Here is a 144,179-nt window from a genome sequence, read left to right as displayed (position 1 = left end):
TCCTGCATGCTGGGATTATAGGTATGAACTAACATATATGGCTTTTGTGCTTAATAGTTTATAACTTTTATATATGTGTTTTTAAACATATTGTGTATATATTGAGTATTTACACAATATACTACAGCTATTAGCTTTATAAACACAAATTGATATCATCTACCTAATTAACTATTTTCTTATTTTTATATAGCCCTGCTATCATTGTAGATGAAATTGTCATGGTTTTTCCTCATTTCCACTCTGCCTTCTGATTTTTTTGACTTTTTTAGTGTTGGCCCTCTAAGTATTCTTTATCAGCTTTTACTTTTACCCTTTGACCTGTAAGTATCAGAGACAAGGACTACAGCATTCTTACATTACGGCATTCCTCTTTCCTATTATGTGCTGATGTGTGACTTTGCTTCTGTTTTATTGTCACAACCCACACCTTGTTTTTATTTCAGTCTTAAAGCAAATGGAAAAGGTGTACTTCTAGTTCTTTTTTTACTCTGTGGCCCAGGCTAGGCTCAAGTTTGAAGGGATCCTCTTGGGATTGTGAGCATGAGCCATTATGTCTGACTGTTTCTTGTTATTTTTTTTTAATAGACTGAGTTGAGAGATGTTTGTCTTTGTATGCTCTGTTAGCAGATGGAGTGTCAAGAACTAGTCTCCTCTTCTCGAAGGTGCATAATAGTCTGTTCATTTGTGTTCATCTTGCTATGTATTTCTCCCTTTACTGTTGCTTTCTGATATTGTGTGTGTGTGTGTGTGTGTGTGTGTGTGTGTGTGTGTAAACAAAAACACAACCTCCAGCTTCCTTGGAAGTCTTTTAGGCTCAAGTGTCTTTTACTGAAATTTCTTACCAGGACATGTCAGTCCAGTTATGTTTTCTGGAAAATACCTTGAAGTATTGTAAATTGGAAATCTCTTAGCTGTTTGCTTTTTCCACATCCTTTCTTGTTTTCAGCTGGTTTCCGTGTGCTTTTCCCTGGTATTTCTGTATATGTGAGCATTCATATCCCTATCTTGTTCTCAGTTTTAGATTTTTGGTCATGTGTATGGGTATTTTCTCTGCACGTATATATGTTTCTGTACCTGGGGTACTGAGGAAGCGGTATGCCCTAGAACTGAAGTTATGGATATTGTAAACCACCATGTGGGTGGTGGCGTCCACAACTGGGTCCTCTACAGGAACAATAAGTAGCCTTAATCACAGAATCACTCTGTAGCCTCTTCCACCTTATTGTTTTAAGATAGGGTCTCTCGGTGACCCTAGAACTCACTGTCACCTAGGCTGGCTGGCGAGAAAACCGCAGGGATTTTCTTCCCGTCTCCACCGCCCAGCACTGAGATTTGAGGCACACACCACCATTCTTGCTTTCTAAACTGAGTGTGGAGGAACTGAACTCAGATCCTCATACTTGTGCAGCAATAATGTTATCAACAGCACCATCTGCCTAACTCCCTGCATTCACTCATTCATTCATTTTACATTTTCTTTAGACTCTGTAAATTCTGTCTCCTGGTGACTCACCTCATTTCTGCTTGTAAGTCTGCTATGAGGTCCCATTTACCAGACATTCTCTCATATTTTCGATGTCACAATCTTTTGTTTGTTTTGCCTTTAAATCATATTTTTAAATAGTGTTCTATGGCCAGTTTTCTGGTGAGTGTTCTTTCCTGCTGGTGTTTCCTTCCCCTGCATTCTTTTGTTTATTTTATGTTGACAAAGTTTTGAACTTTGGAATTTTGAAATGAGGCAGTTTCTCTTGGGCCTGCCATTTGTAAGAGGCTCCTGAGGGTGAGACCATGAGGAAGAGCTCTCCCTGGACTGACTGGGGATAAACAGGTCTTTTCCTTCTCCCTCTGTCCCCTTTTTAAAATTGTTTTATTGAAGTATAATTTTCATTCCACTGAGTGAATTGTTATAATCCTTACTTCCTCTCTGGCCTCATGGCATTAGAGACTTTGGAGTTACTCATGAAGAAAAGCATACTTAAGGAGAGCATAGCCAATCAACTGTAGGCAGAAGATGTTTTTAAAAAGTGAATTTATGTAACGTGCTAACTGCTAGATTGGAGGGTAACATGTGGCCGAAGTGACTGAGAAACTTAGTATTTAATTCTGAAAGGTTTTGTTTTGTTTTGAAACAGTTTCACTGTATCCATACCTAGCCTGAAGCTCACTTAGACCAGGCTGGCCTCAAGCTCACAGAGATCTATCTATGTCTGTTTGGAAGTAAAGGTGTGCACCACCACACCTGGCTTCTCAATCTTTAAGTCATGTAACCACCTGTACTGTAGATGTTCCTATGGGTTGTATAGGTCTGGTTGGCTGGTGCCTGCTCTGTGGATAGCAGTCCTACATATTTCACATTCAAATACTTAACTATTTATCCAGTAACCGAGTCTTTGTTTACTCTTGGAGTACTATCTGGAACCCCATGCACTGTACCACTGAGCTCTATCCCTGGCCCTCTTACTTTTTTTTTTTTTTTTTGAGATATGGTGTTAATATGTTATCTAGGTTGGCCCTTAACCCACTCTATAGCTCAGGAAGGCCTGAACTGCAACCTTTCCTTAGGTTCCTTAGAAACTGGGATTACAAGCCTGTGTCAATAAACCTAGCCTGGCAGCTATATATTAACCACCCTTTATATGCCCCTGCTGTTGTAGGTGTGTGGCCTATATCAAAGGTCAAGGTAGTTAAGGAGTGGCCTTGCTAGTAAGCAAGTACGTAAGCCTAGTAACTGTAGTAGACCGTACTTAGTGCTGTCAATAAAGTCCAAGTGGAAGAGAAGAACTGCATGGGGCAGCACCACCAAGTTTACTTTTTAAAAAGTTAATCATATGGGCCAGGTGTGGTGGTATACGCCTTTAATCCCAACATTCAGGACCCAGAGTCAGTATATTTCTGTGAGTTCTAGGCCAGCCTGGTCTATAGATGAGTTCCAGGACAGTTGGGGCTATAGAGACCCTGTCTCAAACAAAACAAAACAAAAAGATAATCATACTATTTAAAATCTGGACAGGTGACATTTTTAAACTTACAGCTTTTGCCCAAATTCAAAAGATCTGAAAGAAAGTCATTTATCTTTCTGTCTGCTGCCTTCTGTCCACCTGCTTCTGCTTCCCCTTACAGGTAGTTTGTCAATGCTAGCGTAATGTTTATATATACTCACTTACCATTGAAATTGGAATATCATTTTGTTTATCCTTTGGTCTCTATTCTCCCACCATCCCCATCATAAGGACCAGAGTTGTCTACAAGAAAGTAGGCACTTAATTGTTCAGTTAAAATGGTGAGAAACAAAAGGGTTTTATTCTCCATCATTTGCAGGAAGAAGTTCTAAGAGATTTTGAAGAACTGGCTGAAAAGCTCCCATGGTCAGACCCTTTAAAAGTTTGGCAAATTAACACCACTTTCAAGAAGAAGAAAGCAAAGCGCAGAAAGGCAAATCAGAGTGTGGGTAAAGAGACGGCTGACTGTGGACAAGGAGACAAAGCTGATGAGAAAAATGGTAAGAAAAAACTTGCCAACAGCACCTCAGACTCACATATCTTGGACTACTATGAAAATCCAGCCATCAAAGAAGAAATATCAACCTTAGTAGGTAAGGTCTTGGCATCTTGCAAAGATGAAACTGGTCAAAGCCTAAGAGAAGAAACTGAACCACAAGTCCAGAAGTTTAGAGTTACCTGCAACAGAGCAGGAGAGAAACACTGCTTTACCTCCAATGAAGCTGCAAGAGATTTTGGAGGTGCTATTCAAGAGTACTTTAAATGGAAGGCTGATATGACCAACTTTGATGTAGAGGTGGGTTATTAGCTTTTATTGATGATTAAAAAAGATCTGCAATGTTGCTGGGGAGATGGCTCAGTGGATAAAGTGTTAGCTAACCAAGCATGAAAACCTGAGTTTGGGTTCCTAGCATCCACATAAAAGCCAGAGTAAATGTATGCATGTTAACATTAGCACTGATAGTTAGAGACAGGCCCTGGAGCTTGTTGGGCAGAACAGCTGAAATAGCAAGACTCAGGTTCAGTGAGAGACTGTCTCAAAAATAAGGTAGAATAGTAGAAAGATAATGTAAACATGCAGATCACCCCCAAAAGAAACAAACAAAAAATGGTTCTCCATACATTTGTAGAATTGAACAAGATTGTCTGTGAGCCAATAATAGTGTATACCTTTAAGGTCTATACTATGGAAGGCAAATGAAATTATTTAAAGTGTTTGGTATAGTATGTATGAATATAGTAAGTGTTCAGTTGCTAGAACCCAAGTAGTGGCACATGCCTTTAATCCTGACACTCAGAGGCAGAGATTCTTGGATTTTCAAGGCAAGTCTGGCTAATGTAGTGAGTTCCGGATCAGCCAGGGCTATACACAGACCCTGCCTCGCACAACTCCTCAGGTTTCTGTGTCTGTGTATGGCTCTGACCTTAGCATCGCCATGTTCAGCAGAAGAAAGGTAGTCTCTTTTTTTTCAAATCGGAGTTGGGCTCATACACACAGCTTTGCACATAGGGACAAGCACTCTATTTCTAAGCTGTATGCCCAGTCTTCTTGTTTCTAATCTAGTATTTTTCTCCGTTATATGGACTTCTAGATTGTAACTTTACCTAAAATAAACATTCTATCTTAGTTGGAGAGTTCTGCTATTAAACAATAGTGGAATATAATTTTCAGAACTTTGTGTCAGGGTTTTAGGGCTAATCCTCATGTAGAGCCAGCTTTGTTCTTTTTAACGCCAGCTAGGTTTTTAAAACCAAATGCCTCCTGTTAGTTTGATTATCCTTGTGACTGCTGCGTGACTTAGTTGATAATGGTAATTGGAGTTCTTTAAATTTATGGTGGTGTATGTAGGTCCTTAGCAGTTGACATTTTTACCAAGAATTCAATTTTTGTTTCTTTTGGGATACTCAAATCTGGGACAGGTCACTTTCTTTGTAACTTTGTTTTTAATGTCAGACCAGAACAATTCCCCATTCCATATTTTCTTACACAGCTGCCGTGAGAACAAAGAGGCTAAAGAAAACCATGTCTAAAATCTGCAAGGTAGTACAGAAAACAGATCCTGGAGCCATGCTGCCTGGCTAAAGTACAACTTAGACATTCACGTGACAGGGCCTGTGAACTGATGTCTCTGTCCCAGGCTCAGAGGGGTCCATACGAATTGAGGCCATGCAAATAAGATGTGTAGGGCAGGACCTTGCATGTTGGAATGTCAGCTCTTGACCTCTGCCTTTGGTAAGGCTGTGATGAGGACATTCTGGGGAACATTTTATCTTCTTAGAATATTTATAAGCTAGGAAAACTAGGAAAAACGTAGTCATAATCAGAGGTTTAAAACTACTAAGAAAACAAGATAAAAGCAAACGTGGCATGGTGTTAACTCTGGATAAAGGGTATGTTTGAAAGTCCACTGTGACATGTTTGAAGTGTTTTCCAAAAAGAAGCAGTAATCTAAAAAATATATGTAGGCCAAGTGGTGGCAAATGCTTGGCTCCCAGTCTTAGGAGATAGAGACTGGCAGATCTCTAATTTGAAGGCCAGCCTGGTCTACACAGTGAGTTCCAGGCCAGTCAGAGGGCACAGTGAAACACTATCTTAAACAAAACAAAACAACAGTAAAACACACACACACACACACACACACACACACACACACACACACACACAGGACTCCCAAGCAGTGGTCATGTACACCTTTAATCCCAGCATTTGAGGTTAACCTGGTCTACAGAGTGAGTTCCAGGATAGCCAGAGTTACACAGAAAAACCCTGTATTGAGGGAAAAAAAGTTGTAGGAAAAAAAAAAAAACATACATATTTTAAATCTATACCATCAAAATATGTTCATATAACTTATTGATAGCCAGCATATATGTGTGTGCATGTTTGTGTGTATGTAGAGAGTATGGGGTAGGAGGAGCATGTGTGTGTAAAAAGAATAAAATATTTTAAAATTAAATGAAAATTGCATGTTTACGATTTCATTTTTGTTAAGTCTAAAAAGTGATACAACTAAGTTATAATAGTAGTGGTTAGATTAATGGTCACCCAGGAAGGAGACAAAGGGAGCTTTCTAAAGCATACTGAATATAGGTTAGAGCTCACTGAAGTATATATACCTCTGGGCTCATGGTAGATAGCTTTGGCACTAAGGCTGCTGGCTTGAGTTCAGTTCCTAGGATGTATGGTAGAAGTTGTACTCTGATCCCCATACCCAAGCCACATACAAACACAAGTAAGTACACAAACGGATTTTATGTGCTGTATAGTAAACATGGAAAGGCTAACTCTATCAGAAAGTTTGTATGGGCTGACAAGATGGCCCAGCAGTTAAAAGAACTGGCTGCTCTGTTGGAGCATACCAGTTTAATTCCCAGGAGCCAGATCATAAATAGCTTGAACTCATCTGTAACTCCAGTTCCAAGGGATTAAATACCCCTTTCTAGCCTCCATGAGCACCAAGTGTTCATGTAGTACACAGATACACATGCAGGCAAAACGTTTGTGCACATAAAATAGACATTTTCTAAAAAGGAAGTTCTGTGTGGTGGATGTATGCACAAGCCATGCTTGACTTCAAAACTCAGGTCTTCATGCTTGATAAGCAAGTACTTTTTCCACTGACTCACCTCAGACCCAGCCCCGAATAAGACAGTTGTTTTGTTTTTGTCTTAATTCAAAAAGTCTTAATAAGGCAGACATGTATCTCTTTCTTGTGATCCAAGAATTTTTGACGCAGAGGCAAGAGGATTGTGAGTTTTGGTCCAGCTAGCCTGTCTAAGAAATTCAAGCCAATCTTGGCTGCAAGGTTCTGTTTATTTTATTCATTTAAATTTATTTATTTATTTTGTTGTTGTTTTGTTTCAGACATAGTCTTTTTATCTAGTCCTGGCTGTCCTGGAACTCACCGGTTGGCCTTGAACTCACAGAGATCATCTACCTGCCTCTGCCTCCTAAGTGCTGAGATTAAAGCACTTCAGAGGCAGTACCGCAGCCAGATAGATGGCCCTAGGTTTTTTTTTTTTTTTTTTTTTTTTTTTTGGTTTGTTTGTTTTTTAAAAAAATGTCTTGTTAGTAGGTGCGGTTTGAAGACTGTCGACTTTCTGACTTCCTTGTTTGCTTCTAATTTGATATAGGTTCTCCTGAACATCCACGATAATGAAGTCATTGTTGCTATTGCACTGACAGAAGAGAGTCTCCATCGAAGAAATATTACACATTTTGGGCCTACAACTCTCAGGTCAACCCTTGCCTATGGGATGCTCAGGTAACAGCAGGTTTTGCTGTTCATGTAGTAATGAACACTTTGCTTTGAATTAAAACACTTATTTTCTAACAATTAAAAAAAATTCTTGGTTAGAATTACAGTTACTATTTTCTCTTTAGCATTCACCGTTGTCAGCTTTTGGTCCAGAAAACACCATGTGGATGGTTTATTAGTGTTCCTGATTAGAATGTGAGAGTGGTGGTTCTGTGTGTCTTCAGTGAGGAGCTGTTTCTGTTGAGAAAGGATGTGCTTTCTTAGGCAATAGAACCAGTGCTGCTGTGCCTTATTTTTATGCACTGAAGCAGATGAGATCCTTGTGGTGTGTGAGTGCAGAACTTGTTTGCTGAGTGCTTGGCTCACACACCACACCCCATCACCCATAGTTTTAAATGTGATACTGGCAGCAACCTAGGGTTCATATTGGGACTTTGAGAAGTACAAGGCAGGCAGCCTGCCACTGTTGTCATTCGTATGTTCTTGGTTTTTTTCTCTCTCACATAAGTCTTTTTGCTTTCCCTACACTTGAGATTTCAAAACTGCAAAATGGGCTTGACAGGGGACACCCAAGATTATTCATGTGCTCAGTTTGTCAGCACATATACTGAAACTAAGGCAGTACAGAGATTAGCATGACCCCTGAATAAAGATGACAGAAAGATTTGTGAACTGTTCCATAGGAACAAGAAACAAAAAGAAGAAAGGTTTACTCATTCTAGAGAGATGGCTCAGAGGTTTAAGAGTGTATGGTACTCTTGCAGAGGACTTGAATTTGGCTCCTAGCATTCAGGTTGGTAAATAACAATGACCTGCAACTTCAGCTCTAAAGGATTCAAACCTCTGTTTTCTGTAGGCACCAGCATATATACATACTTAAAAAAAAAAAAAAAAAACAACAAAAAAGTGGTGACTTGAGCTATAGAGATGTTAATAGTTCTTGTTTTTCCAAATGACCAGAGCGCAATTCTAGGCTCCCATGTCTGGCAGATTACAACTGTCCTTAATTCGAGCTCCGTATCCTCTTTCAATATTCTGTTTTTGGCCTGTGCATATAATTTATACCTATTAACACATATGTGTAAATAAAACATAAAAATATTTGTTAAAAGTTTTTGTTTATGAGGACTGAATGCAGAAACATAGACAGATTATCTTATTCTATACAGTTCCTGGCATTCTCTAGTGAGTTATATAATTACATTTTTTTCCTTTTTAATTTAATTTTTGCTTCCTCTTTTATCATGATCATGTGTGATTTTATGGTTCCTCACAACTGGGACACATTAAGTTAGTAACAGACAACTTTAAGAGAAACACTCCTAAGCTTCATTCACTGAACAGATATTTATTTTCTGCTTCCAGTCATGATTATAGGAACCAGCATACAAAGAGTTATTTGAGTGCTAGTATTAAAATATTAAATAAAATAAAAAAATAATAACTGGGCTGAGGAGATAGCCCAGTGCAGTTTCTACACAAGCCTGAACTCAACCTCCCAGCACCACTATTGTCAGTAGTCCTAGAACCGAGAAGGCTGAGGCAGGAGGATCCCTGGGTCTTTCTGGCCAACTGCTCTAACTGAATTTGAGCTCCAGGTTGTGAGGGATTTTCTTGAAAATGAGGAAAAGAACAATTGAGAAAGGTGCCCAGCTGCGTGTAGTAGCACACACCTTTAGTCTCAGCACTTAGGAAGCAGAGGCAGGTGGATTTTTGTAAATTCAAGGCCTGCTTGGTCTACATAGTGAGTCCAGGACATCCAGAGCTCTATAGAAACCCTCTCTCAAAAAAATCAAAATGAGAGTCAGGGGCTGGGGGGTGGGTACATGTCCAATGTTGATTTCTGGTTTCTGGCCTTCACATGCATGTTGGCAAACACAAGTGTACATATACATGCACATGAAGGAATAATTATGCTGAGGATTGGGGTGGTTGGAGAGATGAGCAAAGATTATACCATATCCACAGAAAAACCTTGAAAGTATCTAAAGAAAAGTAGAAACTATGGGGCTAGAGAGATGGCTGTTCTTCCAGAGAACCTGGGTTCAATTCCTAACACCAACATGGTAGCTCACAACTGTTAATAACTTGCCTCAAGGGACCAGATGCCCTCTTCTTGCTTTGACAGGCTGTGGTCACATGTGATGCAGATACATGTGTGGGCAATACTTCCATATACATAAAGGCTAAGAAGTATAGAAACAGATAGTGGAAAAAAGAAAGACTGCTTTTCTGTCTCCTAAAAGCTTATGTGTTCTTGCTTAGCTCACCTGTGCACTTGCTGCCCGTCATTTGAATGCATGTACTTCAGTCACACATGACTGGCTCAAACAACCCAGAGCTACTTGCTCTTTATATTCCACATTCCTAAGAGGATTTGAGTGACATAATTTGATCAAGTGTCCAATCCTGGCCTATTAACAATGGCTGGCATTACAGGCTTGCCCAAGAATCTGTTTTATGAAGGAGGCCATTAGCATGCATGGTGCGGGTCCCAAACAGAATAGAAAAGATTTGATCAGATGAGACTTAGTGACCTGAGGACTGGTAAGTAACATTTAAAGCTATTCACAGTGACCTGTGGTCTTGACTCTTCTTATTTTTGTGTCCTAGGAAAAAATGTTTCTTTCTATCATTTTGTTTGTTAAATGATAATAGGGTTGCTTAAAGCATTCAGTGAAATAACAAGTGTATAAACTTAAAGCAATTATTTTATGTTAAGGCCTTTATCTCCACGATTAAATTCAAAATGAAAGGATACTGAATGTCTGGTTGTCAGCAAATGTCCACTAAAAATCTTACTGCTTCAGCTTCCTGAGTGCTATGATAACAAACCAATCAATATCTCTTTTCTCCTCACCCCCAAAAGCCTTGAACACATTTGATGAGTGCTGCTACTTAGTTCCAGCCCCAGGCTGACTTTCAAATGGTAAATTGATAATCCTTCATGCCAGTAGGCTCTTGATTCTAACCTTCAGGAATTTCTATTGTGGAAGCCTCAGTTTCTGACCGATTTTCACATGTGCTGAATTGTTTTCTTCCTCCAGGCTATGTGAACCTAAACCGTCTGATATAATAGTGGATCCAATGTGTGGAACAGGGGCAATACCTATAGAGGTAATAAGACTTCTTTATTTTTACATAAGCAAGTGATCTGTCTAAAATGTTATAGACCTATCAGGCAAACTGATTCCAATGAGGAAAAAAACCCCAAAAGTTTGAAAAAAAAAATACTCATAGGTTAAAACTTCTATCAAACCATTGTAACCATTTATTTCAAACAGCCAAGTGCTATATGATATAGTGAAATCTGAATCACAGAGGAGCTGAGATAAGCCCTGATAAGCCCCCCCCTTCTTTTCTGTAACAAAAGGATGAGGCACTAGATTGAACATCAGATGATAACTAAAGGGATCATAAACTGGAAAAAGGTGGTTTTCACCTCCACATAATTAGAGGTTCCTGGAGTGAACAAGTTTAGTTATGAAAAGGAAAAACCACAGTATTGTAGCTCAGTGATAGGGCACCTGCCTGCATGCCAGACAGATGTCCTGGGCTTAATCTCTAGCACTGCAAAACAAAACCAGAAACAAACACACTACCTATAAGTATTCTTTATGTTTGTATTGAGATAGGGTTTCAGTATGTAGCCCTGGCCAGCCTCAAACTCACAGAGATTCACCCATCTCCTCTAGGGCACAAACTACTTGGTCATTTTACTTTTTTCTTTCTTTTTCTTTTTTTTTTTTTTTTTTTTTTTTTTTTTTTTAAGTATTTTAGGAAATTTGACAAAGCTACATACCCAGTAACCATAAATAATTTTCAGAACTGCCGTCATATTCACGGTAGTCCTCCTACTTGAGCCTCTCCCATGTACTGGTATTACAGGCACGAGCCACACACAGTAGAAAAGGGTTCTTGTAGGAAGAGAACCTTACGGTTGAAGCACATCACCTATACAAGAGCTCACAGTAAAGTCACTAACACAGTGAAATGTTCCAGACTATACCAAAGGCCAGGGAAAAGAAACTTCACAGAAGTACCACAGATTGTGTTGAGTGGGCAGAAATTGGAAAAATGAGCAAGCCCAAAGCAACCCACAAATGGAAAAATAATCCAGAGTGTAATTAGAAAATCTATGGTCTGACTTTGATCGGGAGTTAAAATCCAAGAGGAAAATGGCAATAGTTTGAATGTTCCACTAGTGATGGCTAGGGAGTGACTAATGCTTGAGATCTGAACAGGGTGGTGACTTATTATAGGCAAGAATTCCAGAAACAACTGTAGTTGTCCATCATTCAACTATGACTTATCTACGGAATGGCAGGTAGAGTGACCATGGGTCAAGAAACGTGCAGTCAAAGTAGACATCAGACCAAAAAGGGGGAAAACCACACTGAGCCATTTCAACATAAAAGTAGGCATGAGAGTACCAATGTAGAAACTAGAGCTGAGACATGATGGAAACTGAAGAAGGGTTTTTATACAGATGTTGTCCACTAAAGTATCTAATACCTGTCCACTTGATAACTGTTCTAGAATACACTGATATTTACAAGGAATATAGCCAGAGGTAGAAAATTCATACTCTATTAAGCATTAAAGTAATAGTTTAAAAAGGCTGGCAAGCACAAACCACCTGAGAGACTTTTACTCAGTGAGTTCCTATCCCTGCCCACCCAGTTTCTGGCATGCTTCAACATCCCTTTGTTTGCAGTCATTGTAGAATAATAGACTAGAATGTCATCACCCTCAAGGGTCTGGGCAAAATACAGTTATCAAGTGCTGTATTTATCATGCATGCATGTCAGCATGGCAGAAACTGCACCATACTATGTCATCCCGTTTCACAAATGTCACTGCTTGGCATTTATATGTTGCTGACATTTTTTACTTAACTACAAAATCTCTTCAGATTTTAAAAGCTAAACTCATCTAGGTCTAGTTAGTTTGGTTAACTTTAAGAAAATCATGTTAAGAGAATGCAGTTCCTTATATGTGCCATTGGTGGGTAGGGATAGAATACTAGACCTATCTGGAAGGAATTGATGGATTACTTGGAAGGCGGAGGTGACAGACGTAGTTTAAAATGAGCTAAATCAGCAATAGAGGTGTACAAAGTGCTTCTAGGGCTGGCATTGATGCCATAGTGGGTGACACTGGAGCCACATTTTTAGTGGGTGAGAGTTCAGCAGGCAGAATAGGGAGGTCATTTCTGGCAAGGAAGTGAATGGCACTTGATGCCATGTTACTGAGAGTTGGCCATAGTGACTTCCTCTTTTCATTGTGGCATGTTTAACCAACACTCCTGTGTCATAGGGGGCTACTGAGTGGTCTCACTGTTACCATATTGCTGGGGACAACAACCCACTGGCAGTGAACAGAGCAGCAAATAACATCTCATCTCTACTGACTAAGAGCCAGATTAAAGATGGGTAAGTTTAACTTCAAAGATTGCCTTGCATCTTTTTGTGTCTTTCTCCTTACTGACTTGGAATTATCATTCATCCCCAGTGCTTTGTGGCATCGTCATAGCCAAATGAACAGTGCGAGAAGACACCATCTAGCCTATTAAACACTATGTATCATTTCCATACAATTTTCTTTATCCCTTTTTGTTCATTATTTTTTGTGTCCTTTTCCAAAATGGTACAGTGTGGTATAGATTTTATTATTTAGATAAGGAGCATGCCTTTACTCCAGAGGCGGAGTCCCAGGAATCAAATTCCATTTGTCTGGCTTAGGGTAGATCCCTTTGCCAGCTGGGTCATTTTTTTGGCCTTTTAGACACTTTTTTACATGTAAGCTCATTTTCCATGGTACTTTCTTAAACATACATCCTTTGAAAACCAGTCTTAATCATTTAAAAATCTTGTATTTCAGTTATGGATATACTTCTTCCTATATTACTTTAACATTTCTTTTTAGAAAAACAATATTTAGAAATTCAGGCTGAGGTTGTTTTGTTTTTAATTGAGTTTATTTATTTTTGTGTGGACATGTGCGTAGGGGTTAGAAGTCCAACTGAAGGATTAGATCTCTCCTTGAACCACATGGTCCCTGAGGATCAAGCTCAGGTCATCAGGCTTAATGGACAATGCCTTTATTTGCTGAACCATCTCATTAGCCTGGGACAATATATTGAAATATTTTTCCTTTGTCTCTACAGAAAAACATCCTGGGGTTTGCCCATTGATGCTGTTCAGTGGGATATCTGCAACCTCCCACTGCGTACTGCTTCTGTGGATATTATTGTAACAGATATGCCATTTGGAAAAAGGTAGAAACTGGATTTTTATTTTGTAAATAGTGTGTGATTTCACGTGTTATTTATTGTACTGTCTTCTCTGTCAGAAAAACATACCATAAATCATTTCACCTACTGTGCCATTACATGATCCTATTCTACCTTGTAGGCTGAGAAGCACTTGCTTCTTGGGACAGATTTCTACTCAGTGGTTTGTCTTCAGTGAGATAAGTTATAGTTGTAAATAAAAAGTTCTGATAGAAAACTATGTAAACATTTGAATAACAGTTTCCTTCATTGGCATAGAATACTAAAGCTCTGGCCTCTAAAAGAGGACTTCATATCTTAGATTTTCTTCTTGTCTCATGTAAGAAACTACCTGTTTACCTTTTGCAACAGTTTATACTTAACCTTCTTTTATAGGATGGGCTCCAAGAAGAGAAATTGGAATCTATATCCAGCTTGCCTTCGTGAAATGAGCCGTGTTTGTAGACCAGGGACAGGTAGAGCTGTACTGCTTACTCAGGACAAGAAATGTTTTACCAAGGTATTACTACACATGAGAGTTAAAATCACTCATCTTCCTGTTTGTACACAATATATATGTCCGGTGCCCTTAAAGAACAGAAGAGGGTATTGGAACGGACCCCCTAGAATTGGAGTTATAGTTGTAAGCCACAATGTGCCAGAAACTGAACCCAGATTCTCTGCAAAAACACCAAGTGCTCTTAACTTCTCAGTCTACTTTCCACCCCACCACCCATAGTATCTCTTAAGTGGAAAAATTTCAGGTTGTTTTAGAAACAGACTGGTAACCTAATGACTTTTATGGTTTTTGTGTGTGCCAGGCATTGTCTGGAATGGGACATGTGTGGCGGAAGGTCCATACAGTCTGGGTGAACATCGGGGGACTTCATGCTGCAGTTTATCTTCTGAAACGCACTCCTCAAGATTTTGTTCATCTTTCAGATCAACATGGAGGAAGAGACCCTCCTTGGTAAAGCAAAGAATGAAGACAATTTAGCGGTATTTGTAGTTCCTAACACTGGAAATGTCAGCATAAAGAACTTGCTTTGGGAGAAAAATAACAGAAAAGTAACTCGGTATTACAGGTTCCACTGCTTAACTACTCCAGTGTTTTATTGTCAGCAAGATGATTGTAATTGTGTTTCTTGAGAAGCCTACATGGCTTGCCTTCTAAGCTTCAGAACACTTTAGGCCATATCCTATTGCTTGTGCAGTCTACTGTTCTATGGTTTAAATTCTTTATATCATCTCAGAAACTGAAGCATCCCTGAAGACCTACAGTTTAACATCTGCCTTAAAATAAATACACACAACCTAAACAGGGCAAAGATTCTTTGTATGACTATTAGTACTAAGACATTGCTAAGTAGTAGAAGCATCAGTAGATGAGGTACGGGACCAACAAGCCTAATTAAAGGAATTTTTCTTTTAGTATACCCAAGTGTTATTTTCTGAACTTCTCCCCATCCCCAAAGTGCCTGACAGTCTTTGGGGGTGGGGGGAGCTAATGTATTGTTAAATGAAAATGTAAGCTGTACTGCTTACTCAAGGTACCACAGGAGTTAAAATCACCTTCCTGTTCGTACACAATATGTAGGTCTGGTGCCCTCAACAGAAGAGGGTGTTAGATGGACCTCTTGGGAGCCCTGCTATTCCTGCCTAGCTTGTTCTGTTCTTTAGTTGTACTAATTTTTCCTCAGGTAGTTCTATGGGAAATGAAATGACATTACTTATCAGTTCATTAACAGTGCCTCCTAAAGCAATCCCTGTTTGAACTTTATGGAAAGTTATTTTGGAGAGTCAGCTTATAGTCTCAGTGTGATGTTTCTATTTAGAATAAAGGACACAGATAGTAAGTACTTCCTTTGAGAACAGAATCCACATTGGCACCATAGTAGCCAGTGGCTTTTTGGAACTACTCACTGGAAAATGAACTGAGATTATGAAAGTTCTAAAGGTTTTATACTCTATAGATAGGCAATTTTGCGATTGACAAAAATGCATTGATTGACATAAACTTAAATTCCCATTTTTGACAAACCATTTAAACCTCAAACCAAGGTGATCACAGAGGCAAGATGTACAACCATGGTTGTCTATTTTTGTCATCATTGACCAAGTTCCTGCCAGTAAGCATTTAATATTTACTAAACAAATGAACTACTACTTTTTATGCTAAGTTCTAAGTTAATATACCAAGTTGGTGTGTGGTTCTCAAGTATATAAAAAAAATTGACTTATTGACTTAAGACATTGCAACTACAGTGGACAGTGTCATCTTTATCTCTGGTTGGTAAAATTTGCTATTCTGGTTGCCAGAATAGGAAATAAGAGATGAAGTTTTTCTTCCAGACAAGATTTTGCCACATAGTGCTGGCTGGCCTCTGCCTCCCAAGTGTTGGAATTACAGAGATGAAATACCATGCCAGGTGAAAAGCTTATTTCTAAATTGTGTGTGTGCAGGTGTGTGTACCAGTGCAGGTGTCTGTGGAAGCTAGAAGCTGGAGTACTGACAGTCTATGAGCTGCCTGGTGTAGATGATGGGGTGTGAACTCAAGTCTTCCTCTAAAGCAGCCTGGGCTCCATTGTGACCTTTTTTTGTTAGTTGTTGCTGTTTTTGCATCAGGGTAAAGTTCCTTTCTTGTGAAGATGTTAGCCACTTAAGGCACCAAGTTCTTCCTACCTGCTTTCTGTGACCCACTTAAAAAACCACATACTTTTCTCAAGTAAAACCTCCCACTCCAGTGTGCTCACTACCAGTCTTTTAGGCTCTTTCGGAGTTATTGAGTGTTCACCAGGTACATCTTCCTAGGGGTCATTTCTCAACATTAAAAACCTAATCCTTACCTTTTCCTAAAATTTTGAAACAGTAGCCTTAATCTTATTTAAGATTTTGGGGGGGGGGGTGGTCCTCCTGTTTAAGACTGGACCAGGGATGTAGCTCATTGAGAACACTAACCCAGGAGTTTGAAACTGAATTTCTGGGTTAAAAGGCTCAGATGATTGATGTTCATCTTCTGAATTCAATTGATAGTTGGACAGCTGGAAATCAATGTATCATGGAGTTATTATTATATACATCTTCTAGAAGTTGGTCCAGGTCTATTTTGTTATGACCAAATCATTAGAGTACAAATTGGTATACTCCTAACAATGTACAAGTTCCTCCAACTTACCTCAAAGTTTGAATTTAATCACACCTGTCAGCAGTTCACAGGTAACAGGCCAGCCTCTCTCCCTTCCTAACAAAAGGGCTGCAATTCTGTGACGACCCAAACTTGTCAGTCTTCCAGAAGGATGTTTTTGAAGTGTAAGTGCATGTCCCCCTCTTTGGTTTACACCACAGATGAGTGGCAATGAACAGTGTGCCAAGGCACTACCTACTTTGTTTTTCACCATTAGGGCAAATGTCCACATTAATTGCTCTGGACAAATGAACAAATTAAAAAGTCGTTTCACACTTTGACTATTTTAGGACATAGGTTTATTGCCAAGCTTTCACATAAATAAATACAAGCATAGTGATAAGTCCAGCCACATTTGTAAGCTTCATCCATGAATTATAGACTAGTTTATATCTGTGGGAAAATCTTTAATATAACAAGCTGTTATACTGCTCAAAAACCACTCTGAGCATTTCTTTTCATCTGGCAGATACTCAGCAATCATCTATTTCTCAAATACAGCAAGTAGCCTGTTTCCCTTCTGAAATACTTCAGCTTTTTAATTTTTAGTTCAAAGCTTCTGACAGTTTTATGAAACACGAACAAGGCTGCATTTAAAATGTCCAATACAACACTCATTGGAATGACTCCTTTTTAAATGACCGCATAATATTGCTGGTGCCAACACTATTTAAAGTTAGTATGTTGCAAAAGACATACTATATTAAACACTCTAAAAAGACTGTACACATTTCCAAAGTTTCTTGATGAACATTTCCACACATCAGTTTTATATATTAAAACACATGTTAGTGTTAGTAGAAAAATTAAGCATCTTAAAAAATTAAAATTACAACTGTCATTCATAAATAAGTTCTATCCAATGTTGTGGTTTTATAATCTGGAACTTTGAGGGAAATGTTCAAAACATTTTATGATAATAAAACACCTTTATCCTCATGTACAAGAAAAACTACAAGACAATCACATAACACACTGCATGGATTAGGGAAGGTGTAATTTAGTAGTTTTAATTCATACAAAACAAATACCTCCTACCTAAACTACTTTAGAAAAAAAAAAAATCCAAACTGCACAGCAGCATTTAACAGTGAAAGTATCATCGAGCCTTTGCTTGCTTCTGAGAACGTAAAAGACAACATCTTGGGACTATGAAAATTGTGTTGATCTCGAAGACCCATTGCTGCTCAGACAGCAGGAATACAGCCTTAAACAAGCACTGTCCTGTCCTCAAGGAACAATCTAAAGGAGGAAAAACAACAATTATACAATTACTATTCTTAATTAAGATTTTTAAGAGCCTTGACAACATTCAAGCAGGACCAAATGTGGTGTAGGGTTGAGGGCATTAGGGAAGAGTCCTTGAAAAGTGATATTCTGAGACCACTCTTGGTGGCTCAACACTTGGTCACAATTTTTAATTCTCCCCTTAGAGAAATGTAGTAGTTGCTCCACTTTTAAGATCCTATATAAGCTTACCACCAACCTTAAGAGTACACTCTAGATTTCCTAAAGCAGTATTTCTTTCAGAACAAGTTGTAGAAAGCTGGTAAGTATACCAACGCTAGCCAGTTTCTATCCCTTGCACTCAATCTGCTAGTATATTAGTATAGCCATAGGAAGTTGCTTAAGTGCCACTGCTATCAAGAACCTCTGTTAGGGTGAGCAGATTTTAATGAAGGGCAATAAAGACCATTCAAGACTACCTAGTGAATTAAAAATTCATCCCATGGGGTTTGTATTGGTTATGTAATAAAACATTCCATTTTCTAAATATGACCTGAAAACATGCTACTATTACCAAAGGACATCCAAACTTTATTTGAACAAACGAATATGTAGAAAACAGGGTGATAAAGATCCAGAGCTTTTTTAAAAAGCCAGCATTACTTGAGAAAGGTGAGGAAAATTAGTCTACAATATGAGAAACACAAATAATTCCAATTTAAGCCTAAAGGCCACTCCATGCTCACTAACAACACTAATCAAAATCAGTTCATTAACCCAGTCAAAAATAGTCATGAATATCTTCTTGATAATTATCTCTTCCCACAAGTATACACTAGACTAACTAAATGTCTCAACTTCAAGGTCAAATGCTTGACTATGTATGAACTCAGCTCTAAAGTTAGGGTTGCTAGGTCAATTAGTCTTGCCCTTGTGCCTGTCATTCTAGACTAACAGTTGCAAACCATAAGTTCCACCAAATACAAAACATGCCTTACCTATACCTAGCTCAAATCAAAAACAAAGTCCACACTCACCTAACTTTCACATTAAGTACAAATGTTTAACATATATAACAGGCTTTTGCCATAAGCATATGAAATCATATGGCATCACCGGACAGAACAATCAGCCCAAGGCAAGCCTAGCACAGGATCTGGATAGCTGTAATGGTTACTACAGGGAAACACAAGGAAGTGCTTCTGAGTATAAACCACACCTCACAATAAGAGCTTTGCTCTGTACCTTATGGATTTTAATGATCACTTGAAAATTTAATTTCACAAATCACAAAACCAACATTTGTTTAGTTTCCAACTCTGCTTATTCACTGGAGAAATCTGTCTTAATTTGAAGGGAGAACCTTGAATGAAATATTACTTGTAATATTTTAATATCCCTGTGTGTATGCAGATGGCTTAAAGATAGGCAACCTTAACTGTTGTTGTCTGCCTTGTTTTTTTGACATATGTCCTCACTTGCCTGAAGCCTGCTAAGTAACTAGGCTTGTGGACAGCAAGTCCTAGGGATCCCTCAAACATGCTCTGACAGGCCTGCCCTTTTTTTCTAAATGTAGGTTGTGGTGATTTCATTCAAGTTTTCATTGCTTGAATAGAAACATTTTACCAATTATCACCCAAACCCCCTTAATATAGCCCCTTTAAAAGAATCTGACAGCAAGTTCCAAAAGCATTACTACATTTTGCTTTTCCCTTTGACTCTGGGTTTGTTATGGTTTGATTGTTTAAGAGGGAAGAAAACAAAGTCTGGCTGAGAGTTACTCCTAGTCACACTTTTAACCTCAGTATTCAGAGACAAAAGCAGGCAGAACTTTAGTCTACTTATTTAGTTGCAGGCCAGCCAGAGATAAGCAGTAAGACTCTGCCTCAGGAAGTCTTTGAAGCTATCATTTTTATATTCACAGCAAATTAACATGAAAAAACATAACTTTAAAAAAATCTGGCTGTAGCTGCCCAGAATTAGGTTCCTCTGGGTTTGAGACTAGAAAATCTTTTTAAACAATGCCGAGTCTCAAAACTCAAAGACCCCAGTCCTAAACGTACCATACTTTTTAAAAATGTTAAGTAGAAAACAAAAAGGCTTAAAAGCTCTTTTATAGTGAAAGGGCTCATTTAATATTAGCCCTATCTCACTCCTCATAATTATTGCTTTATTATTCAACCCATTTAAAAACAATTTTTAAAGGACAGTTTTAGTTTGAATTCCCAGCCCCACCCAGGAAATCAGGCTGCAAATCTTAGCAGCTGCCCTTAGAAGGTAAAAAGCCATGCCATTTAAGCCATGGGAAGTTAGACAGGTGGCAAAGTAGAGACCACAAGGCAGGAAAGAGGCTCTAAAGGAAGAAGCCAAAAGTGTCAAAAGAGCCAATTAAGTTGATCAGCCGCAGAGACAGAAAAAGAATACTCAAGACTTCAGAAAGGTGGGCAGATTTAGCCAGATTCCATGGTGGCTCATAGGGATTGCCTCAATTATAATTTTATGAGATCTGAGCTCCCGGGTTTTTGCTTTTTTCCTTATAATGGGGTTTCTCTGTGTATCACTGGCTGTCCTAGTGTAGACCAGGCTGGCTCAAACTCAGAGATCTGCCTGTTTCTGCCTCCAGAGTGCTGGGATTAAAGGCATAAAGGCATGTACTGGCTAGCTAAACTAAATTTTTGAGATCCAAATTAATCAGTACTTGCTTTCATGTTTAGTAATGGCTTCAAACATAGCCTTCAGCTTAGTACAGATGAAGCACAAAAATTAAGTAAAACAAGCAGCTTAAACAAACATGTTACCAGAGGTTCAATTTTTGTTTCTGTATTGCTTAGTGTAAGAGAAAAATCATTATTTCATTGGTCTTCTGTAACCCAAGTAAGTCTACAGTTATGGCTCCTCTATCCATGGTTACACTTCAAATAAAAATTAGTTCCTTGGTAACATTTCCAGTGCTTAAAGAGTAATTTGATTATTGGCTACCAAACTGGAACAATACTAACAAAAAGTATCCCATTACGGAAGTCAAGTTCTACTGTACAGTAGTAGTCTTATGAGCACACAACAACACAACTCCATTTTGTGTCTGGCTACAAGTCAAGCAAAATTATATGTCCTGAAGAAGCTTAGCAAAAATCACATTTCCTTAAATCAGCAATAACATGAAGAATGCCATGAATCAAGCCAGTCCAAGAGAAAGCACTGCTTAAAAAGAAAAAAAATAAAGGCTCACACAGGACCTTAGGTCAGGAAAAACAACATCCAAGCCTTAAGAATTTATATATTCTGCATTCCAGAAGGAACTCTTTTATTGATGTGTACAATGACAAATTTTTAGTAAGCAGTAATCAATTCCATGTGGCTAAAGAGATAAGTGGGAACTAATGAAATTAAGTTATTAGCCCATTACCAGTCTTCTGTACTGTACTCATGGAATCCACCAAAGCATTAAAGAGCACATTTCACGTGTTAATTATGACCTTTTAAGACAGTATGTAAGATACATATTTTAAGGCAAAATGTGTGATACATATGGGGGGGGGGGACATCCATCTGGAAACCATTAATAAGAAATAGCTCAGTTTATAAATGGAGAAAAAAAAAGAGCCATTCATGAGAGTAGAAAGCTGAACTTTAGGTTGGACTCCCAATACATCTAGTGTTGTAAAGTTCTCTAGATTGTGAATAGGTCCAAGTGTGGAACACCACCTTAGGGGGTGGTGATAGAAACTGAAAATCAAGGATCAAGGCAAAGAGTCAACAAAATGTACTAAGGAGGAATAAAAGAACTGCAATGTTAAGGCCCCAGCTACAGCCTTGATTTGTGGTGTATGTAACTAATCTGTCTGGTTTCATGAGTCATCGGACTTCTAAGATCAGGAGAGGGAGAATGCCAGTGTTCTGTCTAGGGATTGAATAAGCCAGTACAACAAATGAAAATAAGGCTAAAATAAGTGTGCTAAAATATCTTTTGATAGGGCTGCAGAAGGAACGGGAGAGATGAACATGAAGTACTGGGCTCTTTAAAAATGCTTTAAATTCTCCATATTCTAATTTGCAACAGTGTAGCAAGGATCATGAACGAGAGTTTATTTAAAACGCAGGCATGTCTTTAATTTACCTCGGTGAAAAATTCTCCAAGGCGGATCACAAGCAATAATAACCTGTAGTTTTGCTGCATAAAACCCCAGGTAAGTGCCTAGTCTTCCATTTCCCTTATGTGCTCCTATTACAATACTTCCCGACACAAACGAAAATCTGTAGGACGTCTTGCCCCTCCAATTTTACACCTGTTCAATTCCTCGGCAGGACAACGCCCACACACCAGGTTAGCCAAGACTCCCGCCCATCTTCCAGAAAGACTCGAGTTGCAGATCACGAGGGAAGATGGGGGAAGGGATTTTTCCAGGCCCAGGGCGGTCCTCAGAAGACAGGAGGCAGCAGAGAACTCCCAGAAAGGTATTGCAACACTCCCCTCCCCCTTCTGAGAAGGGTGCGGCCTTATCTCCGCCTACTCCACTGCAGCTCCCTTAAAACAACTCAGACCGACTTTCGGAGAGCGAGTGCTTCCTGCGTCCAAAACAGCCCGACTGACCTCCCTCCCACTCCCTCATCCACTCCCCAGAGTGCAATGTAGGTCTGGCTCAGCACGTTCGGGTCGGGGCCACAACTCGAGGAATTGCGCTAGCACCCGCCCCACCGCCCAGACCGCCCGCCCGTCCCCGCCCCCAGCGCGCGCTTCCTGCCACGTTGCGCAGGGGCGCGGGGCCAGACTCTGCGGCGCGGGGCCTGGGGGAGGGCCGGAACCTGTGAGCGCCTCCCGGCCTCCCCCCGCCAACCAGCGTATGGACTGAACTTGTATGAACGCGGGCCAATTGCAAAGGCCAGTTTTCTGGGCCCCGAGAGCCAATCAGACGACGAGGCCAGGCCGGCGGCGGGTAAAATGACTCCCCCAGAGGAAGGGGAGGGTGGGAGGCCGCTCGCGCGCGAGCCACTTTCGCTGACCCTCCCTCTCCTCCCCTCCCCCGCCCCAGGCCGACCGCGCCCGCAAGTCCAGCTCGCCTCACCCCACCTACCTCCCGCCCCACCCAGTGGGCACAGCGAAGCTGCCAGCGGCTGCGCACTCCGGGCAGCCGTTAACTGACAGGCGCCTCACTCCAACCAAAACACGCCATTTGTGTTTTCACACACGGCGGGAGGAGAAGCCGCCAATCAGCGACGAGACATCGACCGGAAGCGCTCCTCCGCCCCCCGTGGGAGCCATGGCCGCGTCCGGTGGAGACTTTTCCGCTCCCTTCTCCCTCCCCCTCCGGTTGCTGTAGGGCGGCTGGATTTCTGACCACCACCCGCTTGCCCCTTCCAGCGTTAACGAATCGAACCCAGCTGTCCCACTAAGCGGTTCCACCGTCCCCGGAGGGCCTACCGCGGCCGCCCGACCCCACAAACGCGCCCAGACACCCTCCCACCAGAGTCCCGATCCCCTACCTAGCCGAGGCTCTCTGAGGAGCCGGAGCCCCAGAGCACAGCCTCTTCTTTAGGCGGCCCCGGCAGCCTCCTCTGATTGGCGGCAAGCTGGCCAATAAGTATGGGGCGGTGGGCGGAGAGGCCAATGGCGCGGCGGGAGGGGGCGTGTCCCGCGTGCCCCTGGCGCCGGCACTGGGAATCCCCGTGCGGTCAGTGGCGTTTCCGCTCGGGCAGCGGGCTGAGTGAGCAGCCGCCGCTGCCGCCGCTGCTGCCGCCGGGGGAGGGGCGGCCGCCGCCCGCCTGCGCTCAGAGACTCACGCAGCCCTAGTCTCGCCAGTCCGCCAACACAGTAGTGCCGGCCCCCCTCCGCCCCTGGCCCTCCCCCTCCCCGCCTTGGGCTTGCTCCGCCTTTTCTGCCCCCCACCCCCACCTCACGGGTACGGGCCATTCCCGGCCAGGAAACGCCGTGGCGCCGCGTTGGGCCTAACTCGAGTCTCGCTGCCTCCCGGGAGTGCCGTGCGCCGCAGCCCGGGCCCAGGCCCCGGCAGCGCCTGGGTCAAGGTAAGGGTCCAACAGAAAAGAGACACCGAACCACACGACCGGGCCCCGGGGGAAGAAGGGTCACCTCAGTCCTCTCTGCGTTCTCTCTCCTCGGGGTCGTGGGCCTGGGCCTCCCCAGGCTGGTAGCAGGAAGATGCTTGCCCTTTTCATCTTATAGGCTACCTTTACACACCATTGCACCCCTCTTGCCCATAGAGAAAGACTCCCCTTGATCTAATCGACCCCACTACCTTTCTAATGTCTTCCCTGGGTCAGGACTCTTCCCCTCCCCCTACTCTGGTCTCCCCCCCCCCCCTTTTTTTTTCTGAGTACTGCCTACTACACGTTTATACCCTTTTCAGGAGAGGCCTCTCAACCCTGCTCTCAAAATACACATACTTTTTTTTCCTGTCCCTGAGCCCCCACCTCCACTCCTGTTCTTGCGGCCTTGTGACAACTCTGATCGCTCGTGGGGGCCCAGTCCTCCCCTCCATAATCTTCCTGAACGCTTTCCCTGTGGTTTTCCAGTCCCTATCAGATGGCTGCTGCTTTTCCCACACCAAAGACATTACCTTCGCCACCCCCACCTCACATTCTTGGACTCCCTGTGGCGTATGCCCTAGTATCCTTCCGATATCCCTGTTGAATTTGTAGGGTTCTGTCCTGGAATTGAGCCAGATTTTGTCGTTTTCCCTGCCTAGGGCGTGGAGAGCGATCTTTTGAGAACGACTTTAAAGAAGGGGGGTGGTGTATGTGCCCCTTACGAGTCCTCTTTCCCTATGCGTTCTAGCCAAAATCCTAGGTGAATGGTGGTGGCCAAAAGCCCTGGTTTTAGTAGGTGAATCGCTCTGAAGGAAAGTTTCAACTCCTGGGAAAGCCCCTTCTATGCTAATTTATTCTATAGGACGCCTTTGCCTTTTTATTTTAGGAATAAGGGATCTTTCTCCTATATACTGATGCTGCATGCAGCCCGCCCTACTGGTCTGGGTCAGGGGTGCGTGTATGACCTGCATTTTCTGCTTTCTCATGTTACTTGTGTAACGTGCTCACCAGCAACTCATTTCTTGCTCAGAGCTCTGGGCTCTGGGTTTTGTCTATACTTGAATTCCTTTTGCCAATTGTTCCTGTGCTCAGAATACTTAAAAAGATTCAGGTTCTCTAATTTTCAACATACCTTGAGTAAATTGTTTTTAGATGACATATTTGTGACCAAGGTCATGTTTACATTACTTCCTTGGGTATATGTTAAATACCTATATTTTGATTGGGGAGGATCCAGATGGAGGAGGTTCCAGGAGGAGGTTTGTGTGTAGCATATTGAGAAGAAAGTGTTTTGATGGTTAATTTTATATTAATAATGGTTTAGGTCGCTAGGAGGAAAACTATAAGAGGTAATTTTAGATGTGTGCAATCTAACCTAGGACTAAAGCAGAAAATACTGACATAATTAGAGATTTCTGAGCTTGGAGGACACAGGAATTTCTTTTCCTTGGATTTCTTCCAGTTTTCTCGGGAAGATCATTAGTTCTCTGGCCAAAATTTGTGGCCTGTTATGGGATTAGAGGCTTTAAGGTTATTCAGATTGTCATGTGTAGAATATTGAATTATGTTCTTTGGTAGGACACAACCCAAGGCTCTTGTTTCTAGCTGTAAGTCTGTAAATTTAAATTTGATTGCTGAGTGTTTGGAAAATTGGCCTTTTAAAAACTAAAACTTAATGCTTACTCCCAAATTGCTGGCCTAATTAAAATGAATACTTAGAATTTGGTATATGTTGATTTTCTAATTAAACATCTCAATTTAAAACAGTGACCTTAAGATTGTTTCTTCCTAAAAGCATAATTCCAATCCTTTCAGCTTGGAGCACTCCCCCCCCACCCCCCAAAAAAGTGTGTTAAGAAGTGGGGGTGGGGTAAAGAAAAGGTTGCTTCTGTGTTGGATCATAGGAGTGAGTATACAAGGCGGCGGCAGCTGCTGGCTCTAGAGCTCTGGTTGCTACGTGAGAAGCTTGAGTAGTGCTGGCTGCTGTCTCCAGGGAAGGACAGCAGTGCAGCGTCCATTAATGCTGTTGGCTGCAGGGAACTGCACTTAGTGATGGCTGCTCAGGACTGGAAAGAAACCTTGCTTGCTTTCCTGGGAAATTGCACTGCTGAGCTGGTTTGCTTTTTGCTGGTGAAGAGACCAGAATTAGCAATTCATAACTATCCATTTTTGGATATCAGCATCTGAAAACTGGATTAAAGTTAAAGACTTGGGGTTTTTTGTTTGGGGAGGTAGGCAGTTTTTTGTTATTATTTGAGGTTTTACCCTTCATGGGCCTTAATGTTCATTAGTTTTTTTTTTTTTTTATCTTGTTAACCCCTTAAAAAGACTAAAGTAGTAATGTATATTTTTCTGAGAACAAGAGTCGGGTAAGAAGGATCTTTGTTTTGTTTTTCCAAAGCAACTGACATGTTTTTCTCCATCTTTTAATTGTTTGGGTCATATCAGATTTGTATTTGTCTCTCCTTATTAGGCCATATTTACCTTAGTGAATAAATAGATGTTCTGCTAAACATCTTACTATAATTGGATGCCTAAACTAAAAAGAGCTGCTTTTGAATTAATGCTTGTTCTTAATTTCTAAATTAATCTGTAGACCTCTCCAGATTAGATATACTCACTGATATTTGACCTATAAATTGGATTAATCGTGTATGTGTTGGATTATAGACTTTCCACAGAACAAAGATGTGTTTTGGCAGTAATCCATCAGAAACACAGAAGGAATATTCAGAAACTGAATGTTTAGTTCAAGATACAAAGAAGACAGCAAGAATCTGTTCTAAGCTTTGATTACCACCACCCCTACACCCAACCTACCCCTAACTGAACAGAACCAGGATGATCTTTTATTAAGCCTTTTTAAGTAGTTTGTCTGGCAGGTAATATTTGAAACTGAACCATCACCCAGGCATGTACAACACATAAAATTGAGGGTTTTTTTTTTCCTCCTTAAGATTATTACTGCAACTAATAATACCTTTTCCTTCGGGATTCTGTTTGTTCAATTTTGTACAAATGTATTTAGACCTCATAAACATAAATTTGTAGCAATGGCTCTAGCATTTGTAGCAAAGAATGAAGAAAGAATAGAGGTTATTTTGCATTCATAAATATGATTCATATTGTTTTTCCAGTGCTAAAAACAAGTTCATAAAACAAAACTTTTAGTGATTGATTTAGATGGTTGTAATAATATTCTTGCTTGGATAAGGTTCTGCATCCCATTGGTATGATTCCACTCATATTGACTGAAATATTAAGGTGCAAGTGTTTTGAACTAAATTATAATATACAAGTTTCCTTGGGGAATAATGACTACCACTTTTATTTCCTGGTTTGTTTGTTTTGTTATTTTTGGGAGCTTATTGTGGTCTCACAGTAATTTCTGGAAAATCAAGAGGCTTTTTTCTTAGAAGGATTTCTTGAACTGGCACACTTAAAAATGTCTACATCTTTTGATCTAGGAGCCTGCGTACTTTATGAAATTATTCTGACCCTTTTGACAAAGGTGTGTAAGGCAATAGCAGTCAGTAATTATTGAGTACATATCTAAGATATATTAGATCATAAGTAAAATAAATTTTTATTACAACTTTTAGCTAAACTCTCGTGATTTGTCAGTTTAATTTGAAATTAGGAGGCCTGACTAGTGGTAAACTTAGACTGGAAAATGTGTGTATAATAGTTCAGTGAGTAGTCATTTATAATTTGATTTAAAGTGTTCTTTCAGGTACTTAGAAAAGAAGAGTAATGTACCTATGAGAGATGGGTGGTACTCTGGACCCCAGAGATTCTAACACATCTAGTAAATGGCATGACCTTCACTTGGAATTTTGATTAGTTTCTCTAGTGGCTGGACTTCAGGGAAGTTGCAAAAGGTAGAGGGAATACCCTTTCTTTTACTTATTTATATATTCTTTGATAAATCATGTAACCTTAGTGAAATTGTCCTAGTTTATATATTAAGTTATAAACTGGGTAGAGATGCCAGTAACTGAGAGTTGATTCTCTTAAAAAGCATCCCTTGGATGAGTTCTGACACAGAACTTGAAGAAGGAAGCTGTGAGGTACACTAAAGAGACAGTGAAACTAAGTACAGTCTGTATAGTTTTCTTATGAGTAAGGATTCTCAAATCCTTTCCTTCCCTTACTGTTTCCTTTTTTTTTCTTTTGCAAAGTATCTAGGGAAATGCCTTAATGTAAATTTCCATAAAGTGTCTTTGATATAATGTCAGAAAAATAAATATTTTTGGCTTTTTTAAATCCTTGGTATTTTCAAAACCCTAAGAGTATATTGGTCAGTTTTGTTTGATGTGTATGTGTGTGTGTCTGTTGTCTGCTACTTCCATTTCCTTTCTGTCTTGTAGTATGAGACTTCCCAGAGTTTCCATAGTACATTGAAGTAATAATCATACATGTATACACCCAAAGATGAGGAAACCTTTTAGCCTTAATGTTAGGAATTACAATACAAAACAACAACAACAACAAAATTAGTGGCTATAAGAATTCTGGCTAGGGAATCAAGCTTTTTATTTATACTACAGAATTATGGGGAAATGCTGTTTCCTTGCTGCTCTATTTGAGAACTAGGTGGAAGTATGGGAGGAGCCCACAGACCTCTCTCTGCAGCAGGATTTGGTGTGAGTAGAAAAGGAAGATTTTTGTTTGAAATCGCCAGCTGCTTATGTCAGGCTGACTCCCTTATTATGCCTCCAGTAGGCCTGTCAATATGGCCAAACAGCTAGATAAGTGCGGGGCAGGACAAAGGGCTCTTTGCACAGCAGGGAAGCAGTGTTGGTGGGGGAGGGGCCGGAGGTAGGAAAGGCGAGAGGAGACCCCCCCCCAGGAGATTATTCACTTTGGTTTACAATTAAAGAAACTGTTTTTAGTTCTTGAATTTATGCCAAGCATGTACTTTTAAGCTCAATTTTCACACATACTAGAAATCTAAAAGAATATATTCTATCTTCCGAGGGGAGAGGGGATATCCTAAAGCTTGTATGGATTAGAAGTGAGTTCCATGTTCCCTATCCTACATGTAAGTTGCCTCCTTAATGGACCTGATCTTGAGGATCTGCTAGCCAGATTTTACTAAAGATTGGAATGACCTATTCTGTGTGAATTAAATTTGTATCTCGGTATATTCAGTATGTTTAGTTGGGTTTAGATTTGACAAGGTGTACTGTTTTCCTTTGTGCAATGGTTGCATATTGTAACTTTGGTTTTATTTTAGAAAGGAAAAAAAAACACAGTCCAACATTTACATGTTTGGTCATGATCATGTAAAATTTGTACTGAAAGGGATTTTTATAACTGCCTTTAGCTCCTATCTGTATGTTCTGTACTCAGGAAATGGAGTCAAAGATTGATGCTAGCCAAGCTATAGAATAAGACTCTTGTATCAAAAAACAAACAGAAAACTCCCCCAACCCCCCCCCCCCACATACACACAAAAGGAGAGCTACCTTATTGTTTCAGTCTTTATCCAACTTCCTGCAGAATCTGATAGGCTTTGGAGATTACTACTTGTCCCCATCTTTTAGTTTAGGCTCCATCCTATCTCCATCCTGTGTAAGTTGTATCTCTTACAGACAAAACCATGAGAGATACTGCCAAAATTAGGTTTCTGTTGCAGGTGTCGTTAAAATATTATAAAGAGTCTGTCCTGAATCTTTTCAGCTACTTTTAAAGTAAATGTCAAATGTTACGTGTATGCTAGTTCTTTTTAAAAATTGCATTCACAAATTAGACAGTAGTTATTTAGATTACAAGAGATTTTTCCTTATAAAGTAGTATATGACAGTTCATTTCCACGAATGTTTTGTTTTAAGAGAATTTAATTTTTAGAAATCCTTGAACTGTTTTTCCAAGAGCACATCTGTTGCCTGAATTCGATAGAGAACTAGAATACTGATTTCTTTTTAATGGATTAGCAAAGAAGACATTGTTACAAACTAAAATAACTAGAATGCTGTATGTAATGTATATTAATCAAGTGTTGTTGTGTTTTTGCATCATATCTTATAAAAAGAAGTACAGCATGTTGCCCATGTAACATTTTATTTTAAGTATAGTGGTCTTGGCAGTTAGAATACACAGAATATTTTGATCTGAAAAAAAGAAAATTAAGAGTTGGTAGAAGGCTCAGTTGGTCAGGTATTTGTAAAAAGAGTACTTGAGTTCAGTCTCCCAAGCCCACATAAAATTGTTTGTGATGGGTAATGCATGCTTGTAATCCCAGCCCTTGGCAGGCAGAGACACCATGTCTCTAGGGCTTACTCATCAGTCAGCCTGGCCTATTTGGCCAGTTTAGGCCAGTAAGAGACCCTGTCTAAGAGTGTGAAGATAGAAGGCCTGAAAAGTGAAATGAGGTTGTCTTCTGACTGGAATATGCATACCCATGGACACGAACCCAAACAAGAAAGGAAATTAGTGTTACTATCACTGCTTGGAAAAGTTTCTCATTAGCAAAATAGCAACAACGTTAAATGAACTCTAATGAGGTATATTCTACATTAGTATAGAAATTTAGATGGTCTTTTCTTTTTTTTTTACTGCCTGTTACCATGGATTATTCCCATAAATTTGTGGGGACTAAAAGGAAGCTAGTTCTTTTAGCCTCAGCCTCTCTACCAAATATCTATTGCTAGTGTTAGCAAAATATTAGAAATCTCTAAAATGTAGCTTTTATTGCTTCTGTTGACTGAATCAAACTAGAGATCTAATACATCCTGACAAGTGAGATAGTAGGAGACTACATCTTGATTGCAGAAATATTTATAACTTGTGGCTTCCCAGATAGCTAATTTCATCTTTGTAAGACCGAGGCAGCCGAGGGCCAGCCTTGGAGGTGAAGCACACACAGCACCTCATCTTGCTGTGCAGAGGCTCCACCTTACTTCCTGCTATTATTATCCCACTATGCCTTTTCCCAGTAAAAAAACGAAACTAGGACAAAGGGAGGGGGGTTGAATGGGCTACTGTAGTTTATATATTATGATAGGCTGTGGATTTGTTTATATGTTCTAAAGCTAGTATTTTAAAATATAGTGATAAATAACTTTGATGTCCTTCACTCTTGGTGCACTGTTTCAGATTCTTAGCTTCCAGAAAGGTTTTTAAAGCATGTAATTTCATTGCCTGTTTATAGTTATTATCACTACCAGATGCCACTATATCATAAGGTGAAATCCATTCTGTATTTGCAGTTTATATTAGAGATTACCAGTGTATGCAGCTTAGATCTGTATCTAGAATTAAGATCTTTAACGTTAAACCTCTATATATATGTTGACCTTTCCAACATAATTATTAAATATCTGTTTGAATATAAGTTTTATGCCTGAGTTCTTGTAAACCTTTCTCAACACTACTCAGTGCAAATTTTAATTTTTATCATTTTTATGTATTCTGGTGCTCAGATTTTCTCCCTCTTCACCCCTGAAATGTGGAGACTTGGACCCCCAATAATTCATACGGTACATGTGTTCTGCTGTTATTGTATGAGTGGAAACCTTGTAGTTCTTAGACATTATGATCTGGTTAGAATTTTCTAGGATTGTGCTAGTGTCAGTCCACAGGGATTTCATTATTTTATATTTACATTTGTTGTTGATTTGTATTATTAGAAAGTTGTTTTCTCTTCTAGGGTACATAGCTTTTTAAAAAAATTTTTTTATTCTTGTCTTGTTCTGATTTTTATCACATACTGAAAAATTCTATTTTCTATCACCAACCATAGCTTTGTTTTGTGCCTTCATGGCTTCTAAGAAGGAATGTGATGTGATCTACAGTTAACAATCAAATGAACAGTCTTGGTATCCAAGCAAGGTTTTACTTATGAAAAAGAAGGATAAATTAGCAATTAGTTTTCCTCTGCATTTATTTGTTACTTTTTAAAAGTTTTTAGTATGGACTGTTGAAACTTGTTTTTAAGAGGGGAATAGTTATATTTATTTTAAAAATAAATGGTTATTGTGACATTTGCGATAGAATCAAAACAGTGCCTTTTTTTTTTGTTTGTTTTTAAGACTTGAACCCAGGACCTTGCATGAATTGTCAAGTGCTATATTGATGAGACCAGAAGGATACTTAAAACAACAGTTTAAATTTTATTTCGAAGACAAGCATTTAACCACCTAACACAGAACAAAGATAGATTTTTGAGGCAGTGAGATTGACTACAGGGTGAGTGTAACATTAAATTGCTGTATTTTATTGAGTAAATTTTATTTTCTCAATCCTGTGGCACAAACTACTACAGCCATGGAAATAGGCGTGTTTCTATACCCACAGCCTGGGAAATGTTAGCTAGATTTTTTTTTTTTTTTTATTTAAAGAACAGATCTGGAAAAAATGTAGGAGCAAGTCTAAAATTGAAGTCTCTTTTAAAATAGTTCTTTGTAGACAAGTTTACTTTTATTTATACCAAATAGAACTTAAATTCATAACCCAGCAAAGCACAAAACAAGGACAGGTTGGTTATGTCAAAGAACATTTTAAGATGAAGCTAAAAATATATACAATTGTTAGGATGTTTGTGTTTGGGCTACTTTTATTGAAAGAGTGTTTATGTTTAAAAGTCTTTAAAACAAAATCTTCACAGGTTAAACAATCACTTTATTGACTGTACAGTAAATAAGCAAAAGTACCAAAGAATCAAAACATTACTAACATCATGTATATTGCTCAGAAGTTAGTGCTGCTATACAAGTAAATAAGAAAGCTAACTCCAAGGTGCTTTTACTTTGGGATCTTGGGCTTAATTGATGCTTAGATCATTAGGCTTTACAGTATTGCTAGTCTTGATCAGTTCATGGTTTGAATAGTCTAGCCTTTTTTGAGAAATATGGCTCTGGGTTGGTGTAACTTCCATCTTATAGTGTATTATGAACTGTTAGTATGAAAAAGAATGACTGGAAATTTGCATAGTATACAAAGCAACAAGAAGTAGGCATATCCTACTTTATAAAATACCAGTGTGAGAGCTGGACAGCTCAGGGTTAAGAGTACTTCCTGATCTCCTCCAGTAGTGGTTCTCTGTGGTAGGGTCCTAATGCTGTGACTCTTTGGTACAGTTCCTTATGTGGTCCCCCTCAAACCATAAGATTATTTCTATTGCTACTTGATAACTGTAATTTTGCTAGTGTTAGGAATCGTAAATATCAGTGTTTTCTGATGGTCTTGGGTGACCTGAAAGGGTCACAACCCACATGTTGAGAACCACTGTGTAGAGGATCCAAGTTTGGTTCCCAGCACACTCAAGCTTAAGGGGAGCTGAACCACATTCATATGCATAGAATTAAATAAATCTTATACAAAGTGGCAATATGCTAAACAAGAGAAGTGAAAGTAATTTTTTGGTGGAATGAGTTAGTTTTGCCTAAATGTGTAACAATAGTAATGCATTTCTGTTGCAGATAATTGTGTAAAGGATTCAACTAATTTTTTAAAATTACTATTTTCTAATTATGGGTGTTTTGTCTGCATCTATGTTTGTTCATCCTGATTATGTATGATAACCTGTAGAGGCCAGACAAAGGTGTCAGATTCTTTAGTATTGAATTTACAGATGGTAAGCTACCATGTGAATTCTAGGAATTGAACTCTGGTCCTTTCCAGCACCTCAGCTGATTATCTTTTTTTTTTTTTTTTCTTTCTTTCTTTCTTTCTTTCTTTCTTTCTTTTTTCTTTCCTTTTTTTTTTTTTTTTTTTTTTTTTTTTTGAGAATAATGGGGGGGGGGGCAAGTGTTCTATCACTACTCTAAACCCAAAATAATTTTTCTTAATCTTTTATGGGTAGGGACCATGCTACATCGTCATTTCCCTAGAACAGACTATCAACTGTGGAGGAACCCCTTAGTCTCTACATAGCAAACCAGTTTTTCTTTGTAGAGTTCTGATTCTGTTTTAGAATTTGTCTGTATATCTCTTATTCTTCTCTGTAAGCAATTTTTGAATGTATTTTTCTTTTGGTGAGAAGTAGCTAGAGATTAGATTAAATTTTAAATCTTTATTATGAAAATTCTAAATACAGAAGAATAGGAAAACTGTATTTCCTTGGATTTTATTGTTAGTGTAAAATACCCTATTTAGGGTGGGGCATGGTGGTAAAAGCCTAATCATAGCTCTTGAAGGCAGAGGCACTCAGCACTCTTGAGTTCAAGGCACCTGGTCTACTGGTGAGTTCCAGGCTACTGCAGTGAGACCCTGCCTTGAAACAACAGCGTCAACAATAATGGGCTGTTTGGGGATTGAGGGTGTAGTTCAATGGTAGAATGTGTGTCTAGCACCCCCCACGGCCTAGATTCTCCCAGCAGACCCTATTCAAATTCACTTGGTTAAGATAAGGACCATAATGGGACTGAAGAAATGGCTCAGCAGTTAAAAGCACTTGCTGCTTTTATAGAGGACCTGGGTTGGGGTCTCAGCATCCAAAAGGTAGCTCACAATCTTCTATAATACCAGTTCTAGGAGATCTGATTCCAGGGGAATCCCTCTTCTGGCCGGAGAGATGGCACAATCTTCCAGAGATTCTGAGTTCAAGTCCCAGCAACCACATGGTAGCTCACAACCATCTATAATGGGATTTGATGCCCTCTTCTGGTGTGTCTGAAGACAGTGTGCGTGCGTGCATGTATGTGTGTGTTTTCACATGGGCACTTTGAAATATACTTTATGAAATGGTAGATTATCTGAGATTTGCTTTGGAATGAAAATTAGTTGTAGGGTTTGTTAGAACTGGATAATATTTAGGTGGACTAAAATTATTTTAGTTTTGTGCCTATTTAAAAATCTTCATAAAACATTTTAAATTTAAAGTACTTATATAGTTGGCCATAGCAGGACCTGGTCAATCAGACTACAGTAGTAGAACCAGCGAGTATACCTGTTATCTGAATACTTGTTGGTGTGGGTGAGACAGGAAGACTATTTAGAGTTGGAAGCCAGCCCAGGCTTCAGAATAAGGTCCAATCTCAAAGTTAAAACAAACAAAACCCCAAACAGAACCAGATGTTTTGGTTTCTCCCTGTTGTTTACTGTATGTACTATGAGCCAAGTTCATCTCTCCTGACTAACCGTCACATATTTCCAGTCAACAACAAAATGTAGTGGTTCAATAAAAGAATATAGATAGATTAGGGATTTTGTATTGACAGGATGTAGTCTTGGCTGCCCTAGAACTTCCTTTATAGACCAAAGTTAGATATATCACAAATTTGAAAATATTGAAGAAGTTTACAAAGTTTGGAACCTTGGCTAGAAGATTGAGGAAGTAAATTTGTTCATTGTTAATAATATATTCAGTATATACTAGATCTTTGAGTTGGCTGAATTTTTGGTGAAGCATCTCATAAATACCAGATCTATGCTAAATACTGAAGACTTACCAAGGAAAACTGACCTGGTACTTAAATATGCCTGCATATTACTCAAGCATTAGCCTCATTAGTGACATGGAACAAAACTGTGTTCGTTCCTCACCTTCACTTGAAATGGTTGCCTTAGAAGAAGAAAAGGAGTTCCTTGTTTGTTTTCATCTAAGTCCCTATTATATTCCTTTTTGTTTTGGAAAACTGTATATCAAAATTTGTAAGGTGCTAAATTCTTAGAACCATGTACTGAGGTGGATTATAAGCAGATTTAATTAGAATGACCACACAGCTAAATAATATATGTTATATAAAATGTGTTGGTTTCAAGATCTTTTCATTATTCCGTATCATTCTCCTGATTTCTGGAACCTTTGATTGTACTGACAGAATCTGCCCTTTCATTTGTTGTTTGGATACATTTTGACTTTTCCTTCTAGCTGCTTTGTCAGAAAGGAAATGAATGGGAAGTTATTAAGAGTTATCCCTTATAGTAATTAGAAATTCTTATTTCCTTGGCAGTGGAAGACAATGCTTCTGAATCCCTATACAGTAAAAGTCACTTTTGAGCCTCCTTTATTCCAGGCTAGTTGAGGTTCAGAAAAGGGTATATAAAGCAAAACTTGAGCTTCTGGATAATTTAGATCATATTATGATTTCTTTATTTGAGAAAATGTTTTATGGTCTTGATCTGGTTATTATCTAAAACTTCTTAAAATAGTTTTAGAACTACAGGTACCCTAGAATTTGTTTCTTAAGAGAGCAAATATACCACACTCAGCTAATTTTTTGGTCTGAAAAGGGTAACAAACTGTTATGAAGCCCACCTATGAAGCAGTTAGTGTTCGAGCAAAGAAATGATTTGTAAATTCAGTTTTTGTTTTTAAGAATTCAAATAACTTTGCTAATTGGCACTGGAACCAGGTTGGTTTTATTTGTTTAACACTCTATTTTCTCTTAATTAGCTTTTTTTTCTTTTAAAGATTTATTTATTTGTGCATGTGAGTACACTGTCACTCTCTTCAGAGACACCAGAAGAGGGCATCAGATCCTATTACAGATGGTTGTAAGCCACCATGTAGTTCCTGAGAATTGAACTCAGGACCTCTGGAAGAGCAATCAGTGCTCCTAACTGCTGAGCCATCTCTCCAGATCTCTTGATGAGCTTTAAAAAAAAAAAAAAAAACTTTTTAGAAAGAGTAACAGGTCTGGAAGTCACAAAAGAGTCCCTAAATTTGAAATTTAGAAGAATGAGGAATGGTCACAGCCCCTTAACATTTTTCTTTGCCTTTCTGTTTTATTTAGAATCCAGCAAGTCGATAGTCAAAGCAGGATCAGCAGGAATTTGTGAGTGAATATACTCAAGTATATGTATACTCTAGTGTCTTAGTTAGGGTTTTATTGCTGTGAACAGACACCATGACCGATGCAAGTTTTATAAAGGACAATATTTAATTGGGGCAGGCTTACAGGTTCAGAGGTTCAGTCCAGTATCATCAAGGTAGGAGCATGGCAGCATCCAGGCAGGCATGGTGCAGGAGGAGCTGATAGTTCTACATTTTCATCCAAAGGAAGCCAGGAACAGACTAAGCAATCTTAGGCAGCTAGGAGGAGTGTTTCCAAGCCCCCCCCCCCCCCAGTGACCCACTTCCTCTGACAAAGCCACACCTTCTAATAGTGCCACTCCCCGAGCCAAGCATATTCAAACCATCACACAAGTAAAATGTATTATGTTTCAAAGCTGGTAGAAAAACAAGCTAGTTAACAAATATCCAGGAATTAAAGTTTGAATATCAGTACTAAAGCAAATGGACAGCCAGTCTGTTTGTTTCTTCTAAGAGTTGGAATTTGTAATTTGAAAAGCAATCTTGGAAATTAGAAATCCTAAACTTATAGAAAAGTCATATTAATTTTGTTACTGTTGGTGGCAAGTGGTAATTAACCAGGGTATACATTGCTAGTGGTCTGTAAGAACAGAAAATAAAGGATCTTATTTAGTATTGCTAGTTTTCCATAATTGGAAAAATTTTGGAGTGTTTTTCTAAACAGTAGCAATAATTTTTGCATTTTTGTTTGTCTGATACAGGCTCTCGGTATGTATCCCTGGTTGTCTTGGAACTCTCTTTAGACCAGGCCAACCTCAAACTCACAGGTATCTGATTGCCTCTGACTTCTGAGTTTTGATACCAAAGGCATGTACCACCATCACACTGACAAATTTTTGCACTTTCAAAGTTTATGGGTGTGTGTGTGTGTGTGTGTGTGTGTGTGTGTGTTTATCTTCATAAAACTGGAATTTTCTGGGTTTTAGTTGTTAATGTTGGATTATAAGAGAAGTATTGAAAACTGGATCAGGGACTTTTTTGTTACTGTTATTGAGTGAATGAATGTGTGCATGTGCTCTGTACATATGAATTGGGCTTCTGTGTGGAGATCAGAAGACAACTGGCTGAAGTTGGTTCTCTTCCACTATGTGGGTTCTGGGAATTAAACTCTGATCATCCTACTTTTCAGCAAGTGTCTTTACTCACTGTGCCTGTGTTGTGGTATAGGTCCTACACTTGGGAGGTGATGATGGCAGGACAGCTAAGAGCTGAAGGTCATCTTTATATCAGTTGCAAACCAGTGGCAAAACACTCATTTAGAAATATTTTGTTGAAGAAATACTGAAAAATAGAAGGTGTTTTAATGAAAGAAGAAAATAGTTGATCCTTGGAAATTCTAAAATACTTCGTTAAACTCCATTCAGTGAACTCCCTCCTTGTTTTAGGCTATGGCCAGAAAAATAACAAGTGATTCAGGATACAGTAAGTAACTACAAAAAATGTTAACATGGTATGTAGTAAAGTATTATTTTATCAGTGCCCTAAAGCTAAATTTTCAAGTAAGTGTTAAGACAAACATTTTGTTCCAAGTGCAGTGAACTGTTTACTGAAACTAGATCAGAAGTAAGTATCCATGTCAACGTTTTTCATGTCAGGGTTTTCTGTAAAAATATTTGCTGCCTAAAATTAAATATTTTTGATGATGTGAAAGGAACTGTTAAAGGTCCTTTATCTCAGACAAAGCCACTAGCTAGCTAATCCCATTTATTCTTGTAGGCTTCTAGAGATTTAAAAAAACATCTTCAGGGACCAGGTGAGGTAATGATTTCATACCTTAAATCCAGCATTTGGGTGGAGGAGGCAGGATCTCTGAGTTCTGGCCCAGCCAGAACAACATAGTGAGAACGTTCTCAGAAAAGAAGGAAGAAGAGGAGGAGAAAGAGAAGGAAGCAAGCAAACAAGCACAGCTTCAGGGTGGATAATGCAGCTTAGTTGGTAAAGTGCCTGTGTACCATGCACAAAGCCCTAGATTTGATTCCTACCACCATATAAAACTCATGGTACATGTGTTTTGGTACATGCCTATATTAGCATGCAGGAGATAGAGGCAGGTAGATTGTAATTTGAAATCAGCCTGCAGTGTACCTAAGACACACCTTCAGATACCTTTTATGTTCATAGTAGTTACTGTTTATTGTCAATGATAAAGGGAAAAGTGGGAAATCTGCAAAATACAAAACTCAAGGTAAATCTACATAATATAATTTCCCCCAAAGAGATGGGAGTCTTATTCTGGACTTGTTTAATGTAATGCCAGTAAATAAACACACTTTTAAATCGATACTGCTAACCAAAGTAATTAGTTTAATAAATAAAAGCTACACATTAAAATCTTAATTTTCTTTTGAACTCTACTGCAATATGTGTGACTTTCTTGTGTGAAAATTTTCCCCCTTTCATTGTTAATCACACAACCCAGAGCTTATTGGATGGTAGGCAACCAACCACTCAGCTATACTCAATCCTGTAAATTAATCTTTTTATAATTATCCCTTTGTCTATAAAGTAATAAAAGCTTGGTGATGTCTTAGTTGTTAAAAGTACTTGCCTTACAAGCATGAGGGCTGAATGAGTTTGAATAAACCCGTGCAAAGCTGGACACAGTTCAGGTCTGTTATCTCATCCTGTAAGAGAGGCAGAGAGAGACAGGAAAATCACCCGACTCACTGGAAGTATGCAGGCCAGCTAGCATTGTACAGCAGTGAACAGGAGACCCTTCCTAAAACAAGGACTGTTAACTTCAGGTGTCAGTTGTCCTCTGACCTGCATACTCATAATTGCACATATGAGCATGTGTTCACACAGATTTTTTTTTTAAAAACCATCTTCCAAGTCCTAAAATTACACTTTTATGAAGTTGAAGAATTTATCTAAGCCAGTATAGCTATAAAGTATGCTTCATAGTACATATAAATAACTATCTAGAAAAGGTAAATTTGTCTACATTTTGGAGTTTGGAAGTCAAAAAAGCCTGAATTTGTTAAAAGGAGGAAAGTATAAGCAAGTGTGAGATTATCCTGCCTGTTAAAGTACATTTCTGGTTAAGAAAGAGTGCTTAAGTATCTTCTGATTGTAAGAATACAGTAGAATGTAACCTCTGAAGTATTGCGTTTGTTTGTTTGTTTGTTTGTTTGTTTGAATGTTTCTTTTTTCTTTCCCTTTTTCCCCCCGTTTTTCTGAAGAAATTTTATTAGCCTTTTGAATAAGGTGTATTTGCCAGGCAGGACAATCCCATCATCCCCTGTATGTACAATGCTAGCTGGCCTGCATTGAGATTTGATGGGGGTCTTACTATCTAACTTTTGACTGACTTCGAACTCTGATATATAGCCAAGACTGGTTTCGTACGCATAGTTCTTTACCTGATTCTACTTCCTGACTCTTCATTAAAGGCATGTACCACCATGCTGGACTTAGAAGTCTTGCATATAGAATCTAAATTCCTTGAGGACAAGATCTCTATTTGATTATTAGAGGCCTTACACTTTTCTTTACTCCCCCCACCCCAGTTTTCTCAGAAGATTTTATTGACCATCTGAATAAAATTTATTTGCCAGGCAGGATGATCTTTTTTTTTTTTCTAAAGATTTATTTATTATATATAAGTACACTGTAGCTGTCTTCAGACACACCAGAAGAGGGCATCAGATCTCATTACAGATGGTTGTAAGCTACCATATGGTTGCTGAGATTTGAACTCAGGACCTCTGGAAGAGCAGTCGGTGAGTACTCTTAACCACTGTGCCATCTCTCCAGCCCACAGGATGATCTTCTTACACTTCTGCTGGAACCAGCACATGACTTAGTCTTTGCTGATTCTGTATTTGTCCCCAATGCTGTCTTTTTTGACTGCCATGCTGAAACTTGACCTACCCAGCACCACATAGAAGTCCAGGCCACAGATCTTAATGGTTGGGTTATATTTGATACTCTGGTCAATGTGTTCTTGAATCCCAAAACTAACACTTTCAGTATCTGAGAAGTTATTTTTCCATAACTCATACAGGCTTTCATAGCTCTCTCCAGGATTTCTTCTGCCTTTGCTCAATGGATGTGCACTGAACAGTGATCTTTTCATTTTTTTTCTCCTTTTATGCCAAAGGATGAATAAAATACTGATTCTTAAAGTCTTAATAATTTAAGGTCATATTATTTAGATCTGTTCTCATGGTGTATGGACTTACCCAACGTATTTCCCTACCTCTCCTACAACATACATCATGACCTCTGTTATAACCATTATAAGTAGGAATTTCTTTTTAATTGTTCTTAAATTGCTTCATAGTAAGCATAGCTTTACAGACATTGGCTTATACCAGCTCCAGAATCCCCTGGAGAGGATGTAAATTCAATTAAAGAAACCAAAGAGTAAAGAATAGTTAGAAGAGAAAGAAAATTTTTCTTGGTTTGAATTGTTAAGTCACATATTTCAATTTATGCCAATCTGTTTCTCTTTTCTACAACTCCTGGATGTTTTGCCTGTTTTCACTATATTTAGAGTTAAGCCCAACTTACTATTGTTTAAATTAGGTAAACTTTTTACCAGATCTCTTAAAAATTCTTAAATACTCATGTTGTATTTATCCTTCTCTCCCTTTTACTGTTTGATTACTTGGTTTTTGTTTTGAGACTGGGTCTCACTGTGTGCCCAGGTTGACCTGGAATTCACAAAGATTACTTTTTAAGGACTAAGATTAAAAGTTTTTACCATTACACCCAACTTGTACCTTTTGGGGTCTTTTTGTTTGGTTTTATTGTGGAGTTGTTTACTTCTCTGCCATGTTTTTCACTTTTCCTCTTCCTACACCCTTTGGGAGTTTGGGAAATATGAAAGCTATTTTTAGCCACATCCAAGTGATAGTGATAGCACTTCTTTCTTCATAGATTCTTTACTAATTCTACAAGCTTCATAAACTTCCTGCTGCAGATTCTTCTTCCTGTATTTCTTAGAGTCATCAGGAGCAGAACACTATTCTTTCTGTTGGACCTACTTGAAACATTATATAAGTCACCACACCAATTGGCACCAAGACAGGATTCACAGAAATTTGAAGCAGGAAAAAAGAAAATGAGTATTTTATTTTGATACCTTTAGAAGTCATCTGTGTAATGCAGTGTTTCTGAAGTCATTGAACTAAATTGTGGGCTATATCACAAAATTTCTAGCTCCTTATGTATTTTTCCTAGTATCCTTTCCTCCCAAGGTTAAAAAAAAAAGTAGTATGTTATGATATTGCTAGTTGTTTCCCTTGGGATAGTTGGGTTTTGGCTAAAAATGGAAAAGAATATAATTCAGATGGTACATGAGTTCTGCAGAAAGCTGGTTGTATGGGTAAAAACTTACATTTTGAACTATTTTGGTTTTTTAAAATGAAGTATAAAATATAGGCGTAGCAGAAAATAGAAGTTGTTGAGTGACAGGCTGGGTTTGTTAGTGGATCCAGTATTACTTAGGTCTGGTGAGTTGTTAGTTGGTGGGAGAGTGAAACTACATAATTTGAAAGACCTCATCAGAGTTCCCATTCTGTTAAAATTTTTCTTTAATTTATTTACTTTCCCCTCCCCTCTCTCCTCCCAGTCCCAATCTCTTAATCCCCGCTTTTAAATTGTATAGTTATAAGAAAAACTAGTTTAAGAAAAAGATTGAACTTACATGTTCAGCATTTTAGATAAACAGACTGAAAGATCAAATCATAAAATTAATATTTTTTCCCAACCCTTTTGAAAAATTTCTGAAGGTTTTTTTTTGTTGTTGTTGTTTTTGTTTTTTTTTTTTTTTTTTTTTTTTTTTGAGATAGGGCTCACATACTCCACATTTACCCACAATTTGCTGTATGTATATATGTAACCCAGAATAACCTGGAGCTTCTGGTCATTCTACTTGTACCTCTGAAATCCTAGGATTATAGACCCGTAACACCATGCCAAGTTTGTGCAAAACTAGGTCTGGATGGGCTTTGGTGCCAGGTAAGTACCCTACCAGAGTACATTCCCGATCTCTTATTAGCCTACTGAAGAATTTTCAGAGCTGTACAATACATGTTAATTTTCATTATGTAATCATGTAAATGTAGGGTTGAACATAATGCTTTCAGGTATCTGTGTAAGATACTCTAGTTTTACGTTTTGTCCCAGTTTAAAGGTGGTTGTTTTAAAAAAAGAAATTTGGTTTGAGGCTTCTAGTTGTAGTTCACTAACCTAAGGTCTTTAATGAGGTAAGAAACAATATTATATATGAAAAACCCAATATCTAAACTGAAAAAGAAATTGGGCCTGTGATGACAAATCTAGGGAAGATTATAATCATTAGCTCTAGTAAGATCTGAAGTCATGCTGCCTCTAAGAAAAGGAAGCATTGTAAATAACATTGTAAAGATACATGTTTAACTTTTATCTTGACCTAAGCAATAGTAGATTTTCTTTTTTTCTACTAGATGACACTGTTTTATGTACTGAGTTCCTTGTAATTTCAGAAATACAAAATTTACCTCTCTGGCCCTAGATTAGTCTAAGTATTTATCTTTATTTTTGTAATTCATAATTGTGTATCAGATTTTACGGCAGTTTTTATGCAAGAGACTATGGTCTCCCAGGTATTTGTTAGGAAACTGAGGAAAATAAGTATAAATTTTTACTGTAAAGGTCTTATTAATATGTTTAGAGAATTCTGTTTATCAAAGTAAAAATATTTTTGGTGTCTCATTTTAAATGAAATTATGAGTGGTGGGTACTGTAAACACAAAGGAAAGTAGGAGAAGACAAAGGGCATCTAAGAAGAGGGCTTGGGGTGTGTAGGGCAGGGATATTCCTTTTATTTTATCAGACTGAAATTGAAGAAATTTGACATTCTGGTTGCTTATGGGGAGCTGCTCAGAGATTGCTTCTTGGCTGAGTTGCTGTCTGCAAAGGCTGCTAACAATCGCTTGTCTGGCAGCAGGTCTTGTTCATCAGGATTGCATCATCTCTGGGAGAGTGGCCAAGGTCCACAGCCTCAGTACAAAGACTGTCTGAAGCGTACGAAGCCTGTTCTCTTTCTAAAGCGGCACTCTTCTTCCTGCCAGTCCTCTTCACAGGATTGCTAAAGCTTACTTGTGCGTTTCTTTCATTGGATTGACTGTTTATTGGACTCTTGTCTTCCAGCTGCTTCCGCCTCACCTGTCTGATAAATTTCTTCTGAAATCTCTTAAAAGTCCAGAAACTACATATAAATGGTAACTCTCAAAAGAGTACTCAGTATTGGAAGACAGGCTGGGGTTGTTTTTGTGGATCTGTATTCTGTAGATCTGTGGGTTTTTAATTGATGGGAGAGTGAAACCATATTTTTACTTTGCCTCTATCCTTTCTCTTATTGCTGCTGAAGACTTGGCTGTTTTATTTCTTCCTTTTACTGTTACCTTTAAAACCTTTTTAAAATTGTGAGTATACTTGTGAAAATATTTTCCTAAAGATTACTTTGTTTTTTAGATTTTTAAAAATTAGCAACATGCACATACACGCGAAACATAAATGTAAAGGGCATGCCCTCTAATGGTTGACATGTGAACAGCTCTCTTTCTGTGTTTATGACCTATTAATATTTTGGGTATTGAGAGCTTATTTTGGTCAGTACTATATTTGACTTTGTGAAGAAAATGTGAATTTAAGAAATACTGATCACCTAACCTCTTCCCTTTCTTTCTCCTCTTTCCCCCAAATCTAATAAGCTACCTATTTTCCTTTCCTTCTGGGGATATAGTAAGTTGATGGAATTGACCACAGGTAGAACTTTTTACCCTTGCCTCCACTTTTTATTAGGAGTGAAATGAAGGGAAAGAAAGTCATAATTTAATGTTTTGCTAGGTCCTTGTCCAGAGTAAATGGTATTTAGTGAAAATAGGTCTGTGCCACATGTGGTAGTGTGTGCCTAGAATAGCACTTGGGAGGATGAGCCAAGGAGTACACAGGTTTAAGTCTCATTTGGGGTATATCGATTGTTTCTTTCAACAAGCATTCTTTTTTAATATTAATTTTTTTTAAGATTTATTTATTTCATGTATGTGGTTACACTGTCATTGTCTTCAGACACACCAGAAGACACACATCAGATCTCATTATAAATGGTTGTGAGCCACCATGTAGTTGCTGGGAATTAAACTCGGGACCTCTGGAAGAGCAGTAAGTGCTCTTAACCTGTGAGCCATCTCTCTAGCCCCAATTGTTCCTTAAAAAAAAAAAAGAAATCTAAAAGTTCGAGTTTGGAAAATGGTTGATGGAGAATCCCCAGGGAAACAGTTTTGATTGAAGGGAAAAGAAGGGCAGTGTCTCATCACCTTGGAAACCAAAGCCATCCCCCCCCCACCTCTTTATTTTGTGTGTGATGGGGCATGCAGGTTAAAGGGTTAAGCTTAATTCTAAATGAGAAGTAGGGTAATTAACAAGGCAATATAAAAACAAAATTAATCTGTAGCATTCCACTTTTTGAGTACGTCAATGTTTTTTCATATATTAAACCACGTCTCAGTCTTTTCTAGGGTTTCAGAGCTACTGGCAGATAATTGGGGGGTGACCCTTTTTATTTATTGTATTTTGAATTTTAGTAAATGTTGAACTTGGTTACCATGATGAGTTCACTAACATTTCTTGATCCCTCTTGATATGCCAGGCATAGTATTTGGCCATTGGAACTACAACAGTAGGTTAAAAAAAGAAGTTGTTTTTTAAATCCCTGCCATGGTTTGTGTTCTAGTGGTAAGAATTTAAGTAATGGAGTAAACTATTTTTGTTTAGATGTAGTTCTTACACATCTCCAAGTTCAGGTATTAAATTAATAGTTATTGTAGCTTACTTAAGCTATTATACTAAAAGATTATATATAGATAATCTAGTAAAGGTTCTTTATCATTTAAATAGCTACATTTCATATCACTTTCAGTGAAGGAACTATATAAAGAGAATTTTGTATTATCAGAATTTGAATTAGGAAGTCTTATCATAGGGGCTGGAGAGATAGATAATCCAGCAGTTAAGTGCCCTGGCTGTCCTTACCAAAGTCTTAAAGTTTAATTCCCAGCATCCACAACTATCTATAACTATAGCCTCATGGGAGCTGATGCCCTTTTCTGTTGTGCAGATGTACATTCAGACAAACAGCCATAGCAAACAGACATTAAAAAAAGAAACCCCATTATTATGATTTAGGACAAGATGGTCAAGCTGGCCTATTAAATTTGTCTTTATCAGAATAGTAGCAGTAGTACAGTTATATAAAACTTGATAAAAAGGCAAAGGAATTTATGAAGAGAAATTAATAGGTTATTTTTTTTTAATGTTTCTTAAAGCTGTGTGTCAACTGTCTAGATAGCTGGTGTAATATCTTACCATGACATTGAGACGTCTCACCATATAGTCCAGGCTGGCCCCTCTTGAGCCTTCTGCCTTGGCCTACTGAATGCTGGGATTACTGGGTGTGTGCCTGGCTATTATGTTAGAATTTCATAAGGCAATATAGAAATAATTTATTCATTCTTGAGAGAGGAGGTACTACCTGAAGTAACTTTTCCACCTTTGCCTTGTAATACATCTTTTTTCAAGTTACTATCAAAGGGGAAAAAATATCTATCAGGTCTAGGTATGTGTATCTGTAGATTGATAGGAGGTTAGATGTGTAATAATTATTTTTATGAATATCTATGTTAGTGGTGGCAATAACAAACAAAGAATTATTAATGCTGAATAAATTTTAAGGCCTTTTCTGACATAGAACTCATGATTTGAATTATTTTGACTAGTCTTAAATTATGGTCATCAGACAGATTCTGGTAGTTACCTGATCAAACAACTTATAGACTTACTGCAAATTATCTAACTAAAATTAGAGGGAGTGCCCTTCTATATACTTTTGGGGTTTATGTGTAGGTATTGTCTTTGTATTGCCACTTTCAGATTTTGTGTCATTTTCCCAATTTCTTGGGTGTTCTTTGAAAATTCTTGTTTAGCTACTTGAGTGGGACAGATATTTATTTGCAAGTTGGTTCATAGACAGCAAGTGGAACAGTCACATTGATCATAAATTATGTCAAGTCAATAGGAAAGTTGACTTGATTTGCATTTTAGTTTTTAGTCTTAACAGTGTAACCCTGAGTTGGATGAGAACAGGTATTTTGCCATACCCTGTTGGAAGAGGCCCAGTTTCTGCGGAAAGCTATTTCAGTTTTATTGCTATGGTACCTTTCTCAACTAATGGTGCAAAAGTAATACCTTTATGTGGTCTTAATTTTTCACAAATTGATCATTTAGAATTAGTTTTCTTTTGACACATTAATGTGTTATTTATCAAAATGAGATTTACATGTCTCACATCAGTAACTATTTAAAATCTTTATTAATTCCTAAATTGGTTTAGTTGGTATCATATACTTTTCATTTTGTTTAGCAATTTTTTAATAGTATTGATAATTATTTGACTTTTTTCTTTTGGTTTTTAGAGACAGGGTTTCTCTGTGTAGCTCTGGCTGTCTTGGGAACTTACCATGTACACTGGGCTATCCTTGAACTAAAGAGATCCTCATGCCTCTACCTCCTGTATGCTGGGATCAAAAGCTTACATCACCATCTGGCTGATACTATTTGACTTTCTGCAGTCTTATAAATTAATAAATCAATGACTAGAACCTAGGCCTTTGACATCATATTGATTTCTAAACACATAAAATGCTTCCCGTTTCATCTTTTAGTTGTTCTTTTTACATTAATATGAAACCACTAATGTAGATCATGCAAATTTTGCTTTTTACCTCCAAATGCCTTAATCTGCTTTTCCCCTCATATTTGCTACTCGCTGATTTTTTTTTTTTCTTCCTAATTCCAGCTTATGGCTACCAAATCAAAGTATGTTCATTGCTTTTTTTATGAAAAAATATGTCATGCAATGTTTAGAATTCTTGTTATCTTTCAGAGAGAAAAAGCACAGGTATACATTCTTTTAAAGTGATTATTAAGACACAACAAAATTGAGCAGGAGTTACAAATTTCTGTATGTCCTCTATACTCACACGTGCTCAGCTTCCTCTCTCTACCCCTCTCATTTATGCTTTTATTCATATCGATCAGTGTATATTGCTGCACAATTAGGGTTTTAGATAATTACATGATCTCTAATACTAGTTAAGACTATTTAAAAGAAGTCAGAGAGGGGCTGCAGAAATGGTCAGCAGTAAAATAAAAACTGGCTGTTCATCTACAGGACTCTGGGTTCAATACCTAGCACCCACATACTAGCTTACAACTGTCCAAAACTCCTTTCAGAGGAGATCCAGTGCCCTCTTCTGGCCCCTTTGGGTACTGCATGCATTTAATGTACAGCATGCAAGTGAAACACAGATTTTTTAACAAAACAAGTAAGAGTGTAAGAAATGGCTATTTGATCAAACAACTAATTGATATCTTCTACCATGTTTTCTTTAGAAGGAATAACTGAATGTTGATTAAACTATGCTTATTGATTGCCTGGAAGAAATTTAAGTGAAACTATTAAGGAGTGATAGTTCTAAGATACTTAAGATAACTAACCTTAATCTTAAAATTTTTATTTGGTATATCCTAAGACTTGTGGAAAAGTGTGACTGATGGGCAGCTAGAGTGAGGAACATGGGCTTTTTAGTGAGCTAGTCAGACTGTTGTTTTCACTTTGGCAGAAAAGAAAATAATGAAAATAAAAATTAAAAAATAAGTGTAACTTTTTAACTAACCTCCTTTGTAGAACATTAGTAAAATTAGAATGCATAGTATGCTTAGATATAATTTTTTTTAACTTTATTCATGGAGCTAGAGAGATGGCTCACTGTAGAAGTAGCACTTGTACAACTCAGAGGACCCGAGTTCAGATCTCTAGCATCCATGTAAAAAGAAGGGAGGTTGTGGCTTCATATGATCCTAACTAGTATTGGTGAGCATGAATCCTATAAGCTTACTGGCCAGCCTGCTAACCCAGCCAAAATGGTGATTTGAATTCAGTGAGAGACTCTGTCTCAAGGGAATAAGATTTGGGAGCCATAGAGGAAGACAGCCAGAATCCTCTTGTGGCTTCCATGTGCATACATGAGTACTCTCAATCATACATACTTGGCAAGCATACACTGTGCAGAGACACTACAAACACAAAAAGTATTATTCTAACAGTACAAAACACCCTACAGCATTTAAGATACATTTTTTTAAAAATCTCTGGTCAATGGTTATTTTCATTTTCTGTGGCAGGATTCCTCATGTCCGTAACATGTTGGCTGAGGCTCTGCAGTTCACCCCCACTCTTTGAGTGGTCAGTCTCCATTAATTGGACCCCGTGATTCCCACCCTCTGCTGTCTTGGACGTCATGAGCATTGCAATCCCTCTGGGAGTCACCACACCAGATACATCCTACTCAGATATGGCTGCTGGATCAGAGTAAGTGCTATTTCCTAGATTGTAGGATTGCTATAAGTTTGTGTGAAGATGGATTTCTTCTGGGCAATTCATAAGCTATATGTAATATTTTCTTAAAACCTATCCCACTTCAGAAAATATTAGGCTTGCCCTCTCCTCACCCCCAGTTGGAGGGACAAGGGAATTAGAAGTGGGAGGAAAGGAGCTTTTAAGAAGGGATTTCTGGGTAAATAGAATCAGAGTTGCAAAGCAGTGGTTACGTTTTTCTTTGTTTTATGGGTGGGAAAGATTGAAATGAAGTAGGTGTTACCACCTTCTTCTAAAAAGTTAATGATTATTCTGATGAAGAGAGATAGGTTTTCTTTCCAACTGATATTCTTTGAAGGCCTCTTCCTATGTACTTGTCATTATTCTAGAGTAAAGGGGCTGAAACTTTATATGGGCAGTCTTGCTTAACCAGCTCACTCTGGGGTAGAAGACATGGAGAGCTGTATCATCTATTTTTACAATATTTGTTGCCTAGAAAGAGGACCTTCAAAGTCAGTGGTACCAAACTTGTTTTTCAGCTAAGAGCAGCGTTAGGAATTCAGAATTTGTCGAAAGGCCCAATCCCTAAAATAGACTCAGTTCTTTGAAGAATTTAAATGCCAAATGACAATGAAGGTAGGCCTTCATTATACAATTTTATATATTATTCGGTTTAAAATTTTTTAGCCTTTTGTATCCCTTCTCTTTAAGTTGTCCAAGATTGCCCCCGCTCACAGATTCCCCCCTCTTGTCCTTTTACCTCCCTTGTACCCAATCTTCCTTGCTTACAGAAAGGAAGTGGAAGCCCCCTACCTTTCAAGACGAAGTGGCACTACACCAGGATGTGAAAGTCCAGCGAAAGAGACCCAAGGGGCCTAGGGGGCAGCACACCCCCAGAAGCCAAGTCTATTCCAGGCAGTACCAGGGATTAGGGTCTGGGCTGGAAAAATCCTGGTGTTTTGAATATGTTCAGGTCCAGTTCAGACTCTTGATCCCACAGCCACTTCTTGAGTGAGGTGGGTGTTGCTCTAATTCCCGTTTCTCTTGCCATTTTCAGTCCCTGGGAATTCTTTCCCCTTCAGCAAAGCAAAGTGACTGTTCCAGAATTCTGGGTTGAATGGCGTCCCTTGTTTATAGTGGTTTCCTTAAAACAGAGGATATTATTAAAGAGCATGTATATTTCTTCATAAAGCTACCTACTGTTGACTTTTATTGTGTTCCTTAAAGAGGAAGACATGAAACTACCCTAGGAAGTAATATATGATATTCTGGGGTAGTCTGGAATTGAAAGTCATTTTTAAGCTTATTCCCATAAAACAATGGGAGGAGGGAGGGCATAGAAAAGACTAGTGTCTTTCTTTATTGTAGAGGTGTTTTTTGTTTTTGTTTTTTAATTGTTTGGTTGCTGTCATTTGGGGGGTTTTGTTTTTTTGGGGTTTGGTTTTGGCTATGACTTTTGCATGCCAACAGAATTTAGTTAAATACTATTAGCTGAGACTTCCAATTTTGTAATTTTTCTCTAAAATAAAGTACTTAAAACTCTTCCTGTGTTATTGGCTAGCCAGTGGTTATAGGCCTTTATAAAGTCAGATAATAACCTACTACAGTGTTAACAAATGATGTATAAGTAAATAGCATTAATATTTATGAGAAATCAAGAGGTAAATGAGTAAGTTTGGAATTGGTAGATAAGGAAAAGACCTAAAGCAATTAATTTTAAACAAATAATTTCCTCAAAGTATAACAGTAACTGTATATATTGTCTGGGGAATCAAGGAATAATGCAAGAATGAAAGTAGACTGGCCTGTACTGTGACTGTAGTGCTGTGTCCTAGAACTTTCTCAGGGTTCTCATTCAGGGTCTCCAGACAAAATTCTGATAACTAATGGTCAACAACCAATTTCACATTTCTTGTTGATTGGTTTTACAAAGGGTATTGATGTCAATCATTTAACTTATATGCTAGTCTGTTACTAACTATTAATGATATTTGTCCTTACTTTATCATGCCTAACCATTGTTCCAAGCACTCTCAAGATTTAATGTTGTATAAGGGCAGCATATCTAACCAAGGAAGAAACCTATACTTGGCCTCATAAAATTTTAAACTCTTGATTGTAGGAGTTTACATTTTACAATTATATACATGCACAAAATTGCTTGTAGGGAAACTTGTAGATATCAGAATAACCACAAAAGATCTTTGCATCTCTTGTATGATCAAATACCAGTTACTTTCTAAGAAGTGGCCTTAAAGTATCAGACTTCATATTGCTCATTGAACATAATTGATGGAATATATCTATTATGAGCCAAATCTCTCTGTGTATGCCCAACTTTTAAAACATTTTAGTCACAGGAGAAAAAAGTATAAAATCATTTGCATAAAATGGTTGTCTAATTAAGACATGCAATCCTAATACTTTTTTTTTGTGTGCTGTGTTTTGTGGTCCTGAGGCTTGAACCCAAGTCCGCAAACGGACTAGATCAGCACTCTACTGAGCTACCTTCCCATATCCTATACTGTAAAAATTTAATCTATATTTTAAAATACACATAAAAAATAAATTTATAATTTCTAAACAATGTAGACATTGTAAAGTTTCCTCATTAAAGTATGTTTAAATTTTAGATGAGGTATGCATAACAATATTTTAAATGACTATGCTTGAGCTTGACTACATACTACTAAGCAGTGCGATGGCCTGTTAACCTCCACAATATACGTTTTATTTTTATTCCCTAGACTTGCACATGAAGTGCATATGTTCATATTTACCCAGTTTGGAGATGGGTAAGATATAACCAACATAGCTCCATCTCCATGGCCATCTTTTATTTCATGCAACTTTTATTTTTTTCCTGTCCCACAAAAAACTTCATTTCTAATAAACAACTTTATTATTTCACCCCATGTGTTTAATGGTATAAAATTCCCTACATAAAATATGTACAGCCCTTTGAATTACTTACCTAGTAACATACATAGTCAATAACAATGTATAAATCCATTACTTTATTTTAACTGTCCATCATAGAAACTAAATTCTACCTTCATTTTATTAATGCTTGTCTGCCTTTGGTTTCATTTTAGGAAACCCTACTTGTTTCCTAATACTCAGCCAGTTGCCTCAGTGACCCATGTTCAGATCATTCTTTTCTCAAGAATACTGACTGCATTCTTGATATATTCCCCTTCCAGCCACCCCCACTGCCAATTCCCATTTTGAAGACCCTGTCAATTACTAAAGTGCATGCACCTCACTAACAGAGAATACTTTCCTCTGTCTAAGTTCCTCACCTAGAAATGACCTTTGCTGTTATTAATAAGACCCCTTCTCACAGTTGTGGACCATAAAACTAGGTGAGTTCAATACATATCTCAGAGTCGTCTTTCATCCCTCACTTATCAGTTCATGTGCTACATTGATTTGCACGGTTTGCTTCTTAATGTTGTGTGTTTTGTATATCTGGAAACAGGAAGGTGGTTACGTAGATCAAACTGAATTATTTGATTCGCTAAAACCCTTTGATCTCTGGAGTTGTGTTAACACTGACCGTTGGTGTTGCTAATGGGTGAATCTTTGTTCTGGTTGATATACATTACAGATAATCCATTCTCATTTCTGCCAAGTCATACAGTTACATTCCTTAATTATTCTTCAAAAGTTTATAAAACGGAACCAGGTAGCAAAAGTTGAAGAAACAAGGGAAAACCTATTTTATCCTTGGGCATAGCCTTTTTTTTTTTTTTTTTTTTTTAACCAAGTAAAGCTTAGGTTAAATTTATGACCTTGAATATTTTAAAAAAAAAAAAGAAGAAGTTGTTCCTGGGCTTAAAGGCCTTAAATATAGTTTACAGATAAAAAGTTACTCTTGTTTTTAAGCAATGCATAATGGGAAAGGAAGAAGCTTTGAAGTCAGACTTCTTTGTTTCACATCCTGACTCTATAAGCATATGTACTTAGGAAAATCATGTAATCTCACCACTTTAGCTTCACTTCCCTCTCTATAAAAAGGGGGGGATGACCATGTTTGAAAACTACAGATATAAAATGAATTAATACATGTAGACCCAAGTAATAGATGATTCATAATGGTAGTCACAGTTACTATTTAGTATGAAACAAATTTAACTCCCAAATTCAGCTTTATTTTGAAGTTCTATGTTATTATCATGCAGCTGTTAAACAATTGTGTCCTTAAATATGCTTGCATGTCCTTGGTGGATGAGAAATTCTAATATGTGAAAGGTGTTTGGGGGTTCATCAAGATGAGAGGTGTGATAAATATAAGATGCCATTGTTTTTGCCTGTACTTTCTTCAGGGTATCCTGTCTTGGTAGTGAATGGAAGAGGGCCTGGTCCCTGGGGCAGTGCAGAAGGCACTTTCATCATCTCACTCACTGCAAATGTCATGTGAGGTTTCATGGAAGTATTAAGAGATCCAATTAAGAAGAATAGTTCTGAGTCTAAACCAGCCCAGAGTGGCTTCTCTAGGGGAAACTCCCCGCTCTGCTGGTACGTTTGTGTTTGTCATTAGGGACACCTTGTATCCCAGGTGCCTGCCTTGAGACATCTGCCTGTACTGGCTTCATGTTACACACAGATCCACACTCAATAACACTATTATTTATAGGTTTAGTTATGTTAAACAGACTTTCACTAAGTTCTTATTCTAGTGGCTGGTGGTTGTGGAAAGAGAAGGGCTTAGAATGGGAAGTGAACTGTTAGTTTAAGGGAAGAGTAGGTTTTATGCTATCATGCATTGCTTTTCGCCTTTGTGCAGCCCTGAATCTGTGGAGGCTAGTCCAGCAGTTAATGAGAAGAGCGTGTATTCCACTCATAATTATGGGACCACTCAGAGGCATGGGTGTCGAGGACTGCCTTATGCTGTGAGTATGCACTTGTTTCTCTCCAGAGCAGTGATCTTCCTGGAGTGTAATCCATTCTTATACATTGTGACTTTCTTGAAATGTTTATATGCAGCATGACGAAGTTGCCCCTTTTGCACTTCCCTGCCTCCAGCGGACGTCTAGCCCTGCATCATTGTTCTTGTTTTTATGTCCCAGTTGACCTTGGCATTTTGTTTTATCACTTTCCTGGTTGAAGCCAAAAAACGAAGGGTACTACTTTCTTCTTTCTTTCCATATGTACCATACTTTAGGGGAGAGAGGGGCCAGTGTTTGGACACTGTTGATTTAAAAAATCTTATTTTCAGGATCATAATTACGGAGCCCCTCCTCCTCCGACACCTCCTGCTTCTCCCCCTGTCCAGACGATCATCCCTCGTTCTGACCTGAATGGCCTGCCGTCGCCCGTAGAGGAACGCTGTGGAGACAGCCCGAACTCTGAAGGAGAGACTGTTCCTACCTGGTGTCCTTGTGGTCTTTCTCAGGATGGCTTCCTTCTCAACTGTGACAAGTGCAGGTAAGATCGTGTTTTATCTAAATTCAAACCTGGGTTGCTGGGATTAGGGTTTCTTATCAGTAGGGAAAAGCTCAAAGTATTCTTTCTTGTGTTTGTTAATGTAGATGATTCCTTAGTGCTCCTTGGCTCGAATTCTCTGCACTAGGTGAGAATTGCTGACAACAAGGAATGAGAGATTGATGTTAAAGCTATTGAATTTGATATGAAATTTAATGTCCTGGAAACATTTGGTAGGTGGGAGGGAGGGGGTAGAATACGCAGAGACACTTCTCCCATGTATGATGTGATGTGATGCATGCTGCTGAAAGGACTACTTTAAGTTTATTTTCCCTCTTTAGGGGAATGAGCAGGGGGAAGGTTATTAGACTTCATCGGCGGAAGCAGGACAACATATCAGGTAAGCAGAAGGTGGGTTAAACCCACATTTTGACTGTAAATATTTTGATTTAACTGTTCTATAATACATAACTATTTTCACATAAAGAAGTTCCGTCAAAACCACTGTATCTATCTAGAAATGTTTCATAGACCTATAACAATAAAATTATTCTTTGTGAGCACCAAATTTGGGGGGGGGTTAAGTTACCTGTTATAAAGACAGCAGAGTATGGAGACTAATTTGAAGGGGGAAATAGATGGAATACAGAATAAATCTTACATACTTAATGCCAGCAGCAGCAACAAAAAAATCTTGTTTTCAGAAGAAAGGTGGGGTCTACATAGAGTACACGTAATCACTTACCAGATGTAGGGTGGAATAAGGTGATGTTAGTGCCTGAACTGTGTAATCATCTTTTTTCAGGTGGGGATAGCAGTGCAACAGAAAGCTGGGATGAGGAGCTTTCTCCTTCCACTGTGTTGTACACAGCAACACAGCACACACCTACAAGCATCACCTTAACTGTTAGAAGAACCAAACCCAAGAAGAGGAAAAAGAGTCCAGAAAAGGGTCGTGCAGCACCAAAGACGAAGAAGATCAAGGTATGCAATATAAAAAAGGCCTTGAATAGAAGTCTGTCTGAAATAGCTCAAACATAGTGATTCAAGCAAGAACACACTAAAATTCTTTGAAGAAATTTGATTGCCAATATTTGGCCACTTTTTTTCTACTTTCAAAAAAATCAGCTGATCATTATGTACAAACAGATCAAACTCTCTTCTAACCTACGTAACCATCACCACAGGCACAGTTTCTTCTACTTCAGCCACCATCTTTGCAGCATCTTCCTACTTCTCTGCCACAAAGCAATAAGTTCTTGTCTTGGTTGCATGGGCGACTTCATGTCATTAGGCTGATTGATTGTCCTGTATCTAGACAAAACAACAGAACATGAGGAAATTTTTCTTGAATGGTCTAGGTTTCCTTATTGTCTTGGTCACTTTTCTATACTCTTAAAGAGTCTCTAGAAGAAACATTTGTCTTTTCTATTTTTTCTTCCGATCACAGCAGCTTGGTTGCTCCTCTGTCAAGGGGATTGGTCTTTGTTTCCTTCTTAATTTCAAAACTGATAATCTGCAGCTTAAGGATTGTAATTACTTTGTGCTCAGTGTCAGTGATCTGTATAGTATATAAGTGGTGCACGCTCTTACCCGTTAGTTGTCTAGTTCCATCAAAAGTTTGGAATTCATGTCAGTATTCATGAGCCTCTGAACTGTCCTTTTTCTTGACCGTGGTTTGAGGTATACCATTGTATTTGTTACACAGAAAATGAGACAGCATAGAATCCTGGTCTGTGCCTTAGTTTAGTCGCATTGGTTTAACTGTCATTCTTGGTACCAAGTTTTGTTTTGTCCTGCTTGTTTTCCTTTTTGGGATAGGCATTTCGAGAGGGATCCTGGAAGTCCTTTAGGATGAAGGTAAGGGGTAACCTTTCCTGACGCTGCATTTTACCTTTAATCTTGCACTTTGGTTGGCTTCTTTCCTCACATTGATGCTCTGGGAATCATGTAGCCTGTTTTTCATGAGGTTGTAATGTTGTCATTCAGTTTTCATAAAGCTTTTCTCCAGAGTGGACTTTCTTGTCTATTTTATGAAATATTTTCACATTTCTGTTTCATTGTAGTGGGGGGCGGTCACAGTTTTTTAAAACAAAATGAGACTAGTTTATTTTATTCCAGTGATTGGACTCAACCTCTATAGTGAGAATTTTCTGATGAGCCAGGCTCTCTTGTAAACTTTACTAGATGACTTTGGCTTTAAATCATCATTTGAAAGGATAACTCTTTAGTAGAAAATTGGTGTTGTTAATATGTGCTAGTCTTATTGGAATTATACTACTTTTTCTTGGCATTTCTTGGCATATTTTTCGTGGTGGAGATTTATATAATGCTGCTTATCAAATAGTAGGACTGGTGTGGCTTGGTGTGTGTATGTATGTGTATAGGTGGGTGTGCTTGGAAAAGTAATATACTTTAGATACTGCTGAGTTTTGTTATACTGGTTGGTTTTTAAAAATTACAGGACAGGAGATTTGGTTGTCCTTTCTTGTATCTTCTTTTATCCTGCCATGAATAAGGTCACATAACTCCTAAAAGTTTAGGATTTAAGAGCCTTAGTTTAAGTTTGCATTGTAATTTGGTTCTTCTAAGTATTCATATCCCTAAATCTCTTAAGTTGGCTGTTACATAAACTGTGACTCCTTGAGTTAGGATAAATTTATTAGAATTACTTTGTATTTAGTTGGAACGCAAGTTGATGTTGTCATTGATGTCAAGTGAAGTTTGAAAGTCTGAGCTCTTACGTGGATAGGAGATTCTTTAATGAGATTGATCTAAAAGTTGCCACATGTATTTTTAACTGCTGGTTTCATTTTATTCATTTACTAAGAAAGACTTTATGTAGAATTTGGGGGTTAACTGTAGACCTCACTTGTAAGGTCCCCCACCCCCTACTATCAACTAATACTGAAACTAGTTCAAGTTACAAAACCTTTAAAAAACTATCTGTTTCTCTCAGAGAAGTTTACATAACTTTCATTTTGCTTACAATTTCAACACAGTCTTGTAGGTACATTAAAATTTAAATAGGAAAAAAAAGTTTTACTTTATTATCTTCTAATTCTTAAGTTGGGTTGTAAATTTTGTTCTCAGCTTTAATGAGAACTTTCATAAAGATACAGGTAGTAGCTATAGGAATATATAGAAAATAGTCTTTGGATTTTTAATCTTAAAATGAAGAACTTTCCTAGAAGACACAACTCTCAGCCAGTGTTTGGGGCCAGTAAGGTGAGTGAACAGGTACAGGCACTTGCCACCAAGCCTGACAACTTGAGTGTGGTTTCTGGGACACTTGTGATGGAAGTAGAGAATTAATTACCACAAGCTGTCCTCTGTGGCACAGGAATACCAGTAAATTGTTAAAAATAAAACAATAGGGGCTGGAGAGATGGCTCAGTGGTTAAGAGTACTGGCTGCTCTTTCAAAGGTCATGAGTTCAATTCCCAGCAACCACATGGTGGCTCACAACCATCTATAATTGGATCTGATGCCCTCCTCTGGTGTGTCAAGGACAGTGTGGTCATGGACATGTGTCATGTACATAAAATAAATAAAGAATTGTTTAAAATAAAACAATAAAGTAAAGCAGTGTTTCTTTAGTCCATTTGAATAAACAATTCTGTGTGTCAATTTACATAGAATGATGGAACATTATATTTGAAGTATATTTGATAATGGTTCAAATAGTAACTTCCCTTTGGGTGGTAAGATCATGAACTAGGTATTGCTATTAGAAATAATGAATGACTCAGAAACAAATCGGTGACTCATTCTCCTAATATAAAGACAAACTATTTGTACTGCTATACTCACAGAACTGAATATTAAACTATTTTGAAATTTTATTCACTATGACTAATTAAAATTCTTATTTTGTCTTATTTTTTTTCTCCTAAGGAATTTGATGTTAATCTTAATAGACTGATTTTTATTACTGAAAATGGTTATGAAACCAGTAATGGATGAAGATACTATTTTCTCACTTCATAAGCAGGCAGATGATTTTCTTATTTGAAAGTGTCCAACACCTCACAGTTCATTGGAAGTAGAAGCCAAAGCCCCTGATTTCAGTCCATTGCTCTTACACTGAACCAGCTGTTCAAATAAAAACAAGTGTCTTATTTATCCTACCTTCTATGATCATGAATGATCACTACTAATTCACTTGATATTTGTCCTCTACAGAATTCTCCCTCTGAAGCACAGAATTTAGATGAGAATACCACTGAGGGCTGGGAAAATCGGATAAGACTATGGACTGATCAGTATGAAGAAGCTTTCACTAATCAGTACAGTGCAGATGTACAGAATGCCCTTGAGCAACATCTTCATTCTAACAAGGAATTTGTTGGCAAACCTGCTATTTTAGACACTATTAATAAAACTGAACTGGCCTGTAATAATACAGTAATTGGTTCCCAAATGCAGGTAAGAACTAAAGCATTAAAGACACTAAGATTGAAATTACTGTAATACCCAAAGAACCAGAATGAGACAAAATTATTATTCCTTCCCAAATAACAAATGAACAACCTTCCTGCTGGTCATTTTTGACCAAAATTAGGTTATAGTAACTAAACTCTCTAGGGGCATGTTTGAGAAATGAAGAATTACAAAAGATTTATAGAAAGCTATAAATTCATGAAGTAGACAACAGCTCCGCTAATGTCTTAGTTTTTCTTTAATCTTGCCTTCTCTGAGATCACTAGTTGGAGCATGTTTCCTGGGGAAAATGAGTTTATGCCAAAATGAAAATTTTCTTATCTCCAATCTACATAATACACTAATAAAACCTTAGAGAAAATGTTGGTACCTTTTCAGTGGTTATGAAACACTGTAAATGTTTACCACACTGCTATTGCTATTCTTAAATGTTAACATTCTGTTTTTATTCAGTTACAGCTGGGAAGAGTTACTCGTGTTCAAAAGCACCGGAAAATCTTGAGGGCTGCAAGAGATTTGGCTTTGGACACTCTTATAATAGAATATCGTGGGAAAGTCATGTTACGACAACAATTTGAGGTCAATGGGCATTTCTTTAAAAAGTAAGAACATCATTCATTGAGCATTGAGGGCTTTCATGGTTCTGGCTGACAAGTCATTCAGAATAAGCTCATGCCTGTTTGCTGTTGGTATAAAAGGGCAAATAAATCTGCAAAATAGTGTATACACTGGTGACTCCTTTCCTAGCCCAGCATTCCTTGCTTTGTACTTACTCATTAATGAAAGCAGACAAATCTGTGGTGTTTGCTAGCTTAGGTATTGCACATGACTGCTCCTTATTGAATGAGCATATGCATCACATTTGTAGTCATGGGGTGGCCCTTTTGTTTGTGTTGAGAATTACAGGAATTTTAATTATATCCCTAGACCATATCCCTTTGTGCTCTTCTACTCAAAATTCAATGGTGTAGAGATGTGTGTCGATGCTCGTACTTTCGGTAATGATGCTCGGTTCATCAGAAGATCATGTACACCAAATGCAGAGGTAAGCTATTTTTAGCAACTTCCCTTTCAATGGAACCATCAAAGGACACGTTTACTGAAGAAACAATCTGAAAACTTCACCCAGATAAAGGTCTGTAACTAATAGTTGCATGATCTTTAAATGCAGAGATGAGAAAGCAGAGGTGTGGTACCATATGTAGATGGGATAAAGACAAGAAATAGGTTTTCTTTAAAGAGGATAGAAATGAAAAACGACAAGTTGTTATTTATTATATAAAATAGACTGGATAAGAAGTCTATAAATTGGACTGGAAAAAATAAAAATGCCATGTTGTAGTGATTGTCTTTAAGTCCAGCTAAGTCATTTGTCTTTGCTATTGTGGGGGAAAGTTCTGAAAATCTCTAGATATTTCTAAAAATTCATTAGTCAATGTATTCACAGTAAGTGTAGTAAGATTAACACAGCTGTGTTGGCAGGCTAAGGAATTTTTAATTCTTTAGCAGAATGCAGATAGATATCTTTAAGATACAAAATAATAGTTTCATCCTGGTTTCTAATATCATTATAGTTTTCTGTTTTGAAGAAGTCTAATAGATTGTTCATTAAGAGTGCAATCATGAAATGATAGAGGTAATAAAATAACAGTCCTCAAAATAGACAGAAGTTATTTGGGTCACACTTTTTCCATTTATGGAAAACTTGGTTATTAAGGCAAACATAATGATGTCTTGTTCACACAGGTGAGACACATGATTGCAGATGGGATGATTCACCTGTGTATCTATGCTGTATCTGCTATCACCAAGGATGCCGAAGTCACCATTGCATTTGATTATGAATATAGTAACTGGTAAGAACTCAGAAATTTTTGCCAACATGAATGGCTTTATTAAGATTTTAATTTAAGGGCTGGAAAGATGGCTTAGCAGTTAAGAGCATTGACTGCTCTTCCAGAGTTCAATTCCCAGCAACCACAGGGTGGCTCACAACTATCTGTAATGGGAGCTAATGCCCTCTTCTGGTGCGTCTGAAGGTAGAAACAATGCACTCATATAAATAGATAAAATAAATCTTTTTTTTTTTAATTATCTTAATTTAAGTTTGTTTTCAATTCTTTCCCCTTTCTTTTTTGGCTTTGTCGGGGGTCTTTTGTTTTTTTGTTTTCTTACACAAGTAATGAAAATGCCTAGAATCCTAGTACAAGGGAGGCAGAAGTATATGGGTCTGTGTGAGTTTGACTTCACTTTGGTCTGCATAGGGTATTCCAGGCCAACTAGACCCTGTCTCTGAAAGAAAAATAAAAGCAGTAGAACTGATTTAGTGGAGGCTTGTTTTCTTTCTAGTTCTGTGCATAGGCTATAAAAAAATGAATATGTTTTGAAATTATACCAATGTTTCAATAAAATGAATAGTTAATATGCCATAATATTCTGTTTCCAACAATACTGAGATACTTTTGGTTGTTTCTTTGGCACAGTAATTACAAAGTGGACTGTGCTTGCCACAAGGGAAACCGGAATTGCCCTATACAGAAAAGAAATCCCAATGCTGCAGAATTGCCACTCCCACCTCCTCCTAGCTTTCCCACCATTGGAGCAGAGACCAGGCGTAGAAAAGCACGGCGGAAAGAGCTGGAGATGGAGCAGCAAAATGAGGTTCCAGAAGAGAATCATGACCCACAACCACAAGAAGTTCCAGAAAAAGTAACTGTATCCAGTGAGCATGAGGTAATCTCCCTGGCCAAGGCAAGATGGTTTGAATCCATGTGTTTTAAAGAGTGGTACTAAAACATTTACTGCTATTTACATACATCAACATGAGTATACTTAGATTTTCTTTTCATCTTTTTAATACTCAGAATGAAGCCATGGTGTAGTGGCACAGTACTCTAGCATTTAGGAGACAGGGGCAGGTGGATCTTTGTGAGTTCTCAGACAGCTGGGGTTGATAGACAAAGGGATCTGGTCAAAATAGAAAAGGAGGGAAGGAAAAGAAAAAAGAAGAACATGAGACCTGATTGAGAAAGAAAAGTAATAATACCAAAAACCATTCTTTTAGGGCCTGATATGGTGATACACACATAAAATCCTGGCATCTGTAAGCCTGAGGCTGTGTGGTTATGAATTTGAGGCTAACTTAGACAATATAAATCCCTGTCTTCAAGAACCATTCTAACAAAAGTAAAACATCCTTTGACTCATAGACCACGTGCTTAGCATGCATAAGTAACTGGGCTTAATTCCCAGCACAGAGCTGGGAAAGGAGTGGAGAGGTAGCCAGAATAAAGCAGGTTGATGCTGCTCAGAGTTTGAATATGATCTAATAGTGCTTATGTCTTAAAGGAAGTTGACAATCCAGAATTAAAACCGGAAGAAGAAAAAGAAGAGGCTACAGATGACCAAGAGAACTCAGCTCATAGCAGAAGGGTAAGTACCATTTGGTATCTGTCTCTGCACTTTTCTCTGTTTCCTCTCTCTGAGATTTTACCATAAAGTAGATCTCATTGTAGTTTTTATTTTTCTATATATAGGCATGCATACAGTAGTTTATGATAATTATCTGTTTTTGGCTTTAAAATATTTCCTTCTAACAATTAGATTTTCCTAAAACTTGCTGATAAAGTCCAAAGTTTGTTGGATTAGTTTTCTTGCTTTGTTTTGTGTTTTTATATCTAAAAACTAAAATCAAGTAGAGCTGCTGACAGCAGTTGTACAGCATGCACAGGGTCTTGAGTTCTATCCCAAATTACTGGGAGAATAGGAAGAAAATCAGCATTGTTAGCCCTCTATTTTTGTGGCAGAAATGCCTAAGAAAAACCACTTAAAGGAGGCCAAGTTTATCTGCACTCAGGTTTTCCAGGCCTGTTGGCTTTATTGTTTTGGAAGCAAGCAGAAGTACAGCAGTAGGAGTCCACTGCAAAGAAAACCTGCTTACATCTTTGCTACCAGGAAGCCGAGAAGAAAAACATTAAGGGGCCAAAGATACACTCTCCTGTGGCAGCCAGGGGCAATTCCTGGGGTCTCCACAGCCTGCCAGAAGCACTTACCACTTGAGTTCTGAGCCTTTAACCGAACATGAGCCTTTGAGGCACATTCCATATTCAATCTGTAGGAATTTTTTTTTGTCAGATTGATTAAAGACATTTGTTAATTGAGTTTATTTGTGCCTAGGCAAAGTTTCATGACAGTTTACTTTGGTTTCAAGCTCTGAAAGTAGGACAGAAATTGGGTATAGTTAATTTATACACTAAAATGTGTCAGGGTAGCTCACCCAACATTTAGCTTTTGAATTTACTTTCTTTTACATCTGTTTTCTATATTTAAAACAATTTTAAACATTTTTTTCTTAAAGTTTAGTGATGCACATGCTCATTTAATAATACTTTGAATACATTCTTGAAAACCCCACAAATGTTACTTCTGAAATAGCTTCTGGTTGATGCTTTTGTTGTTGTCTTTAATACTTTTCCTCGCTAGACTCGGGAAGACAAGAAGGTTGAAGCCATCATGCATGCTTTTGAAACTTTAGAGAAGAGAAAGAAACGGCGGGATCAGCCTGTAGAACAGAGCAACTCAGACATCGAGATTACTACTGGCAGTTCAGAGATAGTAGTTGGAGAAGAGACAAAAACTGCAGCCCCTGATTCTGAAGTTAGCAACCCTGTTTCAAATATTGCCATCCCAAGCACCCCACAGAGCACCGGTGTGAATACTCGGCGGTCTTCCCATGCTGGGGTAAGAGGGAAAACTCTTAAAGTCCTGTGTTTGCTAATGTCAGAATGGTAGAAGTTAGTATTTTTAATATTGCTCTGTATCAGAATAAGCAAAGCTATTTTTATCTCAATAGATTTGTGGGATGCAGAGAGACAGGTAAAGTCAACATTTGAATGACAAAGTCCCTTAGCACTTAAAGTGTCTCCCAGACATGCACTGTTAAAAGTTCATGGACTCCTTTATTTTGAGAAAATGCATACTAAACATGAAGAAGGCTTTGCATAACTCAGTCTCCATTTCCAAGGGAAGAAAGCAAATCTTTAGGTTTTTTTCACAGGTTCTCTGAATAGCTCAGGTTCATGCCTAACCTTCCAGGGACTTCTCAGGATAAGATTATCTGTTTCTTCCCTGACCTAGCAATTACTAGAGTTTAATGTAGCACCTCTGGGTATAGTAAAGAAACAAGAATTGTCTTTCCTCGGTACCTTAATATTATGTGCCTTGTTTTAACTGACTTTTGACCTATTTTTATTTTATGGATGTCTATTAGAAATAGAATTAACTAAGCCAGATGTTTGTCTGTTTTATTTAGGTGATAAAGCCTATAAAATTTTAAACAAATAATTTTTTCTGTGACAGGGTCTCCCCACCAGACTGACCTTAAATCCACAGTAGTCTGCCTGCCTCTGACTCCTGAGTTACAGATCATGACACAGTTACATTGTATGTGCACCGTGTATGTGCCTAGTACCCACAGAGGCCAGAAGATGGGTTTAAATCCCCATCTAAAACCAAAACTCAAGTTAGAGGAGTTTTCGGGCACTAAGAACTAAACTCAAGTCTTTGCTGCAAAAGCACTAAGTGGTGTTAATTGGTGATTCATCTTTCTAGCCTCAAGGATTAATTGAAAATGACAATAAATCTCTTCTTTTTCCCTACCATTATTATTTAGAATGCTTAAATTGATTTTAGAAAGAAAAACAACTAAGAAACAGGTAAGGCATTTCTGATGCTAGGTGAGAGGTACCTTGTCTGATTCTAGAACTAGGCAAGCTAAGGCAAGAAGATTGTAAGCCAGAGGCCAACCTGGGGGATACTGTCTGCAAAGGAGAAAAGAAATTTCTAGTAAACATTTGGCCTTGATATTGTTACAGGATGTAGCTGCAGAAAAGCCAATCCCCAAACCACCTCCAGCTAAGCCTTCTAGACCCCGACCGAAAAGTAGAATTTCTCGGTACCGGACCAGTTCAGCCCAAAGACTAAAACGTCAGAAGCAGGCCAATGCACAACAGGCAGAGCTGTCACAAGCTGCCTTGGAAGAAGGAGGAAGTAACAACTCAGTAGCTCCTCCTGAAGCTGGAAATATAGACAGTTCAGGAGAGAACAGACAGTTAACAGGGTCTGACCCAACTGTGGTATCAGTTACTGGATCCCATGTCAACCGTGCTGCATCGAAATACCCCAAAACCAAAAAGGTAAATGACAATATAAATTTCACATGGTAAGGAATATTATGGTAAAGCAAGAGAGCCTATAATCCCCAGAGAAGAAGTAATCTTAGAATTATTAGATTGAACATTGTAGATAAAAGTTTTTTGCTGAAAGCTGAAAACTTCCTACTTTTTGTTCACTTGATTTTAGACAGAACTTAAGTCACTGATAAAACAAAGTATTTTTTCTTTGTGAGCATGGGAAAGGTAAAGGAAAGATACCCTTACACTTTGAATGCTCAACTCATTTTCACTATGGTTGCTGCATCTTTTCTAGTTTTAAGTTGAGGTTTTATTTGTGGACTACACTACTGCTTCTGTAGATAACTAATGGGTTTTGTTTTGTTTTGTTTTTTTTAAACCTTTAGTATCTAGTTACAGAATGGTTAAATGACAAGGCAGAGAAGCAAGAATGCCCTGTTGAGTGCCCTTTGCGTATCACCACTGACCCAACTGTATTGGCAACAACCCTGAACATGCTACCGGGTCTTATCCATTCCCCATTAATTTGTACCACCCCCAAACACTACATTCGCTTTGGCTCACCCTTTATGCCTGAGAGGCGTCGAAGGCCCCTTCTGCCTGATGGTACATTCAGCTCCTGTAAGAAGGTATGTGTCTCTCTGTCTGTCTGTCTCTCTGTCTCTTTCCTCCCCCCCCTCCTCCTGTGTGTGTGTGTGTGTGTTTGCCCATGAATGAAAGTGTGTATTACTGTAGGATGCATATAGTTGTAGCATATTTTACATAATTGTCTAAATATTTATGAATCTCTAGATAACTTTGTGAGTTTATATTCTCTTGTTAACCATGGAAGTAGACTCTTTAGTAGCCACTATGGTCAACTTGGAAGGAATATATACTACATTTTTGGTTCTCAAACTATTTACCTGGTTGTACCTAGGAGCTTTTCAAGTTTCCGACTGACTGAGAGCACAAGGCATATATGGGATGGATGTGCTTTTGTGGTATTGGTTAGCATGGTTATTGTGTGATGTTGGGCCCCAAATTCTTGGAGGGCAGTTATATTCATAAAAGTGGATAAAATAGTGGTTGTAACTAAGTAATCAATTACTATTACTTAAGAAGTTTAAATAAATTATAATGGCTGTTACTTGGTCCATAACAATGAATTAGACTCCTTATTCCCTGCCTTTCTGGGACTCTCTAGTTATTGTTTGGGGGTCTAGTACCAATAGTGTTTGGTAGTTTTTTTGTTTTTTTTTTTTTTTTTGGCGAATGCACTTTATTAATTCCCAAATTTGTACATACGTTCCAAAGGTGTCTTGGGGATAGATTGTTCTTCAAGCCTCTAGTGCTTTTTAGAAAAACAAGTCACAGTGTACTAGCTCCTCCTTTAGGTAGCTTTCTTTTCCCTGAAATACCCTTTTCTCTAATCGTCAGATCTGGATTTAGGCTGCGACCCTCAGTGTCTGCCATTGCTTTCTTCCACTGGCATCATATACAAGAGGATGCTGGATGTAGCTTTTTTGATGTGATGAAGTCTCCAATTCCAGGCAGGTCTTTCTGATTCCTGCAAACTTAAACGATTTTTTTTTTCTTTTCCCCAAGAACATAAGTTACTTCTTAGGGACAGGAATATGAAGGTTCAACAGAATGGCATAGGATATGGAAGGGGAGCAAGGAAACAGGAGTCTCCATAAGGGAAAGGCAGTGCTGCTGAGTCAGTAGTACATTGCAGAAGTCTAAATGCATCCTACAAAGTAATGCACTCACTTGGTTTGTGTGGGGAAAACTCACAAGTAGAAGATTTTATGAGAAATTTGACTACAAGGTCCTTGTCAAAGGAATGTTGGATGATGCAGTAACATAAGTAACTTGGTGGCATAGGTACCAATGGGAAGTTTTGGAAAATCTGATAACTATAGTAATTTTGTCTAAGTAATGAAATCGGAGTTGAATCTCTAGGAAATTCACTTAAACTACTCATTCAGCCTCTCGGGTCTTAAGGAGTTTATTGGAAAAGGAAAATGTTTGTTATACAAAAACACTATAACCCGTGATAACCAGGTATAATAGCCATGCATGTTTGCTGTTACATCATTCAGAAAGCCAAGGCAAGGGTATTGTGTTGCCAATCTGGGCTGTAAAACAAAACATGATTTACTGGCTATGATAAGTGATAGAACTTCTAAACATAGAATGGCAGAACAGACCCAGTCTACCTATAGGCTACACTGTTCACTTCTTCAGTAAGAGTAAAACAGGAAGCTGATGTGATGGATAAGTAGGCAAACACTTGTCACACAAGCCTAGATCCCTGGATTCCATCCTAGAACCAATGTAAAAGTGGAAGAAAACCTGTTCATATAGTTGTCCTCTAACATCCACACAAGCATGAAATCTGCAGTCCCCTACAAAGTGGTGATCTTTTTAGGATGTAATTTTTTTTTAAGTAATAGAATCCTGTTTTTATGAGTGTTGAAAATGAGAAAAGAAGGACCCTACCTCTATCTAAAACTATATATACTCAGTTTATTATGGGAGGAATACCTTTTTCGGTGTAATGGGCACTGGTAAGATGTAAACAACCATAATAGAAACTCTGCTTAAGTTAAGAAAGTACAGTCATATTCGTTACAAAAAAGGGGAGATTGGTGTAAATGGGAAGGAATAAGAAAGAATGAAAAGGTCATGAGTATGGTCAAAATATACTATGTATGTATATAGAACTTTATGAGACCTGTCATTATATAGTTAATACGTGCTAAGAAAAGCAACTTTTAAAAAAGGATTATTTTATGTATATGAGTATATTATAGCTGTCTTTAGACATACTAGAAGAGGGCATAAGATCCCATAACAGTTGGTTGTGAGCCACCATGTGGTTGTTGGGAATTGAACTCAGGACCTCTGGAAGAGCAGTTAGTGCTCTTAACCACTGAGCCATCTCTCCAGGTCTAATCTGGCTTTTTTGTTTTGTTTGTTTGTTTGTTTTTTAAAGGAAAGATTGATGGTAATTTAGTAGTGACTAATATGAAGATTGTTGTAAATAATATGGACTAACTTTTGAAATGCCTTATTGGTAATTATGCAGGACCTCAATCCTTTTGTTCCTTTCTCACTTTTCCAACTAGCAGAGATCCAAGCAAACAAACTTGTTTAAAACTCGGATGTCAGAGAGTAAGTCTGTAGTCCATTGTCTCCCACCTTTATATCAATTTGAGCAGGCTTTACAACAAACATTTTTACCTACTCTTCCTACCAGCTGTCTTTGAGGTCCTGTCATCTGTCTATGTTTTATATTTTTCTTGTTTACTTAGCTTTTAAAGTTTCAAAATCATTCTGGCTTGTCTGTAAATCTGTGTAGAATAGATTGACTTTAGTCTCATGAAGATCTGCCTTCCTCTGTCTTGAATGCTTGGATTAAAGACATATACCACACACACACACACACACACACTTGTTAGTTATATCTGTAGTGTCTCCATTGCCAACACATAGAAAGAAATTGAATTTAACTGACTGAACTTTGTATTGCATTCTTCAAGACTCTGATCAGTATCATCCTTAATTGTCTCCCATACCTTTTTTTTTTTTTTTTTTTTAAACCAGGGCTAGATATGCTTAGCCGGCCATGATTCTTCTACAAGTTGGCTAAGCACTTTTACCACTAAGCTGTATCTTCAGCTCGGTATCACTCACTGTTTTTAGAAAGAGACTATCATATCAAAGATGCTTCATTAAAATTAATCTTAAAATTATTTGTTATGACCAGTGATGTGGCTCAGTTGGAAGATGTTTGCATACTATTCCCAGTGGTGGTGGAAGTCCACCTCTTAGAACGCAGAGTGGCTGTGGTACATACTGAAGCTCTTGGGAGAGGTGGAAGCAGAAGGATAAGGAAGTTTGAGGCCAGCCTCGTAAGAATATCCTCCTTCCCAAAAATAAAAAATAGAAAAAAACAACAACAACAGAAACACCTTATTTACATTGAAGTTCAGTTTAAATTGCTGCTTTAATATTTCTTGAAGAAAAATCCAGATTAGATTATACAACATAAATTTTGGAAGCAGGTTAACTATTTTTTAAAGCTGAAAATCTGAGTCAATTTTTTCTTGTGTCTAGACATATTCTCTGAATATATGAAAGTGCACTGCATGCATCCCTGGTGCATTCAGAGCCCAGAGTTTAGTTGGAGTTTGAGGTGGCCTCTATATGGGTATTAGTAACCAAACCTAGGTCCTCTACAAAACAACATGCACTCTAAACCACTGAGCTGTCTCTCCAAAGCATAAAAACCTCCTAAGTTAAAAAGCAGTATAGTACAAGTTTGTGTCTGTATGTTTGTGCCCAGATTATTCATTTGTGAGGACATTTATTAATCTTCTAGGAGTGTCTAAGTCTGGGATGGATGGATGGATGGATGGATGGGTGGGTGGGTGGATGGATACACAAACACAAATTCATCTCACTTTTTTGGGTCTTCATTGTTGTGTTTTTTTGTTTTATAATAAACATGTGAGCCTTCGGTGTTCTTATTTGTTCTGTATAAAGTCATTTGGACATATGTAAAGAATATTTGTTGTCCAAGATTCCTTAGAAAATTAATATGGTTTGCATTGTTTTGTTTACCTTTAAAGGGTTGTTATTATTTATTTCCTAACGTTAAAAATGAGCAGGTGAAAAGTGAGTAGTCATAGATAAGTGAGTGGGTATATATATTCAGAGTCACTTGAATTGTTGAGAAAAGCAGTTGAAAGTTTTACAGTGGTATGCTACAAGGATTCTTTTCATATTTGAGATAATTGGCTACAGTGTATAAACCTAGTTTTTGTAGGTTTATACCAGACCAGAAGTAGGTTCTGGAATTTACCCAAAGTAAAGCATCTCTAGTAATTGGGAGAGGGGGTTTCAAACTGGGCATTCACATTCCAAAGCTTATTTCACTGCTCTCTCTCCTTCTCAAACATGCCTCACCTGTCTTGGGGCCTCCTAAAAAACTTTCTACTTCAGTATATTTTACAGAAAACAAAATTGTTTTCAAACCTCAGTTATTCTAGAAGGAATTTGCATAGGTGGACAGAATAGAATAAGAATTTAAAAGTAATCTTTTATCCAAAGAAAGTGTTTTGTTTTTTTTTTTTTTTTAACAAATCCTAAATATTATAAAAATTCAATGAGGACACTTACAAGAGACAAATAGTGATATCTTCTCAGTGTCCCACCTGGTTTTATATAAGCTTCCTTTTTTTCTAGTCTTAAGATCTAGAATATAAACTCTTATATGGCTTTCTTATACTAAAAATATTTTTTAATAACGTTTTTTTTTCCGTTTCTTGGGGGAAATATAGGAATCTCAATTGTGTTCCTATCTTCTGCTCTGAATGAGAAAATGAATGTAAAATAACCCATCTATAACATAAATTTTAAAACTTGCATATTCATAACAAAAGATGTTTTACTTGTTATCCCAGGCTAATATCCCCCATCTATGAAAAAGGGCTTTAAACCAAGATGACCTCAGGGGTTTCCTGTGCATTCTAAGGATCTGTGCTTCTGATAACCTGTGTGTTGGGACTCTATGGAAGAGAGCATATCACTCTTAGTCTTGGTCATGTCCTAGAATTTTAATGTGATTCAAGTGATTATGAATCTCTCTCTCTCTCTCTCTCTCTCTCTCTCTCTCACACACACACACACACACACACACATACACTTTTATCTCTGTTTACTTTTTTCATCAATTTAGTAAACCACAAAGATACTTACATGATAGAGGAGTTTTCATAGTTAAGTTTCCTTGGAGTTTTCCCAGGTTCTTATTGACTGCAGTCCACAGATCTTCTAGAACTGCTCTCTTGAGAGTATTTACTGACCTATGTTATGTTCTCTAAAGGTTCTAAAATTATATTAGTTCACCATTTCCTATTTGGAGATAGTCTGGCTAAAATTAATGTATATCAGAATTGGATCTGTCTTAATGTCAGGACAGGAGAGCCACAGAATGGTGAGCAACTTATAACTGTGTATCTTCAAAAAACAAAATCACGGATAATAAATTTTCTTTTCCACAGAATGTTGGGATTTTTGTAAGCTTTCTTCTGACTTTAATTTTTATTTCTCATCCATCTAGATTACATATTAGCTACTAAAAAAAAGTAAGTGGAGAGAATTCTTTTAAAACTTCCACTTTGTTATTTCTTCATAACCTCTTTTTTCTTCCCTCCTCAGTGATTGGCCGTCACTAGGGCATTAATTGTACAAACTAGATGGGAAAAGAAGCCAATATAATTATCACTAAAGACCTTTCAAAGTATCAGCCTATCTTTAACAATTAGACTATCCTAAGCACTGTGGAAAGTTGAATGGTTACTATTTTTTTTTAATTCATTGATAGGACCCCACAGCTGTGGGAGTTTTGAGTAGTAGAAAAAACTGACTTGACTGTGGAGAGTGTAACTTGGTTGGTAGAGTGCCTCCCTTGGTCCAGTCCCTGTCACCACATATTGGTATTGTGGTAGAAGCCCATTATCCTAGCCCAGAAGGTGGAGCAGAAGCATCTTAAGTTCACTGTCATCTTTAGCTACTTAGGGAAGTTTGAGACCAGCCTAGGTTACATGAGACTATTTCAAAACTAATCTATAAAGAGAAAAGAAAGAGCAGCCAAAGTTGGCCTTGGTTGCACCAACAAGACAGGATCCTCCCTGACTAGAAACACTAAGAAACTGTGTGAATGTATTTGTATTGTTTTTCTCACCAGTTAATGTGTGATGATTTGGTTAGTGCACTGAAAATAGGTATCTTTTAAATGGTTATTGAAAATTCTCTGGGTTTCCCCCCACCTCCCTTTATAGCGCTGGATAAAGCAAGCTTTGGAAGAAGGGATGACTCAGACATCATCTGTGCCCCAAGAGACTAGAACACAGCACCTATACCAAAGTAATGAGAATAGTAATTCTTCTAGTATCTGTAAAGATAATGCAGGTATGTATCTGATCCTTTTCTAAATTTGACATGAACAGTCATCATTTGAGGTTCACAGTAAAATTTCAGTGTTGGTTCTCTGATATAAAAAGAAATAGTGTTTTCTCTAAATAGTTAATTTACATCTGTCTTTACAGAGGAAGAGAAAGATCTCGAGTCAGGGATCAGTTTTCCCAGGACGACAAAGAAGGAACTAGACAGTATACAGATAACAACAGAAATGGTTATAAAAAAGGTTAGATATGTTTAACGTAGTAAGTTTAGGAAATATTTGTTTGTATTTATAAGGGGAGACAGTGGAACACTAATGTTCAGGGGGAACAAATGGAGATGTTAAGTGGTTTGTTGGGTGGGACCTGACTAAAGGGGCAGGAAGTTATGATATCAGTGAGGAATCGTTTTGGTTTTGGTTTTTTTCCAAAAGAATTTGCCTCCCAGAATTGTAAAATTTCTGAGATAACAAACATCACTTTAAATCATAAGGATATGAGCCAAATGGCTATGAGAAAAGGGATCTCATCCATTGTCTTTTCCAGTGGCTTTCTAATTGCAGGCTTTTAGCTGAAAGCATTGATATATTGACTTATGATAGCCTATTTGATTACTTATCAGACAGGGTTTTTCTGTTTAATCTAGGCTGGTATCAAACATCCTCCCTGGTAATCAAATTCAGATCATTTTTCTGAATATTGTGTAATCAAAAAATGCCACAGCTGGGTATAATGACACTTAGAATCCTAGTACTTGGAAGGCAAAATAAGAGAAGAGGATTGCCGCAAGTTCAAGGCCCTCATGGGGTAAAAAGCAAGACCCTGTCTCAATAGGAAACAGTAACAGCAACAAAAATTTACCAATACAGATTAGTTACTAAAACTCACATTAGGACTATAGCTAACTTAATACTTTCTAGAGTTTTGCTTTGGTTTGTTGGTGGGGGCTGTTTGTGGGTTTTTTAAACCACTATTTGTTGACTTGAGTAATTATTATGAAGTTGGACTTCAAAGAATTTTGCAAGTAATTTCTTTATATTACAATTATATTTTCATCTAGATTTTAATCTGTTCACCTAATGACATTCATTCAGGCTTAATTAAGTAAAAATTTGAAGCAGCTTTCAATTGTGTCAACTTACTAACTTTCAGAGTGTAATTGGAGTAGCTGAATTGAACTATAATGTGTACCTTTCTCTGTCTGGTGGGTATGTTGCACATGTATATAGTTAATCTTGGCAAACAGATTACATGTCCTGGCTATCACACACTCAGAGAGAAATTGTCTTATTTACTGCAGACCCTCAGTGAAATAGACTTAGCACTGTTAGTCATCAACTTTTATTTATATTTCTATTCTCTCTAGCAAGCAGTGAGAAATATTGTCAGAAAACACCTTGCCCTTAAGCATTAATATAAGCCTAAGAAAAACATCACATAAAGAAATCAATCAGTAGTCATCACTAAAATGTTGTACGAATCATACAGAATTACTTCGTTGAGTTTCAAAAGTTCTGTTTACAAGAATATGGAGGAAAGTTGATGAAGAAAGTAAGGATATAGGTTGATACAGTAGGAAAAAAATCAAATAAACCTTTATTTGAGACTAGTTCTCCAACCTTAAACTATATGATGTTACTAAATGTCTCCGAATTTCATCTGTAAAGTGAGAATATTAATAAGGCTAATAAGAAATTAAATAATTTTTATAAAGTGCTTAGTTCAGTATCAGACCCATAATCCAAACTACTTCTGTCATTCTACATAGAATACTCTTTCTTTTCACATATGAACCATCTAGATAAAAATGATAAATCCTTCCATTGGTGTGGTTGCACCAATGTGTAATACTAGTAATGAAAACTATTGGGAAAAAAATCTTAGTTTTCAGACCAGCCTAGGGTGCATAGTACAGCTATCTCAGAAGGAGAAGTCAAATGTTGCTAAAAGCTAGAGTTGAATGAAAATGAAGGGGTATTACCATTGTCACGACAACGACAGGATGTCCATTTATGGATAACGTGCATATATCCCTAGAAATACCTTAATAATCAACTAAAAAATCCAGAATAACAGTTGAATAGAATCCTTGGTTAGAAGAAAACCCCTTAAATACTTCAGAAAATGAAGACAGGTTTTTGTCATTCTCACATACTACTTGTGAATGGCCATCCTTTTGGATATGTGGAGCAAACCATTACTGAGAAATACTTTGCAAGTTTGAGCATAAAGGAAATTCTGTATTCAGAATTACTTGAATATGTTTGTATTCTTTCTACTCCTATGGTTTCCTAGAGCCATCTTTAAAATTTTGATTCTAAGTTTATCTAAAATTTTTAAAATAAAACTTGGAAGAGTAATAATGAAGTACTGAAAATATACACTGAGCTTTCCTGTGATACTAGTGGCTAAATTATGGCACATGAGAATATGGAACAGAATAGCTAGGCTAGGCTTTAAAACAGGTATATGGTAAATTGCTCTCAAAAGAAAATTGCTTTCTAAAAAGGAAAGTTTTCAATTACTTGGAAGATTGTAAAGCAATTGGATCTTTTGCCAATGTAAATTCTAAGTGAATTTAAATACTTTTTCTTAAAATTTTTTTGTGTTCCTGGTATTTTGGTGATTGTTGGGTTTTGGTGTATTTTTTGTTTATTTTTTTGAGACAGGGTTTCATTATGTAATACTAGCAAGCTTCAAGCTTATTTTCCTGCCTCACCTAACTGCATGTATCACCACACCCAATATTTTCTTTTAAACAGTATTAACTCTTGTTTCTGTGATCATGCTATCTTTTAGGTACTATAGTAAGAAAAACATTTTCAATAAAATGATATAACATTATTCCAACTGTCTGTTTAGAGTTATCATGTGCTTAAAAATATAATCCTAAGCTCCCTAGTTTTAGATGTTATACAAGATATAGAAACCAAATATTTAGGTGCAAAATTATTTATAATTATTAGTAGTTGCAAATTATATAAGCAACTTTTTTAAAAGCTAGAAATCCGACTAATGAAAGAGTAATAGAAATTGTTATTTGCTCTGTGTTCATATACATGATCTTGATAGTTTACACTGTTGACATTTTTAAAAATTGTATGTTTACGTATTTGGTGTTGTGTGTGTGTGCACTCTCCTGCACTCTTACACATTTGACATTCATGTAGGTTTTAGAGGATAGCTGGCAGAACCTTCTACCTTGTGCATCTTGAGGATTGAACTTAAGTAGTCAGCCTTAGCAGCAAGCCTTCACTTTCTGAGCCATCTCATGGGCTCTTTTAATTTGTATTATTGATTTGAGATTGTTGCTCTATGATAGTACTTGCCTACCATGAGAAAAACCCTTGGTTTGATCTCTGGTTCTACATTTTTTTAAATAGTTTGCCTTTGTTTTATCAAATTGATTTAAGACCACAACAAAGGATAGCATTACATGTAAATTAGATTTATGTATTCTTGAATCTTCAAGGCAATTAAAGGATAATATATATGACCAGTTCTCTCTTAACTATAAGTTGGCTTGATAATTGTTTTTTAACATTTGAAATGGACAGAGCAATGTAACATAGTCACTCGTGAATTTGATAATAAAATATTATGTTTATAATTTTTAATGAATTTATCTTAAAGCCAGCTATATTTATTATAAAAACTAAGCTTTCAGATGAACTCTCAAACAGGGCTTGGTGGTAAGTGCCTTTAATCACAGCACACTGGATGGACAGAGGCAGGCAGCTCTCTGGAAAGAGGCCAACCTGGTATACAGAGCAAGTTCTAGAATAGCCAGGGCTATACACACAAACCCTGTCTTAGAGGGGTACGAAAGTAAGCTATCAAACCTAAGAAGATGGCTCAGTGGTGGGCAAGAACGCTTTCTATGTAAGCCTAAGAACCTACGTTTGAACAAATTGAATTCCCAGAATTCATATAAAAATACCAGGCATGGATGAATATTCTTATAATTACCACATTGTGAGGCAGGTAGATTTCCAGAGCTTGCTGGCTAGCCAAAATAGTGAGGTGAGGTTCACACCCAGTTGGAGACTGTCTCTGGGGACAAAGTGGGAGCAGTATGATAAGACATCTAATGTCCTCTCGCTTCTGCATGTAGCTGTACATTCCCACCCACATATGCCACACATACTACCAAATTTTAAGATATATATGAATTATCACGTTACTCCACTATTTTATTATTATTTAGCATTCTAGAGTTTTTTAGCTATGAGCATACTTTTCCAAAAGGAAAGGAGGGGTATAAGTACTAGTAAACAGGGGTGGCTGTCATATGCAAGTAATACATATACAAGTTAGATTCCTAGAAAAGCTGAGAAAATTGTCTGGGACCAGTATGCAAACATTGCATTATAACATTAAGATGGACAAATGGAGAAATCTGTTCTAGTCACAATAGTAATAAACAGTGGAGAACACTGGAAACCTTAAGTCTCTCAGTTACAAAGAGGGAATAAAAGCTGAAAAACATCACACATAAATGTTGCTGAGGGTGCTTTCTCCCCAATTATATCACAGACGTACTGAGATTAGAGGTTTTTTTAAAAAGACAAAATATCAGTATTGCTAGATGTGGTATGTGTCTAGAATCTAGTATTGGAGAGGCTGAGAAAGGAAAATGAAAGTTTGAGGCCAGCCTAGGCAACATTACATGACCCTGTCTCACGTGAAAGGGGTGTGTGTGTGTTAACACTGATGACATATTATACAGGAAATAGAATAACTTTCAGTAACCAGGCTCGTATATTTAAAAAACAATAGGAATAAGCTGGGGAGTTGGGGAGGCATTGTAGCTCAGTGGTAAAGTACTTTCCTAAAATATACAAGGTCCAAGCAAAAGTATAATAGTCTAATAGGAAAATGTGAGTCCTTGTAATTTAGTAAAGGAAAATTAGAGTTAGTCAATTGCAAAACATTTTCCAAGGAAAAAGGTTGTAGGCATTTGCTACTAGAAAGGTGGAATAGGAATCAGTGCACTAAAGTAAGTTGTATGTACTTGTTCCTTAAGAGTTTTAAGTATAGTTTAGGGAGTCAGCAAGATGGCTCAGTGAGTAAAAGTGCCTGTCACTCAAGCCTGAGGACCTGAATTCAGATTCCTGAACCATGTCAAAAACAAGATACACTGAAATGCGACTAATCCCAGCACTGCTATGTCAAGATGAAGTTGTGGAGACAGATGAATGGGCCAGAAGAACATGGGACAAGCTAGCCTGTAATATGCAGTAGAGGCCACGCTCCAACAAGGAATATACCAACTCCCAAAAGTTACCCTCTGGCCTCACACATGTGTAATGCAAACATGGCCACTCGAGTGCACACATTTTTTTTTTTCCTCAAGTATAAATTACAGAAGGGATATAGCTAAGTGGTAGAGTGTTTATCCAACATATATGGTTGTCCTTCAGTTCAATCCTCAAACAAGATAGTATGGGTGCGCTATATATACAATCCCAAAGCTTGGGCAACTAGCAGGAAAATTGCTAACAATGAGTACTGTCCTAACCTAGGCTACATGCTGCCTATCTCAAATACAAAATATAAACATATTGATTTACAGACCAGTCTGGGCTATATATTGTGAGACCTAAAAAAAAAAGTGGGGGCCTGCTGCCAAGCCTCACAACTTGGACTCAGTCCTTGAGATCCACATGGTAAAAGAGAAAATCAACTCCCCAAGTTGTTCTTTAACTTTCAGGTGCATAACATAACCTGCTTGTACACGTGCGCGCACAAAATGAAATATTTTTAAAAACTAAATAGGAATTAAATGTTAAGCCTAAAGATGATGGTATTTTCATAGTTCAGGGATAGAATTGCAAAGTTACAGTTAGATTCATTCGGTAATGAAAACATTAAAACACAATATAATATTTTCGATTCTACTTTTGTATTTGTGTTTTGCCTATACATATGTATGTGTACCACATTTTTGCTTTGTGCACATGGAATTCAGAAAAGCATTAGATTTCCTAAAACTGGAGTTAATAGTTGGCTCTGGGCTGCCATGTGGGTGCTGGCAACTGAAACGGTTTCATCTGTAAGAGTAGACAGAGCTCTTAACCACTGCCATCTCTCCAGCCCTAGTAAATAAACTTTAAAAACAAACTAGCCAGTGGTGGTAGCTCGGGACTTTAATCCTAGCACTTGGGAGACAGCAGGCAGCCTGGTCTCAGTGAGTACAGCCAAGGAGAAACTCTTAGAAAAGCCACGTTACAAAAAGATAATAAACTGAAAAAGTCAAATTTATAACATTTTTTTTTACTGTCACCTCTAAAGACCTGCATACTAATAAAGTGTAAGTTGGACATTGCAAATCATTCACAGGAGTAAATACAGAGGTAGTAAGCATATGTAAATGTGTGGATGTACATGCATGAGGATGAGAGGAAAGGATAGGTATTTTGTTCTTCATGCTGTTCTTTTGAAATATTCTCTCAACTGAACCTCCATTAGGCTGACATCCAGCAAGCTTTCACCCCCAGCACTGGAGTTACAGGCAAAAGTGCAGCTATATCTGGTCCTTCGTGTATGAATATTTATTTCAAGTCATTCTCTTTAAAAAAAAGACCGAAGGCACTGTAGTTGTCCTAACGTAACAAATTAGTAAAGAACAGTTTTTTGTCATAGTTGCAATAAAGGAAAATAATAATTCAGCACAGGTTAAATTTTGGCAATATTAATATCACATACCCATTTTTAAAGAGTATTCATAAACCAGGCATGGTAGCACATATCTGTGATCCCAGCTTTTGGGAGACAAAGACAGGAGAAGGATGCTAGTTTGAAGCCAGCCTGGATTACAATGGCTACTTCAGTTCATTTTACAGTAGTAAGACCCTATTTCAAAAACATTCTGTCACCAAAGAAAGAGTCTTACAAAATTTTATTCACTAGCAGAAACTTGAGGAAAATCATTTTAATTTATGTATAATGGGTAGTAAGGGCTTAATTAAATACATGAATTCTTGCATAATCGTGAAGTGTTAAGGCAGGGTTTTTAAAAATGTGTGTGTGTGTGTGTGTGTGTGTGTGTGTGTGTGTGTGTGTGTGTGTGTTAATACACATTTGACAACTATAAGGAAAGCAAATAGCAAATATTTCTGACCTAAGAATTTAGTCGGTCATTGGGTTTACTGAGTATAGCATCTTAAATGTTCACTGAAATATCAAATATATATCGCATTCATTTGTGTAGCAGTTTTTCCTAATTTTCTTAGCGAAATCTTCATCACAGAATATATTTAATAGCTACATTGTTGAACCCTCAGTACAGAGTTCTTAAAAATTGGGTTTGAAGTCTTTAGAAATGCTTAAAAATCATTGTGCACATTAGTTTTGGATTACATTTGTTTGTTTGTTGTACCTAGGCATGTTAAAAAAGGATAAAACAATAAATGCTATAAAGACCAAGAGGAAAGTATTCTTTCAATGTAGAAAGATCAATGTAGAAAATTCCTAAGAAACAAGAAAAAAAAATTCTATCCATTTGAGATTCATCAGTGCCTCGTACCTCTATATTGGCTACTTTCCCAATTCTAGTAGTTTTGCACTTATATTTACATACTGACACTGTCAGAGGACTCTTCCTAAGCAATCCCTGATTGTGGTCCTCATTTTGCCTTGAAGGCCTGGTATGACTGTCATTGTTTCCACCAAACCATGGTGCTGCAATTTAGCATACTTTTAAGACTGTTTCCACCCACGATGACTAGAGATAAAAGTCTATTGATACAGGTGCCTGTCTCAGGTGTACAGTGCCCAGGATTTGATCCCCAGCATTATATAAGGCAGGTGGCCATGGACTGGGTGGTACCATATCTAGTCTCTCCGTCTGCATCAGTTCTCATCTTTGATACAGGATAATGATAACAACAGAAAGGCTGGATTTATAGACATCCTAAATGTTTATATCAAGCACACCATACAGTGCCTAGTAAACATTACCTGAAAAATGATCTTGTTTTATTTTCTAAGAAATGGAATTCATAATGTTGTTCAGGCCCAGGCTAGCCTTCAACTCTTGGCTTGAGCAGTCCTTCTACTTCAGCCGCCCTAGAAGCTGGGACTACAGTCCTTTGACACTGTATCTCACTTTACCTACTTTGACAGGTATTTTTGTGTTTATCCTCATTCCTTAGGGGCCACAACTTTTGAAGTCAGTTCTACCTTTATGTGAGCTCCAGGATTGGATAGCAACCACCTTTAGGTGACATCATCTCAAAGGCCTCTTCTTTGTCCCTGCTTGAGCCACTCTTTCTTTTTTTAAGGCAGGGTTTCACTATGTATCTCAGGCTGACTTAGAATTTGAGATAATCCTGTCTTTGTTTCAAAAATTGTAGGGTTATAGTCAAGCTTAATGATACCAATAAGAAGTTTACATTAAACATCTAGTATGTTTTCTCTAAGCTCTTTGAAAACAATATATAATGGCCCTTACATACATAACTTTGACAAGTAGTACTTAAGTATATACTAAGTAAATGAATGATCTTTTTAACTTTTAAGTACTCACTTTTAGTCAAGTATATTTTTCCTCTGAGGTATGGTTTGTCCTGAAAGTCTTCTTAAATACAACAAAACAGTGCACATAAAACACAAAATATGGTCACTAAAATACTTAGTTTAATAACTTGCTTTTTTAAAGGTACCTAAGAATACAGAGTTAGCCATATGAGAAGGAGTCTTGGGTTTTGTTTTGTTTTAATAGTTGAAAAGTTTTTAATAGAAACAATTTTCTTTTCCAGCTCCTAGTGTTTGTTCAGCACTTGAACACTAGGAGCTATATGAGGATGCAAGATAATATTGTCTCCTATTCAGGAATGTTTACTGGAAGAGCTGCTGAAAGAGGACATCAATAAATATTGAAAGGACAATATAAGTATGACCTAGCAGGTGATAGTGTAGAAGTGAAATAGAAAGTGGATTTAACAACTTAGCACAAGTTTAAGATTCTGTAAAATTCAATGGAAGAAAACCTATATTTCACTCCAGAAGAAAAATTCCCTTGGCATTGACCATTAAAATTGTCTATATTCATGTAGTTTCTCTGGGACATGAAATGTTTCATAAGTTACATTCATAGTAGTGATTAATAGCGAGTGACAAATGCCTATAATCCCAGAGAAAGGCAGGTGGATCTCTGTTAGAGGCCAGTCTGATCTACAAAGCAAGTTACAGGACAGCCAGGACTACACAGCAAAACCCTGTCTCAAAACCCCCACACCCCCCAAAAAAGTATATTTAGGCTTTTGACTTAATTAGGAGAGATTATTTAATGGGGTGGGGAATAGGATCCCTTGCAGGTTAGAGGTTAGTGCCTTTGCTAACTAGCCTTCCAGTAAGATATATTTCAGTTCTCATCCAAGCTTTGTGTTTCACAGACTTACTGAGCCCATTAAAGAAATGGAAGTCTCGCTATCTGATGGAACAGAATATCACCAAGTTGCTTCAGCCTCTGTCTCCAGTTACACCACCCCCACCCAGCTCAGGCTCAAAGAGTCCCCAGCTGACCACACCTGGCCAGACTCATCCAGGAGAAGAGGAGTGTCGAAATGGATACAGCCTCATGTTCTCACCAATCACATCTCTTACTACTGCTAGTCGTTCCAACACTCCTCTGCAGTTTGAGGTGATTGGGGTTTTGTTGTTGGGAATGATTGATATGAAAATCCTTGTTTATACTTCTTTGTTTCAAATATATCATTTCAGGTGTTTTAACTGTCTTCCTCATCTCTACAAAAATCATTAACCTAGGGTCACTGTAGGCTGGTATCTGGTAGCCTCTTATCTTGGCAGCCCCTGTTCTTGCCAGAATAGCAGCAGTGCTGCCATGATCTCTTCAACTTTCTCTTTTCATTCAGTCCTTCAATCATAATCTTAGGTAGTGAGCATACAGGATCTTTAACTTTATTATCTGTGTTGATCAAAAGAGGTGTTTGGTTGCCTATGGTACCAGTTAGTTTCACAAGCCTGGGAGCTCAGACTACACGGTGGTCTCACATCTGTGTGTCTAGACCTCTAACTGTAAAGTGTCTTTCCCAGGTTCTTTGGTAGCTCTACTGTGCCCTCGGGAAACAGACTTAGAAACATTGGGGTATGCCTTACAATAAATGTGGTGGTGGTGGTAGTAGTGTTGTTGCTGCTGCTGTTTTGATTTCCTACTACAGGTGATTTTTTTTCTCTCCCTGTTATAATGTATTAGGACTGAGGTAGACTAGAGGCTAGTAACACACACATTGGTATTTGGATTATGTTAGAAATATTAGCTATTTCTAAAATTGTTAAACTCAATCAATCACTTTGATATTCAAGTTCAAGTGATTGGTGTGAATATATAATCCATGTGTTTTTATAACTCATTTGCATGTTGCTCTAATTAAGTGGGTATTTGTTGGGATCTACCCACTAAACCTCTGGCTTTTACTTCTGGATGTTGTGTTGATAAAGTTGAATATCTAACACTTCTGGAGACTTTTACGACTGTGCAAAGATTAACAACACCTGGGTTCTAAAGGCACTAGCAGCTGGAAGCAGATCAGTGTGCTGCTCTACGCAGTCCAGAATTAACTTACTGTAGAGCAAACCTTTGGGTGGAAAAACATCATCCTGGGCACATTTGGTTTTTCTAGGTAAATTATATTTCTGTGTCCTTTTAAATTGATTATTGAAAACTATAAAATGGCATGTTAATGAAAAATATTTTAAGACAGAGAACATAGGTTTCAGTGAATCTCAGTCTAAGCATGTTAAAATACCAGGAAGCAGGCTAGCTCATCAGTAAAGGCACTTCTTGCCAAGCCTCACTACCAGAGTTCAGTCCCTGAAACTCACATGGTAGAAAACCAACTTAACAAGTGACTTCTCCGCATAGACATAAAGTTTTAAATGTAATTTTTAAGCATTAAACAAGGGAATAAAGATAGCTTCGCAGTCTAGAGTTTGTACTGCTCTTGGAGCCAGAGTTCCATAACCAGCACCCAGAGTGGATAGATCATAACTACTATAGCTCTGCCTCTAAGAGATGAAGCTCCCTCTTGTCTTCCTCAGACACACATACACATTCATACATAATCTTTTTTAAGTAAATTGAAATATTTTACGGGCTAGCAAACGGCCCAGCCAATAAAGAGCACTAGGTGCTCTTGCCAAAGACTGGGCTTTGATTTCAACACCCACATGGTGGCTCATAACCCTCTAACCCCAGTTCTAGGGATCTGATGCCCTTTTCAAGCTTCCATTGGTACTAGGCACATGGTGCACAGACACATATATGCAGGTATAATACCCATATATAAAATAAAAATGGAAAAATAAAATATTTTTAAAAGATTATCAGGAAGGAAAGAAATACATTAAATAAAATTTAAATGCATGATTATAAAGTACTAATTTAATAATGCAGTGTCACCCTTCTCATTATAAAAACAGCTTCACCATCCTGCCATTTTTAATCATCATTTTAATAGCAATAGTCTTTTCTGTATTTGAGTACAAAAAGGTTGGTTTGCAAGCTGTTATTCATCAAAAACTACAGCAGAGAACTGGGTGCATTGGGCATGCATCTGTAATCCCCCACAGTCTGAAGACACCAAAAGTTTGAGCACACTCTGAGCTACATTGGCAAGACCCTGTCTTTTAAAATGAAATAATAAAAGATGATATAATACAAAGTTTATTTCCATGTTGTTCTTTAAACATAAAATTATTTGGAAAAGAAGATGTTGAAATAAACTTTTCTGTTAAAAGTTAAATAAAATGTAGGCTGGAGTGATGACTGTGGTTAAGAGCACTGGTTGTTGTTCCAGCAGACTCAATTTTTAATTCCCAGAACATCCACATGGTTCCTCACAGCTATTTGTTACTCCAGTCTCTGGTGATTTAATGCCTTCTTCTGACCTTATCTGGCATTGTGTGCATGTGGTACACAGGCATGCAGGCAGGCAAGCCACTTACACACCTAAAGTAAAAATAGTATTTTTAAAAAATGTTTGAAAACACAAAGTGACAGGTGAAATATCAAAAAGTGTTAAAAGTAAAATCAGCTTCAAGTGGAGAGGAAAACTTTGACTAGGAAACAGATTGATATCTAGAACTGAGGGGATGAGGCATAGTCAAAGAAAAATCTAGAAGAAGAAGGAAAATAAAGCTCTGTGCTCTGTACACTCAGCACCCTCCCCATTGAAAAACATTACTATCCAAACTGTGTTTTGCTGAAAGAGCTTTATATATAGCCCATGTCTGCTTTCTGGGCCACAGTTAATAGTCTGTATATTGAGAGCACACCCCCACCCCTTTCCCCAGTGCCTGGTACCCTGAGTCCTTGTCATAGCTGCTGTCATCATTTTCTTGTTGCCCTTCACACCATCCCATCAAGACTTCACTCTCCAGTTCCCATGTGTTACAGAGGTATTACCTCAGCTAAATGTCTTATGTATGTCACAGAAGAAATATACATGGTATTGGGGTGAGAGGCTGTGGGGTTTTTTTTTTGTTTTGTGGTTCCTAGAGTACAGTAGATTTTAACTCTGCTAGGTGTGTGCCAGTGTACAACTGTCCCTTGAGAGAAACTGGCCGTCTCTCCTGTTAGTTCCCAGGATACCCCTAGATAGATCTAAAGCTAGTAAGAGAATTAAGAAAGACTATAATCAGAGGGAGTATGAGTTTCTCTAGGAAGAATAGGGAGTAGGGTATGCACCCTGCCATAAGAAACACTGTAAGCCCTCTAAAATATACAAGTTTAACATTTGACCTCTTTCCTGAGTTCTACTTGAGATGTTCACTTACACCATGAAACTTCATAACCAGTTTTGCTTAAGTCCTTTTCAATTCACCAGGTAGTATTTAGCTAACCACTTTGTCTGTGGAGATGAGTTCTGCAGTTAAACATTTACCCTACACATTCTTAACTACCCTCACTTCCAAAAATGTGTGGCTAACAACCATGCTTACCTTTACTTTCTGTTTTTCTTCTTAACTCAAAGAAGATAAATAACAAGATGCTTTTTCCCTCCTCTATTACATACCCTCCCCTGAGGGTTCCCTTGCACATGGGCCTGAATCCCTGTCCCATGAGATAATTACCATCCTATCTCAATCATACATGCAAGCTGAGAGAGTGCATGAGGGCGGCCCTGAGTGTGGATGGGGGGCAGGGCTGGAGGGCGGCATCTTATTCACGGCGTGTAGAGTAAGTCTTACTTAAAACTAACTGCACAGGACGATGGGAAATTGAGTAATTGTATTTGTTGTGGGGGTTGTTTATCATTTTCGGGAAGGAATGTCTCAAGAGTTTCATTTAAGAAGATCTTCAAAGGATATAGATTCTGTGTGCATGAGGTTATTGTTAGAGAAAGTAATGAATAACATCTGCTTGTTAACAAGGAAAGTGGAGTTGGAAGGCACTGTCTCGGTATCATGTCAGCAATTTGGGGGTTAAACTGACAGCACTGAATGACCAGGTGTTTGGGCTATGGGTGATAGATGAGCAGCTTCTTTAGGGAAATCCAACTTTTTTTGGCTTTCCTTCATTTCCTCTGGAGTGCCCTATTGTGTATAAATATGTAAAGAAACTTAAGCCCACACTCTAGGTTGCAAGCCTTCTCTTTTACAGAAGATGGGATACAGTTTTTGCACAGTGATTGATACCTCTTAGGATATCAATTTCAGTACTCTTCTTGGAAACCCTTCCCTAAAGATTCAAAATTTTTGTGTTAGCTTTTATTATAAGCTTTAGACAATTGTAATAACCCTGTAATCTTCATGGAGCTTTTTTTCTTGCTAAAGAGAGCGCTATAATCTCTGTACCTTTTAGAAATTAACTGACCTTTATTATCACTTTCTAAAATAATTAGGACCCTACTCCCTGACGAATCACCAAATTCTCATTCAGTAGGATATTCTATATAGGTCATCATGAAACTGAAAAGATTGTATCCCACTAGTTTACTGTTGATTTCCTGGGTGTTGTGAGTCTATCTTGTTGGGAACGTATAGATTGCTCTGTCCTTGATTGCTAAAGATTCAATATAGAAAGGCTTTGATGTTTGACTTTGTACTTGGATTTCTGGTACTGTCTTTTTAGGCAGTTGATCTGTCTAGTAGAGGAAATCTTGGTGTATTGAGTGATACAGATAAGCAGTAGCAGGTGGGTTTTATCACTGGTGCATTTCAGCCTTTGCCTTGTTTTTCAGTGGTAGGCTTTAGCAGGTCTTTGATAGATTGGTAGACAGCAGAGGGCACAACAAGAATTGAACAGACAAAGTTGCATGAGAAACATAATTCAAGGTACAAGTGAATGAGGAATGGATTAATGCTACTCTCCATGCTTGGCTTTTCAACTACCTCCTGCTTTTCTTTACATTCCCACACACCTTCCATTGATACTAGTTTAATAATATATAACATCAGAAGCCAGTAACTTAAGACCTTTCTGTAGTGTGTTTCCTTGGAGCTCTGATATGCCCCTGGCTACACTGCCAGCCCCCAAGAATGCTGTTAGATGACCAGTAGCCTGATGCAGGCTGAGCAGAGTGGTCATGATTGCACAGTTGCCTAATGTCTTTACTCCGTTTTTGCCCTTGACTTTTTTTTTTTCTAACATGTCCCATATCTCTCTTGATCTTTATTATTTCAGCTTTGTCACCGAAAAGACCTAGATTTGACAAAAGTGGGATACCCAGACTCCAGCACCCAAAGCTGCGCTGATAGGCCCTCCCTGCTCAACTGCAGTCATCCTGACCTGGCTTCTCATTCCTCTGTTGCTCCCACTTCCGAGGCTGGCTTCCCAAGCAGGAGTGGAGATGGTCCTCAGACTTTACTGAGAAACTCAGACCAGGCGTTCAGGACAGAGTTCAATCTGATGTACGCCTACTCCCCTTTGAATGCTATGCCTCGAGCAGATGGACTGTATAGAGGGTCTCCCTTGGTGGGGGACAGGAAGCCTTTACATTTAGACGGAGGATACTGTTCCCCTGCAGAAGGCTTTTCCAGCAGATATGAACATGGCTTTATGAAAGACCTTTCTCGGGGCTCCATGTCACCTGGTAGTGAAAGGACCTGTGAAGGAGTCCCATCTGCTCCTCAGAACCCACCACAAAGGAAAAAGGTAAGTTATCGTGTTCCTCTCTTAAAGAATATTAGTCAGTTAAACTTTCTAGGCCCCAGTGCATAATACTTGTCCTACTCTTTGCTATGACCTGTGGAAATTAGTTCTTTTATTTAATTACATTTACTTCTTTGGTTTATGGCAGTGGGGGGCATGAACATGCCAAAGGCAGATATATAGAAGTGAGAAGATTACTTGTGGGAATCATTTCTTTGCTTCCACCATGTGGGTCCTGGGATTGAACTCAAGTCGTCGGTCTTGGCAGCCACAGCCTTTATCAATTGAATAGACTCTATTAGTATAACTGGTAAGTGTTGTGAATAGCCGGCAGGACTGAAGAGCAGTCAGTAAACGAGTACTTGTATAGCACGAGGAAGGCCTCTGTCTCCAGCATCCCAACTACAAATAAAGCAAATATCCAGCCTGGCTTCGTGGCACATGTCTGTGAACCTAGTTTTCTGGAGGTTGGAATGGGATTAGAAAGCTAAAGTCATCCAGGCTTTTTAAACACAGCAGATTTCACAAAACTGTTGTATGCAACTGAAAGGCTAACATACTGAAAAGGAAGAGCTCTGAAGCTGTCTTACTCATAGAAATCAGTTTGGGGCATAGCTTTAAGACCATCTGATGTGTTTTCTCAGACAGATGTGGTTGTTCACATTTGTAATCCCAGAACCCATTTGTGAAATTGAGGCAGAAGGACTGAGAAATTCTATGCCAGAGGCTAAAGAGCTGAGTCAGCAGTTAAGAGCATTTATTGTTCTTCCAAAACACTCAAGTTGAGTTCCCAGCACCTGAAGTAGTGCTTGTAACTCCAGCTCCAGGGCATCTGATGCCCTCTGTGGCCTTCATGGCTGCGTTCCAGCCCAGGCCACATAGAGACCGGTCATTTGTTTCAGCAATTCATTCTGTAATCACAGTGGTTGTATAATTAGGGAATTTCCCATTTTGCACATGAGAAAGCTAAAGCAATTCAATAACTTGTTAACAAACAGCAAATAGTAACAAAGGAGTTAGAGTACTACCCTGACTCTAATTCCAGATTACACAATCTAGTTGTTAATGTTATATGCTAGATTAGATTTGCCTCCTAGAGTCTGCACTAATAGAACCTCACTAGAAAATACCATTAGTAAAGTTTGAATTAGAGTGATGGTAGTTGCTCCAAAGGAGTTGTTCACATTCTCAGCAGGGACAGTTTAAAGAATGAGCAAGAAGTCTTTAATCTTGCTTATTTGAGGGGTAGAAATGGAGAGGTAGCAAGTGTAGCCACATTTCAAATAATGAGTAGGAAGGAATCAGCCAATAAATGTAGAGGAAGCTGTTAGTATACAGCCAGTCTGTGACACTGACTAGGATGTAGACGGGCACTGATAGTTGACTGCAGTTACAGTGCAGGGAGAATCAGGAAGCAGGTGCACAGAGAAGTGGGTAGATCAGACCTAAAGAGACCTTGTCATGGCCTGAGGCTTATAAGTAATGCCTCTTCTAAAAGTCACAAAAGCTGCTATTTCCCCCTAAATACTGTTTTGGGAGTATTTTGGGTTGTCATAGTGACTTGGATGTATTTATTGTTAGGGTTTAACAAGGCTGAGTATACTGTGTATGACAGTTTCACAGAGAAACTAGTTATATCCTCATTGAAGTAGAAGCATGTGACTTTATTTCAATTACAGTTTATTAAGTTCTCCAAGGTGATAGTAAAAATGCACACACAAAAATTTTTTGCTGCTATTTTTGTGATATTTCACGCTTAGGCACAAAGTTAAGAGCACCTTGGATAGGAAAAGGAAATAGTAGCACACAGTAGGGATGATGGTGGGGGATCAAAGCCTTAAAGTTGCAGTACTGACTTTGAAATTGCACAATATGACAAATAATATTCTGATTTCATTTGTTAAATATAAGGTAATTGACATTAAAATTTGTTTCAGAAATATTTGGGCACTTATGCCAGATTTTTGTACTAAATGTTAACAATAAAAGCTAAGGACTGGATGGCTGGAGAGATGGTTCTGTAAGAACACTTACTGCTCTGTCAGGACCTAAAACCTACATGCATCTGCTCACAAACACCAATGGCTCCAGCTCTATGGCAGCCCACATCCCCTTCGTCCCTCTGAAAGCATATACATACGGGTAAATAGATAATATTTTAAGGCTAAAAACACTTATGGTCAGGCCTGACAAATCTGAGTTTGAACCCAAAAACACACAGTAAGAGGAAAACACCATTTCCCCAGGTTGTCGTTTGACCTACACAATAAGTGGGGGTTTTGTTCTTTCTTTCTTTTTTTAATTAAATTTTAATTAAAGCTAATTTAATTTTAGTTAAAGCTAAAGCATATATGTGATATTATATACCTATGATATCAGGACCTGGGAGACTGGGGTATGAAGATCCTAAGTTCAATGCCTGCCTGCGCTACAAAGATCCTGTCTCACAAAAATGAATGACTGAATAATATAACTTACAGATTAACCAAAAAACAAGATTCTCTAGTAGGTTTAATAGACAATAGAATACAGTAGTGAATGGATAGGAAAAGGGACTTTGTGATAGCAGAAAAAAGATGAGTAAAGATTAGGAGGTCGTTTGAGGATTGGGAAAGGTTTTCAGGTTATAGACAGGTTGCTGAAGTATATAAATGAGAATAATTTCTTTCTTCTTTAGTTCTTTAATAACCTCTATTCCCTTATAGGTAATACAAATAGTCTTAAATCCCATTGTGTGTCTTCAAAATTTGAATATTATGAAGAACCCTGAAATACTGGCTTTTTCTTCTTGGTAGTACCTATTTATTGTGGTTAATTTTTGGTTTTGGTGGAGTGGATGTTCCTATGGAATGAAGAACTTTTTTCCAGGATACAAAAGCATTCCGTTTTTCTGCCCTACTTCTTCCAGATGCCACCACTGTTGGACATAATGATAGTAGGTTAGGAAGGCTGATAGTAATCTCACAAGTTTCTCTGACGAAAGTAAAACAATATGGTCTGTTTGAGCAACATTGTTCAAAAATGACATTTAGAAAATTCTTTTGTCCTCACTAGTTTCTGACTGGCTTGAGTCTGTATCACCGCTCGGGTCCCTTTTATACCTGAAAAAGGTTGTTGTATAGGGACTGGAAAGATCCCTTAGTGATTAAGAGCATACACTGCTGATCTGATCAGAGTTCAATTCCCAATACCCACATCAGATGGCTCACAACTGCCTTTAGCTCTAGCTCTCTAAAGATTGTTCCAGCTCAGACACCTGCATTCAGCGTGCACAGAGAGTTTTAAAATACAATCAGAGTTGTCATAGTTGATGCCTGCTTTGTTCGAATGTCTACTGCTTTACCCAGGACTCCATCTTTTGATAGTAAGCCACTCACTAATGATACTGTTTGTTTTTCATATCTAGGTATCCTTGCTAGAGTACCGCAAAAGGAAACAAGAAGCTAAAGAGAATTCTGGTGGGGGAAATGACTCTTCACAGAGCAAAAGCAAGTCTTCAGGAGCTGGGCAAGGCAGCAGTAACTCTGTTTCTGACACTGGTGCCCATGGTGTGCAGGGATCCTCAGCCCGAACCCCCTCATCCCCTCACAAAAAGTTTTCCCCATCTCATTCCTCTACATCACATTTGGAGGCGGTAAGCCCATCAGATTCCAGGGGCACTTCTTCTTCTCACTGCAGACCTCAAGAAAACATCAGCAGTAGGTGGTAAGTTTATATTTAACTAGCTTTATAATTAAATTCAGGTAGGAAGTTATACATTCATTTCCAGTTCTACCTAAAATTTTTGGAGCACTTATCAGAGATAAGCAGTCAGTCTGCCATCTGTTCTGTTCAACTAGTTAGTAAGCCACATCCTCACCCTTCAGAGACTCACTGGACAGTAAGGTTTTGAATGTTCATATACTATTTTATTTAGATGAGAGATAAGTAAACAGTCTAGCCAAATTGCCCTCCTTCCCCCCACCCCCGGTGTGTGTGTGTGTGTGTGTGTGTGTGTGTGTGTGTGTGTGTGTGTGAGTGTGCGTGTGTTCATGTATGTACTCTTGCATATGGAGGTCTGAGAACACTTGTAGGAATCAGTTCTTCTGTTACTATGATGGTTCTAGAGATTGAACTTGGATCTTTAGACTTGACCTTTATCTACTGGGCCATCTTGCTGAGTCTAGGTTTTTCTAATTGAAAAGAAACTGTGTCCCATGCTGCTAGTATAGAGAGCAGCAAGATGCTCCGAAAAGACTTGTCTAGTTTAGAAGACATTATAAAAAATAAGTAATATTAATAACAAGTTCTCAGGATTGAACGAGATAATTTTGTTTTCGTTTGTAATTTTTTGAAACAAGGTCTTTGTATTCCAAACTGGCCTTGAACTCTGACCCATATGTGTCACAGCTAGGGGTACAGCTTTTTCAAAGGTGGGGTGTCTGTACATTTGGAGACTCAAGGCCATCTTATTTTATGAGACGGGATCTCTCACTGAACCTGGAGCTCACTCATTAATCCAGAGTCTCTGGCCAGTAAGCTCCAGGGATCCTCGAACATGGGATCTCAAAATGAGCCTGGGGAAGGAGACACAGGTCTCAAAGTATTATATTCATTAATCTCTAAAAATTCTATACTAAAGTATGGTCTATATCAAGAACACAGTTTCAGAAGAGGAAATTTCACACTCAAACAGTTCAAAAGAAGTTGGTACCTTTATTCTACTTTTCCCAGATTGCTTTCTCACTGACCCTTCTTGTACACATTACCTAGTTTGAAGCAGAGGAAGTGCCTTGTTTTCAGTAGGTCCTGAAGAAAATAATGTGAGGATGGTTTAAGAGTCTGTACTACACCATCTTTGTCATGATTGTTTAAGGCTCTTGGTCCTTAACTTGTGTGGCTTAAACTTAAACTCTGGTACCTTTGCAGGATGGTTCCTACATCAGTTGAACGACTCCGAGAAGGAGGTAGCATCCCTAAGGTTCTTCGAAGCAGTGTGAGAGTTGCCCAAAAAGGAGAGCCGTCTCCCACATGGGAGAGTAACATCACAGAGAAAGAGTCAGGTGAGCCATGGTCTACAGTTCACAACAGGTGGTGGGATAAAGTGAGTCAGTTCCTGACATACTTGGGTTCTGCTTTATAATAGCTTCCAGTTCAGTCTTGCTCTTTGGGCTACAGTATACATGAGATCTAGCGTTGCTTGCTCTCTGTCTGCTCTTTTCCCAAGGGATACTTTTCTGTAACTCTCATCTCCAATGTTCCGGAGCTCCACCTTCATGAAGGATGAAGAGAAAGAAGGAGACGAGAATAAGATGAGGCATTTAAAATTTAGCGCATAATTAACCACTTATTTTGCCCTTCTGGCATGCTGCGCTCATTTTTTCACAGAGATCAGCATGTATTGATGATTTGACTGAATGATATCTATTTCCTATGTATTCTAAGAAGCCAAGTTGATTCTTGTAATGCCTTCCAGACCCTGCAGATGGAGAAGGCCCAGAGCCATTGAGCTCAGCACTCTCTAAAGGAGCAACTGTTTACAGCCCTTCCAGATATAGCTACCAGGTAAGTCAAGAGACTTATGGCCTCTAGAGAGAGAATTTCCTGTGGAGTTTAGATACTGTGTTTCTAGTCATGATACACTATCAGCTGCTACATCTGCATAGTATAGCCCTGTAAGTAAGTCATCTGCTTCCCTCAGGAATCTCAGTAAAGCAAATGAGTTAATCAGAGACCGCCATTTGACTGCTTTGGGTATCCATTAAAATATTTTGCAGGGAGGAGCAGGCTAATGAGATACTCAGTGAGTAAAAGCAGTTGCTATCAAGCCTGATGACCTGAGTTTAACCCCCAGAACCCACACAGTGGAAGGAAAAAATGGATTCCTACTAGTTATCCTCTGTCCTCCATGTTACTGTTGTAGTACATACTTGTGTGCATGCACATGCACATACAACCTTTTTAATGTGCAGAATAAAAGAAGAATGTTAAAAGCAATTCAAGTTATTGAAGGGACCGAGTTAACTTCCTTATGCTTTCTTCCCAACTCCTTTAAGCTCCTGCAGTGTGACAGTCCACGGACAGAATCACAGGGCCTCCTTCAGCAGAGTTCATCCCCCTTTAGAGGACATCCCACCCAATCTCCAGGATACAGTTATCGAACTACTGCACTGAGACCTGGAAACCCTCCCTCTCATGGTTCTTCAGAATCATCCCTTTCTTCCACGTCCTATCCCAGCCCTGCCCACCCTGTGTCTACAGACTCGTTGGCCCCATTTACAGGGACTCCAGGGTATTACAGCAGCCAGCCGCATTCTGGAAACAGCACTGGCAATCTTCCAAGGAGGAGCTGTTCTTCGAGTGCTGCTAGCCCTACCCCACAGGGCCCCTCAGACTCACCGACCTCAGATTCGGTTTCTCAGTCCAGCACAGGAACTCTGAGTTCCACCTCCTTTCCTCAGAACTCTAGGTCGTCATTGCCATCAGACTTACGGACTATCAGTCTGCCTAATGCTGGGCAGACAGCTGCCTACCAGGCCTCCAGGGTATCTGCGGTTTCCAATTCACAGCACTACCCACATCGTGGGAGTGGGAGTGTACACCAGTACCGACTCCAGCCACTGCAAGGGTCAGGAGTCAAGACTCAGACAGGACTTTCCTAGGGCTTCTGGATATGGGCAAACTGAACTTAATGAGCCCATAGCTGCTTCCTTCCAGCTGCCTCTGGAATCAAGGCCGAGCATATTGCTGGAGAAGAGGGGTACAAGGTGCCAGAGGAATGGGTCTGGTCAGCAAGAAATGAGACTTGTGGTCATGACTGGCCTCCGGCCTTGGAGAAAGATGTAAATCTTGTCTGAAGCAGAGACTATAAAGAAGTTTCTCCCTGCTGTTAAGGGTACATTGTTAACAAGCAAATGGTGTTTCGGTTAGTAACGGTTCTAAGTGCAATGACTTGTGTTGAAGCCTATGTCTCCCATCCTTGCCCGTAGCCTGTAGTCACTTGTGCAGTAAGGACATCTTTTTCAATAAAAAAAATTTTTTTTTTCTTTTCAAAAGAAAAAAGTGAAAAGAGCCAATCTTAAAGCCCCAAGCCATCTGAGTAATGTTAGGGTTTTATGCACTTAAGGAAAAAAAGGTAGGTATGTGAACGTCCACTGTGAGACAACCATTCCTAAAGCAGATGCATGGTTAAGGTGTATCCACCTGGAGTGCTCCCTACCTTTGTCTTAAAGCCACCAGGAAATGGACAGGGATAGGAATGCTGGGTGCCTACTCTGACTGAGGCTTGCCTGGCTCTCTGAGGCGAGGAGGAGCTCCTGGGTATTTGGGAGCAGATTTGGGATGGACTGGGCTCCATCTGTTACCATCCATTCCTCCTTCCAAGTTGTTTCTCAGCTTAGTGATAGCCCTGTGACGTAAGCACAGAAGTGAGGCAGGCCAGTTTAGGGGCATCCAGTGGTCTGGGTAATCTTAGCGTTTTAGTTTTCTTATTCCCAGTTAATCAGGAGTTGCTGTCCTAAGGACAGGATGGCCTCCGTGACTGAAAAGCATGCACTCATGACTGCAGGGTAAGAATGGGACAGATAGGGTTTGCGGAGAGGCACCGACAGGGCTGTGATTGTGTGTGGGGCCTGCCCCATGTTTCTATGGGGGATGCTTCTATGACAGTGGGCAGGTGAGAGAGTTAACAAGTCACCCATACCCCTAACACTGTTCTGTATGAGAGACAAAGAGCAGACTGGCTTCTCCCCATCAGTGCATTGTGCCTGTTGTACACCCCTGGAGGAGCCCTGAAGCCAGCCCAGGTGGGGTACACAATCTTTTTAAATTCCATATGGTTGCCAGCTTATTTCTTTCACTTGTTTACTGTAATACCTGGCGTGTTTTTATTTATCTAATTTTGTATTCAGCTATAACCATGGTAGGTAGCGAGTGTATGACAGTGGGATCCCTGGTGCTGCAGTGGACCGTACTTCTTTTGGACAAGATATACTGTGAGTCTCCCTCCTTACCTCCAATTGTTTTCTTTCCCATTCCCTACACTCTTTCATCTCCTTCTTCTCTACCCTGACCTACAACTATCATATGCACAGTCTTCTCTCTTTGTGTGTGACTGTTACAAAATTTTACTTTTCAAAATTGAAATCAGGTGTTTGCTCAAATGAGGGGAGAATTTTTTTTGTTGTTGTTTTGGATTTGTTTTTATTTGTTTTTAATGCTGAACCCTCGGCATAGTACTTTTTATTGTTTTCCCCACAAACCCATCAGTCTGGGAGAGCATTGGGAGTGGAAATCATGTTGCCTGGGATGCCGGTTTCTTTGTATATTATATAAAACGTATGTAAATGTCTCTCCATTTGGGCTGGGGTTTGCATTCTCCCATTGGCTAAAAGCCAAGGGGAGAGGCCAGCGGGCAGGCGGCCCTCACCCTGCCTGGCACGTGCAGAGACCCCAGCCACTCTGTGTGGGCAGGGTGCTGTCAAGACCAGACCTCTGGGGGGGAGGGTGGGGGGAGGGGGGCTCTTGGAAGGGAAGGAGCACCGCTTCTTCCTCAAGTGGAGTGTTTACACCTTGCTGTAACATTTGAACTTTCACAAGAGATGTAATAATTTTGATAATAAAATTCTTAACCATAATCATCATAATGTTAAGGATGTATTTATTCTGTTACGCAACATCACTTTCCCTGATTTGATCTTTTTCTGACCAAAGGCATGGTGGACCCTTGTCCTGTGTTGCTGTTAGTGGAGTTATGGGGCCAAAAATCCTGACTTTCTCTGTGGCCATCTGTAATTGACATCCGGCCAGTGCTAATGCAGACTTGGAATGTCAGAACACATCTCTGGAAGCTGACTTCACTTGGAGCAGTGTCTGGTGTGTGTCATTTACTCAGCAGCTATACATTGGTGTTTCTCATTTAAGGCAATGCCAGCCATTATTGGTGGTAAAAGGATGTTAGGCTGATTTAAAATGGAAATGGGTCTGAACAAGGCAAGGTCTTTTCTCTCCTAGAACTTAATGTGTAGGGGAGAGATAAACACTATCGTGTAATTTTAATGTCCAGTTCCACTTTATTCCTCGTTTTCACCTTGGTGACACCATAAGCCTTAAGTGGAAGCACCCACTCTTCCCAAACCCCATCTGCAGCTTTGGAACCAAGAGCATATCACTGGAGGACACCACAGTCAGGCCAAGTCACTGAAGCACCCCAAATAGCCTTGGAAGAGCACCCCAGGAAAAACAGGCAATTACATTCCCCTGACACTTAGCCTGCACAAAAAAGAGGCAACACTTGTCATCAGCCGATAATACCAGGTGAGAACAACTGTGAACTTGATGAGGCCAGACAGAAGAAAACGTTCAACTGGCTACTGGCTGTGGTGCTATTAGGTGGTGCCAACAAAGTTGGGGTCATCCAAAGCCCCTGCATGCTGCATATATCCTGGGATAGCTATGAGTTGCAGTTTTCCAGGCTGGTCACTATGGTTGAAAGGGCCACACTTGTTTGTTAGGTCAGGAAAATTCTCCAAGGATTTGACATTGAAACTGAGACCTTAGTGACTGGGGAGTGGGGGCATCACTGGTGATGTGACATTTCAGAAAGTGTCAGCTCCATTAGGAAAAGCTGGATTGAGATGGAGCTGCAAAGGGACTAACTGAAGTCCCAGTGATGGACTAGAGCAGATGTGGTAAGCTGTGGCATTTGTCATCTTATCTCAGCTCTATGGAACTGTAGACTGTGTGAACAGCAAGAAACGGGTAGACGGCAGATTAGATTTGGTTGTAGCTTGTCCCTAAATGAGGGGTCCATAATTTTCAGCAGTGGGTAAGTGGCAGCATGGTCTACTGTATGGTTTACTGGTGGTGGTTTTCTTACAATTCCTCTCTTTAAGATTGACATGATCCTGTTGTGGAAGAAAGTAATAGAAACAGAGAAAATAGTTTCCAGACATTAACAATTGTTCAGGCAAACAATGCAATGGTTGTTGTGATGCCTACTCTGGAACTTGAGGCAGGAAGACAGACCTTTAATTCTGCTGGAAGCATATAAGGATATGGAAGAAGGAAGCTTTGTTCTTTGCCTGCTTACCCTTGCCTTGCTAGCAGGTCCATTCTTTGACATTAGAGCCTACTTCTTCAGGAGTCCAGTGTGCAGTGAAGATCCGATGAGACAGCCTGCCTTGTGGAGTGTGCAGCTACTGGATTGTTGGACTTTTGGGTTAGCTGGACCTTATCCGTAAGTCATTTTAATAAGTCCCCTTTCTATATATAAGAGGTTTATTCTATAAATTCTGTTACTCTAGAGAACCCTAACCTGTTAAGATGACAGTGATAAAGTATCTGAAATCGGATATATTTTAGAGTTACACAGCAGGAAATTGGCAGTGGATTTGATTGGCAGAAGTTGACTCAGTCCCTCTAACCAGCTATGTTTTAGTGAGTGTGTAAGGTATTCAGACATGGTAACTGTATTGTTTCTAAAGTACTTGGAAGCCAAGGATTCCTAGGGTATTTTGTAGTGGATTTTCTAGTGGATTTTCTAGGAATACCTAAAATGCCTGTCACGATCCACCACTTAATTCTGCCTCGGATAAGAGGAAAATATGTTACATGGTTCTCTCTTTAAAACAAGTAGTTTCATGTTTATTGTAGCTTTTACCATAATTTTGTGAAGGAATCAGGCCAGACCTGGAAAGTGAAAATGAAAACTGAAATGCAATATTGAGGCACACTTCATGACTTCTGTTGTGAATAAATCTGTTTTCTAACAGACATGAAAGGTGTTTTTACTTAATCATTGACAACTCACTTTCTGTATGCAAAATCGGAAGGTACAACAGTTAGCTGCTTATTGGAAATTTGATCTGCAGTTATCAGGTGCTAGCTATGTTACTAAATCAATCTCTCTCTTTGTGTGTGTGTGTGTGTGTGTGTGTGTGTGTGTGTGTGTGTGTGTGTGTGTGTGTGTGTGTACACATACACGCTCTTGGGTTCTGTACTGTGTGTGCTGACCAAAAGAGAACAGCAGATCACTTAGAACTGGACTTACAGGTTGTGAGCCACCATGTGGGTGTTTGGAATTGAACCCTGATCCATGAGAGCAGCCCGTGCTCTTACTGGCTGAGCAATACTAATGGCGTAAGCTACTCTCATGGTGGAACCACACACATTCCTAACACTTGCCTTAGCCCACTGCCCATGTTATCAGTTATCCTTGACATTTAACAACACGTAATGAGGATTCCCGTTTCTAATTTTTAAATTAAAATTTAGAAATACCCCAGTCACTTTTTGGACAGTTTACTGCCTACCAAGGAAACTGGAAACTATTAGAAATACCACAGTCCCAAACTGTTACTCCTTACTGCTGCCTTTCCCACCAGAACTTTACAGAGTTGTCCTAATGGAGTAAACATTTGCCTCAAAACTGCACTGAAAACAACTTCAATAATGCACAATGAGGCTCAGGTGAATACTTGAAGGAAGGGGGGAGGCTTCCTGTATTTTTACCTGCTTTTTTTTTTTTTTTTTTTTACATTCAAAACCTTCTTTGTCGAAGTTCTGTAATGACAGCATGACCATTTGTTGCAACAAAACTGACAAGTTTCACAGCAAAAATGAGTCATCTCTAGGTGCCACTAGAGCAGGCCATGGCAGCTTAAGAGCAGTGGGTCAAACTGAGGGGTTGGCAATGAGTCAAGGAAGCTGAGTTAGGTTCACTGCAAAGCCTAGTACTAACTCCAGGAAAGAAGTGCATCCTGAAACTCCTTATGGAAAGGGAACTGGGCAGGAAAGGGTTAAGAAATAGAAATGGAGAGAACAGAAATTCCCTTAAATATGGTATTTAGAAACTAGGACTATCCCATAAAAACCAGAATGTTCTAGCTAAGGATATTTAGTAACTCCTTTTCCTAACTTAGAGAAACAATTGGATGTGAATTTCTATGTCAAACTTAACTCAGATTTCCAGTCTATATATTTTATAAATTCTTTACACACATAGCAAAAAGAGAGTACCCTCACATTTGAGAGAAAAATCTTGCCATATCATGTCTCCTTTCTCCAAGTGTATACAAACTTAACTCCTATTAAAAGGAGTAACAGCTCGGAGGTTAAGAGCACTTTTCTTCCAAGGGACCGAAGTTCAATTCTCAGCACCTGGGTGGTGACACACAGCCATTTGTAACTTCAGTCTAACATCCTCCTCTGGCTTCTGGGTATTTCAGGTCTGTGGTACACGGATACAGCATGCAGGGAAAATTCTCCGACATCTAAGTTGAAAACAGTGTAAGTTAAATGTTTTTAATACCCTTAACCAACTGATCATCATAAGTCACCCTAACCTATCATAGCCTTTCTCAGAATGTTTACATTAGCCTTCAGCTGGGGAAATTACCCAACACAAAGCCTGTTTTATAATAACGTGTCAAATGCCTAATGCTGTCTGACAATGAAGAATGGAATAGTTGTTATGTTGTGAAGTTAGAGTCATAAGTTAAGCTTTCCTAAGTGAGGAGCATCTGGATATCCAGTATTTTCTGTAATTTTAAGAACTCACTGAAGGTCTTGGAGCATATCACCCATACACTTAAATTACATTATTTTATAAAGTGAAATCTGTAGGTAGAAGTCCAACTGGGAAATGGTCTATATGGGGATCATAAGATACTGGCAAAAAATAAAAGATCTAAGTTAGCGGAGAGATGAGATGTCCCATGTACAATGGTAGGATGGCAGAGTGTGCTGGAGATGCCAGCTTTTCTGAGTGGGAGATGGATCAATGCAATCTGAGTTAGAGCTCAACATTATTTCTATTATTGCTGGACCTCTGTGACCTAACTTCATCCGCTGTAAAGAATGCTACGGTAACTGTGATAATGGAGTCAGTGTGGAGCAGTTGGCACATCGATCATAGAACATCACAGAGGAAGTCACACAAATGTGCTTCTCTGACCTTTAAGAAGATGCCAGTCAATAGAAAAGAGTTGTTCCAACAAATGGTTCTGAGATAACTGGGCATCCATCTACGAAAGAAAGGAGAGCTGGGTATGGTGACACACACCTGTGTGCCAACACCATGCAGGTGGAAGCCTTACTTAACTGGTTATTTTCACGTTTCTGGTGTGTTTGGACACACATCTATGTCCACTATGCACATGTGGCGGTCAGAAGATGACTTGGCAAAAGTTTATTTCCTTCTTCCACCATGTGGATCCCAAGGATTAAACTGAGCTCATCATAGTAAGCCGAAAGTGCTTGTACCCACTGAGCCATCTCTCTGATCCAAGGATGGCTTTAAATCCAAAATTGACAGGATCCATGAAGAAACACCTGTCAAAATAGACTTTATTAAAATTAAAACATGTTCTCTGAAGAAGGCATGGTCAAGTAACAGAGTAAGGGCTATTAATCTACAATGAACAAGGAAACTTAAACCAAACAGGGAGAAAGCACCCTTCTTTAAAAACAGGCAAAAATAAGCCAGGCAGTGGTGGTGCACACTCTTATTTCCAGCACTTGGGGAGGCAGAGACAGGCAGATCTCTGGGTTCAAGGTCAGCCTGGTCTAAGAAGTGAGTTCCAAGATAGCCAGGTCTACACAGAGAAACCCTGTTTCAAAGCAAACTAAAACAGACAAAAGATTGGAACATGGCAAGTAACATATACGGGAAGGTGTTCAGCATACATCCTGAGAGACTTGAAAACTAAAGCCGTGAATTACCACCATATACATACAGAGTAACCAAAGATAAACATGCAAATAAATCCCAGGGAGGCTGGCAAGGCTCACTTCTGGATGGCAATTACTTTGTGCTAATATACCAATTTCCTGAAAAAAAAATGCATTTTCTTCCCATACCAATCGAGATGATTGATAGCTGAATTTAGCATATTACTAAAATAATATTCATCCCAATTAAGTGGGGATTATGTTATGCTCAACATAAACACCATAAATGTTTAACACTCATAATCTGAGTACTTGGAAGGCTGAGTGAAAAGGATATAAGTTGTGGGATAACCTGGACTACACATTGGTGCAGAAAGGGTGATTTAACCTTATATACAGAAACCCCTAAAGAGCCTACATGGACATTTGCTGGTCAAGATTAGTAAGTACAGCAAAAGTAGCAAGATCCAAAATCAATTTACAAATTGGGTGAAGTTCTATGAGCCTGTGATCCCAAAATTAGGAGGTGGAAGCAAGAGGCTCTGCAGTTCACAATCATCTTTAGCTACAAAATAAGTGTGAAGCAAGCCTGGGCTTCATGAGACCCTCTCTAAACAAAAACAAGCCAAGTTACATTTCTACACAGTTACTCTTAGAGGAAATCAAATTTCCATTTGCAGTAGCATCAGAAAGAACAAAATAAAGTTGGCTAGGTGGAGGTCCATACAAATGGAAAAAGGATCATAACAATGTTCAACCTTTCAAATGGGAAATCCTACCTATTAGAATAACATGTTACGTGAAAAAAGCCAGCCTCAGATGAGCGCACTACATGAGTTCACTTATATGTGAAGTCTAAAAGTTAAAGTCAGAAAAAGAAGGGTGGTTGCCAGAGGTCACAGGATTAAAAAACGTTAATCGTCAGCAAATGGCATGAGTAACTTATCCAGACCCAGTGTACAAATGGTGGCTTGGAATTTGTTTTGAGAGGAGACCTAGAATGTTTTCACCACAAAAATAAAATAAGAAATGTGATGAATGTGTTCATTCTTAGACTGTACATGTATATAAAACATGTTTTGATTATGTAGTTTCTCAATCATACCTCAAGGTCAAGGAAGGAGATGTGATCTATTCAAAGGCACACACACTGACTCCCGTTCTCACAGCCATTGCAGTCCATTGCGCTCCATAGAGACAGCGCCGGAGCAAGCAAGAGCCGGGCAGGCACTGGGTGACTCTGCTTCTCTGAGGAAAATCAATTAAACATGGACAAAGGCAATCCCAAGAAGCCGAGAGGCAAAATGTCCTTATGTCAGTTCTTTGTGCAAACCTGTCGGGAGGAGCACAAGGAGAAGCACCCGGTTGTTTCTGTCAACTTCTCGGAGTTCTCCAAGGAGTGCTCAGAGAGGTGGAAGACCATGTCTGCTAAAGAAAGGGGGAAATTTGAAGATATGGCAAAAGCTGACAAGGCTCATTATAAAAGAGAAATGAAAACCTTCATCCCCACAAAGGGTAGACCAAAAAGAAGTTCAAGGACCCCAATGCACCCAAGAGGCCTCCTTCGGTCTTCTTCTTATTCTGAGTACTGCCCAAAATCAAAGGCGAGCATCCTGACTTATCCATTGGTGATGTCGAAAAGAAACTAGGAGAGATGTGGAACAACACTGCCATGGATGACAAGTAGCCCTATGAGAAAAAGGCTGCCAAGCCGAAGGAAAAGTATGAGAAGGATATTGCTGCCTACAGAGCTAAAGGGAAACCTGATACAGCAGAAAAGGGGGGATGGTAGAGACTGAAAAGAGCAAGAAAAAGAAGAGGAAGATGAGGAAGACGAGGAAGACAAAGATGATGAAGATGATGATGAATAAGTTGGTTCCAGCACAGTTTTGGTTTTCTTGTTTGTTTTTTGTTTTGTCTATAAAGCATTTAAGCCCCCTGTACACAACTTACTCCTTTTAAAGAAAAAGGGACAGGCTTTGAGGTCTCCTATGCTCAAACTACATCCAATGTACTAGTCACCCACTGCTGCCTTCAGATCAAGATGTAGAACTCTCTATACCTTCTCTATAGTACTGTGTCTGCCTGCATACTGCCAGCTTTCCCTCCATGATAATAAAGAACTAAACCTCTGGAACTATAAGCTAGCCTCAATTAAAATGTTTTCCTAAGAGTTGCCTTGGTGCCTCTTCACAGCAATAAAACCCAAACTAAGGCACTGATTGATGTGGAAGGACCCACCTACTGAGGGCTGTATGGTCCCCTGGGCCTAAGCTATGTCAGAGACTAAGTAAGCCAGTCAGCAGCACTCCTGCATGGTCTCTGCTTCAGTTTCTGCCTCCAGGTTCCTACTTCTGTTCCTGCCCTGGCTTCTCCAGATGATGAATTGTAAAGTTTAAACTGAAGTAAACCCTTTCCCTTGAGTTGCTTTGGTCATGGTGCTTTATCACAGCAACAGAAAGCAAATTAGAGAACATACTTAGTAGATTTAATCCCAGAAAGCCAATACCAAGACATCCTTACACCAGCACTTGAGAGAAAAAGATCACTGAATTTGAGACCAGCCTAGACAAGAGGTTCTCAATCTGTGGATCATACCCCTTTTAGAGGATCATATATATATATATATATATTCAATATCCTATATATCAGATATTTACATTAGGATTTGTAACAGTAGCAAAATTGTAGTTATGAAGTATCAGTGAAATAATTTTAGGATTAGGGGTCACCACAATGTGAGAAACTTATTAAAGAGTCTCAGTATTAGGAAAGTTGAGAACCACTGTTGTGGACTGAATCTTTAGCTCAAAAAATAAACAGAAATTTTAATTAAGATACTGGATTTTATTTTGTGTTACATTTTATTTTGTGTGTGTGTGTGAGAGAGAGAGAGAGAGATGTTTGTCTCATATTTTATAATGAAATAAAAGTTAAACCATATCAACTTTTTGAAGTTTTCTCTTTCAGGAGAGTAGGAGCATTTTCTTGTTGCTTTCTTGTGGTACTGGGGTTCAAACACAGTGCTATATGTATGCTAGACACACACCAACTGATCTTTCTGTCGGTAGTAATCAATATGCAAAAGTTAGGCAGGGTCTGGAAATGTGCTTTGGGAAGCTAGTATGGGAGGATGGTAAGTCCCACATTATACTATATACTACATAGGGGATTTCAGGGCACCCTGGGTTACAACTGAAATTCCGGGCCAGCCTTGATTGCGTAAGAAGAACCGGTATCAAAAAGGAGTAGGTTTTTGAAGAACTTGAGGGATACTGCTGTCCTCAGGGTTTTATTTGAGTTTTTGCTGACCAAACCCTTGAGAGACATCAAAGTTGAGTCTGACAGATAGTAACTTAAATCTCTGGCTGTGTTACTGCTACCACACATAACTGCTAATGAACACCAAAATAAGTAGGATTTTAGCCATAAAGCTTGTCTGCAGTACAACCGTAAGAACCAGATGTTCCCTTTCTTCTTACTGGTGGTGAACCGGAACTTAAGCTCCACAAAATAGTTCCTTTAAAAGCCAGAACACTTGGTGTAGAGCAAAGGGGGACATCGATGACAAAATGTAGGCAGCACCTCTGTCAGGGCGAACTATGCATTAGTCATTGGGAGAAATCCCATATCTGTCTACAGAGTGGATGTCTTGGCTCTGATGAATGTCAGGGTGTAGAAATAGTTTTCAGTTCTTTTAGGGAAATGGCTGATTACAAGTTTGAAAGAAGATATGTGCAGTGTTATCCTGGCACACATCAGTGACCCAAGGACTCTTACCGACATAGAGAAGAGTTTGTTCATCAAAGATGGGGTGCCCCCGAGCAACGGTTAGAATTATATGTACAACCAAATAGGCAATTAAACCTGTTTAAAATTTTATTTATTTATTATATATAAGTGCACTGTAGCTGTCTTCAGACACACCAGAAGAGGGCATTAGATCTCATTACAGATGGTTGTGAGCCACCATGTGGTTGCTGGGATTTGAACTCAGGACCTCTGGAAGAACAGTCAGTGCTCTTAACCGCTGAGCCATCTCTCCAGCAATTAAATGTGTTTAAATTCATATATTCATAACCAAAACAATTGTTCTTTTTGAAAGATACTAGAGAAAACACAGCCTACTTTTTAGCATTTACTTATTTTTTATTTGCGTGTGTGAACCTGAGTAATGTATATGCACCAGGTGTATACAGGCTCCCACAGAGTCCAGAAAAGGGCATCAGATCCTTTGGAACTGGAGTTTCAGGCTATCGTGAGGTGGCAAGTGGAGCTGAGCTCAAGTCCTTTGGTCACTAGTGAGTGAGTACTCTCTCTAAGCACTGAGCAATCCCTCCATTCATCTTCTAACCACTGAGCTCTCTAATCATCTCTGGCCTTTCTTTAAAAAAAAAAAAAACTGGTAAAGATTTCAACAGTTACAAGGATGCATAAGCTTTCCTTTATGGAAATATTCCCATAACAAACTAAAGATCCAAGCAATAATTATTAGCAGATGTTGACAACAGACGTTATATAATTTTTGATTAAAAAATCTATCAAGAAGTCATTAAAATGTGAGTATCAGCAGCTGGAGGGATGACTCAGTGGTTGGGAGCACTGGTTGCTATTCCATTGTGGCTCAGAAGCATCTGTAACTCCAGTTCCAGGGGATCTGATGTCCTGGCCTATGTGGACACCAGACATACACTTGAAACACAAACATACCTGTAGCCAAACGCCCATACACAGAGAAGAAAAAATGTAAAACACAGATACGCATTTGATTTCGACTAAGCATCTGTATTCAATTACCAATTTGTGTGAAATTTAAAAAGAAAGGCAAAACCTAACTACCCAACAAGAGAATCTTCACACACTATTGAACACCATCATCTAAGCAGTTAGAAAACAAATGCAGTAACATCGATGCCAAGTATACACCTACTCTGGACAGAGAGCTCTAGGCCAGCCAGAGCATCATAGTGATGTCTGTTTTTTTTTTTTTTTTAAAGCAACCAACCAACTAAGCAAACAAACAAAAATATAAATCAGGCCTAGAGAAATGGCTCAGCAATTCAGAGCACTTACCAAGGTCAGTTCCCAGCACCCACGTGGTGGCTCACAATGCCTGTCACTCCAGCCCCAGGGGATCTGCTGCCCTTTTTCTCTTGCATACACTTTGTGCACATAAACTCACAAAGGTATACACACACATTATAAATATTTTTTAAAACATAAAAGGAATTACCCAGCAAGAGGGAAGCCAGCCAAATCCCACCTTGGATGCTTAGTCTCAAATAAGTCGAGGAAGATGATTCATTTTCAAAAGGGGCAAGCCATATTTGTCAGAGTTTCAGCATAAACAGAAACCATAAGTACTTGGGAAGTGATTACCATACAAGTCAAGTCACAGTCGCTCTGAAGAAAATGCTGAGGCTGTTCTTCGGCAGCATATGGAGGAGTCGGTGGCTATCTGCACCCAGCCTTTTCTGGGGTGTCTTTGGTGGTGGTTTGAAATCAATGACAGGCCACTAGAAATTGGTGGTTGGTAAGAAAGAGGTGGTTGATAAAACCCGAAAATGGTGTGTTTCCGTACACCTCAGGCCTAGGCGCCTACCCAGGTAGATGTTCACTGAGTGCTTCGTTGAGTGAGTGAATGAATTTGAAGACGTGCCAGTCCACCCAGTGAATCCTGCAGCTGGGCTCCAGCAGCCAACATCAACCTACCCTTGTGTGTGTCTCCCCACAAGACTGACCTCCCAGAATGAATGTGTGCTATTCATCCTGACTCCCAACAGCATTCTTGCCAGCAGCCACTCCTCTAATATCCCTTTTCTCACGTCCTTTCTGCTGTTTTCAGAACACCCCTCTCCTTTATAGATAAACCTTGCCCCCTTCATCTCACTGACTTTATTTGGATCTCACTTCCATTGAAGATGGTATGTGTGCACGTGTGTGTGTGTGTGTGTGTGTGTGTGTGTAAGGGGGTGTCTTGTGTTGGTGAGGCTAGCTTTCTTCTTCTTAGCCAAGTATGATGACCTTGAATGCATGATTCTCCTGCCTCCACCTCCCTTTTGGAAAAAAATAAGATTGCAAGATACACACCACCTCACCCTTACAGATCATTTAACCTCATCCTTACCTCTCAACTGGTTGCATCGAGGTTCTCATTAAATTTCCCAGACAGTAGCATCTTGTTCACAAGATTAAAATACCCTCTCTCTCCCTCCTGAGGCTCTGGGTCCTTCCTTTAGTGTAGTAGTTCTCAACCTTCCTGGTGCTGTGCGACCCTTTAATGCAACTTTTCATGTCATCGTGACCCCCAGTCATAAATTATTTTATTGCTATTTCATAACTGATTTTTCTACTGTTAAGAATCATAATCTAAATATTTGTGTTTTCTGATGGTTTTATGTGACCCCTGTGAAAGAGTCATTTAACTCAAAGCAGTCTTGACGCACAGGTTGAGAAAATCCCTGCTCTAGACCCTTTCATCATCATTTCTTTATCATTCTCTAGAGAGCCTCCATGTTGTTAGGCTGCTCTGTGGTGCCTTGCCCTCCAAGCTAACTTATACCACATTTCCCCCAAACTGGGGGAAACAGCGTGTACAGGTTCCTCTCAAAGTCTTTCTGGGAATAGTCAGGTGACCTCTGTCCTCACAATCTCTTGTCCTTCCTTCTGCTTCACAAAAACCTCAGTCCTGGGTGACCTTTCATCCAAACACTCAGGAGACAGAAGCAGAGGCAGGCAGATTTCTGTGAGTTCTAGGCTAGCCTGGTCTACAGAGAAAGTTCCAAAGCTGTTATGGGACAGAAACCCTGTCCTGAAAAAGCTAACAAAACAACACACAGAGAGACAGAGAGACACAGAGGCAGAGAGACAGAGATAGAGAGACAGAGAGACTTTAATCCCTTAGTTCCTCCATTTTTCCCTCCCATGAGCCTCTTCCAGGCCTTCCTTGTCTAACACCTACTCAGATCTCAGGGCAGACCTGTCCCCTTCTCAGCCTTCATCCTGTTGATTGAGACTATGGCAGATCCACAGCCACCTTGCCATACCGTGTCTTCAGGTTTAGCTACTTGAGCATCCATTTCTAACCCCTACTGTCATCTCTTGGTTCACTGAGAAAATAGACTTCATCAGGCCAGAGCTCGGACATCTTTTCAGTCCCCACCTCTGCACTCTGGGCTAGCTCCCACCCCTACAGAGCTGGCCCCTTTTGCACTCCTCCATCCCATACCCTCCTCACACCTGTGATCTTTGGAAACACCCACATAGTTAGAGTTTCTGCTGCGTCCTCTGGGTTCTCGTCCTTGGCTGGGTCATGGGTCTAACCAGCAGATCACGAAGGAATCCTCAGCACTTAGTTCTCCCTCTCTGCCACTCTAGCACCAACTGCTCTTACCCTGAACAAACCTCACCTTAGCTGTCCCCAGTGTGTTTACCAACTCACTGGTGGCCTCATCGTCAGCCCCTTAATGCCGGACCTCTCTGCTTGTCCTTGGTTTTCATGGCAGCACACTTGAAGTTCTCTCACGGGTTGGCACACTTCTGTCCTCTCTTCCTCTGACCAGTCTCTACACCAGGCATCTTCTAACCTCCTGCTGGCTCCCTTTACACTGCACAGTCACATTAGTTAGGTCACAACTATGACGTGAGTGCTGCTGCCCATGGCCCCCGTCTGTCAGGGTGGCCTCCCACTGACAAGTCTCCTGACATCTTAGCAAATCTTCCTAGTCCCTCAGAAAAAAATTTTTTTCAAGCTTTCCATCTTTCTTGATGTTACTGACACTGTATCTTTTATCAGAAAACCAGTTACTAAGTGTCCTCAACTCCACTCCCGAGCACAAACTCCCTCCCTCTCCCAGATCTACTGCCATAACCTCACTGAGCACCAGGTGTCTAGCTCTCTCTTATCCTCTTTAAACTGTGTCATCCCAACTTTGACAGCACATCTACTCAACTTGAAGCAACGTAGAGATTAGCATGACTTCTGTGCAAATATGACACACAAATCTGCCAAGCATTTCACGCTTCATCATTTTTTTACGTCTTTCTATTTAGCTCTACCTGGTGGAGAGCATAGCCTCTGTGCACATGTGAAGGTCAAACAACTTGTGGGAGTTCTCTTCTTGTGCCATTTCTCTTCTTGTGCCATGTGGGTCCGAGGGGTCCAGCTCAGATCACTTAGCATTACAGACTCTTACCCATAGAGCCATCTCTCAATCCAACTGTCTTCTTTTTTTAAAATTATTTTTATTATTTTTTCAAAGTTTTATTTATTTTTATTTTATGTGCATTTGTGTTTTGGCTGCATGTATGTCTATGTAAGCATGTCAGATCCTCTGGAACTGGAATTACAGACAGTTGTGAGCTGCCATGTGGGTAGTAGGAATTGAACCTGGGTCCTGTGAGTGAACAGCCAGTGCTCTTAGCTCTTACCCACTGAGCCATCTCTCCAGTCCCCAAATTTATTATTTAAAATATATTTTTAAGTTTATATTTTAACTAATTGATGTGTGTGTGTGTGTGTGTGTGTGTGTGTGTGTGTGTGTGCCCCATATGTGATCTTGGAGGGCACCATATCCTCCGAAACTTGAGTACAGGTGGTTGTGAGCTGTTTTGTGGGTACTGGGAACCCCCTCAGCCAGAGCAGGCTCTTTAACCACTTAACTACTTTAACCACTGAGCCATCTCTTCAGCCTCCAAAATATCTCCTTTTGACCCTTTTATTATCACCACACCAAAGTAATTGTACTGAAAATTCGAGCCCTGTTTAGTTCTGTGAACTAGACGTGGCAACGGGGATGGTTTGAGTGAGGTCTCTCCTAGAAGTCTTTGGTATTTGAATATTTGGCCCCTGTTTGGAGGAAATGTTCCCTCAATGACAGAGCATGTCACTGGAGGTGGGGTTTGAAGATTTCTAAAAAATCATGTCAGGCCTAGTGTGTTCTGTGTCCAGCTTACAGTTTAAGAACCAAGCTCATAGAAACTGCTCCAGGCTCCTGCCACCTGCTCTGCTCCGACATCATGCATTCTAACTTTCCGGAGCCAGAAGCCTCAGATAAACTCTTCTTCTACAAGTTACCTTGATCACGCTGGTTTATGACAGTGAGAGAAACATGACTGACACGGTGGCATTTGCCTCTCATCCCAGCGCTTACCAACTCAGGTCAGAAGATTACTTTGAGTTCAGTCCAGCCAGGGCTACTCACCAGAATCCTGTCTCAAAAAAACCAAAAAATTCCTACCCGGGGCGGTGGCGTACAAACAGATCTCCGTGTTCCCAGTCAGCCTGGTCCAAACAGTAAGTTCCAGACCAGCCAGGGACACACAGGTAGCCCCTGGTCTACCTACCCCCAGCTAATTAAGCACTCTTCCATTACTCCTAGTTCTGAGTTTTGTCAGACCCTTGTTGACCCCCAGCTTCGTCTCTGACCCTTCCACACCTCACATTTCATACACCTCATGCTCCACCTCCCACACACAGCTTTCAGTCTCCCGGGGACATAATCCACCCACCTGTCGCTCAAGCGGTTTCTCTTCCATTTCAGCCTGCCTGCCTCTCATCCCCACACAGTAAGATTTCATCCGGATACACTCATTTCACCAGAAGCCATGTTAGGTGCCTCCTCTAAGATCACCCACAAAAAGATGGCATTTAGCAAAGACGCCATATTTTTGATATGTTCGCCTCCACATCCAGATGCACTTTTAGAACGAGTCTTTGTGTGCAACGTGTGGTCCACTGTGCAGCTTGCACGTGTTCCCCAATCACTTTACCACCGCCTTAGTGTGATTAATGGTCTTCTCATCTCTTCAGTGTGGAGTTTTCCTCCATTTGTGTAAGTATTGTTCTAGAAAGAGGTATTCTGGCTGCCCCAAGTCCTCACAAAAGAGTGGATCGCTGTTGCTGTGGTCAGAGTCCTGCATGTGGGATCAAGACTGTGCCACCAAGAATGTTTACTGCCTGCCACTGCTGGTGTCACAGAACCCGGGCTTCATTTGCGATAGCAACTCGCTCTGTTAGCGTTTCCAGCCTCTTTTAGTCACGTGTGCCAGGTGACTCAGTTCTGTGGCATTTCCAGGCAGCTTCAAATGGCTCATAGACCAAATGACTGGGGCACCAGCAGCCACAGGCTGTGAGATACTTATTTTTAATTTACATATTTATTGAGTTTTCTTTGCTCTCTCTCTCCCTCTTCCTCTCCCCCCACCTCACATCTCACTGTGTAGCCCTGGCTGGTCTGGAACTGGATATATAGACCAGGCTAGTGCAAACTCACAGACCATGCCCCTGCTCCTAAGTATTGGGATTGAATGCCTGTACCATCTTGCCTGGCTTTTTTTTTTTTTTTTTTTTAATTTGTATTTTATGTGCAAAAGCATTTTGCCTGCCTGTATGCGCATGCTCATATTACATGCATACCTGGTGCCAATGGAGACTAGAAGAGGGTGCCAGATCTCCTAAAACTAGAGTTGCAGATGCTCCTGGATGCTGGGAATTGAACCCAGGTCCTCGAGAAGAGAACCCTTGCCTGTCGCTGCTAAGCCATCCCTCCAGTCCCAGTACCACATCTGTGAGAGATGCTGAGGGAAGGTGATGCTGAAAGTATACATGCAGACAGAACTCAGACTTCTGCTCGAGACATGGGCCATAGTCATGCTTTGGAAGCACCCAGACATTTTTTTTTCTTTCTTGAGACTAGATCTCTTCATGTAGTCTACAAATATACAATCCTCCTGCTTCCGTCTTCTGAGATCACAGGTGTGTGTCACCAAGCCCAAAGGTTTTTTGCTTTCCTTTTTAAAAAAGATTTTTAAAATTTATTTCATGTATGTGAGTACACTGTCACTATCTTCAGACACACCAGAAGAGGGCATCAGATCTTATTATAGATGGTTGTGAGCCACCATGTGGTCGCTGGGAATTGAACTCAGGACCTCTGGAAGAGCAATCAGTGCTCTTAACTGCTGAGCCATCTCTCCAGCCCAGGTTTTTTGTTTTTTGTTTTTGTTTTGTTTTGTTTCCTTAATGCCATTGTAACAGACACTGTCATTAAGTCACACTGAACACTAGTACCCTATGAATATACAGCCATTCATATGAAGGGTTGGGCTGTATCCTACCCATAAACCCCTGGGTCATGATTCAGGAGCGGCAGCCAGCATGGGTGATATAAATTGTGTCTTTATTTGAACATCATTCCACCTGCACTGAAGCTCAAATCCAGCAGCAGCAGAAGGGGGCGGGACCAAAAGAAATGTTACCAAATTGGACAGTGAACATCAAGGACACATTCAGACAGAACTTACTAGTGGGGGCACAGACAACACCAAGCTACCCTAACACACAGCACAGGTCCTTGGAGGACTGCCAGTCAGAGTCCTGGGCGGGCTGGTGACTCCTGCTCACTTCTCAAGAATACTCCTGTTCCACCCAAAAGCTAGCTCTGAGCCAGACAAGGACCCCCAGAAGACTCTTGTGCTAGGAGTCCATCCCTTCCAAGAAGAGGGTTTCCCTTTTTCGGTCCATACCAGAGTCTGGAGCAGGACCAGCCCTTCTGTTGTCAGAGAGACTCAACTTGTAGAAGCTTCCTGTCCTCCAACGGCACCATCTGCAAGCCGCCATCTTGGCTCTTGCAGGCCCCAGAAGAATGGCAGTCTTCCCCCACATCCTCATGCCCTTGGGATGGCTTTCCTCTATAGCTCTGGTCCTTAGGAGGCAGTGTTCTACTTCCCACAGCCCCAAGGACTAGTCTAAACAGTGTTCTGGAGCAGAGGCTGGACCCCATTGAAGTTATAACTGCTTTCTCCACTCTCTGCCAGGAGCAAACTAAACACCAGCCTCCCCATCCAGTCACAAATAGCTGAGAATTTTCAGGGACCCTAAGTCAGGAAGCTCTTGGTTGGTGATCAGAAACAGAGATGTTGATCTTCATAGCCTATCCCAAAGGCTAACGGCAGCTCCCAGACACTAACTGCTCCATATCAACTGCTAGGAGGTCACTTGGAGCCTCACCTGAGTTCTTGGCTGAAGCATTCATTTTCTCTGTCCCTAACTGTTCTGAGTCTTCAAGACCACCCTTTGGTTCCCATTACTACTTCCCCCCCCCCCATGCTACCCTGGGACTCCTGCAGATTTCAGCCTGCCAGCTAAAACTCCACACTGTACCGCTGGGCAGCAACTGGTAGGCTGGAGGGTGGCGAAAACACTGGTAGACTACTCCCCAAAAGAAACCACGTCCTTCCTCCCCATCGTCTTGATTAGCCTGCTTCCAACACAGCCTGGCCTGGTCGGTCCCTTATAAACACACAGTCCTCTCCAAAGGATCAGAGCTGCCAAAGACTTCTAGCCACCTGGTCTCCAAGGGGTCAGTTCTAGCCCGTCTGCCAAAGCACAAGGGACCCCCTGGGGAGAAGGTGCCTTTAGGAATACAGACTCTCCAAGCACACACATGGCTGCCCTCCTCAACCCCCAGTGTTTCTGCACATTTTGTTCTTGCTCACTGAGTTATACCTCCATTTCCCACTTCCCAGGCTTCCTCTGCTGCTCATCCATGGAAACCCCATTTCAATTCTTCACTTCTCCTTCTCCCCACCACCATCCCTCCCTTTCCATGTCTCCTGTCTCATCTTTGCCTCTCCAGCTTTGCTCCTGCCCAGTTCCCAGTTAGTCACCTGATCCTGCCCCTTTCATCACTACCTGGACCCCTTCTTCCGGTTTGAACCTGAGGAACTGACTTCCTGTTCCCTCTCCTTCAGACAAGGCTCCCCCACCCTCCCGTCCATTCCCAGTCTCCTAGCTACCTGCTGAAGATGACTCCAGTACTGTGGCTTCAGGAAGGGACCAGGTGGGGACAAGTGTTGGGGAACACAAGGACAGTGACCAAAGCTTGGGAGGAGGTGTCTAGCCTGGAGAAGAGAGGATAAAACATGGAAATGGGATCTGGCAAGTTCCAAGTGTCAGGAATTCTGTTAGCAACCAGCATCAGATTTTTGTTAGGGTCCTGCTGAGGCAGCCTTGGGTCATGGGTCTTACTCAGGAATCCTAACTCACCTCCAGGTCCTACAAACATGAACACAAGGACAGCAAACTCATGAACTAGCCACGCTTCCACTCTTGCTGAGGCCCACGTAACACACAAAAGTGATAAGCCTCCTGCACAGCCTATAGGAGACACATTCCTCAACGCTAGGACCAGGCAACAGGCCGCGTGCCCTAGGAGACATTATGTTTCATGAAGCTAGTCTGCCACCCTCCACTGGGGACTGAAGGCTTGTCTATGATTAGATGGCTCTGCCACCAGATCCATAAGGTAACCAAAGATGGCCAAAATCTACAACAACAACAACAACAAAACAAAACAACAACAAAAGAAAAAAATAAAACACCTGGAATCTCCCTCATTTTCTCCCTGCTAAGGGGGGAGGGAGTATCCCCCCACAGTGGGAGAGGAAGAGAAATCTTCTCATCTGCCCTTCCCTTTAACACATGCACACGCACACACTCACACACACTAGTGCACACACACATACTTGCACACATACACACACACACACACACACACAGTCACTCGAACACACACAGTCATACACATATTCACGCACACACACCTACCTCAGCTCCAAGCACTGCCCATGAGGTTGCAGACCCTGGGCTTATCGCAAGGCGAGAAGTGGGCAAAGAGGAGAAAGAGGCAGGGACAGGGTAACAGGGCCTGGGGTGGGGACAAGGGTACCCTGTTCAGAGGTGACCTGCAAGTTCAAGTTAGGCAGAAAAGTATCAAAGACGCAAGACAGTCTCTGCCCTTGGCAGATGTCCAGGGTGTAGGAAGCATAAGAAGGAGAGGGGTGTCCCCTAAGTCCCCACCTCTGTGCCCCCTCTCCACAGCCACCAACCCTGACAATGGGCCTGAGAAGTCTATGCTGTACAAAACAGGCCAGGCTTGAGGAGCCAGTCACCAGTGAGATATCCCAGTAGGGAAGAGGCCAGGCCAACTCCAGGCTGGGATGTTGGCAAACTCCAACTGCTGCCTCCTCCCACAGCCTCCGGAGCCCGTGCCCCACCCCAGACTCTGAGGTGATGAGAGACTACCAGCAGCGGGAAGGAAGACCCTATCCTTTCTCCCTCAGCACGGCTCAGGTTCCTTTGAGAGCTGGGTGCAGGCGTGAATGAGGGAGGCAGAGGAGGCCCCGTTGGGGGGCTGGTGGCACCTGGAGCTTTGTGGCAGATGTGGTGGGACCATCATCAGCAAATAAAAATAAAGTAGGAAAGAGTCTGGCCCTCCTGGGGCAGCGTCTTGAATAAGTCTCTCTAGGAGATAGGGACTGACAGGCAAGGACACAGCAGCCAGACCTCCAGATTGAAGGAGTCCAAGGAGCTTGCACTGCAGAGCCTCCTTTCCCTGGGGATCCTTGGGGACCTCCAGCTAGTCTACACAGGAGAGAAGGAAACTGAGGGACCAGATAGGGTGACCCAGGCTCCACTAGGTCCAAATGGAGGCAGGGCCAGAATCAGGCTCTCTGTGGATCTCAAGGGCCTCTGCCCTCTGCCAGGCTGCCACCCAGCACCTGCCTCTCTTCAGAGCCTGGAGGTCCATGTGCAGTCAGTTAGAGATTTGGGTCTGGAGCTTGAACGCAGGCATGAGAGGGCAGCAGACAGGATATGCTGAGGTCAGGCCAACTCCTGGACTCCAATCCCGGCTTTCAGGGTCCCTGTGTGTGAGCAACAGGGCATGGTAGGACTCCCCAACCAGAGACATCACCTCCTGGCCTCAGCACGGAACTTACTGTAGTGCCCACAAAATCTGTGGGAGGAAGGGAGGGAGGAAAAGAGGGAGGGAGGGAGAGAGAGAGAGAGAACACGTTAGAGCCTGTGAGCAGCTGCCCCCTCAGCCACTCCCCAAGACAGAAATGGCCAGGAAGTGACTACAACCAAGTTGTTGACTGGCAGGTCAGCCTTGAGTGCACCATGTAGCTCTGTGAGCTGTCACGTGTAAAATAAAGACATCTCCCACTTCACAGGGCCATTCTGAAGAGTTAGTGGAGGTGCCGTGTCAGTACTTGGCCCACAGCAAATGCTAGTGGCTTAGTTTAGTTTGTACTTTGGCTTGGAACTGACCTCCAGTGTCATGCAGCAGTTAAGAGTGCAGATGATTGGAGTTCCCATATTACTGGTGTGGGTAGGTTTCTTTGGGGGGGGGGGGGTGTTAAGTCTCTTATAACCTAGGCTGGTTTTGAACTTACAAAGTAGCAGAGGCTAGCCTTGATCTCCTGATTCTCCTGCATATGCCTTCAGAGTACGAAGCTTACAGGCATGTGCCACCACAATTGGCCTCCCGCATCGTTTCAACAAGGGGCTGTAGCTGGGATGTTGGCCCCAATCTTAATCTCAACACTCAAGAGGCTGAGTGAGGCAGAAAACTCCTCACAGGTTTGGAGACATCCTGGGCTATATAGTGAGTTCCAGTGTATCCTAGGCTACACAGAAGAGCCATGTATTTAAAGTAAATGAACGTGTGAGGGAGCCAGAAGAGAGACACTTGAACATCCACTGAGAGTTTCAGCCATCCATTGTCAGGGTAGCATCTGAGAATCCACATAGGCTCAACCTTGCACTTCTGGAAGTTGCCACCAGGGGGTAGGTCCTGACCTCAAACTAAGACCAAAGAAGCTACACAGTGGGAGGGATCTGTCAGAACTTTTAAGGTCAGATTAGAAGAGGAATGTCCCAGGACTGTAATAAAAGGGTGCAGGAAATCTCTAGCCTGGCTGAGCTGGGAGATAGGTAGGGTGACTAGTGTAGAACCTTGACTCTGGACTCAAACTTGCATTCAAGCCCTGAAATCATTACTTAGAGGGCTTGGAGCAAGCTCTCCCTCGGTCCACACACCATCCCCCTCCCCACCCTTGTTATCATCTGTAAAATGATGTTCATAATGCCTGCCTGCAGAGGCCCGTTAGAACTGACAGCTTTGAGCATCCCCCACGTACCAGCCCCTGCTGGCCACTTTGCATGCACAAACTTTCCCCTCAAACATGACAGTCTCCTGGGAGACAATCTGTTCTCAGTACCCTGGTTTTATGAAGTACGAGAAACTGAAACCTGAGGTCAGGTAATTTCTAGGCTTGACCCGCTTTCACGCTAATCTGTGCTCACCATTCGAGACCTCAAGCATAACACTGAGGCCTCCTGCCAGATGAGTAGATACATGGCAGCTTCGTATGCTAACATTTAACACTATTGTATGGTGAGCAGAGACCCTAAGAGATGACTATAAGGAATGGACAAGCTAAACATAGAGTGAACCATGTGGAACCACTGCTCTGAGACTCAGTCTAAGGGCCGTGTGCCCCTGCACACACATATCCACTACAGTGCCTCTCTCAGCACTAGGGGTAGGCCGACCTGTGCAATGGCACGTGTAAGTACCAAGCTGCTAAAAGCAGTTACCTCTGAGATTCTGACTTTTTGTGTAAATTGTTTCTTATTATTTTGAGACAGGGTCTTGATATGTGGCTCAGGCTGGCCTTGAACTCACAATCCTCTTATGCCAGCTGGAAGAAAACAGGGATTTTGCAGGTATGTGTGGCCAAAATTTTCTTCCTTTTTTTTTTAAGAAAAAGATTCATTTATTTATTATATATAATTCAGACACACCAGAAGAGGGCATCAGATCTCACTACAGAGAATTGTGAGCCACCATGTGGTTGCTAGGATTTGAACTCAGGACCTCTGGAAGAGCAGTCAGTGCTCTTAACCACTGAGCCACCTCTCCAGTTCCATTTCTCTTTTAACAAGATTATTATTATTAATTTTATGTATGTATATATGTATGTATATATGTATGTATGTATGTATGTATGTGTGTAAGTATGTATGTATTAGAGTAAGCCACATGTGTTCACACAGATGCCTGTGGCAGCCAGAAGAGAGCTCTGGATCTCTAGGATGTAATGTCAACAGGCAGTTGTGAGATGCCCAACCTGGATGCTGGGAGCCAAACTCAGGTCCTCAAGAAGAACTGCAAATGCTTTTTCCCACTGAGCTCTCTCTCCAGTCACATTATTTCTTTGTTTTTAATATATATTAAATTCATTGGTTATAAATTCAAATATATTAAGTATATTAAAAATATATTTTAAATAAATATAATATATTTAAATATATATTATATATTTTATGTAACATCATATATTATATAAGAACAAATTATAATATTATATACATATATGTGTATATAATATATATATATATTATATATATATGTGACCTGATGTGTTGGCATAGGTCTGTAGCCTGAATACTTGAAAGTATGAACACAGAGAGTAAGGTTATCTGTCCTTAGGAGTACTTAGAAGGTGGAGGCAGGAGGAGTGCTGTCAGCTTCAAGCCAGCCTGGTGTGGAGTAAGACCCCATTTCCATTTTTAAATTTCTGTTTAAGCCATGCATCCCTTAGTTCTTCTTGGTTTGGGGCTGAATGAACACACTGCTGTCACTGCTGACTCTGCCTTGTCTCTCTCTGTGTGCTGTTTCTCAGTCACCTCTAGCCCCTCATTTCACAGTGTGGGGCATGGGATCATGAGAACCCACAACCTTTGAACCTCAGCCTCTGCTAATTATTTTCAGGATCTCAGTGCGCATGCGTGCATGCCTGAGTGCGTGGGAGCCTCCCTGTCTATCTGACTGTCTGTCTCTCTCTCCCTCTGTGTGTGTGTGCGCATGCACGTGTGCACGCGTGTGCATGAGCGTGTGTAAGCCAGAGGACAATTTTCCTGGATCTTCTCCGACCATGTGGGCCCTGGGGATCAGACTCAGGTCGTCCAGCTTGTCAAGTGCCTTTACTACTTATTGAGCCATGTTAATGGCCTCTGTGTATAACTTTTTAAAATCGTTTAAGAATTTTTTAAGTGTATGGGTGGTTTTGCTTGAGTGTATTTATGTATACCATGTGTACAGTGCCAGAGGAAGCCAGAAGAGGTTGAGACTCCTAGAACTAGACCACATGGCCCTGTGCCTCATGTGGATGTTGGGAAGCAGCCCTGGTCCTCTGGAAGAGCAGCCCGTGCTCTGAACGGTCAAGCGATCGCTCCAGCTTCCTGTGTGTAATTTTTGCTTCATGCTTTTATCTCGTCTGCAGCTGTCCTTCCCTGCCCCGCAGCAGGCCTAGCTCTCTGTTCCACACACTTGCCTTTGTTCTCCTGCTTGAACTCCTCCTGCAGCAGGTCCGTCTGCCGGTTGCCCAGCACGAAGGCGAGGAAGGACAGGATGAGTGCGTTGAGGATGCCGATGATGGCCAGAATGTACGCCCAGCGCACCGAACAGTCCCCCAGGGAGTACTTCCCCGTTTTGGCCCCGCACATGTCCCGGATGGTCTCAGCATCCCAACCATCAGGGAAGATCATGCAGCCCAAGACGAGGCACAGGGCTGGACATCAGGAGCGGGATCCACACGGAGGTCGAGTCGGGAGGAAAGAGAAGGCATTATTACTCCCTAGAAATGAGATGGTGGAGTGCGAACTGAGTCCTGAGAATCCCCCCAGCCCCATCTAGCAATCTGAATACGTGGTAACTACTTTTCATGCATTGGGAGAGAGACATTGACCCAAAGTAGCAGAAACTGGAACCCTCGACCTCTCCTGCTTCACCTTGCCTTGAGGGAATATGAAAATATCAATGCCAGGCCGCGTGCCCTGACAAGCTGTGGTCCCTCTCACTCACCCCCATCCTCATCACTCCAGCTTTCATGAGTTTGCCTTTGGTTTTAATTCTATTACTCATTCAACAGTGGCTCACTGACACTCTGCACTCACGCGAAGACAAGGCAAACAGACTGCGGAGGCTGAAAGCAGGGCTCGTCCGGAGGTTCTCCACCCCTAGCTGTGACTGGGAGGTGGGAGGTGCCAGGCTTATACTTTCTGTGGACTGGGAACCATGGTGCTTTAGAGACATTTAGCAGAGTGCCAACTTGTTCAATTTTTGCTGAGGGCCTACTGTGTGTTAGGCACTAGAGCAGAGCTCAGGGAGGCTCTTGGATCTGAGTCTCATGGAGCTTACGTAGGAGAGAGGAAGGTTGCAATATGGGTTAAGGTTCAAATGTTGGCCCAGCTCTCTGCTAGATTTATGAGCCTCAATTCCTTTATCTTTGTGCCTCAGTTTCCAAATCTGTAAAATGTGGGTGGTTAAGAGTATCATCAAATGATTGTAAAGATGACAGGGGGCCTCAAATGTTTTGCACAGTAACTTCCACATAACAAGCAGTTGCCTATCTTGTGGAGGATCTGGGTTCAGTTCCCAGCACCCACGCAGCAGGTCACAACAACTCTATTACAGCAGTTCCAGGAGATCTAACACCCTCTTTCGGCCTCTGTGGGAACGGTACACATGGCACACATACAATCATGAAGGCAAAATACTTACACACATAAAATACAATAATTCAGGGTCATCTTCATCTACACAGTTACAAAGCCAGTTTAGCCAACATGACACCATATCAAAAAAAAAAACAAAAAAAAAAAACAAAAAAAAACAAGGTAGAAAGGGCAGGCCAGGATGACCCTGTAGAAAATAGTTCCTTCATCCAATCCACCCACTTGGGTTAAACTACCAAACTCTCCCAATGCCAGCCTGGGCTGGGAGGGGACAGGTCAGGTCTGAGCCAATCCTCTTACTGTGTTCCTATGGTAACAGTGGTCGTCTTGTCTGTGAGAGTGGCACCGGGCCCTATCACAGGTCAATCAGAGGGACCGGGTTCAATAGGCAACTGAAAATGCTTGTCAGTTCAGTCCCACTGTAGTTTTAGGTCTGTTGCTTACTCAGAGCTTTTCGGGCTGGGTGGCACTTGACTCCTCCAGGCCCATAAGCTTAACCTGGATATTAGATGACATTAGGTGATGTTAGTTTGTTGTTCTCAGTTCTGTTCACTATATGTGGCCCAACCAGTTCCCATAATGGGAGAAGGGGGAAGGGCTTTGGCACTCCTTCCCCCATCGCTAAGTACAAGGGAATGTTCCCTAAACCACTCCTCCCTTTCCAGAGTTCTGCAAGTTGGATTCTATCCCACACCCATCCTCCATTCCTGATGTAGTCATCGATCTCTCATTCTACCCGGGCTGCCTTCAAGATAGCCCCCCCACCATAATGGGCATAAAAGAAATTCCCAGCTCGGTAGCAGAACCAAGTCAGGAGAGCCATAGAATTGAAGTCTGAAGATGCACCTTGGTGCACAGATAGAGAAGCAAACACAGACCACCCACATGGGGGGGAGGGTGAACAGGAGCCAGAGGTTAACCCTGGAAGTTTCAGACACCCATGGACATTTAAATTGGCACTGTGCAAAGCAAAAAGTAGACATGGGACTAAGCCCTGAGGTGCTCTATCGTTGGCATGGAGGGGGGAGGAGTAAGAGGAGGAGACTTGGATGTCATTCTTCCTAGATGCCCTTGATTTGTCTCCTCATCCCTGGGCTCAGGCTGATCTGGGCAAAAGGCAGCAGTGGGATTAGAAGCTGGCAGGGGACAAGCAGACACACCATCCTCTCAGTTGCTTTCCAGCGCTCCTCTCCCTAGGTGCCAGAGTGGCTGGCCTCACTGTAGTCTGTTTTTGCTCGCTCCTGGTGCATCCTCATCTCCATGGAAACCACTCCTGTATCCCCGGAGCTCTAGCTTCCTCCGCCTTTCCAACGCGGGCACTGAGACCTCAGTGAGATTTTCTTCCCTGTGCTTTTGAGTGTTCCTCTCTCTCTCTCTCTCTCTCCCTCTCTCTCTCTCTCTCTCTCTCTCTCTCTCTCTCTCTCTCTCTCCACACACACACACACACACACACACACACACACACACTTCTCTCATTTCTCTCTGCTGGTCTCTCTTTCCCTTTTTCTCTGCCTTAATTTCTATCTTTTCCTTCTCTCTCTCCCCATCCCTCCCTCACGGTGCTCAGGCCTGAGCTTCAACCCTTCTTTCTTCCTTTTAGTTAACATTTGACCTCTCTATTCCTTCTTTTTTCTTCCATCTCTGTATGTATCCCCTCATCCTGTGTTCTCTTTTTCTCTCTCCCTCTCCCTCTGCCTCTCCCCTTGAACATCTCACAAATATATTTCTGGGATCCTTGACCCCATACTGGGCCCACAGGAGCTGTGTGTCATAGACACAGGCAGGCATGATGTCTATCTTCAGCATGAAAGGAGGCGTAAAAATCAAGTCACCCACTGGTTGTCATGTATGCGAAGGGCTGTCTCAAAGGAAACAGACTGGGAACAGAGGCCAGAGCATCAGGGGCAGCTGGAAAATGCTGAGACAGCCTCCCTACCTCCTTGGCTCCGCAGAGCTCCAGACGATGGCTATGGGGCCTAAGGGGCTTCTTTAGAAATGGGAGAGAACCAGAGGCCAAACCCCTTGAGAAAAGCCAGACTGAGATGGGTTTTCTCGGGCTTGGAGGTAGAGAGGGAAGCAGAATAAGTCAGCCTCACCCAAGCATCTCAAGTATGGGGGATGGCATACCGCAGACAAGACAGGCTTCAGCACTCACACCTGCCGGATGAGGTCACCGAGGTCTGTGGTCTATGAGCCTCTTTTGGAAATCAGATGCTGGTTGAAACATCAGCTGCTCCTGAATCTGACACTCAGATGCTTCATCCCTGGCTTCTATCCACTAGATCATAGGAGCAAATAGGTACTATTTTTTTAAAAACCCACCCGAAAGTGATGATTGCTTACTAAAAACTACTAGTGTAGAGACAAGGGTCCCGGGATAGATCAGTTCTACTCATTGACCGTAGAGTCTAGCCGTACCCTGGGATGCAGGCAGCGAGGAGGCATTATGACAAATTTAGATTGATAATATCAGACTGGGATGTAGCTCAGTGCTAAAGTGCTTGCATAAAGCCCCAATTTTACTGCCTAGTGATGCAATAGTAACAATAATTTGTCTTTATCAATAACATTGAAGAAGAGTATGATGAACCACACTTATTATCCCAGCACTAGGGACAATGAGCATGAGGCTAGCCTAGACTACATGGCAAGACCTTGTGTCCAAAGATAAGTAAATAGCATTGAGCATTTAACTACAAGCCAGGGTACCCAGCTCCCACATTGTTTCATCATTTCATTTAAGCCTATAATAAATTATGGGTCCGAAAGATGATTCTGCAGGTAAAGGGGCTTGCTGTGCACGCCTGGTGACCTGATTTTGATACCTAGATGGAAAAAAAAAACTGACTCTGAAAAGTTGCCCTCTGACCTGCATGTGCAGCCCGAGACGTGTGCGTCCACAAGTACACATCTCGGTGGTATGCACAATAATAATAAGTCTTTTTCTTAATGTACGAGGTCGGCAAAAGTATAACTTACAGATGCGAAAACTGAGGCTGGAGGGACGACAGAGTATCTTACTGAATGTCACCCAGCTGGGAAGTGAGGAAGCCTGCAATTAACCCCAGGTAGGTGCTTCGTGTTTATTTTGGAACAGACTCCTTTAAAATTCTTAATTAATTTCTTTAATTTGTATGTGTTTTTTCCTGATTGTACATATGTGCATCATTTGTGTACCTGGTACCCACGGAAGTCAGAAAAAGCCATTGGATTTCCTGGAACTGGAGTTCTAAACGGTTGTGAGCTTCCACGTCAGTACTGGGAACTGAACCTGGATCCCCAGCAAGAGCAGCCAGCACTCTTAACCACTGGGCCATCTCTCAAGTCCCTTGATTATACTTTCTGTTTCCTTTTCCTTCATGGGTTTCTCTATCCATCCTGATGCGTGGAATACAAATGGAAGGTCAAAGCATCTTGCAATCAGTTTTAACAATGAAAATAAGGGTCACGTCCTAGGAATGATGGAGCAGAGATCTGAAGGTCATTAACAACTTCAGGAACTACTGTACTGGTTCTGGGTTACCTAATTCTTGGACTTTTGTTTTTACCTAAGAATCTAGAATCAGGGCTGGAGAGAGTGTGGTTCTTAGCACCCACACTGGGCACTTAGAACCTTCTATTACCCCAGCGTCATGAATCAGATGCTGTCTTCTAGTCTCTGTGGGTACCACACACAGACACACACTTGTGGGTTGATGTTAAGGTGATACATGATTGGACAGTGGAGAGGTAGGTAGGAAAAATTCTAGGAAAACAGAAGAGAAGGAGAGGAAGAGAGATTCTGGGAGAACAGAGATGGAGGCAGATGTGTATGTTTCTCTCGGTGCACTTCTAGCTTGATGAGTTTGTTATTATTTCTAAGAGTTTCTATGGGTCTTTTTATCTCATATAGAAGTGCAGTTTGTATCTTTGTCCATTGGGTGTAAAGCTTATTGTGTAGAGGATTTGTGGATTGAGAATTTAAAATATAAACTTGCTTGATATGCCACTGGGATTTGGGAGTCATGTTTGTGCTGGGCAGTGGAGGAAAGGAACATGGAGGGGGCGTATCCACCCGGGACAGAAACAACAGGGCGGGTGGAGTGAACCGCCTGGGAAGAGAACCAAGGGGAAAGGGCAGCTTGTGGACCGAGTGACAGAGTCCTGCGCTCGGCTCCACACTGGAGCAGCTCCTGAGGAATGAGACCTCGGGGCCAATGGCAACAGAATCACCTTTTAATATTTACAGCAACACACACACATACATGAATAAAAATAAATCTTCAAAAATATAAAATTAAATTCTAAAAGAAAAATTTTAAATAAAAAAAATCTTCCTAAAGAGAGACTAAAAGCTTAGATACTAAACCATAACTCTTTAGGGTTTCCCAATCGCACACAAACCTAGTTCTAGCAGATGTAATAACGTTCCTTTTCATTTTTAATCATTTTTGTTTGTTTATTGGTTTTTTTCAAGACTAAGGGTTTTGTGTGTGTGTGTGTGTGTGTGTGTGTGTGTGTGTGTGTGTGTGTGTATGTGTGTGTGTGTAGCACTGCCTGACCTGGAACTAGTTCTGTAGATCAGGCTGGCCTCAAAGTCACAGAGATTCATCTGCCTCCACCTTCCAAGTGCCTGGATTAAAGACATGTGCCACCACCACCTGGCCATTTTTGTTTATTAACAAACTTCCAATAGTATGTCATTTCATTAGGGAAGTCCCTGCATTTCTCTGAACCTAAATCTTATGATCCTAAGAATGGTGTTTTCTACTTCTCAAAGCTACAAGACAGGCTGAGTGGTAACCAACATCAATACAGTGTTTGCACTTTTGAATGTGCTTACCTCTAAATCCATTTACATCCATTTTCTTGGAGCCACATCTAGCTGCAAGAGAAGCTGGGAAGTTTTTTCTCTTTTACTCTCTCTTTTCCCCTGCTTTTGTACATAGTTCTCTCCTGTACATGTATAGGGGAAAATGTATACAATGGGTTGACTGCATAGCCATCTTTACGACACAGGTGTGAACACATCTATTACAAGGGAACTCGTTATATTAATTACATTTCTGTGCCCTAGAATATTATTAATTCAATGTGCTCTTCTGTTTCTAGTTTACTGATATAGAGGCTTGAATGACTGGTTTAAAATTTTTCAAACTGGGCAGTAGTGGCACACGCCTTTAATCCTAGCACAGGGAAGGCAGAGGCAGGGGGAATCTTTGAGTTTGAGGCTAGCTTAATCTACAGAGCGAGTTCTAGGACAGCTTGGGCTATAGTGAGAAACTCTGTCTTGAAAAACCATAAAACAAGCAAACAAACAAAAGCAACAACAAGAAAAATGTTAAGACTAGGCCTGTAGCTCAGTGTTAGAGTTGTTTAGCAAGTGCAAGTCTGTAGGTTCAAATCCCAGCCCTGCAATACGGATTACTCTTTCTTTTCTAGTGTATACAGTCAGTACTGCAACTTCCCCCATTAGCTCTTCTGCTCCCAGATCCTGCGGGTTTTTTCATGTGATAACAAATACTTCACAATTCCCGTGATTTGTTTGCTAGTATTGATCTTCACGTCCCTTGATAGAAATGACCATGTGAGTTTCAGGCCAGCCTGGTCTACTTAGCAAGTTCTAGAAGGCTAGCCTGGGCTGTACAGTTAGACTCCATCTTTTAAAAACATCAAAAATTTCTCTGATATCTAAATGTTATCAAACCTTCCATCTCTCTTTCTGTTGCTTCTGGCTTAGCGCAGACTCGGTGTGGTTTCTAGCTTTGTAATTGTAGTGGTGCAGGTTTGGGTCCACAATGTGGGCTGCCACGGTGAATGTTCCACATGAGCTTGAGAAAGATGTGTTCCCTGTGGCTGGTAAATGCACCAGCCTCTGGCCAGCTACTGGGTGGAGTGGTTGTGGCTATTGCTGAGTTGGTTGTGTTCTGGCGATTTTCTGGCAGCTGGACCTGTTTTCTTTTCCTTTGGTCATTGTCATATTTTAAAACAAGGTCTCACATAGCATAGGCTGGCCTCAAACTCACTGTGTAGCCAAGGATGACCCTAAACTCCCAATTCTCCTGCTTCCACCTCCCAACTGCTGTTACTGCAGAAGTGGAAGGCCTGTCTTCACATATTTACTGCTAATTCTTGTTTCTTTATTGCTGAAGTGAGATCTTGGTAGACAGTACACAGGTGAGTCAGTTTTCACCCATTCGGATGATGGTCTTAATTGGCACACTTAGGCCACTGGCACCCAGCATGCTTGCTGATGTTGCAAGATTCATACCTATTATGCCTGTGCTCTTTCTTCTTCATGCCCTTGTGATTTTTTTTTTAAATAAAAGAACAAAAAATGAACCTTTTAAAGAGCCTGGCAGCAATGTTTTGGAATCCCAGTGCTGGGGAAATGGAGAAAGGGAGACGCCTATGCTCTCTGGTGAGCTAGCCTACACTAATTGGAGAGCCCAGGTCCCAGTGAGATCTTGGTCTCAAAAAAAAAAAAAAAAAAAAAAAAAAAAAGGATAGCTCCCGAGGAATAACACCTATCCTCTGTGCGTGCACATGCGTGCACACATACACACAGACACAACTCATTATAAGACAAGTCTACCACAAAGAGAGTCCCTCAGCTTTTCCTTTATTTCTCCTCATCTTGAAGTCATGATCCTCCCATTTCAGGCCTCAGAATGGCAAGGATAATGGACAAACGCCATTGTGCCCAGCTCCTTTGTTTTGAAGGTCAGTTCCATGGAGTGCAAGTTCTCAGGACTGAGGGTGCACAGTGGTGGGCTCTTGCCAGGCATCTACTGGCCCAGGGTCCAGTCACTGACACTGAAAAGTCCCAGCTGTTCTCAGCGCATCCCAGGTGATCCTGGGGCCTCCTCCTCTATTGCTCAAAATGCTCACTTAGCCTCCTTCTTTGGCTTCTCCTCTACCTGTTCTATGATTGATGGTGTTCTGAGATGTTCCCTCTACGTCCTTACCTTGTCCCTGGGCAAGTTCACACTAAGATTCATGCGGTGATACCTCAGACCTTCAGTTTTGACTCCAGTCCTTTCTCTTTGACCAAACATGCAGCCATTATTGGATTTCTTCCTCCTTACACATCCCCCAGGGCCCCAAAATTCAACATTTTCCCAAGAGAAGCTCATCTTTTTTACCAGAAGCACAGCCCTCCTCTTGTATCCTCTGTGAATGCTACTTCAGAGACTTGGCCACCCACAAAGAAAGCTTTGCACCTGCCTTAGCCTCAGCCCACAGACAAACCCAGTGGTCTCCCAAAGAGGCTCCTGTCCCTTCCGTAGCCTGGAAGTCACTTTCATATTCAGTTTCTCAGCTCCCTGCCTCCTAGGAAACCTTCAGACAATTTATCCTCCCAGCAGCCACCTGAGCTTCAGAAGCCCATGCCAGACCCTGCTCACTTCTGCTCCTCAAGAGTGATTGCCATGTCCTGAAGTAAGACCTAACGCCAAGGCTGGACCCCGAATGTTATTGGAAAGCTCCCCCTCCAACCTGCCCACCTTTTGCTTCCCCTCCCTCTCTAGCACAGAGCTTTGGTGGCAAAAGGATTTGACCATGGGTCACAGAACAACTATTAACAGTCACACACATGGGGCTGGAGAAGTGGCTCAGTGGTTAAGAGCACTGACTGCTCTTCCAGAGGTCCTGAGTTCAAATCCCAGCAACCACATGGTGGCTCACAGCCATCTGTGATGGGATCTGATGCCCTCTTCTGGTGTGTCTGAAGGCAGCTACAGTGTACTCATATATAAAAAATAAATCTTAAATTAAAAAACAAACAAACAAAAAACAACCATAAGCTTGTACCCACAACACCCTTCCAATGACTCCAAAGAGGGGTCACCTATTTGTTACAGTTTAAACATGTCTCCCAGCATTATGGATTATAAAATTGAATGGCAATGTTGAAAGTGGGGGACACCCTTCAGAAGTGTCAGGTTCTCACCGCAGAAGCCGATCCCCACAGAAGTCAGTTCCTTTGGCCAGTCCCTTCTGCATGTGACTGAGCATCATGCAGGCCCTTACCAGACCACCAGCTCCTTAGCCTTACACTGCCCAGCCTCGAGAACCATTAATGAGTTGGGCACATAGCTCAGTAGTAGAGCATGCTTGCCTGGCATGTGTGAGGTTGTAGATCAATCCCTAACACTATACGCATACACACTTTTAAAAATGGCTTCATGAGATACAGCCATAATCACCAGGAAAACAAAAAGGGGGGAAGTCATGTTATCCAAGCAAGGTAGCACATACCTGTAATTCTGTGCTTGAAGGGGAGAAAAGGGAAAACTAGGAGTTCAAAGCTACCCCTGGCTATACAATGAATTTGAGGCAGGCCTGGGTTACCTGAGATTGTCTCTAAATAAATAAACAAGCAAATAAAGATATACAAACATAGCATGTCCATGATCTCAGAACTCAGGAAGCAGACACAGAAGGATGAGTTTGAGGCCAGCCTGGGCTACGTAGCAAACGTCTGTCTGAACAAAACAAAATAAACAAATAAGCTTCTGTTCATTACAAATTCCCCATGTAACAGCGTGCTTTTGCAGTGCAAAGCCAGCCCAGACACTACGAGTCTGCTCAGCGCGTATGAAAGGAAGCTCAGAAACAGTGGGAAAATCCCTAAGGATTCATAATCATTATGACAATCAGAATCCAGCACCAAGTTTCTGCTCCTTCCACAGGAGCTGGGTGGTAGAGTGAGTGAGGACTTGCACATCACTCGTGAGGACATGGTTGCACGGGCCTATACTCCCAGCACTTGGAAGGCTAAGACAGGAGGACCGCCACAGGGTTCACTCCAGATGGCCATCTAAGTTGACGCCCATTGTGTCACTGAGTCACGGAAGAAGCCGTCAGATCTGGGCTGGGGTGCAGTGGACAAGGCTGGGTTATTTCTCTGAAAGCTTCTTGCTTTCATCTTTCCCCCTTACTTCCCATCCCATGTGCTTCATCATTATCAACTATTAATCCCAGAGCAGTTTAAATACTTAAGGGCCTCTTAAAGAATAAGAGGAGACATAGCAACATTAGCTCAAGTTCTGGCTGCAGGCACCTGAGGCACTGGTCACGGAAGTGTCAGAAGCCAGGAGAGGTGAATGCCTACTCAACTTTTCTAAAATGGAAAAAAAAACTTATTTTAGTATGTTACTGGTATGAGTATTCTGCCTGTATGTGCCTCTGTCCTTATCTGTGCACCCTAGAGCACCTCTGGGACCCTGTCTCTTCATGTGTGTGCCATAGGAGGAGACCCCTTTCATCTTTTGAACTCTAAGATGCTAAACAAGGTCTGTTACCCAGCATTCCCAGAGCCCAGCACAGTGATGTTACAGAGGAGGCCTTCAGTAAAGGGTCAGTGTGGGAGGGAGGGAGACAACCATGAAGGAAGTAAGAGAAGAGAAAGGGACAAAGAGAAAGAGAGGCAGGAAGAGAGGGAAGGAGAAAATCCCTTCCATATGCTAATGTGCTAGCAATGTAACTAAAGATTGCCAAATTTTGTGTATCAGTATGTATTCAGTGTAATTAAACAGCTGCATTTTATTATATGACTAAAATCTAAAACCCATCCAGCTGTGATAATGTGAACCTACATTCCCACCTCCAGAAAGGCTGAGGCAGGAGGATCACTACAAGCTAAAATATAACAGGGGCTACCTAACAAGAGCCTATTTAAATAATTAAACCATTCATTCCCAAAGGCAACCTGAACCAAAGTCCGAGGATGTGGAAAGGAACACAATGCATGCCTGAGTTCCTGTTACAGCAACTCCTGTGACTTCTGATCCCAGAACCTGTGACCCTGGTGACAGCCACAGCTTGAAGCTACTTGCCTCTGCATGGCACTAACTAGCACTCAGCTTCTGCGTCCCCTGCCAGTCTCTGCACACCAGGTGAAGCATGTGCACACACTCAGAACTGGCTGAACCAGGGCCAGGCTCATCTTCCTTCTGGGGACAGAGAAGCCTAAGTTCCCACTGCTCCTTCTCTCATTCATATGGGAGTTAGGCAAGCCAATAGCTTCCCCTTCTGCTGATAGCTGATGACTTCTCAAGGCTTGTGGTCATCACAATGAGTTCAAACTCAGCAGCAAAGCCTTCATAAATGGCTTCCCTCAGATTGTCTCAAGTGCCTACTACACACAAGGAGCCACATTAAAAACCATTGCTCCACCCTTTCTGTCATCCTTGGAAGTAGGTATAATACTATTTTGCAGATGAGGAAACAGATTTAGAGAGGCAAAATCACTTGTCTGAGACCACATAGCTGGGAAAATTTGAAATGAAAAAGAGGAAGTAATGCGTTTAAAAATGAGCCAACACAGGAACCGAGAGATAGAGGAGGGTCCCTCAGATGCCACCTGACCATCTGGAGCCACCATGAACCCAGAAGCTCCTGACTGTAAAATCATATGAGACAATAAACCCAATGTTGCTTATTTAGTTTTATTTATGATGGGCTGAGCTGAGTTTCTGTTGCCCACCACTCCAGGGCTGCTGACAATACTGAGACCCAATGAGACAGTCAATTCCCTAGAGCAGGGACTGCACATCATAGGCTTAAGATTATTGGGGTTGGATGTGGTGGTACATTTTTCTGAAAATGTTTCTGGATCACAAAGGAACAGAACTTTATTTGGACTTTACAGCTAAGCCAATAATATGCCTCGAGATTATGTAAGACCATGTACTTAACATGCTGTCCGACTGTGTGCTCTGGTCTATGGTTAAACTGCCTTTAAAAGAACAATGTAACCAATCTCATTATATCATGGATTCCCCATGTAACCAAGTATTATAACCTAAACTAATACATAGCTTTAATCTTAAGTTGTGTACTCTTATATGCTACTGACCCAGAATATTGTATGTATGTATGTATGTATGTATGTATGTATGTGTTGTGGTAACTATTTGCTGAATGCAATCAACAGGGTGACATTTATATAATAAGTATCGCACAGATGTTGGAAGCCACATGTAGACATAGACTGATCACATCATTTTGCAGTATTTAGCACTATTCTCAAGCAGCTGTCTTCCCTTCTAAAACACTGATAAGATTTCCATAAAGAATTTCTAATTTTCCCCTATACTGTATTTTTTATCCTATTCAATAAATATAGAGCAAAGCCCTCTGTGAGGGATACACACACAGGCACAGATTCAAGCACAGAGACCCAGGACAAACATAGGCAACAGAGACAATCAGATCAAGACACACAACAGACATACTACAGAAGAGACAAGGAGAGAGATGTAAAGAATTTGAATTTGGGTTTAATCTTAGTCAAACTAATCCAAGAGGAAGTCTGGGATTTCATTTGCTAATGCAACACTGACATAGTCAGGGATGGCCTGTGTGCCCCATTATGGTGGTGTGAATAGAATGGCCCCCATAGGCTCATATATCTAAATGCTTAGTGCAGAGAGTGATACCATTTCAAAGGATTAGAAGGATTGGAAAGTGTGGCTTTGTTGAGGGAAGTGTATTGTTGGGAGTGGGTTTTGAGTTCTCAAGTCTATGCCAGTCTCTCTCTTTCTGACTACAGATCAGGATGTAGTACTCAAATAGTTCTCCAGCATAATGCCTGCCATACATCTCACTATGCTCCCCACCATGATGATAATGGGCTAACCTCTAAAACTGTAAGCAAGCCCTCAATTAAATGCTTTATTTTAGAAGAGTTGCATTGACCATGGTGTCTCTCATAACATTAGAACAGTGACTGAGACACCCATCATTGTAGCATTGTGCACAGGATGGTCACAGAATAGGTAAGAAATAAAAATAAAACTTAGCCAGGCATGGTGGCTCACATCTTTTATCCAAGAACTTGGGAAACAAAGAACGCCAGGTGTCTGTGAGTTTGAGACCAACTTGGTCAACATAGTGAATTCCAGGACAGCCTGGGCTAAGTAGTGAGGCCCTGTTTCAGAGAGACAGGGAGGGAGGAAAGGAAGGAGGGTGGGAGGGAAGGAAGGAGGGAGGGAGGAAAAGAGGGAAGGAGGGAGGGAAGAAGGGAGGAAGAAGGGAGGAAGAGAGATATCTTTAGTTTCCCAATGAGAAGGTGTTCTTCAAAATGCTTGGGGAGGGGAGGGGAAGTCCAAAAGAACAAGATTCAAGGGACAAGCACTCTAATTCCTATATGACAAACAAGGCTTTTGACCCTGTGCTGTCACTTTGGGTGATGGCTCACTTTCTTCAAATAGTGATCTCAGACAAAGTTGTTTGCAGGAGCCCTTCAGTCTGAAAGATACACTCTCAACCAACGACAGTCTCTCAGCCCCAAATAAGAAAACTGGAATTAAAACTGAAAAGGTTTATTTAAGACCATGAGGAGAGTTGGCAATATGGCTCAATGGATAAAAGCACTTGTTACCAGACCTTAAAACAAAAATTCCAACTGAGACCACATGAGATGGAAAAAGAGAACCAACTCCTGCAGGTTGTCCTTTGACTTCCATGAGTGCACCACAGCATAAACACACCTGTGTGTAAACACACACACACACACACACACACACAAAGATCCAAGTAAAAGTCATGAAAAAGTGAAAAGACTGTAAGTTGAGACATATTTAATCCATGCCTTGCATTCTGAAGCTCCACTACATTAAACAATGTGTATTCGTCACTTATCTAGAGAACTCAGAAATCTCTGAGGGAAATGCAATCAAGTTTTCAACTCTGCCAACTAGCTCCTCAGTCCTTAGGAAAAGGAGAAAGTTTTGGACTAGGAAGTCAAAACCAACCAACCAACCAAACAAGCAAACAAATAACAACAAAACCTGCCCAAAGACTGACTTTACTCCCACTCTAGTGGTGTGTGACTTTGAGTAAGTCTTTCACAAGTGTGTGGTAGTTGCTTCACTCAAACAGGGGGAAATGAAGGTAGAGTTTGAAGATGGCTATCTCAAAGATTGCTAAATTTCAGTGACTTCACTGTTGGGCTGTCCATCAAATCCCAAGATGAAAGCTCACACGGATTACAGAGAATTGGAGGGCCAAGCAGTCAGCACCCCATCTGCTCAGTCCAAACTAAAGTTGATGAGTTGGGTTTCTAGATGAGCATATATATTTCTAGCTTGCCTTCAGGGCAGAATGCAATGAAAATACATGCCGTCACCTTGTGCACCACTGGATAATGTGGAACAATGTCCCCACTCCCTTCATTTCTCTTTCTCTGTTCTTTTCAATGGTTCTTAAAGACTCCCATTGACAGGTCCACATGTGAGAGCTGGAGAGGCCACTCCATGGTTAAATGCTTGTTTCCCTTGCAGAGGACCAGAACACAGTTCCTCATACTCATATCAGGCAGCTAACAACTACCTGTGATCCATCTCTATGGGACCCAATGCCCTCTTCTGGCCTCCACACCCAGATGCCTTTGAATGAACCTTATCATCACCACTACCCCACACATATACACATAATTAAAAATAAAAAGAAATCTTCTAAGAAGATTTCTATATCTGAACACATACCACCTCCTTCCAATCAGCCATCTTCAGACCCAGTAGGACAGATATTCCTCCCTACATTTGTAAGAATCCACTTCAGGAAGAAAACTAGCTTCATGGACTTGACCTCACACCTGGCCTTCAGCCCAAGTGACAAGTCTTTAATTTGATCACTATTGTATTCTTAGCACTTGACCTTGAGTGACTTCCAGCCCTTTTGAAAACTTCACACTCTTCCTTGAAAAGATGGAGGTTTCTTTCCAATGGGAACGTTCAAGTGAACACATGCCATGCTGCAAAGCTGAGTCCCTACAGTACCTCCTGCAGTGTGGCTGCCTGCAAACTGACATCTATCACCTTTCCTTTGGGAGCCCCTTTTGGAAGGCTGAACACTTGTTGAATAATCTGAAGTACTTACTGCCAAGAAGCATCCCTAATGCACCATATCAAGCCTTCTTTTCCCTTTTCCATCCCTGCAAGGCTTCAAACAACCCCCTAGCCTCTACCCTTCTTCTTCCCTACCCTGCCGTCCCTACACACCACTTTGCCCTGCCTAACTCTTCTTTCCTTTCCTGCAATTAGGCAAATGTCCAGGTTGCTGAGTTTTCAAAATGTGACTTCGATCGAAGAGTGGGTGGGGACACAAGACTCTAATGGATCAGGGGAAACTGTCTCAGCATTTCTCATTCCCAAAAGGCCTTTCCCTGAGCCTTAGGGGAAGATAACTATCCCAGTCAAACAGTTCACTGACTGTGGCTCAGAACCCTTCCTGAGTAAGGGTCAAGGGTACATTTGAAAGGATGGAAACCTTCTCTTCAGAGACTTACATTGCAAGCTTTCCACACACACCATCCCAGTACCAACACCACAGAGAGCCTCCCTATGCTCAGGACAGGATTTCTCCTTTGCATCATTTTACAGATGAAAAACTAAAAAACTAAAGCTCAAAAAAGTTAATAATGCCAGTTAATTCAAGGTCCAAGATAAGCCTCTAGAGTCCCTAATTTCTGCATCAACCCCACCCCACCCCCACCCCATCACAGAAATGGATCACACTTATAGCATGTCCTCACTCAAGAAAATGAATTGTCTTCCTCAAAGGCAGCTAACAGAGACCCCTAAAACATGAACATAATGCTAATATATCAGTTGACCCTGCACTTCCAGGATGACAGACCCAAATATCAATTCTAAAGATTGTCCCTGCCCTAAGGTGGCTCTATGTTGTTGAATGCTCTCCCCAATAGCTGCTGAAGACTGGCCATGAAGTGAGTGTCTCAACACAGAGAAAAGGAATCTAGCTCTGCCTCTTCCAAGAAAGAGCTCCCATCTCTAGCATCTTTGCTGAGGGTCCTGCGCCCACTCCTCCCCTACCTGCTAGGAGCTGCATCCAGGCGCAGATCTTGTAGACAGTGGCGGTGTTGCAGAAGAAGAAAAGAGCGAAGCAGGTGATGCAGCCGAGAATCAGCACCATGGAAAGCAACACGAAGAAGGCGGCTGCCTTGAAGGCGCTGGACGGGATGGTGCTGAAGTCGGTGAAAGAGCCCCGGCAGGTGAGCTCGCGGCCCGCTAGCCCGCTGCCCACGCAGTAGTGGAAGAGGCCGAAGTAGCCAGGCTTGGGAGTGCTCACGCTGTCGCCTACCCAGTAGGGTTGGATGAAGACCACCACGTTGATGATGGCGAAGCAGATGGTGAAGATGGCCCACAGCACACCGATGGCCCGCGAGTTCCGCATGTAGTGCTCATGGTAGAGCTTGGAGGCCTCCTGCGAGGGCAGCATGGTGCCCGGGGGCGGGGCCGGCGGCAGCGGCTGACAGGGGGCCGCCGGCCCAGGACTGACCACCGGGATGCGGGGCGGGAGCTGGGGACGTACCGGAGAAGCAGCCCTGAGTCAAGGAACTCGCAAGGGCGGGGCCTGAGGCGGAGCTGGGGACTTGGGAGCTGACTGGGGAGCTAGGAGGGGGTCATGACAGTGTTGGGGCGGCGACTTGAAGGTTTCCTATTGGGGGCCCTGAGAAGGAGTCATAGGAAAGTTGGGGGGCTGGGATGAAAACATGGGAGCTGGAAGTACGGGGGGTCCCAGAAAGTGCTCGTGGAGGAGTTCAAGAGGGGGCTTGGAAACTGGTGCTGGATTAAGAAGGGGACGTGGGGAGATGTAATGAAAGATGGAGATCAATACTGGAGCATTGACAGGCACCGAACAGAGGGAACTAGGGAGGGTATATTGAAGCTGTTATTAGGGGTAGAGGGTCTGGGACTGGGTATCTAAAGGGGGTCTGAAAGCGGACAGATGCTTCTTTATAAGGAAGAGAAGAGGTTGTCAGGGGCTGGTACTGAGGGCATGAGGAAGGTTACAGTAGGGCCAGGCAGGAGACAGGAGCTGGTACCCAAGGCTAAGTGTTGGAATCAAGATGAGGCTAGCGTGGAATCAGGGGCTGACACGGCAGGGTCTATACTCGTGGTGGGGATTGGGGGGGTGCTTCTTAGAAGCTTGGGTTGAATATCGGCTGCTGGGGAGGGGGGGTGGTGTAGGATTGGCGGGCCAGGGCCGGGGAGAGTGGCTTTCCAGGCCAAGGGAACAGGGATCGAGACCAGCAGGCAGTCCGGGCCTGGAGGGGCGGGCAGTGGGCAGGGGCCTTACGGGGCGCGGGGGAGCGGCTGGGCCCGGGTAGGGCCAGAGCTGGGGGGGTGGTTGCCCTGCGCCCAGGCCGGACGCGCGCGGAGGCTGCAGCCACGGAGAAGGGATGCGGGAAGACCAACCTGGGCCGAGTCGGGGCGACTGATCCTGGACCGGCAGGGCTCAAGCTCCGGGGCTCGATGCTCCTGGCAGCTGTTGCCTTGGCCCAGGCGGCGTCCTCTGCGCGGCCTCCATCTTGCTCGGGCTCTCCGGGACGCGCTCCCACGCCGAGGCGCGCGCTCCCGTGCACTGGCGCGGCGAGGCCGGGGCGCGTCCCCGCGCGGGCGTAAAGAACAGAGAGGAATGGAAGAGGGGGAGGAGAGGAAGGGGCCCTACAGGTCCTGACAGCCAGGGGTACAGTCAGGCACAGTGACCCTGAGGTCCCTCAGCCCCTACCCCAACCCCAATTTTAGGCCTCCTGACTACTGGGACTCCTTTCTGCCACCTGAGTTGTGGGGTTCCAGCTTCCCCAAAAGCCCGTGAAAATGGGGGAAGGGACCAAATGAGGATTATTTGATAGGCGTTGAACTCAATCTCTGGATTCCAGATTACCACCTACCATCTATGACAATGCCTCCCGTTTCTCCACTCCCGCTTCCACGCCTTTGCGTCTTAGAGGCGTTGAAGGTTTCCAGAGTCTCCTAGGAAACTGTCAACACCCCCCTGGGAGAGGGAAACTCCTAAACTGTTAACACCCCACGCCAGCCTTGGGGATTCCTTGGCCCACAGCACAAGGAGATGGGGCCAGGGAACAAGACCCAGGCTGAGTACCAAAACCCAAAGGAAAGGGACTTGGTTTTTACTCTACATCCTCCATCCCCCCCACCCCCGTGCCCAAGTCAATGCAAGCCATGAAGTCTGCACATCATGAAGATCTAAACAACCACGTCCTAAAGTCTAGGGTAGTGATTAGGACAAAGAACGCCCCCAGGGACACTCCTGGGAGGCAGCTTGACTCATCATGTCTTTTCTTAGCCTTTGAAACCCAGACAAACTAACACTACCCTTGAACTTGAGCTATCTGGACCTGTTTCCTTATCTGTAAAGTGGGCAAATTTTGCCCCATTTTATAGGTGTGTGTATGCGTGCACACGACGTGTGCGTGCATGCACATTAGTGGATCCCGAACACTGGACCACACACAGAAGTATGTTTGTTGGGGCCGGGCCGCCCGTGGTGTAGCCGCTGCAGCCTCGGGAAGCCTGCGAGTCGAGATGAAGCTCATTATCCTGGACTATTCACGGGCCAGTGAGTGGGCGGCCAAGTATATTAGGAACCGCATCACCTAGTTTAACCCAGGGCCTGGCAAGTACTTCACCCTGGGGGCTCCCCACCGGGAGTACCCCGCTTGGCTGCTACCGGAAGCTGATTGAGTACTATAAGAATGGGAACCTGTCCTTTAAATATGTGAAGACCTTCAACATGGATGACGAGTATGTGGGTCTTCCTCGAGAGCACCCAGAGAGCTACCACTCCTTCATGCTGAATAATTTCTTCAAGCACATTGACATCCACCCTGAAAACACCCATAATTTGGATGGGAATGCAGCTGACCTGCAGGCCGAGTGCGATGCCTTTGAGAAGATCCAGGCTGCTGGAGGAATTGAACTCTGTTGGAGGCATCGGCCCCTTGGACACATCTCTGTCAACGAACCAGGCTCCAGTCTGGCGTCCAGGACCCGTGTGAAGACTCTGGCCATGGACACCATCCTGACCAATTCTAGATTCTTTGATGGTGATCTTGCCAAGGTGCCCACCATGGCCCTGACAGTGGGTGTGGGCACTGTCATGGGTGCTAAAGAGGTGATGATCCTCATCACAGGTGCTCACAAGGCTTTCGCTCTGTACAAAGCCATTGAAGAGGGTGTGGACCACACGTGGACAGTGTCTGCCTTTCAGCAGCATCCCTGAACCGTGTTTGTGTGTGACGAGGACGCCACCTTGGAACTAAAAGTGAAGACAGTAAAGTATTTCAAAGGTTTAATGCTTGTTCATAACAAGTTGGTGGACCCCCTGTACAGTATTAAGGAGAAGGAAATGCAGAAAAGCCAATCTGCTAAGAAGCCATACAGTGACCAGCCTGTGCTGGGACATGTGCTCAGTACCACAGAGGGACAGGGTGTCTGTAGGAGAGAGAGTAGGGTTACTTTTCAGTCCACTATGGCTGCTGCAGATCCTTGGCTAGACACATACAGGCTGGGGAGCTTTGCTGTGGGGAACACTGTTTATAACTTCCCCCTTTTTCAGTACTGGGGTCTGAACCCGGGGCCCATGCACATGCCAAGGAGGTGCTTTGCTAACTAAGCTATGTCCCCAACCTTCTGCCCCTGTTCATAAAGTTTTGTAACAGAGATCTCCATCACTGATTGTCATTATACCCAGGTGAGGACACTTGCTTCCCTTCTGCACCTATGGGCATGGCCAGCACACTCCCATCGAGAACTCTGTATGCGTTTCTTCCTAAGTGGGAAGGGATTAGGGCTTGTGCACCCTGGACATCATTTTTTTGGAGTCTTGTGAGCCCCTCTTATGGCAGCCTTTCCATTGAGAATTTTTGTTTTAAAGAATATACTTCCAGAACCTGAATTATGCACAAGGAAGCAGCCCTTCCTGCCAGAACCAAGTACATGGGTGAGAAACCTGTCCCCTGTTCCCATTGTGTGGATTGTCTTTCTGTTGTCAATAGCTAGCCCCCCCCCTTTTTAATTTGACCACCTTTATTTTAAACATAAAAATACATATATAAGGGGAGTAGGGGAAGATTAGGTAAAAGGTAGACTACGCTAAAACGAATACTTAAAATCCTGTCAGAGTTAAGACCAACAAGAAAGGGCCAACCAATGTCTGAAGGAAATAACTACAGAAGTCTGATTAAAGATTAAATGAGCGGCGTCTGTGTGAAGTCATCTTCAAAACCGCTGGCATCCACAGTTGTCAGGTGTCTCTGCCTGTGCTGCAGATGCAGCTTCTAATGGAATAGAACTTAGGAGACGGGGGCACAGTCAGAGGCAGCTTACTGGACTTCTCCACTGCTGAGTACTTGCGAATTGGATTTGCCTTGTGCACCATTTCTTTCCGGAGCCTGGCTAATAGCTAGCCTTTCTGTAAACAGGCTTTCTGGGTAGGACTGGGCATGCAAGGCTAGGAAGACTTACAGGTAAAGCTTCCAAAGGCCAGCCAAGTCTTGTCTCTCAAGATTCCAACAAGAGAACAGTGAAAAGTCCTCCTGTCTGAGCTCTGTTCCTCAATGGATTCTCTATACACTCCCTAGTAAGGAGATGCACTCGGGTCACAAACACGGCCATGATTTCAGTGTTTCTCACCCGAGGTGGGGAGCTGGCACCTGTACTTCTGTGCCATGCTCTCCTGCTCCGCATATCTGAGTGCCAACATTATACAAGCTCGTGTTGTCGCCTCGCTTAAGCCTCCCTGTGATCCCACCTCTCCGGGTTACAGGGTGCTCTCCGGTGTTCTCAGAGCATCAGAACTACAACCCGTCACCCACCTGTCCTTCAAGCTCCCTTCCAGGCTCCTCTGCTTGGCCTGTCTTTATATTCTCTGCCTCTGTGAGTGGTCGCTGCCTCTCTAAAGTCCTCGTGCCTGTCTGAAGCTAGAGCCACCTATTTTCCAGGCGAGGTCTTTCAGATCCTGGCCCAGGCTCTTCCAGAAGTACCGTTTGGTACCAGTATTTGTAGTTTTTATATGTGATTGTGCTATTATTCTGTGTTAAGCTAATGAATCAATGAACTTGTTTACAATGTGATATTTTCTATTAAATTTAATATTTTCAAATAAAATGTCTTTTATGGATTTTGAAAAAAACGAAGTACATTTGTTGAAAACTCATATGTAGGGCTGGAGAGATGGCTCAGAGGTTGGGAGCACCGACTGCCCTTCCAGAGGTCCTGAGTTCAAATCCCAGCATCCACATGGTGGCTCACAACCATCTGTAATGGGATCCAATGTCCTCTTCTGGTGTGTCTGAAGACAGCTACAGTGTACTCACATATAATAGATAAATAATTAAAAATATTTTTAAAAAAAAGAAAAGAAAAAAAGAGAAAAAAGCTCATATCTATATGCAAAGATTCATGTGATCTTTTTAAATGTCTTTTTTTCAGTGGGATAAGGGACTGTTCTTTTGGTCTTTGGTTGGGGGGTTTCGGGGTTTTGTTTTTGTTTGTTTGATTAGATATTTTATAAAAGTCTGCTTCATTTTAGGGAGAGTGTGTTCACACAAGGTCTTGCTAAGTAGTTGTAGTTGGCCTGGTACTCTACGTTAGACCAGGTTACCCTTGAACGTGCGGGAATCCTGTATCCTTCTCCAAGTGCTGAAATCACAGGCGTTCCCCAACACACCTGTTCTGTGCAGTGCTGGAGATCAAGCTAGGAGAGCTTTCTGCTAACAGCTACATCCCACACCAACATTTTCAACTTGTAAGAAGTTGAAACAGGTAACAGGGTGGGTTTGTTGGTGGTGGTGGTGGTGGTGGTGGTGGTATTTAATGTTTTTATAAGAAATGGGCATTTTTGAATCTCAAATTATAAAGAGAGAATGAATCTAATATATTCTAATATAACCAAATTCTATAACTCGAGACCTTAGGTCCATGTGAATTCATCATCCCCAGGGCCAGAGTGCAAGCATGAACTCGGTTTCTCTTTTTCCTCTCTGAAGGAGCCTTCCTTTCCACCTGCCCAGGATCCCTGTGGTCCTGGAAGCATGAGCTGGAGAGGCAGGGCCTCTTCCCACTTTATAGATGGGGACACAAGCCAGGGAAGAACACTGTGACATGCCACGGAAGAGAGAGCTGCCCTGTCAACCTGTCATGAACTTACTCATCTAATGAGCAGGGGTGAGGCCCCTGAGGTGCAGCGCTCCAGTGAGGAGTACTGGAGTCGAGAGGAGAAGATGTAGGAAGGAGAGGACAGAGGGGTCCTGCTGCAGATGCTTCAGGTTTGCTTTCCAAGCTATCTCCCTGCTCTGTTCTCTGCTTTGTCTTCGATTATTCTTTTCCTAGCCCGTTGAACCACACTGAGCTGTCCAGAACAGAAGAACATCAATGGGTTCACTGAGAGTTCTTGCAGGGCTGGGCCATGGTTTCCTCTGTAGATCAGAGGCTCTCTGTGAAGTTCTGTCTACCCCTCTTTGACAATAGTGCTTTGGTCCCACAGAACCCTTCTCAACCCAGCTCCCGGATTGATCCTGGGGTAAGTCAGTGAATTTGGTTTCTGCTTAAGCCAGTTTCTCTTATGTTTTGTTATTGTTTCCAATCTAAAGAGTCTTAAATAATTCATCTGCATTCCTCCAAAAGAGATAGCAGGAGCTTATATATCGATTTGGTTATTTGCTGAGACAGGGTTTCCGGTAACCCAGGCTGGCATCGAACTCAAGACGTAACTGAAGATGACTTCAGACTTCTGATCCTCCAGCCTCCACCTTCCAAGTGCTGGGATTACAGGCATGCATTAACCCTGCTTCAGTGGGCTTTTGTTTGATGTTTTTAACAGAAGAATATCTAACCCATGAGCTACTCAAAACCAGAAGACCAGAATGTGAAGCTAAACTCTGCCACATATGATCTGTGTGGCTCATTTCCTGGCGAGGGGAGATATGATAGGAGGATTGAGACACATAGCTCAGGCTGGTCTTGAACTTGCTGGGATCCTCCTGCCTCAGCTTCACAAATGCTAAGATTACCAGTGTGCGCCCCTCCCAGACATTTTGCTACTGTTGTTGTTGTTGTTGTTGTTAGTGTGCATTTTACTCAGCAGCTCTGGCTGACCTCCAACTGTAGCAATCCTCCTGCCTCAGCCCCCCCCCCCCAAGTTCTGGTGTTACTCTTGAGAGTCTTATTTTCTTCATTTGTAGAGAAAAACACACTTCCTCCTCCTCACAGATGCTGGGAGGATTAGAAGAGATAATGGATAGAAAAGAGCTTTGTACATGGAAAAGGGGCTATAAATATAAGTGATTATCATTAAATTTTAATAATAAATGACGTCTCCAAAGAAGAGATACAGCAGAAGCCTTGGAGATGCACTTGCTGAGCAGAAAGGGCATGGGACAGAATGTGCCCCATTTTAAAGGGAGAACTTAGAGCACTTGCAGAGAGAAAGCATAAGATCCGTTCACAGGAAGAGCATCTCATGGGGACCAAGGATGGGAAGATCATAATGGAACTAAAATATAGAATATGGTAGTGTGCACCTGCAATGCCAGTGTGCCAGAGGCTGGGGTAGGAGGAAGCCAACGTCACCAGCAATATAACAGGAGCTTCACTATTTATAAGGCTGGGGGAAACATCAGTGGGATGTTTTCCTGATGATCATGAGACCTGGGTTCCATCTGTAATGGAGGAACACACCCAGACACCAAATTCTCAACACAAAGGAGATTTATTACCACGAGGGACAAGCAGGAGGGTGGGGGGAGGTTACAAAGGCAAGACAGCAGCAGCAGCAGCGGCAGAGAAGCTGGGAGTGTGCACACTAAGTGTCAAGGTTCACAAGTTTAATCCTAGCACTTGGGAGATAAAGGCAGAAGGATCAGGAGATCAGGTTTATCTTGATCTACATAACAAGATCTAGATAACAAGCCAGTCCTGACTGTATAAGACACTTTCAACAAGTAAAAAGTAAAGCTGAACATGGTGGTGCATGCCTTTAATCCCAGGACTCAGGAGGCACGGGCCGGTAGATCTCTGTGAGTTCAGGATAGTCAGGTCTGTTACACAGAGAAACCCTGTCTAAAAAAACAGTAGTAGTAGTAGTAATTTTTTTTAAAAGAAGGGGACTGAAGAGATGGCTCAGTTAGTAAAGTGCTTGTATGAGGACCTGAGTTCTACATCCATGTTAATAATAATAATAATAATAAGAGCTAGAGAGGTTTCTCAGTGGTTAGAGCACTGACTGCTCTTCCAAAGGTCCTGAGTTCAATTCCCAGCAACCACATGGTGGCTCACAACCCTCTGTAATTGGATCTGATGCCCCTTTCTGGTGTGTCTGAAGACAGTGACAGTGTACCCAGATACATGAAATAAATAAATCTTTTTTAAAAAGTAGATAAACAACAACAACCATGACCCCACCAGTCTCAGTGATGTACACACAGAGACAGCGGGACAGGAGTCCTTCAGGTCCCCGGCCAGCCAGGCAAGTGGGATCAGTGCGTTCAACAAAAGACAGTGGACAACAAAGTATGAAGACAGGCTGCATAAAATTCTGACCAGCAAATGCTTTTGCATGTTCTCCTGAACACCACACACACCACACACACACATGTACCACATACATACCACACACACACACACCACATACACATGTATCACATACACACTACACATACACTACATACACACCACACACTACACATACACACACCATACACACATACCACACACACACACCACACACTACACATAAACATACCACACACACACCACACACACACCACACACTACATATACACACACCACACACACCACATACTACACATATACATACCACACACACACCACACACTACACATACACATACCACACACACATACCACACACACACCACACACACATACCACATACACACACACATGTGCATACACATCACGCACACATACCACATACACACAACACACACACATCCCACACACACCCCACACATGCACACACATGTGCACACATGCCACAGACACATCATGCACACATACCACATACACACTACATACA

At 40.8% G+C, this 144,179-nt stretch overlaps 3 protein-coding genes and 1 pseudogene across 6 annotated transcripts in view; 3 read left to right on the top strand and 1 right to left on the bottom strand.

The window, feature by feature from the left end:
- THUMPD3 (THUMP domain 3 tRNA guanosine methyltransferase) overlaps positions 1–14,930 on the top strand; it is a 21,228-nt gene extending 6,298 nt beyond the window's left edge. Inside the window, 8 exon segments of the mRNA XM_080914085.1 lie at positions 3,322–3,798; positions 7,137–7,267; positions 10,309–10,378; positions 12,581–12,696; positions 13,431–13,541; positions 13,932–14,055; positions 14,357–14,488; positions 14,490–14,930. Of these exon segments, the coding sequence (XP_080770211.1) occupies positions 3,322–3,798; positions 7,137–7,267; positions 10,309–10,378; positions 12,581–12,696; positions 13,431–13,541; positions 13,932–14,055; positions 14,357–14,488; positions 14,490–14,684 (1,356 nt within the window). The 3' untranslated portion in view covers positions 14,685–14,930.
- Positions 14,931–23,695: 8,765 nt separating this feature from the next.
- On the top strand, positions 23,696–95,774 carry SETD5 (SET domain containing 5). Of its 3 annotated transcripts, none has more exons than XM_080914690.1 (22): positions 23,696–23,968; positions 48,987–49,173; positions 53,969–54,074; positions 54,458–54,609; positions 54,948–55,006; positions 55,412–55,590; positions 58,792–59,034; positions 59,503–59,651; positions 59,977–60,094; positions 60,796–60,905; positions 61,533–61,782; positions 62,398–62,481; positions 63,532–63,789; positions 64,923–65,243; positions 65,627–65,869; positions 72,074–72,203; positions 81,592–81,839; positions 86,844–87,314; positions 90,718–91,016; positions 92,220–92,353; positions 92,767–92,855; positions 93,347–95,774. In XM_080914690.1, the coding sequence occupies exons 2-22, from the start codon at positions 49,103–49,105 to the stop codon at positions 93,950–93,952; spliced, it is 4,320 nt and encodes a 1,439-aa protein (XP_080770816.1). In that variant the 5' UTR covers positions 23,696–23,968; positions 48,987–49,102; the 3' UTR covers positions 93,953–95,774. The 3 variants fall into 3 exon arrangements, with proteins under 3 accessions (XP_080770816.1, XP_080770815.1, XP_080770817.1); XM_080914689.1 differs by having other exon boundaries at positions 54,401–54,609; XM_080914691.1 differs by lacking the exons at positions 23,696–23,968; positions 48,987–49,173; positions 53,969–54,074 and adding an exon at positions 54,714–54,754 and having other exon boundaries at positions 54,545–54,609.
- Positions 95,775–115,658: 19,884 nt separating this feature from the next.
- On the bottom strand, positions 115,659–136,581 carry LHFPL4 (LHFPL tetraspan subfamily member 4; the record flags this gene model as incomplete). Its single annotated transcript, XM_080914303.1, has 4 exons — positions 136,536–136,581; positions 135,150–135,636; positions 119,139–119,381; positions 115,659–115,759 (listed from the first exon to the last, which is right to left on the bottom strand). Exons 2-4 carry the CDS (start codon positions 135,553–135,555, stop codon positions 115,659–115,661), a joined length of 750 nt encoding a protein of 249 aa, XP_080770429.1. The 5' UTR covers positions 135,556–135,636; positions 136,536–136,581.
- Positions 136,582–137,666: 1,085 nt separating this feature from the next.
- Positions 137,667–138,756, top strand: LOC308418881 (glucosamine-6-phosphate deaminase 1-like; annotated as a pseudogene). The gene has a single exon. The product of its transcript is annotated as a glucosamine-6-phosphate deaminase 1-like (transcript).
- The last annotated feature ends 5,423 nt before the right edge of the window (positions 138,757–144,179 follow it).

The sequence above is a fragment of the Micromys minutus genome (genome assembly GCF_963924665.1).
Source record: "Micromys minutus genome assembly, chromosome: 3".
In the NCBI taxonomy this organism is placed as follows: domain Eukaryota; kingdom Metazoa; phylum Chordata; class Mammalia; order Rodentia; family Muridae; genus Micromys; species Micromys minutus.
The sequence above is the reverse complement of the archived record's forward strand: the minus strand, read 5'-3'. Positions and strand labels throughout refer to the sequence as shown.

Bases quoted from the DNA above. Each gene is read 5' to 3' on its own strand.
- SETD5 (XM_080914689.1), top strand. From the start codon at position 49,103: ATGAGCATTGCAATCCCTCTGGGAGTCACCACACCAGATACATCCTAC. The intron at 55,007-55,411 runs GTAAGCAGAAGG...ATCTTTTTTCAG, and splicing joins GAAGCAGGACAACATATCAG to GTGGGGATAGCAGTGCAACA. The intron at 60,095-60,795 runs GTAAGCTATTTT...TTGTTCACACAG, and splicing joins CATGTACACCAAATGCAGAG to GTGAGACACATGATTGCAGA.